The sequence below is a fragment of the Phaseolus vulgaris genome, chromosome 3, assembly GCF_000499845.2.
Source record: "Phaseolus vulgaris cultivar G19833 chromosome 3, P. vulgaris v2.0, whole genome shotgun sequence".
Classification (NCBI taxonomy): Eukaryota; Viridiplantae; Streptophyta; class Magnoliopsida; order Fabales; family Fabaceae; genus Phaseolus; species Phaseolus vulgaris.
In genome coordinates this window covers 32,454,456-32,598,634 of record NC_023757.2, presented here as the reverse complement: position 1 = coordinate 32,598,634, position 144,179 = coordinate 32,454,456, and the positions used below count along the sequence as shown (strand labels likewise).

Below are 144,179 nucleotides of genomic sequence, written 5' to 3'. Positions count from 1 at the left end.
AACAAAGAAGAAGTAATGGAGGGAGCATGAGGGATAAAAGCAGGATTGTTAAGAGATAAACTATTAGCAGTATTTGGTGAATGAATAAGAGTAACAGTGGGAGTAAAATTGGTGTGTACCTTAGCATTACCTGATGGAACAAAAAAATTATCCGTATGATCTTTGTAGGGAAAAGATTTTTCATTAATCACAACATGACGGGAGACAATTGTCTTTCCTTCTTGAGTAAGACAGATGTAACCTGTATGACGAATACTATATCCAAGAAACATGCAACATGCAGAGCGAAAAGTAAATTTACACTGATTATATGGACACAAGTTAGGATAACATACACAACCAAAAACCTTTAATTGTTTGTAGTCAGGTTTGCATTTAAACAACATATTATACGGGTTGTCACCTTTAAGAACATCTGTAGGAAGAACACTGATGGTATGGACAACAACAACAAAGGCTTCAACCCAAAATTTAAGAGGAAGAAAGGTTGTGGTGAGTAAGGTGATCCCCATATCGATAATATGACAGTGTTTCCTTTCTATTAAACCATTCTACTCATGTGTATATGGACATGAGAGACGATGTTGAATACCACATTCTTGAAGATAAGAGGTTAAAGAGAGATATTCTTTTGCATTGTCAGATTGTACAACATTAATCTTGTATCCAATTTGATTTTCAAGAAGGTTTTTAAAAAATTTAAAAACATTTTTAACTTGAGACTTATGATGTATAAGATATATCCAAGTAATTTTGGTATAAACATCAACAAACGAGATATAATAACGAGCTCCATTGAAAACCATGTTAAAAAGTATGGCTTTAAACTAGAGGGGGGTGAATGGTTTAAAGAGTTTTTTCGCAAACTTTTAAGCCAAGAATGAAATTACTTCGAGAAACACTTGAATCAGAATTCAGTTTGCCAAAACACAAAGCAAATAAGCACAACACCAGAAAAACAATCGGTTGTTTCGCAGAAACAATCGGTTGTTTATACCAGTTCACAAATATAAAAACTGAATTTAAAGAGATTAATGATAGAGAGAATGCACACAGAGATTTATACTAGTTCACTCTTAACCCAGATCTACATTCGGTCTTCCCAGAAACCACTGGGGAATCCACTAAGCAATCAACCCTAGATTACTTACAACACAACCAAAGAAGTGACCTTGATCCCCTCAAGACACACACTTCCTTTGGTCTAGCACAATACCACTAAGAATGCTGATCTTGATCCCCTCAAGAACACACAACACTTCTCAGCTATACACACAGAGTTTCTTTCAAAGTACAAAGGATTACACTTGTTACAGAAAAGATCTGAAATTAATACAAAATGAAAATCCTATCTCACACTCTTTGATCAATGCAATCTCTAAGCAATTCTCAACTTTTTCAAATGCTCAAAATCTATTGAAAAACTCAAATCTGTTTTTCTGTATTAAAACAAATTTGTTTGTTGCATAATCTTAACAAACTATTAATTGCATTTAAAGATTGGTCAAAGCATTAAAAACTGGAGAGTAAATAGTAGTAAAATCATTTAATGCTCAATCAAAGCACAAAACAGTTTTATGTTATGGTCCCAAAACAAACAATCGGTTGTTTCCACGAATCAATCGGTTGTTTTGGTTTGACAGCAAGTCAACCATCAAAAACAGTTTTCAACCTTTTTAAAAACACCTAAGTATAAAACAATCGGTTGTTTCGACAAAACAACAGGTTTTTTTTCACTTAGTTTGAAAAACACTTTTCAATTAAAAGGTTTGAGAATGCTTATGCTTTGGATTCAATCAAGAGTGGATATATACAATTAATCTACCCCAGATCCTATCCAAAGACAGCTCAGCAACAGCAAGCACATCCTGCCTTTCATCAACCTTCAAAGGGATTGGATTCTTCAAAGCTTGAACACACTTGATTCAACAAGCCAAAACAGAAGAAAGAGCCTACACATCAGTGTAAACTAATTCTAAGGGACGAGAATAGGTATGCTCAAAACTATAAAAGGGAAGTTCACCACACACACAGGCAGAGCAAAACACAATATTATTATTTGAAGTAGGTATATCACAGGATGTAAGAATCTTTTTTGAGAACTTTAAAACTACAATGTCCAAATCGTTCATGCCATTGATTTATAGTATCGTGTGCAATAGTTAAAGACATTGAATGAACAAAACAAGAAGGCAAGGTATGAAGATCAGGAAAAAATATACAATCCATCTTTAAGGCAACCTTGTAGAACAATATGTTTCGTTTCTTGATCAAGAACATAACAATTGTTAGAAGAAAATTCAAAAAAGAACATTGTTATCACGACAGAACTTTGACACGCTAAGAAGATTCTTTGTAACATTCTTAATTTTTACCCATATATAATAAAATAAAAGTAAAACAAGCAATATCTAATTAACATGAATATATAGTGTTAGAATTGTTAGGCCTAAAACAAGATTTGGGGGGGGGGGGGAGCCAATGAAGAATCAAAGCCAAGGGAATGAAAGTGCTCAAGTTACAAATTTGTTTTAGTTGATTTCCAGGAAATCAATCGGTTGTTTATGCGATTCAACCGATTGTTTTTATTAGCAGTTTATGAAAACAACTTAAAAGAAATATAATTGAGATTAGGGAAAGAGAGAATCACACAAACAAATTTATACTGGTTCACTCTTACACCAAGAGCTACATCTAGTCCCTATAAACCACTGGGTATTCCACTATGTAATCAACCACAAATTATAACCACACGCACACCAAAGAAGTGATCTTGAACCCTTCAAGAACACTCACTTCATTTGGCAATACAACACACCGTAGATCAGAACAACCTTTGACTCTGTGAAACATAGTTCTTTACAAAAATACAAATCAAGAGAGAATAAGAAAAGATCACACCTGATACAGATTAAATCACAAAAGATTACATAGCAGTCCTATTCCACTCTTAGCAATTTCAAACAAAGCTTGATGTAAATCTTGAAGGAAACTATTTTCAAAAGATTAATCTCAGATCCTCTTAGCCAAGAGCGTTAAAACACTATATTTAAACTCCAAAAGGCAGTTAAAAGCATTTAATGAAGGAGCCAAAACAGTTTTGAATTAATTAAAACAGATTTAACCAACTTAACAGATTTTGTTAAGAGTTTTCAAAAACAATCGGTTGAATTATCGAAACAACATATTGAATTGTCTTGACAACAAAGTCAACTAATTTAAGCTTTGTCAATCCTGTTTCAAAAACACTAAGTGTCAAACAATCGATTAAAACGATAAAACAATTGGTTATTTTTCCACTTCTTTGTAAAACACTCTTTTTCAAAAGGATTTGATTTAAACCAACTTTGAATCCAACTAACAGTGAACTTACAATTCAAACTAATCAGAACACACACAAGCTACATCCAGCCTTCAAACAATCCATAGAGATTTGTGGACATGCCTTGTTCAACATATACAACTATCTCATAATTGTATCTCAAAAAGATATCCCTCTTCATAGGGATTTTAATATATACACAAAAGTTTAAAAAAAACAAAATAAAGCATTCAAATTAATGCTCTCTCATCCTCCAGCTACTCACTAAGGAGCTCTATTACCTGCAACCTCATCTACTCTCGTGTAAAACATTATCATCACATATAAAGAAACAAACTCAAACAAAGAACATGGTAAGCTAACTATATAAAAATTTCAATATAATTCCAATTTCAAATTAATAAACATAATTCATCAAGTCTCATATAATTTCTCAAAGCATTAAGTGTCTATTAAAAAAATCATAATTCATCTTTAACATGTCAAACTTCTACTGACTCACAACAGATAGACACTTGACTTTACTTCCAGAAGACTCGTGCGTTGACTTGGACTCAGAGATCTGCACCTGTCATACTATCTTACTGTGAAATCCACACAACTATGCGCATAAATAATCTCAATATCATCTCTCCTAGTATGGCAAGGTTAATTTCATATAACAGGCCAAATTAGTTATCTTTCAAACAACTTACCCATTCATGTGAACCTCCTTCGACTTTCACCACTTGAATAACTTCATCTATATGATTCCATTCTCAGTAGAGTCAGAATATCTCCTTCTAGACAAAACCCTAGTCAATACACATCCTAAAAAATCTTAACATGGTATTTTCTTTCCTAAAAATACTATGTCTTGATTAAATTCATATTCTAAATCTCACAATATCCAAAATCACACAATCATACCAAAGCGTAAAATTTTAAATCACTCAAAATTTCATTCAAGAATCACATAAATATCTAATTAAAAGATTTTCAATTAAATATAAATAAAATAAAAGTCTACATAATTTATAAGATGAAATTATACAAAAAGAAATAAACCAACCTTTTAAAAGCAAATATAAAAAAAAATCAGTAATTTTTTTTACAAAGAGTCTAGCTTGAGTGAGAATTTGCTCACTTGAACGAGAATGGGTCACGCTCAAGCAAAAATTTTCTCGCTTGAGTGTGAATCAACCCAAGAGCACCCAAAATTTCATCCCAGGCCTCGCTTGAGCTAGATTTCTTCTCGTTTGAGTGAAAATGAACCCGAGAGTACCTCCTTTTTCATTTTATTCTCGCTTCTCGCCTGAGAGAGATATGCAGAAATTTTTTGCATAAACCTATTATACCTGTTAGATTCTAAACCAAAATTTCATTCAATTCTTAAATTTATAAATCTACACATTACATTAACAGTTCCTGCTCAGAGTTATACAAGCACTCTCGTTGAGTCATTGAGCTATTATATATATATATATATATATATGATTTCTAAATCAAAATCATTTAAAATCAAACAACCAATTCTCATCAAACATTTTATTTAACTTGATTCAATAAACTATTCAAATACATTCATTAACTATTCAATTCCAAACTCATATACATTCTAAAACATCTACTATATCTACAATTTCACATTTCAATTTCAATCAATTTCCAATAAACTCAGAACAAGAAATCCTGCAAATAAAAATTTGGAACTGGTGACCACGTCACCCCCACATCCAGATCTTCTAGCCTAGGTTTCTATTGAGAATTTAAACTAGCTCCCCTTACCTTTACTTGAGAAGATGCTCACTAAGAGCTCCAAACCTGCCAAAAGCTTCAATAGTAGCTTAACCTGCACCACAAAGTCAAAATAAAAAAATCTAACTATATCACTAGGACTATGAGCTAACAAAGACAAATCCTAAAGCTAAAAGAGTCACATGCATAAACTTAGATCGAGACAGACGTACAAGTTCAAAATTTAACTAAAATAGAAAAGTAAAGTTGAACTTACTCTATTAGAGATTCTGATTGAACAGTCTTGTAGTCTTCGCTGTCAAGAGTATAATGACGGACTCTGATTGTCAAACTGATGAGCGAGAAGGTTAGAATCTTTGAAAGAAGGGAGATGAAAGGAAAATGAAACTTCTAGAGAGACGATCATTCTTTTGAAATGAAACCTGAATAACTGAATTTTATATTTATATGCTATTTTCATTTTAATAATAAAATATTCATGTGTCATTTAAAATATACCACTTCTACTCTAAGGTTTATTTCTAGATCCTTATATTCTTTGTGATTGTTGGAACATGAAGAAGATGAGTTAATAATAAATATTTTTTAGAAGTAGAAGAACGAAAATTCGTAAAACCTATGTGAGATATTAACAAACCTTTGCCATTACCCATGAAAGGGCTCCCAAAAGAGAGGCAGTGTCATGAATGGGTAGTTGAGAGAAGTTGGCGTGAGACTTGGAGGAGCAGGTTGTTCATACCTGTGTCAGCAATGTACGACAAAGTGGCCAGGTTTCTTACAGATTTGGAAAAGTAGGACAAGTAGTGGTCCAAGCATTCCAAGGTTGAGTGGGAGTAGATCGAAAAGATGAAGAAGACCGCGAACCTGTGGAGGAAGATGGACGATAATGACCACGACCACCACGTGAGGAAAGGAAACTATTATTTCTTGTTTCTTGAATGCGATGGATCCAAGAAGTTACAACAACAACAGTGGAATAGGTAAGCGGATCCACAAAACAATGTTTTTCCAATCTTTCTTCTTGAGCTAGCAACAACGCCTCTATTTCATTTATGGTGTAGGGTTCCGATATTGACATAATGGAGGCAACAAAAGGATCGTAATCCTCCGAAAGACCATTAAGAATGACCTCTACCTGGTCGCAATGTACACATGAGCACCAATTGCGGCAAGAGAATCGACCATCTTATTGATGTCGAGAAGGTAAGTTCTGATGGAGCGATCTTCCTTCGAAGTCTTGAGACGCAAACAAAATTTCTTGATTTGAGACAACAATTGAGGCCCACCATTTTTGTCAAGAATGGATCGATGTCAACATCCAAGCAACGATCAAATTATAATTATCTTGTTGCTGGTAGAGAAGAAAATCTGGGTTGATTTGAGGAGGATTGTCATCGATGGTGAGGAGGAAGTGGGGTGGAATCTGAGAGTCATCCAAAAATTTGGATAATGAAAGGCCATCAATGGTTGCAAGAACCTGTTTTCACAACAAATAAGCTTTAAGAAAATGGGAGTTGCAAAGTGATGTAGGGAAACATTTGTTTGTGTGCTTATAGTGATAGAGGAGACACTCGTAATGGACGTGGCAGAGCGACAACTAAAAAGAAAAACTCTGGATATCATATTATGAATCACAGACACTCATTTAAAAAACAGAAAAAATATTATTGTATATCTCAAAAGTATGTATTTACATAAAAGTCTACAAAAATATAAAGATATATAAGCGGTAATAAAACAATTTACCTATCCGTTTGCCTAACAATAAGAGACACTTTCAAGTGCAATCTTGTGTAGACGTGTATACTTCTATTTTTTAAAATATAAAAAATATATCATATTAATGAGAGTAAGTCTTATCTATCATAACTGTAACTTTTTTTATTTAATCTCTTTTTATATAAATTGAAAGAATTTTCATTATATTTATAATTGTTATAAATAAGTAATGCTGTCTATTTATTATACTAAATAACAATCATATCTCTTGTAATTCTAGGATAGTTATTTAGTCCTTTCATTTTTAATAAAATAATATTTATATTTTTAAATTTTTTTAATAAATATGCTTTTTATTTTAATAATAACACTTAAAAAAATTATTTTTAATAAAAATTATATTTAATATTTTTGAAAATTTTAAACTAATTAAATACGTTACTCACATTTTTTTTTTCTAAAAGTCCAACATCACTAATCAATTATCTACTATCTTTATAGACATTGAACACTGAAAGTCAATTACTTTCTGACATCTTTTCTAAAACTCCATTAATCCTCATTTATTTACAATTTTTTTTTTTGAGAAAATTTCTCAAAAAATTTTATTTAAATTTTAGTTAATATATAATATTTTAAAAAAATGAATATTAATCTATTGTACCTGTATGGATATTGGGGACTGAGTAATGTTGATCCATGTTGATACATGATGCTTACTTCACTCTTGGTTGTCCTATTCTTCAAGTCTCCTTTTCTCTACGCATGCCTCGGTCGGCCGGCGGGTACTTGCGATTGTGCTCCGACGCTCAAGTCAGCGAAAATATTCAGTGAGAATTCTTTGGTAATATGAAAAACATACCTTTTTCCCATCTCAGAAGTCCCTTTAGTAGGTTGACTTGGGCCTTGGCCCTGTGGGTCAAGCAACTGACTGCTAGAGACACCCTTAGTGGTCTCTGGGTCATGCTTGGTGGTTTCTTGAAATCCAGGGAGTGCTCCAGAGCACGTGCTTGACTTGTTCAACAGAAGTTGTAACTGCTCGTTTCGCGTGTAACCACGTTCTTTATTTAATTAAGTTATTCAATGAAGACCCTTCGATCGTACAGTGCCGACTGGTACATCTATTAAAAATATATGAAAGATAATTCTAAATACACAAAAAAAAAATTCTATTTAAAAATTAGAAGAAAAAAACCACCTTCTTCCCTTCTTATAGTTGAGAAGTCTAAAAAAAAATTCCTTTCAACAATCCAATCATAATTTTCATATCTTTAATTTGTCTGATGATGACAACATTGACAATTGTTAATTATTTTATTAAAGATATAACATGAATAATGTTTTATTAAACATCTGTAGCCAATAAGGTTCCCACTAAATATGATATCACGATGAACAATACTGCACGTATATGTAAAAGAGAAAACACAAGTATGAATCGAGTGAGATAGTATTCTCAAAACTAAATTTATGTTTCTCAAAAGACTAATAAATTTATGCACTATTGTTGACAAAAACTAGTACAACATGGAGCTATATCTTAAAATATATAAAAAAAATCAGCTAAAAAATGTGTTTGAAATGAAGTTAGATGCTTACCAACACCAACCTATGTCGATAATAAAAAAAAACAACACCAACATATATTTGGCAGGAAGGGTTTGCATACTTATGAGTAAGTGGTCAACCTTGTCCACTTATTTGGTTTACATCCAATCAATTAGAGTTGAGAAGATTGGGTTGACCATAATGCTGGTGGATCCCATTTTGCCAAGAGGAAAATAAAAAAATGTTGGTGTTAAAGTTTCATAACACCCAGAGGCAAAGTTTATGCATAATTTTAAAATATGTAACTCCGTTGAATGGTGATTTGGTCATAGGAATTGGGTATTAATGTATTCATGATCTATGGGTATGTGTGGTCCAAGAAAGACAACTCCAATGGCATTGGTGTTCCCATTGCATGGAGGAGGACGTTGACGTTGACGCGATCCAGTTGGTTTACCTTGTTTTGATCAAATCAATTCATCAAATGGTTAGTGTGTTACAGACATCTCACCACGCGCAATAACGCATCTACCATCCAATGCAACTCCCAACAATTACTTTTATACTCTGGTTTCTCGATTAATGCTACACTGAAGTGACAGGACACACTATTTTACTTGTATAAACTTTTTTACTCTGTTTAGGTTTTTGGTATATGAATTTGTATAAATTAAAAGGGTGTAAATAGTATTTGAAATTAAGACTGATAATAATAGTTCACTTTCATTTTTCATGGTCGTTACATTTTATTTTTTTTTATTTTGTTGTTTTCTTTTGTCCTCTTATGTTTCTCAATATTTCAATTCTTTGATCTGAAGTTAACATGTAAAAGGTTAGATCAAGTAAATACTTTGGATTGAAGTTAACATGTAAAAGGTTAGATCAAGTAAATACTTTGAATTAAGGATTTATGATGTAATTGATAAAAGTGTATTTTAGTCATGTATAGAAGGTTTATCTATAGTGTTTAGTTGTGAGTTATTTCATTCATGAGTTATATGTAGCACGTATCTTTAATAAAACACTACTAGCTGATTTATCTTATATTTTCTGAATTTATCAGGATACTGTCCGAATTTATAGGGTTGTTATCTTGATTTGTAGGATGTTATCATACTTGTCAAATATTTTTTGTTCTTTAATGTAATTAATCATCTAGTTAGTCGGTCTCCGATACTAAATAATGTGAGTTGTTCAGCTTCAACCACTATGTAATAATGTTTTCTCAAATATTCAATTATAACTTACCTTTTTTTAGAAAGTATCTTATCTTCCAAATTTATATTATATTTATAAGTGATTTAAGTAAAATGAAATATAAATAGTTTATTATTTAATTTAAAAAATTATAAATAAAAATTTTAATTAATTAAATTTTATTTAACATTTTTTTTTCCTAAAATTTCTGAATTCACATTTCATCTTTCTCCATATTAATTATTTGTCTTAGTCACATACTAGAAAATATTCTTTCAATTATAATTTGATGTGAAATAAGTTTATTTTTATTTATTTTTCTTAAATCGTTTGCACGTGCGTGATATAAGTCTAATATGTGTTTGTATGTGGAAATTTATTGATAAAAAGAATTTTTGCTAATATAAGATTTATTGAAATCTTTGGGTTGATATTTTAGAATTTTTTTTAGCATATTTGCCATGTATAAAAAAACATGATGTTTGAGAGTTTTATTTTAGAATAACTATAAAATTTTGATAGCATTTTAAATTGCATGGATGTAACTTGGTCACATTATGTAAATAATATTTTTACATTTTCATTGTGAATTGATATAGTGAAAATTGTCTTGAAAGGTGGAGTGAATGTGGTCATAATTTTGACTGATGTAAGAATGAATCATGTGGTTGGCAAGAGTAATTTTTTCATAGAGTTTGAAAATTAAGAAATGATTGTTGATTTTAGTTATATTGCCTTCAAATAAATGTTTGATTTCAATAGTTGATTAAATTAAGTATGTATTAGACTTTGTTGATCAAATTAGGTTGAAATAATTGGAGTATAAATATAAAATAATTAAGTCTATTTACATTTAAATTAGTATATATGAATTAATATGTAATTGATGTGAAAGTAATACTAAAGATAAGGCTTGATATATATTAAAAGCATAAATCACTACAAACAACAATAAACTTAATATATATGAAAACTGGGCATGTATTAAATTTTTTTCTAAACTGTGGGGGTAGTATCAATTAAATTTCTGAAAATAAAAAAATTATGGAAATATCATTAAAATAAAATAAAAAAATATCAATTTGATTATACAATTATTTGATTTATTAAAATTAATATTTATATTTCTATAATTTGTTTAAGTGATAATTGACCTTTGTATATAACTATCACAGGTTAAGTCTAATAAGTCAGTTTAACGTAAAGTTTGATATTGTTTTTATTTTACAATAGTTCATATCACTGTAAAATTGGCAATAGCTAGTGCTTCTGTGTTATAACATAAAAATTATGAAAAAAAAAATATAACATAAAAGAATAATTTGATCAACCTATTAGTTTACATTTTAGTTTGACCTTAATTCACATGGGTTAAATGAATTAGATTAAAAATAACTTATTTTTATTTAGGTTACTATTTTTTAAGGGCCTAACCTGAATAACCTGAATAATAGGCCACATGACTAACCTATTGGGTGGGTGCAATCCATTTTCATAGTCTTAAGGATCACAACAATATAAAACAATAAAGTGAACTAATGTTTTTATTAAATATATGAATAATTTCAACAATCATTAATCACAAATTTCATGAAGCATTCACATCAAATAAATTAAGACTCATTGCTTTCGATTGACTAATATAAAATCAATAATTTTTTTATTATACTAAACAAGAAATATATCAACAAATTATTTAAATTATTTTTACTCATAAACTCGGGTAGTATAAATGTATTAATTTTGTTTATGGTTTACTTTATTTAGCTGTACTTTTTTTTATAGCAAACGAATGTGATTCTGTGGGGACTGTACAATTCACCCTCACATGTTTGTTTCAGAGTTTTTGATAAATAAAACGCGTTGTTTGTCTTTTGTATCCAGCTGGATAGATATGTAAGTGTTATAAGAAAATTATTATTTATTTTCCAAATACTTATTCATCAAATATTTATTCAAACACTGGTCTTTTAAAACAAGAGAGATATCCACCATGACTTCACAGGCACAACTTTTTTTTTTTAATTATTTTACTTTTTATAAAAACCAGTTTTGTAATTTATAATTAATTCTGTTATAACAATATTTGCTTAAACAGTTAACTACTCTGGGGTTGAGAGTCTGTTAGAATTATTATTTTAGGTTAAAATTTATGGTTATAATAATGCATTTTGAGTATAAAAAAATGTTTGATACTTTTCTTCAAATATTCAGATTAAACATTTAAATATTATTCAAAAGTAAAATATAGTAATAGATATAATTTTGAGGAAACTAATATATTTTTTTTTATGGAAATGTCATAATTAAGACACTTTCATATAAATAGATCCTTTTTTTAATCTAAATAAGTGTGTTCCTACTTATGTTTTCAAAAATAGTTTTCCTGTTTGCGCATATTTTGGAAGAAGGGAGGAAAATCCAATTACCCTGTAAAAAAGGACTTTTTTTTTTTTTATCAATTCTAGATAAGTAATTATCACAATTTTTTAGGTCTTTATGTTAGTGAAAGTGTAGTGAATTTTTTTACACAATTTAATTTCAATATAGTATCATGCAGTATAATTAAAATTGACAAACCAAATCAGCAGTTAAATATTATTGATATGCAATCTTTGTCCAAGTGAAATAAAATTGTACCCCTGCCCTTATCTTTTGGTTTTTGTTTTTTTTTTTTAATTCTCTGAGATTGACATGCATTGACTTTTATAAAGAGAGTGAAGAAAACGACAACGTTAATCCGTCCCCTGAAATCCAAATACCTACTCTCTCGCTCAAGACACTTTTTTTTGTAAAGCTTTGCACCACAAAATAATTGTTTTCCCATATTATTAATACAGTAGTTATGTTGTTTTTATGGATAGTTTTCTTTTTCTTGGCTGTGAAACTTCAATTTATCTTTATTCTTCAACTTGAAAATAATTAGTTTGAAACTGATTTTTTTTAAGAGTAAAGAAATTTATGGTTTCAACCACCAACATTAATGTTAGAATGTTAATAAAGTTATTAATGATAAGAGATATTAAAGTTTTATCAACTTTCAGATTACTTAAATAGGATTTTAGTATTTTGATTAGAGAAATTCATAGAAGTTCTTATATGAATGAGTAATTGTAAAGAACTAATAATGCAAGAACGTCATTGGAGTTTTCCATTTTCTTTAATTGAGGATCTGTTGTTAGCAGAAAATGAAGGATGCAATCTGGAAGGCACGAAGGTGCTTAAAGCATTCCAAATTTATCAGCACATAATGGTGCAAAGTCAAGGAGGGGTAGCCGCGTCATTTGCCTTAGCCCACCTTAGACTTCCACACTACTACTCGCTTCCCATTATTGATCAAATCTTTGGCCTTTTCATCATCGCCAAACACCAACCACCGTTTTTTCTCAGTTTAAATCTAAACAAAAGTAGAAAATTTCCATTTATTAAAGAAACTAGACAACTACTAATAAAAAAAAGCCGAGGAAAATCAACACGGCTAGAAAAGTAGCTCCTCCAACACCCACAGCTCAAGATTTTAAATCCATGTTATCCCTCTACCTTCCCTTTAAAATCTTCAACCTTTTTGCATTTCTGCCACACCATCCCTATCTATCTTCTTCAAACACATATCTCTCTTCCCAGAGAAACATAACTTTTGCAGCATAAGACTCATCAGATTGAAGGTAATTCACACACACCCCAGATAAAAACACAAGGGTAACTGACATGACAATCGCATGGGGATCCATCTTCTCCATTTGTTTCAAGAGTGATTCTGTCTCTCTTTCTCCCAAGCCCACCAAAGAGGTGGCTACAAAGGGTTCTTCTTCCAACAGGGTCTCCATAATGGACTTGAGTTTTCCCGGCTCAACGCTGTCGGAGGATCTCTCCGTTTCTTTAGTGGGGTCAAACCTCCATGTTTTTTCACTCGCCGAGCTCAAGATCATCACGCAGAGTTTCTCTTCGAGTAACTTTCTGGGAGAAGGAGGTTTTGGACCTGTGCATAAGGGCTTCATTGATGACAAGCTTAGGCCTGGCCTCGAGGCTCAACCGGTGGCCGTCAAGCTCTTGGACTTGGACGGTTCTCAGGGGCACCGAGAGTGGTTGGTGAGTACCCCTTTCCACCTGATGCAAATGCCATGAGAAAATAAGAGTGGATAATTTTGTTTTATAAAATACTTTTTTACCTTTTTAAAAAACTTATAATATCCTCAGAACACTTTTAACAGCTTAGACTATTATTAATAATGTGGTACTACCATGGTTTAATTTTTCATTTATTGCTTATGATTTGCTTGATTAATATTTATTAGTACCACATAGTTCTGACTTGTGACCTTTCCCTCTGGTTTTCTGATGACAGACTGAAGTTGTGTTTCTGGGTCAACTAAGGCATCAACATCTGGTGAAGTTGATTGGATATTGCTGTGAAGAAGAACACAGGCTTCTGGTGTATGAATATCTACCACGAGGCAGCTTAGAGAATCAACTATTTAGAAGTAAGATTTCTATGACAATAACATAGTTCTTAAGAACACTTTTTTTTTCTATTATTATATTCACTTTGCATAGTGTTGAAGGACTAAACCTTAATTTTTTTCGGCTTACAGGATTTACGGCGTCGTTAACATGGTCAACAAGAATGAAAATTGCTGCTGGAGCAGCAAAGGGTCTAGCCTTTCTACATGAAGCAAAAAAACCAGTCATCTATAGAGATTTCAAAGCTTCAAACATATTGTTAGACTCTGTAAGTAATGAATTGATCACTTTCTCTGTCATACATACTCTAGTGTTGCGTCTGAACAATTGAACCCCTTAATTGTTTATTAACTCACTCTGGCCATTCATTCTTTCAGGATTATGATGCAAAGCTTTCTGATTTTGGCTTGGCAAAAGATGGTCCCGAAGGAGATGACACACACGTTTCAACTAGAGTGATGGGCACACAAGGGTACGCGGCCCCAGAATACATCATGACAGGTAAAAATAATTTCACTAAAAGTAAAACACAATGAGCATGGTTCACTTGAACAGCAATCAATGAATTAATTGGTCACTCAATTATTCTTACACGTACAATGTTTTTTTCTTCCATATAGGACACTTGACAGCAATGAGTGATGTATACAGTTTTGGAGTTGTTCTCTTGGAGATTCTAACAGGAAGAAGATCAGTTGACAAAGGGCGCCCGCCAAGAGAACAAAATCTGGTGGAATGGGCCAGGCCTGTTTTGAATGATCCCCGGAAACTTAGCCGAATAATGGATCCAAGACTCGAGGGACAGTATTCTGAGGAAGGGGCAAGAAAAGCAGCTGCATTGGCTTACCAATGTCTCAGCCACAGGCCAAGAAATAGACCCTTGATGAGCACTGTGGTTAGTGTTCTTGAGCCTCTTAAGGACTTTGATGATGTTCCAATTGGACCCTTTGTTTACACTGTTCCCACTGATCACAATGAAATGGCAAAAGAGGTTGAAACACCCAAGGAGAGAAAGAGGGAAAATGGTCATCATCATCACAGGAATCATCATCACAATAGTCATAAACATCATGATCACGATGAGGCCAATAAAGATGCAAATGGTCACCACCACAACCACCGAAATCGTCGCCACAATGGGCATAGGCCTCATCCACTTAAATCGCCCAAGACACCAATTTCATCATCGGAGTCACAGAGCAATGAACACCGAAATGGTAGAAGAAGTGGGTCAAACTCACCTGACACCTCCATTGCATCAGAAACACAAGGAAGCATGGGTTAGTAGACACACATAGATCATACTGTAAATACTTATTAGAGGTAATACATACTAGTACTAGTACTAGTAGCAGGCTAAGTGCAACGAGCCTTGAAGCAAATAAAAGACAGAAAAGGATGCAAAGGAAAAGTAGAAAAGAGTGACATTGTAATGGTCCTTGCATTGGAAAACAGGATTGAGTTTTTTCTTCTTTTTTGTTTACAATTTATTTATTTGTCCAGTTTCCTGAGGAAGTTGATTTTTTTGAATTGTGTATACAATGATGAATTTTTTTCCCTTATGAATCAAAAGACTAGTTCAATCCAACTACATGTTTAAAAAAGATCTGCAACAAAAGAGAGTACAGCTAAGTAGTTTGACCAAATGACACGTAAATAAATCCATATGATAGTAATTTATTTGGTCAGAGTGCAAGACAGCAGGAAGGAACGCCGCCCCCATCATTATTTTTTTAGTTTACGCCACATAAGATTCATTTTACTTTCGTTCTTAATTTTTATGATGACGATTATAAAATAAGTAACAATTAAGCAACTATAACCGAAGTTTTATCGTCATAGAAACCTTAATTAACACAAAACTTCTTATTATATCGTGATTAAGCTTCCATAGTGTGAACACAATTTCTCTACCACTGAAAGAAGATTGTTGTGGAAATATGTGGCCCTGACATGTAAAGACAGGGAATATCAATTATTAAACAAGATGACATGCATGACAGAATGTCACCAACTTCACCATAGTGCTCTAGAGGCAAAATCAAAGAAGTGTGATGGCAGATACCACTGCTCTGAATGCAAATTTTAGCCATAAAATTATTATATTATAGTTGTCATTATTCGAAAAAATGTACTCATGATAGAAACAATAGCCCTGAAATCCACTCCACAAGAAACCAAACAGCAAAACTATGTCCATAAATTCTGTAAAAGACAAATTGAAATAATGCAGAAAAAAATATATATAATATATGACAAATTGACAATAAGGGCTGCTTCTGCAAATTATATATGTAGGTTTTAAAACTTGCATGACACAGTATATGTATACAATTTATATTCGTTATTAATTAATATAAGAAACAGTTGAGTTCTATGATTTGCGCAAAAAATTCAACATTAGGTGCTGATAATTGTCAAAATATTAGGGGTTTAGCCTTAACTTGTAGTACTTTTAAATGATTATTATTAAAAGAGAGCAAGAGGTTATAAAAATGAAATTAATGAAGACATTCTATTAAGGAAAAATTAATCAAAGATACGTGTTTTTAAAAAAGAGGGGACAAAAGGTAGAGCTCATTTGTTCTTTGTTGATAATATAGCAGTTAATATTGGTCAGCAATATCTGCTACACAGTGGTTCCCTTCCAAGGTTAATTAAATAAGTTGGGCGTATGAATAAGTATGCAGTCATTTATTCCATCTGCTATTACATACCTACTAATAGAGCTTTTAAGAATGAGTCATTTGATCTTAAATGTTGAATTTTATTAAAATAAGGTATTGGACATGGCTTTTTTCTTAATTAGTTAGGTAGTTTTTTTCTTTGGAGTAATAGTCCTGTAATTGTTTTATAAATAAATAAATAAAAGTGTTGTAATTGGATGAAGCATGCAGTTAAATGACATACTTCACATTAATTTTTTGGTTCTAATTGTGTTCCTTTCTTTACTTTAGTTTTGGCTTATCCAAAAACTACAAGTTTTCTTTTAAATTAAACTACGAAGTCCTCTATCCTCTCCAAAACCGTAGAGTTAATGCGTATTCATTAAGAAAACATTCATTATGATATTTATAAACTAAAATACTTCTATTTAATCTAACAGTTTTGTAAAACGTTGTTTAAATTTTGTAAAATAATCATAGTTTTGGAATGGAGTAGCTTTTGAATTTTAAACAACATACTTTGTCTTTTTCATAGAGAAAGTTTACTTTCTTGGATGGAAGATTTTCTCAGATTTAAAGAAACTTAGGTTGTCTGTTAAGCCGATTCAAGAAGTCTTGGTGGCTAGAAAATGTTGAAAACTGGTTATCTTATGGCTGTTTTTGGCTGTATAATCAATACTCTCTTCCTACACAAACTTGTCACGTTAAGTAATTTCAATTTTCAGATGCTTTATTTAGCCATTAATAGATAGTCCTTGGTTTCTCTACAAGATCAGATTCCCACATGGTCGAATTTAGCAAAGTGAAATTAATGTGTATGCTTGCTTAGCTGGAGAGGAGATAATTCCTTATTTAACACATAAAAACCATATTTAGATGAAAAATTTATGTAATTAAATACATGGAGGATGCAATGTGTTATTTTTAAATAGATCACTCTAGATTGTATTTGTTTTTATATGGATTAGGATGTGCTGTCCTTACTCCTTTGAATACTTTTTTTTCATTGATAACACGTAGACTTTGGTCTTTGGCGAATGAGGGTGGAGTATTTGTGAAAGCTACTCTGATTCCTAAGTTAACATTCGGTATATGGTAGGTGAATGTAATAAATATTGTTCAGCGTATCTTTGTCTTGGTTGGTGTGCATATTTATAGGATTATAGTAGGTCTCCGATACTGGGTCTAGATTAAGGTGAGTCATCAGGTTAATCTTGAAGTTAAGGTAATATTTTGTACCATGATTATGTTAATTATATTGTACAAAAAGATACATATTAGATCCTGAGAACTAGTCTTGACCAGGTCATCCATGAGTATTCGACCAAAGTACAAATGGCACGGTGTTTTATAAAATTGATTTTGGGTACTTTCTAATTAGTTTTGGGTTCAAATCCTACTTGAAGCAAAATAATAATATTATTTTATTTTAATACTTCAAACAAAAATTACTTTCTTTCTTCCTTTGTTAGCTTGCTTAGAATAACCTTCAACTTTTTTTTTCAATTTGTGCTTTGACCTGCTCATGTAGCTTTCTCACATAGTTAGCCTTAGCTTGTACATCTTTATGCTTTAAAACAGAAACGTTAGGCATAGGTAACAAGTCTAATGGAGTTAAAGGATTTAATCCATACACAATTTCAAATGGAGAACAATTTGTTGTGCTATGAACAATCCTATTGTAAGCAAACTCAATATGAGGTAAACATTATTCTCAAGCTTTCAATTTTTTTTTCAAAATACTTCTAAGTAAGGTACCCAAAGTTCTATTCACTACCTCTGTTTGTCCATTTGTTTGGGGATGACAAGTAGTTGAAAACAAAATGTTGGTACCTAACTTACCCCATAATGTCCTCCAAAAGTGATTTAGGAATTTTGTATCCCTATCACTCACAATACTTCTTGGTAGTTCATGAAGTCTTACTACCTCCCTAAAAAAAAGTCAGCTACATGACAAGCATCATCAATTTTTTTACAAGGAATAAAATGAGCCATTTTGAAAAATCTGTCAACAACCACAAAAATAGAATCATCCAATGCATACTTTCTGTTTGTTCAAAGTCCTAAATTTCAAGTGTCCTGTCTACATTTTTTTTTGCTTTATATATTGAAATTGTCTTGCTTGTTTGTTGGTAGTGAATTTTTTTTTCACTATTTTTTTTTCATTGATGTTAAATATAAATATTTTATTTTAAGCTTGTGATTGCTACTTTTGAAAGTGATTTTTGATTATTGATTGCTTATTCTTGTAAGAACCTTTAAAGAACGAGTGGTAAAAGACAATGTGACATTAAAAAAAAGCCTTATTGTGTGAAACACGAATGTTGAGTGTAAACACGTGAGAAAGTGGTGTGATACCCAAACTTATTGTTATTTTTAATTTGTTTACTTGAGCATGGCAGGGGAAATGTCAGATAGCGGACTTTCGCAAATACAAATGCAAGCCTTAACACAACATTTGGAGAGACTAATGAAACAACAAATTGATGGACTCCATGAGAGGTTGGATCAAATGAAGCAAGCACAACAAGAAAATCAAGAAAATAAAGGGGGAGATAGGAGGAGAAGAGAGAATGAGGGAGAATAAAGACAACTGAGATTTGATGGGATAAAATTAAATATTCCCACATTCAAAGGGAAAAGTGATCTTGATGCTTACTTGGAGTGGGAAATTAAAGTAGAGCATGTGTTTACTTGCAATGAGTATAATGAGGAGCAAAGATGAAGTTGACAGTAGCTAAATTCTCAAATTATGCCTTAACTTGGTGGAATAGATACCAAAGGGAGAGAATTAGATATGGGGAACCCATGGTGGACTCTTGGACAGAAATGAAAAGGATTAAGAGAAAGAGATATATTCCAGCAAGCTACAATAGGGATTTACAACTCAAAATTCAAAGAATGACTCAAGGGAATAGAAGTGTGGCAGAGTACTTTAAAGAGATGAAGGTAACCATGATTAAAGCTAGAATGAATGAAGAAAACGAAGCAACCATGGCTAGGTTTTTGAATGGATTGAACCATGGTATTAGGGATGTTGTGGAGTTGCAAGAGTATGTTGACATGGAGGACTTGTTGCACAAGGCTAACTAAGTAGAACAACAACTCAAGAGGAAAGGGATCATGAGCAGGAATTCTAACAATAATAATAATTCCAACTTGAAGGATAAGGTTATGAAGGATAAAAGAGTTCCCTCAAGATCAACCACATCTTCAAGTGGAAAGTCCCCTAATAGATATAATAATTCACCACTTAAAAGGAAGACAAGTGAGGTAAAATGTTTCAAATGCTTGGGAATAGGACATTGTGCTGGAGAATGTCCAATAAAAAAGAATATGTCATGTTATCAAATGGAAAAATAGACAGTGAACCTTCAACTGAAGAAAAGAAGGAAGATGTAGAGGTGGAGTTGGATGCATCGAAGGGTGATTTGTTAATGATTCAAAGGCTTATGGGAAGCAAAATGCAAGCTTTGGACCAAACCCAAAGGGAAAATATTTTCCATACTAGATGTTCCATCCAAGGGAAAATATGTTCACTCATAGTTGATGGAGGAAGTTGAACCAATGTAGCTAGCTCAAGACTAGTTAACAAACTAAATTTGGAGACAAAACCCTACCCAAGGCCACACAAACTTCAATGGCTTAGTGAAGATGAAGAGTTGACAGTGAGCAAGCAAGTGGAGGTGAACCTGTCCATAGAACAATATAATGACAATATCTTGTGTGATGTGGTTACAATGGAGGCAACTCTCATTTTGTTAGGGAGGTCATGGCAGTTTGACACCAAAGCTATTTATGATGATATCACCAATAAAATCTCTTTCATGCAGAATAACAAGAAGATCATTCTGAAACTCTTATCTCCTAGAGAGGTGTGTGAGGATCAAATGAAATTGAGAGAAAAAAGACTCCAAGAGAAAAGAGAGATGCACCTAAAAAGAGAGAGAAACACATGAGAGAAAAATAAGTGGATCACTGAAGTGAATGAAGTGAAGAAGTTGTTACTTTCTAGCAAACCTCTTTATTTACTTTATTGCAAAAACAACACTTTGGTTGTTGACCATTCTAATCAAATTAATTTTCTTCCTTGACAAACACTTTGGAACAGTGATGACCAATACCGTGAACAGTGATAAAAAAAAACAGGATGCACAAATGTATTATCACTCAAATCTTTGCTTTGATACTAAATGATATGAATCCAAATAGATCTGACAACGAAAATAGAAATTTAGGATTACGGAACAGAATCAATTAAAAATAGTAACAATGAAAAACCTGGATTGAGGAAGGTGTCACAAACAAAGTTTGATAAGCCTAAGGATGATCGCCACAATAATTGGTGGATTCTTGAGAAGATCACAAGATGCATGGAAAAACCCTAACAGAGAAATATTCTTTCTTAAATTACCAAAATATTCGTCCTCATTTTGAATTCCAAGAGTGTATAAATACAAATTTAGTTATAAGTCTTTTCTCGTTTGTAAGTAAATAAAATGCAAATACAATCCCTATTTCAATAAGGATCATTTGTCTCACTGGTTAAGTTGATACTTTCTAACTGATTCTAGATTCAAATCCTTCTTGAAGCAAAATAATAATATTACTTTATTTTTAATACTTCAAACATGTTTTACCCTTTCTCTTTTGGATATCTATATTTGCAACATAAATAAGACAGTTCCAGACATGCAAATCCAGAACTGAGATGTGCCTTCCGAATATGACCATCCACAACACAGGAAAGCCTTCTACATGCTAAAATCTAGAAGCTTTTTTTTTTTCATTCCGGATGCAAAAATGTGGAAAAGCTGACAAGGGAACTTTGAGATTTTAAAACAATGATGGGTGCAGATCACAATTGATCTAGTGTAGGAAGAATTAGCCTATGTTGCAATGTTTCTTTGACCCTTCTAAGCCTTCTTCTTATCATGGGTCCACCTAAGTCTGAAATGTCTTGGTCAAGTTCCTGTTCACCATGCCCCTTGGATTTGGATGTACTCATCAAAAACCCTATACAAGAGGTAGTGTCCTCATTGTATTGTTTATTAACGTTAGATATTCTGTTTTATATAATTATAAATTTTAACCACTACAAAAAAAAAATATTATTAGAATGGGCCAAAAACGGACGCTAAGTATGAAAGACCTACGCAAAATGGTATTTAGCGTGGGCATATCATTAATGGCACTTTTGAAGCTAAAGTACTCGACATAAAAAATACTGGGGGGTGCGGCGGTGCTTTTTGCGTAGGTCTAGCATGGGCTCAGCCTACAAGGGTTCACAAATTCATAAAAAACCGTGGGTTTGACTTACGTTTTACCCACACAAAAATATTACTAGCGTGGGCTTAGCCTTCAAAGTGTGCACACTTTTTAAATTAGCGTGAGTTTAGCCTACGTAGATGCCACATAATAGCGTGGGCTAAGCCTTAGTCTGTTGCCCACTGATAGTTGTCGTTTTGCTATCAAATTAATATGATTCTAGCGTATACTTGTCTAACACTAGAGAGATGATAGTATAATTGTGGATAAATGTCCCTAAGTCGTCTCCCAACAAATCCAATAGTAAAATCAGTTGATCAGGGTTTAAAATCTATCTGCAAGCAATAAAAGTTAGCAATAACAATAAAGATAAAAAGGGGGTTTGAGATAGTTGTGCAGAAAATATAAAAGAGATTAAAATAGAAAATAAAAAGCGGTTGATCCCAAGTTCTTCTACCATTGAATTCTTCACAGGTTCTCTAAAGATTAATCTTTTCTCAATCCTCCAACAGGCTAAACCAGATTGAACATGCGGCGATCTGATTCAACTGAAACTCACCAGTAAAACATGCGTCTACTGGTTTAATCCATACCCACTTTGTTCCATGCGTATACTCCATGGGAATGCTTACCTCCTCTCTCTTGAATCATGCGCCCAAGAAATTAATTAGAACAATGCGAACTAACTAAGAAACCAAAGTTTAAGACAAGGAAGACTCTCAATCATGCGTTCAAGTATAACCTCTCACAAAAACCAGTTTTCCAGGAGATTAGACTATTAAAACAACTGCTATAGAGAATTAAAAATCGAAACTTTTATTGAACAAAACCTCAGAACTCAATGGGAAATTACAAAGGAATCAACCAAAAAGGTTTAGCCTTCCATGCGGAGGCAAAACAAAAGAATTAAAAAGAAGAAAATAAACTAAGAAAACCCTATGAAGCTCTCCCTTTTCTCCTTGATGCTTGTGTCCTTTTATAGGTTTTTCTGCTCCATGGATCTTGGGAAAATATTGCAGTTTAGATTTTGTAAACAGTTTCCACTTTCCATAATTCCTTTTATTTTGCAGAAGATTGGCTTCCAATTCTGTTTTTGGAATCTTGTAGCTTTTATTTTCTCTTTCTTCTCCTCAGAATTTGTTTTCTGTTTTGATTCAAAGAAGCAACTTGGACTTTTGCATGTTTGGCCCATTTACAAAGGTCGATGCTTCAAATAATTTACCTTAAAAACACAAAATTACCAAAGATAATACTTAAGGCCCGAATAAATCCAATTATATGAATATTAATTAAAACAATGGATTTATTTATTATTATATGATTAAGACTATTGTGTGTGAATAAATATATATGCTCATCACCCACAAAAACCACAAATAAACGTAGGCTAGGTGACCATAAATTAGCGTGGGTTTGACCTTCAAGATGTCCACACAAAGTAGGTGAGTTTAAATAAGTGTGGGCTAAGCCTTCTCTTGTCCACGAATATTATTTATTTGAAGAAGTGTATGCTTAGCCTAGCACACAAAGAAGGGGTGCAATTTTTTTTATTGAAAAATATTTTAAATTTATCTGATTATAATTAAAAAAGAAATATTGTTTTATTAAAATAAATCAATTTTAAAATTACATTAACTAATGTGAAATTCAAAATTACTCTATTTCTCTCTTTCTTATTGCATTTATCCGACCTTTTTCATTTTTTTTAATAATTAATTATTAAAGATACAATTATTTTTAGGAATAATATGATGAAGAAATGTTTTTCTTAATAAAAAAGTTTTATTTATAAATTTTCTTTATACTTTTTACTTGGAAATTCATTAGAATTCATATTTAACTTACTTTAGGTTACACACTACACTATTATAGAAATAACATTTTTTCTCTAAAAAAAATATAATAGGATTTATTAATAAACACTATTGATACTTATTGTGATTCCTAACATAAATTTTAACAATAAAAAACACTATTGATATCTTTTATTTAGAAATACAAATAATTTATTAAAAATAGTCCATTTAAAAAATATTTATTAACAGTTTCATTAACAACTAACGATATATAATTATTTCACTATTAAAAGCATTAGTTACCAGTTAATAAATACATATATTAAATAAAATTATAATTTTGTAAACATACTTTATTAATATATACAAAGGGTCAATTTCTATAAATAAAATGTGTAATGATATGACATATGTTACTAACTTTTGATAATAAATAATTTTTGTTTATACAACTTCTCTTATAAAACACAAGTATCGAGGCATAGATTTGAAAGTGTAGAAAGGTTGAAAACAATACTGCATATTTCATTTAAATACTTACTTTTGTTATACTTAATTAGTGCTTGTATACGCAAATGAGAAAAGATAAATTTTAACAAAAATAGATGACTTCCATAAAGCAAGCCAACAACTGAACTATAAAAAGAAACAAGAAGACTACTATTGTAACTACATAACAAAAAAGAAATGAACATAACATGAAGATGATGATGGTTCAAGAGATGTCTCAAATATCCGAATCCTAATGAATACTAAGCATGTCATGTAAATAAGTATTTGCTACTATCTAATCACCCACCAAAGGAAAATAAACTTTTTGATCATTTTATAACATCAATCACTAATGTTTCAGCCACATCTAAACTTCATTCAAATTAAATCATCCATCCTCAAAGAGTTACAACATAAATCTCTGAAAAATCGACTTATTTCAGCTATCGCATTCCAAACAAATTCTGGTAATGAACGAAATGTAATTGGTAGTAAACACTCCATGAAGACATGACAATCATGACTTTTCATACTATGCATACTCCCTTTATCAATGTTTGCACACCTGGCAATGTTAGAGGCATATCCATCAGCCATTTTTAATTCCGTAATCCATTTATAAATTGATTTTGCATCTTTTTTTGTGAAAGTGTAGTTTGCCTTTGGCTTTCCTAACTTCCCATTTTGTAATTGAACCAATTCCAAGTCACCACGTCCACAAAATTAAGCAACATCCATTCTTGCCTTGTGATTGTCCTTTGTTTTATCCTTGACATCCATCACAGTATTGAAGACATTATCAAAAAAGTTATTTTCAATGTGCATGACATCAAGATTGTGTCTTATCAAATTGTGTTTCCAATATGGCAGATCCCAAAAGATTGATCTTTTTGTCCAATTATGATATTGTCCATACCCTAATAAGGTATCAAATGGACCATCAGTCACCTTTGGAAAGTCTCGAATAAATTCCCACAATTGCTCTCCATTTAGGAAATTAGGAGGCCCATCCAACTCAATCCTGTTTTTCGTAAATCTACTCTTGCTTCTCCTAAATAGATGATCGGTAGACAAGAATCGACGATGATAGTCAAACCAACTACTTTTACCACCATGTGGTAATGTAAAAGCTTTTGTGTCCTCCATATAATGAGGACATGCTAATTTCCCTTTAGTCTCCCATCCTGACAACATGCCATAAGCTGAAAAATCATTGATTGTCCACATCAAGCAAGCTCGCATGACAAAGTTTTCTCTTGTAGAGATGTCATATGTCATTACACCTTCATTCCACAATTGGTTAAGATCATCAATAAGAGGTTGCAAGTAGACATCTATTTTTTTAGTTGGGTTACTTGGGCCATATATGAGACAAGTTTGAAACATGTATGGTTTGGTCATACACATTTCAGGGGGCAAATTATAAGGAGTAAGAAATACAGGCCAACAAGAATATGGGGATGTTGAAGCTTGGACATAAGGAGTGAACCCATCGGAACATAAATCAAGTCTCACATGTCGTGGGTCAATAGCAAAATTCGGATATATCTTATCAAAGTTCTTCCAAGCTTCCCCATCACATGAATGTCGCGGTATGCCATCTTTTTTTTTTCTTTTCAAAATGCCATCTCATTTGCTTAGCAGATTCTACTGATGCATACAGTCTTTGTAATCTTTAGATGATTGGCGAATAAACATTCTCTTCCTTGGAATTTGTTTGTATCTTCCCTTGTCACCCTTAGGAGGAAAATATCGAGGAAGATGACAAAATTTGCATTCAGTTAAATGGTTGTCATCCTTGTAATATAACATGCATCCAACTTCACAACAATCAATTTTTTGGGCTTTCAATCCAAGACTTGACACAATTTTTTTAGCTTCATAATAGTATTTTGGTATGCAATTATCTTTGGGAGCTACATCAACTAACAATTTTATGAAATGGTCTAAACATTTTTCAGGTGTATGCCAATTCGTTCTAGCTGCTAGTAGTCTGATGGGTATTGATAATTTTGACTCAGTGGCACCATCATAAATCGGTTCATTTGCAGTTGCTAACATATCATAAAACCTTTGGGCTTCCGCATTAGGTGACTCTTCTACATATTCATCTTCGTTGTCCATGTGACCATAATGACTTGTTATGTTTGTTTCTTGCATGTATGCATCATACACCATATTGGTCATTGAACCAATGTTATCAACAGGTTTCATTCTTCCATGGCCACTGGATGCATAACCAGCATTGTCTTCACTTGACATCTCTTCTCCATGTTGAACCCAAACTTTGTAGTTAGGTTTGAAACCATATTGTAGCAAATGAGCCCTCACATGAGATGGTGGAAGAATTTTCTCACAGACACACTTAATGCAAGGAGACCTTATCTTTCCTTCTAAAGTATAAAAAGTTTGATCCATTGCCTTTGAAACAAATTCACTCACTCCAATAATGAATTGTTTGCAAAGTCTTCTTGAAGGATCAAGTCGTTCACACATCCAACTTCGATCCATTTTTCTACATGGAATATATGTATATAGTAGAGAAGAAATTATTAGCCAATATAACACTGCTCTATGAGTAGTGGTATATAAGAATTATCAAACAAAACTATCATACCATATCACAATGGTGTGAAATCAGTTTTGATTTGTAAAGTGATTTTCAACTCAAAATATTAGTCAAAAAGTGGTTGTAAACCAGTTTTTTTTAATTGGACGGTCTTGTGAAACCACATGATTTGTATGTTTGCTTCAATAATATATTAGATGGAATAAACAAAACCTAAATACTTATCTCAACAGAAAAAAAAAATACAAAATTGACCTGAAGGGCTTACCACTGGAGGAATCTTTTAAGTGATTTTTGAAGGAGTTGAAGTCCTTATGTGTTTAAGAGAGTCGACGGTCACTTCAAATTTGCACCAGCTAACCTGTAAGCATAAACAAGATATATAAAATTCATTTTGCATTCCTCTAAAAACTAGTAGTTAGATCTGATCAACAACCATGTGTTAGTTGTGCAATAACCATGCATTTGTTTACATGCATCAAATTCTTTGGGAAAGTTGAAGGAGGAGAAATAATGGTACCTGAGAGCAACCTCAACATCACACATAACTGATAGCTCAAAAGCCTTCTTCAACAACCCCTATCCTAATTTGATCACAAAAAAGAAAGTGGAAACAATTTAATTATGTATATTTCAGATCTTCTAGATGACACTTTTATGTATAAAGTGGAATCAAGATTACTTTGGGTTCCTTTGTAACATGACAACAATACCAAATGCTTTTGTTGTCTCCCCTAATTACCATATTCTCTTTCTGCTCACCTTCGCATTTATATTTTGTTTACTCTAAATTCACTTTGAAAATCACATTAATTGTTGTTAACTTGGTTGTTTTGTTGACCTCCATTTGGAAATCTCAACAGTTTAAAGATTGCATTTACTAAAATTTAAATTTTATGCAAATTGTATGGAAGTCACTCTTTCACTAGACTCTGGATGGATCATATATCACTGGCGATAACTTTAGTTTCAATATAAGAAAATAAATAAGACAGAACTAACAATTTAGCAATTGAAGAGATCAAAATTTAGTAATATTTTATAATTTATTTACAGTTCATTGTGGCCTATTTTTCAGAATGTTCAATCATGTATATTTATTCATTTGCGTTTTTATCAGTTCATTTTGTGCTTTAGCTCCTTCGTTAATAGCAAATTAATGAAACAGGAAGTATTTTAACCTTCACACCGAGACCAAGACTCAGAATTAAATTTTGGATCTCTTCATTTTTGTACATTACTACTTCATCCCTCCTTTCAATATTCAGAATCTTACCCCTCAGAGGGAGAATGGTCTGCATCAAATATGCTCTGATAAATAGATGTACTTAAATAACTCCAAATAATTCTTTTATACACAATGAATACCAATCTAACAAAATGTTCCACATATCAGTAAACATAATTAAAGTGATTAGATACAACAATTAAAAAAATAAGCATTAGTATTATGAAAACCACATTCATATTTGAAAACTCCTCAATTTTATATTTCCATTAATCATAGCATTACATTTGTTATAATGTTTTCTTACATTCAAAGGGTAACATAAAGCTTTAATGACCACAACAAAAGCCTTATTATACTATGTGAACTTGGCTACATAAATCACATGATGTCATCGGCTTAGTTAAGGACCAAACTCTAATGAATGTTATGCACCATGAGATCTCTTTTAAATTTTAACAATTTTCTCTAATATCCCTGGTCCTCCTCTATCCCTTTTCAGAAGACTGAATATATGATGTATTCTCTCCCCACTAGTGACCTTATGCACATGTCCGAATCATTTTAACGTTTTGTCAATGATTTTGTCCTCAATTGGAGTCACACGACTAACTCCACAATATATACATTCATTTTGTATCCCATCCTTTCTTGTATACACATTTGTCTTAACATTCTCATTTCTCCTACATCTACACTTAGCAATTCACTACCAAAGAGTATTGTTAAACATATAGCAATACAATCAAACTTTCCTTTGATCTAAGTAGGTACTTTCCAATCACAAATAACCATTCAACCTGTATCTTGAGTGTGATAAGTTCAATTCCTCATCAATGGAATATTGATCCTAGAATATAAAACGTCCTGTCATATGACATCTCCCATTTTGTAAGTTAAAGTTCTAATGAAAATTAACAAAATTATATTGTATCATTCAAAAAGAAATTCAAAGAAAAAAATGCTACTTGTACAATTTATTGATGATAAAACCTTTATCATTTTATTAACATAATTATTAATATTCAAAGTTTAAAATAGAAAAATATTGCACATTGCAAAAAAATATTGCAGATTGAATAGGATCAAATGTAGGTAGAGGGCAAGATTTTTGAACTAATGAGTCCATAACATGAAGGCTGCTACATTGCAGCAGGCTCCATATAGCTTTTAGTTTGGTTGTATCTGCATTTCATATTCCATTGCAGTAGGGTCCATTTCAATAATACATAACGTATATATGTTGTTATGGAACGCCTCACTGTTCAATTGCTATACAATTATAAGGTTTGGAAAAACAAACAAGCATTAGTCGTGGCAATCAGAGGCTGATGCAACTAACAGGGGTGCAAATCACACTTTTGACTAGCCATACATTTAAGTTGCAGAGAATCCAGCAGCACATACAAATCCATGAAATATCAACAAATATAACCAAAAAAACTCAACTTAGTTCCAGTTCACAAAAGGTACTGATGGGAAAAATACATGCGGAAGCAACACACACAATCACAAATCAACTGCAGAAAATAAACAACACATGATTTAACGTGGTTCGGTCGCCAACTGCAACCTACATCCACACGAGCAACTATTAGGTTTTCATTCTATCCTGTTGCACACCAATTATAAGTACAATGATCTCTTTAAATATAGATAAATAAAGATAATAAAGGGACATAATGATTAAGCCCACTCACTAAAACATGGTGTCTACTCAGCCCAACCCAATTGGTCCTAGCTTCATACCCAACAATCTCTCACTTGAAGTCACGGAACAATGTTCACCTGCGCTTCAACTGTGTACATGGTGTCTTGTCAGCCCAACCCAATTGGTCTTGACTTCATACCCAACAATCTCCCACTTGAAGTCACAGAACAATGTTCACCTGCGCTTCAACTGTGTACATGTACTTCTATAATATGTCGACGAAACTCAATGTTCCACCTCTAGTTGCCACCAGTCTTCTTAATCATTTTGAAGACTTCGTTAAAACTCCCCTGAGTTTCAACACGTCAATCACTGAACCGTTCTCTATTCCTACCGACTCCCACTTACAGGAACTACCGGATCCTGTAACAACCTGAGAACAAACACTCTCCATATTCAACAAGAAATTTTATGGAGAAGTTTCAACCGCTGGAATACTGGTTCTCCTAACCCACTATCGTCTAGGAACCTTAGCTGAAGCACAACCCGTGTTCCCACTGCCACAAGTACCTCTGACTGGTCTACCTGAACCTTTCTATGCTCGCTAATCCTGAATCTGACCTGTGGCTCTGGGTTTCTCTCTTGTAAAGATAACTCTCTTCTGCCCAAGAGATTCTGTGAACCAGACTTTGTTTATCTTCTGAACTGGGATGGTCACTCCCTCAGACGCGGTAATCTGACCATATACAACTAACATCTCTTTCTTCCGCAGGCCATGACAAGATTTCCCTTGACAACCTTCCACTGTTGATTTCCGAACTTCACTTCATGTCCCTGTTCGTCCAACTGCCTAACAGAAATCAAACTTTTCCTCAAGCTTGGACAACTCTGACATCCTTCAAAGTCCATAAACCAACTGGTGTCTTCAACACTATGTCACCCATGCCTGTAACATCAAGATTTTTGTAGTCCGCTAGTCTTACCTTTCCAAAGTCTCCAATAACTAGATTCTGCAATGCTTCAGAATCCATGACCCAGGAATCCACACTGCTATCCATGCAACAGATTAAAAGGTCCTCGTCCGCGGAGTCTTCTGTAATGTTGACTTGTTTATCATTTGGGCATTGATTCCTGAAATGCCCCACCTCCTTGCAGTTCCAACATGTTACACTTGAGCAATCCCGAGTCTTTGACTGACTCTTTCTTTTGTTCTTGCTCCCACTATCTCTGGTATTTTTCTTACCTCTGATGACATATAGCGATTCACTAGATAAGTCCCCAAAACTTCTTCTTCTGACGTCCTCGCCAAGAACGAGATCACGAATCTTCTCAAAAGTAAATCCATCAGATCCCGCTAAACTGGTAACTACTGTAATCGTTCCGGACCAACTGTCAGCCAAAGACAATAGCAGTAGTAAAGCTTGAAATTCATCATTGAACTTAATGCCCACTGACGTAAGTCTGGCTAAGATCATATTGATGTGCTCAGTAACTGAACTCGCAAATCCTCAATTTTCATTTTCCACCAACTGAAATTTGTACCATCGAATTTTCAATTCGGAACTTCCCATTTTCTACCATCTCAAACAACTAGTCGAGATACTCGGTACAACTAATTTCAGATCTTGGCAATTTTTTTTTAAATCAAGACCACAAAAATTGCACCACCCAAAATCAGTCACCAACAGACCTGGTCGTAGTCTCTAATGCACTGGCGCTTCGCCGCACTAGACCGCAACTTCCAGGACGCGCACCGCTGCTATTCGCTCTCCGCACCACCACCGTCGTTGGTCACCGCCGTCGCACTACACTTCGTGCCGTCTCAGACCAGCACACCTGCAGAGCGACATGCAACCCTAACTTTGGGATGTCATTGTCGCCTCTGTGAAACCCTAGCTTTGGATGTCGCTAAAGCCCCTGCAAAACCCTAGCTTTGGGAAGCTGTTGTTGCTTCTGCAAAACCCTAGCTTTGGGACGCTATTGCAGCCGCAATTTTCACGTCTCGTCGATTAATTTGTGCTGATCGGATCTCTGGTGTGTAAACGAACCAAGGCTCTTGATACCACTTGATGGAAAAAATGCACGCAGAAGCAACACACACAATCACAAATCAACTGGAGAAAATAAACAACACATAATTTAATGTGGTTCGGTCGCCAACTACAACCTACATCCATACGGGCAACTATTAGGTTTTCATTTTATCCTGTTGCACACCAATTACAAGTACAATGATCTCTTTAAATAGAGATAAATAAAGATAATAAAGGGACACAGTGATTAAATTCACTCACTAAAACATGGTGTCTACTCAGCCCAACCCAATTGGTCCTGGCTTCTTACCCAACAGGTACCTCATGCAATAATTACCTCAGTAGAGGAGCAAAGCTTGAGCTCTTCAATCTACACCCAGAATAAGAAAACATAAACTTCTAATTGAGTAACTTTTCAACAAAAAGTCAACATGCCACTAACTACGTGCCTCTATGTTTTAAAATTGGGTAGAAATTATTCAATGAAATATATTTGAACAATTGATGTGTATCTCTAAACTGGTTTTAATGGAATTCTTTGAACCATCTAAAAAATATTTATTTCTTCTAAGCTAATAAATTAAATATAATGCATAATATTATGAGCTATCCCAATTCCAAGCATCAGATTAATACAATGTCTGAAAACGCAGATCATACAATGTCTAAAAACTCAAACATAGTATATTTTGTTGTACTCTATTTTATACCAGTTAGTACATAGAAGTTCAACCACTTCGAAGCAAACTATATGCTGAATGTAACCATGCAGTTTATCTTATAGGAAGAGTGCCTCATAGATGTGAATTTGTTCAATATTTTAGCAAATGAGGATTGTTGACATAAAAAATTTCAAAGTCTCATGTGAATGCAAGGATGTTCTTCTGGTCATAAAAATGTTCTCAGTGAGAAAGGTGACATGTGAAACTTGAATGAACCAAGCAAACAAAATCACATTTTTCTTAAAACTAAGCAAACAAAATTTATATAAATAGTTCTCTTCAATGTGTTCTGATATATCATCACGAAGTTATCTTCTATAGAATTGGCAGAGTAGGAATGAAAAAAATAATAAGACAAGGCACAATGCTACACAAGTCACGATGTTATAGTCTTAAAATAACAAGCCACTCACAAGTCACGATGCTACACAGCTTGGTTTTTCAACCTTTATCAATGAATTAACAAAGACCCATTAACATCCATATAGACCCCTTAACATCTAATTAAGTCACTATTAGGGTTTTAGAAATCACAATCCAACACAATCCGAAAGAACTTCAAAAACATAGAAAGGAAGAAAGAAATCAAGAACGAAACTCACTGTGACACGGTCAATCGCCCAATCGCTCATTCGCTCAATCGCTCACGTTCAAATTGCTCAAGCTCAATCGTTCACATTCAAATCGCTCAAGCTCAAGCTCAATAGTTCACGTTCCACTGCTCAGTGCTCACATTATGAGTTTACGCCCAAAAATGAAACCCAAAAAATGAAACGTACTTTGACTTTCATTTTAAATTTAATTTTAAAATGAAATGCATAGCGGAGGATTAACCTTCAAAATTTAAAGTAGTCATAGCGTGGCTTAACCTTCAAATTTAAGTAGAAATAGCATGGGTTTAACCTTCAAAAAAATTAAAATTTTATTATTATTATTATTTAAATTTGTGTGAGTATAATCCACGTTTTCTCCCACTTTATTTTATTTTCTTTAATTGTGAAGGCTTAGCTGACACTATTTAGTCCCACAAGTGGACAACCACTTTTTTTTTTTGCTTCTTGTAGTGAACTAAAAAAGTTAATTTTAAATAATAGCTGTGGTTTCAACTTGCAAGTTACGCGTTTATGTTGATCCATGCTGAAGGTTTATGTTTACAGAAATTGGATTCAATTGAAACATTTGTGCAGACTAGTTTGACCAAGCTTAAGCAAAACATAAAATTGTAACCAGATGTGTCTTCAAAGGTTATTAATTAAGAATGTACACACAGCATGTTCATTCCTTTTATTACTACTCAGAATGTGACTACGATGATTTTCGATTTCTACTATGAGTTAACTTATGACGTTATCTAGCTAGCAAACTAATATAAAGCCAAATTCAATAAATTTTGTTGCCTAAATTAATGAGTGGTTGCAAAAGCTTTATACAAATACAAACACTCTTATTTGTTGATGAGGAAAGAAAATGGACACAAAATTCACCGACACCACCTACTAACCCTAAGTCAATGTGTAACAGTGCGTATTTAAGATAACGTTCACATAATTCATTCTGTAAAATTAATTTTTAAGTAATTATGGTGATGGATCTTTTGTAAAAGTAGCACCAACACTAAAATTTGATATGGATATTTATTAAACTAAAGTTACATAAAGCTTATTCAGTTTAAAACTAATTCTAAATTTTGTAATATATAAACAATTGAATGTATAATTTTATAAGTTTTGTACACCTATAAGTACATTGTTTATAGAGCTAAACTACAAGAGAATAAGTCTTGATTTAGTTATGTTTAATTTTTGAGATATGATGAGTTTATTGTAACATACATTGTTTCTAAATCTATATTAATGTTCTACATGTAGGTATTTTGGAAAAAACCATTCAACGTATCTATAATATTATTACTAATCTTCTTATGAAAAGAAGTTGTATTTTTATACTTAGTCACATTGATACTAAAATCAATAAATATAAATATTTTTTTCTTGTCCTTTTTATCATTTGTTTCATTTTCTTATTTAAAAATCATATAAATATTTATCTTAAACAATATAAATTAATTTTCAACCTGATTCATGATTCTAGCGAAATATTTAACATGCATGCACTTAATTAGATATCTTCAATTATGAGATATAAGTCACAACTCAGCCTTTCAATTAGACTTTTATATATGTGGGACATTGATTTTGTACGTGGGAGAGTTTATATACTTAACTTTAAAATTTATTGTCTTTTCAAAATTTGATTTTAGTTTAAGATTTTTAAATAAATTTATATTTAAAACTTTTATTAAAACTTCATAGTCAAATTTACCTTATGAATTTCAAGATAATACAAATTAATTACTTGTGAACTTTTAGTTCAATATATTTAACTGGTTGTAAATTTCATATTGTAAAAACAGTTAAACTTTGGATTCATTACGAGTTCTGGGTTCATTAAAAAAAAGATTGTTGCGTCTTTTTAAGAGAACAATTTGATGTACTAGAAAAAAAAAATTGATGTGGTTGATATTGTATCTTTCCCCATATATTTGTAAAGACTTTAAGAATTTGATATTTTATTTATTAATGAGAGCCTTAAATATAGAGCATAAGGAAAATTTATTACCGTTATAACTTCACATATGAAAACACCTTCAGTGTGGTATTTTTTTTTTTATCAGCAATAAAAAATCAATAAATGAGAATCACTTCAGGGGTGGTCCAACCCTTTTACAAATACACATACAATTTAACTCCTAACTCGACACCCAAAACCGCCGGTCAAAAGATCAACCAAACCAAGCGCTAACTAGCTTTACCGAATCAGCCGTATACAAACCAAAGGATCCAGAACCCAACAGGAATAGGAAAAATAAACTTCGCGGGACTTTGCAGCAATCCAATACCACACTATGCTTGTGAACATTTTAATAACGATGTGAAGAAATAGTTCATTGTTAAAGGGTTTGTGTCTTTGACTGCAAATCGATATTTAAATTTAACAATGGACACTAAAAGCTTGATCATTTCATATTCAAAACAAGGTATCTTTCCTTTCTCATCATCCAATTAAGACCATTAGCCAAAAACAAACAAAAGCAATATAATGTGTTTTTCATTTTTTTTTTACTAATTGAGCATATTAGTCTGTGTTTTCTGTATAAAATTATTTTCTCTACATTTATGGTGTGACCAGATATTTTATTTATGAGTTGGGTATCCTAAAATATATTTTTTATTTAATTTATTTATTGGCATAAAAAAGAATTAATGTGCAATACTTGAAGAAGGTATATAGTTTGCAATTACATGCATAAAATATTGGCATGCAACACAATTTACAACATGTTGAAGTCATTCTTCTTGCAAGTAATAGTAAAAATTAATTAAACAATGATCTATGACAAAACTTGTTATATCGATAAAAGAATAATCATAATATACGATTAAAAAAATTGTAGATAATAAAAAAAAATCATTCTTGATATTTATTGATAAAATAAATTACTATAATTTTAAATTTGTATTTTTTAAGTGAAATTTAAAATTATAGAAATTTATGCGATTTAATTATTCTAATAAAATTCTAAAATTTCAATTTTTTAAAAATAATTACCTAAATAACATTTTTTATCATAAAATATCACAAACTCTTTAAAAAAATAATTAACCAGCAAAGCTAAAAGAAGCTCAAGGTCACGAAACCAAAACATTACGTAAAGAAGTAAAAGGTTTAAGGAGTATTTTTCCTTGAATTTGCATAACACCCTATTCTTTTTTCTCTAATACAGAAGCTATTTTATATATATATATATATATATATATATATATATATTTATTTATTTATAGGCTAATAGGTAACTCTTTGCAGCATTGTTAATTTTCTAGTTCTCTTAGTTCTTATGTGCCTGAGATTAAAAACTTAGTAATGATTTATCTTAGAATTTAAGTTTAAACCTAACTAAAACTCAGTGAGATTAGAAACTTAGTAATGATTTATGGATTTCCCATGATATAGTCGATTGTAAAGAATTTGACCATACGTACATTGGTTAAGTCATTCCTTTAATATATTTTTTTAAAAAAAATTCGTCAATAAAAAATATAATTCAATTAAGTATAGCGTTTTTTTTCTGGTCGGCAATGTTAATGCATTTTACCATCACTAATTTTTATAATAAGATTGTTATGCTCTAGTCCATTAATAGTCTAAATTAATGTGTTTCTTCTCAGCAATTAGTTATGTCATGTCGTATTATTAAGTAGATGTAAAGCAATTTCTAATAGATTCAACCCAATCTGGCACTGCTTGAACCTCTAAGTAAGTAAGATAAATCAATACAATTCATTTTTAAAAATACATCAAGATATTAACATTACACAAAAACCCATTTATTGAGAGTAAAATTAATTTTCATGGAACAATTTATTTTTGGTAAAAGTTCAACTTTTAATATATAGTACATTATTTTCTTTATCCAAATTTCGGTAATGAAAGTGGAACTGCATTTTTTTTCGGTATATTATTTTTATTAATACATATAATTTTTGGATATTTTACAATTTTCCCTATTTCACTATTTCATAGTTTATCTCATCCATTTTTCGACTTTTTTAGATTTTAGTATTCTAGATTTAGACTAAATATTTTATCTTAATATTCTTTAATCTCTACATATTTTACGATCACGTTTGTAAAATATGACATAATAATGCTCAATTTTACTATCTCATTTGATTAAATGCTCATAATTCTGTAATCTATTAATTTTTTTTATACTTTCTTGATTTAAATCTTTCATTAGAAATTAAAAAATTAACTTAAATTAACAGTGAAAAAAAAAGGATCTTAATTAAGTAGGGTGCTTGGAGAATTGAAGTTTTTTTATTTTGAAATATTGAGATGGTATTTTGAGAAGAAATAAAACTGTTTTAAAATGTACAAAAAAAAGGAACAAAAACAATTTGGTTTTCTCGTCCTGTGGTATATTTATTGTTAAGTATGTTTTACTATTAAAAAAATGTCACAAAATTAAAACAAAAAAGAATAAACGTCGCCTGAGAGATTCGAACTCTCGCGGGGAAACCCCATGTACTTAGCAGGCACACGCCTTAACCACTCGGCCAAAGCGACTTGTTGATGTGTTACAACTGTAGTCAATAAAGAATCTAGTTTATTAATCATGGGCCTGTCTTATAGAAACATAAAAGCCTTTTTATATTTGCACGCCCTCATTGCTATTCAAGCACCCGATTTATATATATAGCGAGATAAATTAATCTCACATTTTAACAAGTTAATTACGTATTTATATTTAGAACTTAAATTATAAAGATTTAAGTTTAATTATATTTTATAATCATTAATTATTTTTCAACCATTATAACTTTAAGAACTAACTATTATAATTCTAGTAATCAATTTGTTTATTCTAGATAAATTTTCTATTTCACTATTCTTTACAATTTTACGGACACAAATAATTGATCATGTGTAATTTTAGAACATATTTATTATTTCAAATAACTAATTTGATAAAATTATTACCAAATTTAATATTAAATTGACTATTTACTCTTAAATAAAACTACTATTTAAAACTTGTGAAATTTAATTTTAAGATAAAGATAAGTATTTTTTAATAGTTGATATAAATATTGTACAGAAATATTATATAGATCGTGTGTGAAGTGTACTATTAAAAGAAGATTATTTTTTTACAAAATCACAAAGTGAGAAAAATGAAAATATCATAAAATAATGGATTCTAATTATGGCGAAAATTGTATTATTTTAATAATTGACTACATATAATTAGTTATTATTATATACTGAACTGAAAGAGAAAAAACTATATTGAAAAATAAATTTATTAAAAATGTTCCTTCAAAGTCTTTTTTTCAAATTTTTTTAATAAATTTAAGTTGATGTTCCAAACTTCCAACTAATTTTTCATATAAAAAAGTTTTAATTGAGAAAATAAATTTACCCATACTCTCGAATTAGGTATACTTAGGTGATTTTTTTTATAAATATTTATAGAAAATTTAGAAAAATATAAAATATTTTTCTTATAAATTTATACATAAATTTAAAATACATTTTAGAAAAATAAATTTAAATAAATTTCAGATTATAAAGTATCGCCAAATTATTTGAAAGTAAACTATTACAACAAATCAAAATAGTACAAAATTATTTATAAATAAACAATCATTACATCATACAAAATAGTATGAAGTCATTTGAAATTAAATCACTATCTCACTAATTCAAAGTTATCTCAAAATAAACAATCATCACATCGGATCAATACAATCCAACAAAATGGTCATCTCAAATTAATTCAAAATATCATCAAATCAAAATAATATAATGAATACTTGTGGAAAACATTGAGTTGAATTGAAATGTCATTATCACTAATCGATGTGGGATCTCCAACACCCTCTCCTCCACGTTGGGACTGTCAACTTGTGTGTGAGACTATATATTTATGGGTGGTCTGATAGCGATCCGAAAACGAGTGACCTGATAAGCCCAACAAACTATCGCTATAATAGGTTCTAAATAACTCTGATACCATATTAAGAAATTACTTTAAGTCTAACTCAACCTTATAAAACTGACTTGTAAGATGAAGTTTGCACCCATTTATATACTATGAAATATCCTTACTTATAGTCAATGTGATATCTCCAACATAAAAAAAAATTAATATTTGGTTTAAGTATATCTAAATAAGAGAAATCACATTATTAAAGGATAGAATGTTTCTCAAATATTATTAAATGAGAATATTTCACTTTAGTTTTTATAGTTGTAATATATTCACTACAAAAGTTGATATGTTTTCGCTCATGCTAATGATATTTGAAAATAATCATAGCATGTTTATTTTTCAGGTTTGAAATTGATGGAGCAAATGTATAATAGGTTATTTATTTCATTAGGGAAGTGTTTGTAATATGAGAAAGTTTAGTTCAACAAACACATAGTACAATGTATCTTACAAATTTAAATTAAGTTAAATAGTCTTATGGAAAAGTAATAAATACTAGAAATATTATATTTGTTTAATCGACAAAAAAATAAAATAAATTAAAGAGAAATGTTTTAACATTTATATAAAAAAGAATTTCTAGGATAATCATGAAATCCAAAAATGAAAAAAATAAAACATATCAAACATCCTTCAAACTGAAACACATCGAGGTAAAAAGACAATATGAAAACAATAATAAACATCAAATTTCTACAATCTACTGGAAGAGCCTTCGAATAACCTCCAAACCTACTCATCTACCAATTCATTCCTTAAAATAAAAGGGTATTAGTATATAAAGAGGGGAAAAAACCTTTGCTTTTCAAATGTGCTCAATCTGTAAATTTGTTTTAAAGGTGTATTTTAAAAAACAACAACAACCATGTGGAATGCAACCTTTGTCGTTCTTCACTAATCTGAAAGTGTCCCAAGTAATCCAACAGACTTCCCATGAAGAACTTATCCTGCAAAGAATAATATCTAGACAAATTTGTTTGATGGAATGTTATGGAAAAATTATCCTTACCAAGTATAATTGTACACAATCATAAAAGACAATAAATGAGTCAGAAGAACAAAAAATAACATCACATTCAGATAGAGGTACCTGGATGAAATAACTTAGAGGGAATACTTTAAAATATAACTGACAAAATTGTATCCAGATCTGATGGAAAGATAAGTATTTTTACTTTGTTGTCAATTTATAGGGCAAGATCCAATCTGAGTAAGAAAAACTTACTTGAGGAACCTTGCGTTTCATCCAAGCCCAAATCTATAATTGTGTCAAAGTTAGTATTTCCTCTGCATCAACCTTGATTAAAGATAATATTTTTTTTTCTCTACTTCCATATACACCAAATGATATATACCCACATACTTTTCCATAACTTATATTTCTCTCCTTGTTAAAGCATAGACGGTAGAATTGGTTAAAGTGTTCCCTAAGAGAGTTTTGATGAACCGAGGTAATTCCAAGTCAAGAGTTACAATATTTCAAACTCTATTTGTAGTTTGTCAAGTAATAAATAGACGTAATGTGAATATATGGTAATAATTTTAATTTTCACTAAATGTTAAATGATTTTGGGTTGTTAATCATCCTCCTTGGACTAGTCAATTTTTTTTAATATGATTTTACAAAGAAAATCCTATCCAAAATCAAGTACTTTTTTTATCCTTATGTAGGGTTTGTTGTTCCAAACATGTTATAAATTCCATGTGATTTTTTCCATTCAAACCACTATCTTTTCTAATTCACTTCTCACACTCAATCTGTGTTTGACCAACTTCCAAACATATTTTAGAGATTTTTCAATAATAAAGGAATTCTTATATAACCTAAGGATCTAGTAGTAAACAGGAAATTTCCTAACTTAGAAATATTAGATGAGATTGAGAATGTTTTGGTACAATATTTAAGTAAGTAATCAAATCATATTACATATCTAAACCTAATAATCATGCTCAGATAGCAACTAAATTAAAATTAAGAATGATATGAGTCACAGAGAATACATGTAAAGAAAAATTCATTAAGAATAATATAAAAATAGACAATTACGTTCAGGTATTTATTATTTATTATTTATTATTGATACTATTACTCATTTATTATTATATTAACTTTGATTCATGAACACCCACTTAATTAACTCTGAAAGTGTCTTCCAAGACACATTATTCCTCTAAAAGAAATACCAATGTATATTGAAGAAGCCAAAGAATTTCAGGCGTCCTAATACTTTCTATATACATATCTTTTGGTATATTTTTTATGTTATATTATATTTATTAACTAATTTATTAGTTACTTAACTAAATTCTTTTAATCAAATAAATTAATATATTAGCTTAGAATTTATAAATTAAAAACTTATTGATTAGAAGTTAACTTATCACTTATAATTAACTTATTATCTTGTTTTAAGAGTTAGATCCATCTAAGACAATTACAACTTTGGTTAATTCATATAAACAACCCGTGACTATGTGTCAGACAAAAAGATGTCAATGAATAATTGTACAAGCTAGGGGACAAGAACATAACATTGAATGAAAATGTTAATGATATACTTGATTTTTAAACTGTTATTATTTTTATCTGTATCTGTTAAACATGTAAGATTCAAATTATGCATCTGTGTAAAATACAGAGCTGGTCACAGTACACGTGAATAGAAGCATGCATAAGAATGACACAATTGGCATAATCCTGTGTCTTATTAGAGATTTGATATTAGGTCTGTGCTTATACAAGAAATGAGTATCAAAATGATATAACAGGCTTCCACCTTTGGTATTGGACTTAGTCTGTGCATAATATAAAATATTATTTATTATTTAGGTGGTGGTGATGTTACAAGAATGTTGTGATGATTGTTGTCTTTCTATTACAGTTGTGTTGATAAAGTGAAAAGAGAGTTATGTGGATGAAAAGAAAGTAACTGGAATAATAGCATGTGCATGTGGAAGATGAAACACAGAAGTAGCTAACAGCAACAAGGCATGCAGACACGCAAACTTTGTGATTGGTACTTCTATCTGGCTCCCTCGGTTAAGCACTGTCCATGAAACACCCTCTTCTTTTGTTCCATTCACAATCTTTGGGGAACACACTCTCTCATATATCACCTCATAAGAAGAAGGGAATCAAAAAGGATAGTTTAGTCTCCTACCTTTTTCTTTCACTAACCATTCATTATTAAGTGATTCTCCTATTAATCATCACAATCAAATAGAAGCATTCAAACTTCTAATTAATTGAGACTATCTTCTTATACCTTATTCAATATGAGATGACAGACCAACTGAATTCATATCTGCTTGTTACAGAGAGTTAGTATGCTAACATATATTCAGCTAAGGATGTTTAATGGTGTTAGTATTGATCAGGAAGGGTTAAATACACCTTTATTTTTTGATGTATTTATAAATGGTTATGTTATTTATGTTTTACTAATGGTGGAATTCAGACTCAAATTTACTAATTCTGCTTAAAATTATGACTATTTAAAATAGGTTTGTATTGGATCATACCCTTATTATAAAATAGTTTTTGTGTATTTTTTTAATAGTTTTATTTTTTAATTCACTGAAACAAACCTTTAAATCTTTGTTTGTTTTTGTATGAGTACTAAGTTAGCACACAGAAAAGTGTAGATGATGAGTATTTGTATCCGTTCATTTATTTATTATAAGATTTGTGAGAGATGTTTTTCCCCGACATCCACAACTATGAGAGAAACCAGACAAAAATTCATTGGACATTTTGGTTTTGCGTTTTTATCTTTGGTTTTATTATTCTGCTCTATTGTCCACTGCAAAATCACGGGATGTTATTCCTTTTCTGTGCATGACAAAAACACTGGCTCATGTTGATGATGGCAAACTAATAAAACCATTGGAGGTTGACATTAAAAAGTAGTAAATCCTTGTTTTTCCTTTCACACTTGCATTGATTCCTTCTTCCTTGTCTCTTTACTTTGAAATTGCTTTTCTCACTCTCAGTATTGCAGTTTCCTTTCCTTTAAGATTAGTTGTTTCCTTTAGTAATGGTTTAATTGGACTAAGAAGATGGTTTAATGTGAACTCACAAATACATGCATGTTGATTCTTGGTTTACATGCATGTGTTTTTGATTAATGATTGTATGGCAGAAACATATTATGTTTTCTTACAATATTGTGGTTAAATAATGAACATTTTTGTACATGTGTTTATGTTATATAAATTGGATGACAATCATTTGATTAAAAGGTATATGTTATTATATATGTGAAAGATTGATGAAAAAAAGTCACATAATTTATTAATATAATTTATTAAAGTCTTTGTCATAATTTGATGATGTGATATTTCTTTAAAGATAATATATTATATTTACTTTATAATTAATATATGTATTTTTTTTTCGTACAGTATGATAAGGTTATAGTCATAATTGATTATATATTATAGTTCTAATCATAATTGATTATATATTATGAATGTGATATTTTTTAAGTCTGTATGTAATTCATTTACATATGGTATAATTGTAATTTTATTTATGTTATATAAATTAATGATAAAAAATTAAAAAAGGATTAATAACAATAAATTATTACATTATTGTGTAAGTTTTAATTATAAATCAAATATGGAAATTAGGGTTTAAATTTAATTAATTTATATTTCAGATATTTAATTTATACATTATTATTTGTATGTCTGGAATCTAGAATGGTAGTGGTAGATGATAGGATAAATTATGTTATTATATGTATACATATGAATGTGTAAAAAAAAATTAGTTTGTAATGAGTTATTTAAATTACATATTTAATAATGAAATTTGGACTGATTTATTGAAGTTGTGATTTAATAATTTTATAGTACAAATTATTAAGTTAAAATTATGGATTAAATTGTTTGAAAACATGAATGAATTGTAATTTTAAGTTATGGTTAAATTAATTAATTTTAATGCACTATCTTAAATTAAGAATTAATAATTTTTAAGTATGGAAATTGAATTAAATTGTGTATCAGATTTTTAATTAGGAATTAAATATTATAAAATTTTGTATATGTAGAAGGAATTTTGACATGAGAGGAAAAAACTAGATTATTAATTTAAAAGAAAAAGATATGGATAACTTAAATTTAATTTCATAACCACAGCAACATTTAAAAAATGTGTACGCACAATTATAATATTTGTGTGGATAACTCATGAATTACGTATGTTTAATAATATTAGAAAATTTGTTTCTTTAGATAATCATGTATGTGAGAGTTTATTTCGTACCTCTTTTATATTGAACATGAACAATGTTAATGTTATGATATTATTTGCATGAGATCAGATACTTTCATTAACCTAGGTGAACACTTAAGGGTATTCGATGTGGTGAAATATGTGTTTAGATCAACAGTTAAAGAAAAGTGACTAAATTTTTGTATATAATAAGACATAAAGTAATTGTATCATTTGTTTCCATCAATGAGGAGAAATAATTAGTTGACACTTACATAATGTGTTGAATGGATGGGATAATTATGTTAGAGGGAAAAATTTTAGTTCAATCATAGGACAAGATGTGCAATCACATATCCTTAACAACAATAGATTTTACCCATGTTTTAAGGTAATATCATGACAACCTCTTGTGTTAATTGACATACATATATTGTGTAAAGAATGATTATAACAAATAACTATCATTTTGTTACGATTTAGGATTGTTTACGGGTCATAAATGGAACTCATGTATGAGTTAAGGTCCTCATTGTAGATTTTTCTTGCTTTCATGGAAGAAAATGTTATCCAATGCAAAATGTTTTCTAGTTTGTGATTTCGACGTGAAAATCATGTATGTTTTAGCTTAATGAGAATGGATAACATTTGATTTGAGAATATTGATAGATGTCATTATTACAAATAATCAATTAATACTTGAAGGTAAGTTTATCTCAATTTGATATATGTCATGACTTTTGACATAATTATGAAATTCTAATCAATATAACTTCAATATATGTAGGAAAATACTACATTGGAGATGTTAGATTTATGTTAAAGAATTACATTGTATCACGATGTTGAATACGACTATAAAGAGTATTCACAAAAAGATTCACAAAACCTACAAGAATTGTTTAATCATCATCATTCATTACTACTTATTACAAATGTCATAACATTTGGTGTGTTGAAAAAATATTTCTCATTATAACTAGTAGAATTGAATCTTATTATAGTTTTGAGATAATGAGAAATATAGTTTCAACAAGTTATATATTATTTACAAATTTCTTTAGAAGGTGGACCGTGATCTATCGTTAATAGATGAAATGGATAAAAATTGATGGAACAAGATGTTGAAGTTAAAGAGAATGATTATAGCAAGATTTAAACTTGAAAAATATCATAGCTAATCAAACTTGAAGAAAATCAATTAAGATTTTGTAATAAATTGTATCACTAATAAAATAAATTCACTGTATGAGTTAACCCTCTAATTTATAATTCAAATCAAGGTAGTCTTTTCAAAATAATATCCTAAATAAAAGTAGATTTTTTTAGCATAACTTGTTTGATTTGATGGCCACATGGGATAAGTTCAAGTTAGCTAGTAGACTAATAGACTAATCCGTTTATTATTTTATGTTACATATTTTTCTTAATTCTTGTAATTTTTCTCATTGGACATTCAAATATATAAGTGCTATATTTCATAGTTATAATATCTAATTTAAATTAAAACTTAATGTCATTTTTAATTATTAACAATTTTTTAAAACTATTGCAATCCATATTGGACATAAAATAAGTTATAATTTAAAATTATTGAAAAATAGTGTAATAATAATATATAAAATACATTATCAGATAAGATAATAAAGTGATTATTATGTTAGAAAATATTTTTTTTCTTCAAAAATATATATCCTAATTTAATTTAAAATATAGGAGTATAGATAAAATAACAATAATAATAATAATATAATAGTAATAATAATAATAATTTATACCTATATATAAAGATGATTTTTTTATCAGCAGTAAACAATAAATAAATGAGAACTAGGGGTGGTTCAACTCTTATACAAAATTACACAATAACCAACTTCTAACTATAATTTGTCTATCTAACTAACAAAAGTACTAGCCAAACAAACAATCTAAAAACATCAATAAACCATCCTCATGCACGCCAAAGATTCCAAACACCAATCAGAATAGGAAAACGAAGCAGAACGAGATTTTGTAGGCAGAAATCCAAGACCAAACCTTTACTTGCACCATTGCAAACATTTCTGACACATCAGCCACACCCCTTTTGAAAATGATAAAATTCCTGTGATTCCAGATTTCACTCACAACCCTCACCCAAATTGTACTCCACACAATGTTAACCGAGTCTGAAGACTGGTTCATCCTGAATTGAGCAAAGTTGGACATAGGATCAATGTGAGACACAAACGACACTCCAAGCCACTTATAGCAAAAACACCAAACACGCCAAGCAAAACTGCAATCGAAAAACAAATGACGGTAAGACTCTTCCTCCTTCCCACACAGACAACACAAAGCATTTTCAACCATCACCCCTCGCCTTTCCAGATTGACCCTAGTAGTGATCTTATTCTCCATAACCCTCCAAGCAGGAAATAAAGCAGAAGGCACGACTTTACACCTCCACAACTTACTGAAAATCGGAGAACCTTTCACCTCACTATCCCTTCTAACATGAGTATAAGCAGAATTAACTGAAAACGTCTGAACTCCACCGACCTTCCAAATCCAATTATCCGCCTCTCCCAAAACCAATCTAACATCTTGCAAAACCTGCAAAACCTGCAAAAACTGATCCACCAAAGGCTTCTCCCATTCGAAAAAAGGTCTTGGATTTTCTCCTTTTTAACTGCTTCTTTGGTGTTTATCAATTTTATTCTTATATTAATATTTATTTTATTGTTTTATGTTGGACATTTTAGTCATTTCAATATTATTTTAAGCATTTAATAAATAACTAATTATTCTTATAATTAATTAAAACTGTTTTTATTTTTTATTTTTAAAACTAATATTCTATCATTTTGTAAAAAATAATTACCAATTTTAAATTTTAAATGTGGACCAGTTTATTAAACGTTTTGTACGAAGAACAATTGTTTTCTCATGTCTTCATCTCTCTTAAAAATCATAGTTGTTATCCTTCTTATCATCTGGTTTCTTATTCTATTTTTACAAAAAATATGAATGAATGGCAGCAGCGGTTTCTTCACCGATGACTCAATATGTGAACGTGACCTCCGTCAACACCTATTCTTCTCATTACAAATGACGCGATCTTTCTAACACGAGGCAGGGAAGATGTTCACTGCATTATGGAGAAACGACTATTATGGAAGATTGTATCTTTGTAACTTGGATTTGCAATGGTAACCTGTTGTTTGTCCTGCCTTTTGCAGCCAGACCTTTAAAGTCATTGTTTGGGGCGGTGTGCACACCCTCTTCTTGACAGGTTCGCTTTTTATTCCTCTTTTATCAAATTGATCATTTTTTTCATTTCCTTTCATTTATTGAGTAAATTCTCTATCTAGCACCATTTACAATTTTATTTCCCCATCTAGCACCGTTTTGTTTTTATTTCCCTATATAACACCGTTTTGTTTTTATTTCCCTATCTAACACCCTTTTATTTTTTATTTCCCTATCTAGCATCATTTCAAAAATAAATAAATAAATAATAAATTAAAAAAAATTGATAATTTTAATTTTGAATGTATTAAAAAATAAATATTTTTAATGTTTAAAATAGTTAGAAATATAATTAATGAATAAAGAAATGAGTTTTTACAAAATAAAAATAAAAAAGTAATAAATTTAAAATGTTTAGTTTAAAAATTATTTTTTTTAAGAATGAAGAAAATAAAAAATTTAACTCTACAACAACATAAAATTTGAATCTATAAACATAAATTAATATTTATTTTTATTATTATTAATGATGTAATCATGTTAATTTCAAGTAAAAAATACAGGACATAATTATATAAAAAAAATTGAATAAAGACTGATATGGACATAAGAGAACAACGAACAAAAAAAATGTTCATATTGTCAAACACAGGGACACACATAAAAAACTCGTCCCAACATTACTGGATTGTGCACTTCTTGTCATTAATTATGTTTCATTTTGCACAAAGTATTTAATGTACCATTGAAGAAAATATTAAATGAATGATCATCCTTCATTTATTTTCCTTTTTATGATCAACATATACTTATTTAGTATTTTCTTATATCTCTTATATTTATCTTATTTGGATTTTTTGATATCTTTTATTTTTATCTTATTTTGTTTTGCCTTTATTTTTTATCTTTTATATTTTTAGTTATTATTTTTTTTCTGCCATTCTTTATTTATTTCTGTTATTTGTTTTTATTTTATTGTTGCTGTTTTTAGTTTCTAGACTTATTTATTTTTGCATTTTTTCTTCTCATTTTTAAACATTAAGTGTAACATTTGCATTAGTTTTTTTTTAGGATTTTGCATTTAAGGTAGACACTTCAATATTATTTGTGTGTCCACTATTAATTAATACTAATTGACTTTGGTTTTTTTTATAATTATGTCATGTACTTTTACTTGAAATTAACATGATTATATCATCAATAATAATAAAAATAAATACTAATTTATGTTTATAGATTCAACTTTTATGTTGTTGTAGGGTTTAATTTTTTATTTTATTCATTTTAAAAAAAATAATTTTAAACTAAACATTTTAAATTTATTACTTTTTTTTTGTAAAAACTCATTTCTTTATTCATTAATTATATTTCTAAGTATTTTAAACATTAAAAATATTTATTTTTTAATGCATTCAAAATTAAAGTTATAAAAAAAATTATTATTTATTTATTTTTGAAATGGTGCTAGATATGAAAATAAAAAACAAAAGAGTGCTAGATAGGGAAATAAAATCAAAAGGGTGCTAGATAGAGAAATAAAAACAAAAGGGTGCTAGTTGGGGAAATAAAAGTGTAAATGGTGTTAGATAGGAAATTGAGCCTCATTTATTTGTTCCATTAAATTGAGAATTATTAATAAATATAAAATATTGAATCATTCTTTTCTTTATTAATAATATTATAGCTTCGGAAATGTTAATGATAAAAATAAAAAATGCAGACACACAACGCATGAGCGTATGTGTTTTCGCTAATAATAATAATAATAATAATATAATAATATAATATAATATAATAATATAATATAATAATAAAATAATAATAATATATTATTATTATTATATACTCAGATTCCATTGTTAAGGAGAAACTAATGAGGTGGAGAAATGTAGATGAATTGTAGTTTGTACAATCTTGTTTTGTTTAGTGGATTTAGAGTTTAGAATTTAGAGTTTAGGGTGAGACGACGAAGAGTTGTTTTTTCATGTCTTCATATAGTGTAAAATTCCTATTAAATGAGAAGGGGCATTTTCTGATAATTTATTTTTAAGGTAATTTTTACTTATAGTTAATTATTAATTGTAGAAAAACAATTATTTAGTGAGTATTAGTCAAGTAGATAATATATCTAAAAAGATTAATAATATAGATTTGATACATTTTGATTTTGATTTTTTATGTATGTTAAGTAGACATTTTAACTTATTGAATGTTATCTTCTGTGCAGTAAACAAATGTTGAAGTATTCAAAATATACCTTATTGTTGAATATTGATTTAGAATTTTTAACAATGATATATCATGAATTTATACTTTGGTATAGATAGATTGTAATATTCTTTCTTTTCTCTTGTAAATTAGTCTGTTAAAAGTTTATTTAAATGGACTCTATATTTTTTAGAGCTATGTTTTTTTTATATATTATAAACTGAATAATTATTGTTTGTAAACTAGTTTTTATATTAACTAATTTAAATATTATTTTATAAATTAAAAAATTATTGGTTTATAAAATAATTTTTATTATTAATAAAAATTTATAAATTATCTTTTAAATTAATATCTATTATTAGTTTTCAAGATTTTAGTTATTAACTATTTTATATTTTAAATTAATTATCAAATTATAATTAAATACTAATTTAAAATATAAATTAATTAGTAGTTAAAATCTTAATAGTTAATGTTAGATACAAATTTAGAAATTACTTTATAAATTTTTATTAATAATAAAAATTATCTCAAATACTAATAATTTTTTTAGTTAATAATATAGTAACTTAGTGTATTAAGGAAATAATAATTATCAAATTATATGCAATTATTGTATGCAATATTTGATGATATTGTACCCAATTATATGCAATTAATTTAATAATTATAGAATCTCATAATTAGTATCCTACCTAATTATATTGTAATTTGGGGAGAGAAACTCACTATATAATATTTCCTATACATGAAGTGATGTAATATACACATAAGAAAATAAGAAACATCTCTTTTTCTTACCATTTTTTATCATTTTCTTATATGGTATCAGAGCACCAATCTTTGTGCCCTGACAGCCTCTCCATTTTTATCCCCTAAATAAAAAATCATGTCTGGCAAAGAAGGCACCAGTAACGAGTCCGATAGAAACCTCGTACAACGCTTCAGTGCCGAGCAAATTCAGCAATTGGCAAGGGCTATTTACTCGCTCAACAATAACGGTAAAAGTGACACGTTTGTTAGCTCTGCAGGTCTGCTTGCCCATAACTCCTCTTCTAATTATGCTTTTACGAAACCATGGATTTTGAATAGCAGAGCAACCCATCACATTGCATCTGATTCACAATTTTTCACACACATTTCATCATCATTTATTTCAAATGTTAATCTGCCCACAGGCTCAACTGCGCCCATATCATCTACAGGCACAATTAAATTCAATGACAAAATCACTCTCAAAGAAAGATGTTCTCTGTGTTCCTTCTTTTAATTTAAATCTCATGTCTATTAGTAAGATAACCAGTTCACTAAATTGTTGTGTCGTTTTTACTCCACATGGTTGCGTTTTACAGGACTTGGCTACGGGGAGGATGATTGGCTCGAGTAAACAACACGCACGCTTATACTACATGTCCCCTCTTCCAAACCAAGCCCACACATCTCAAATATCGACCGATCCTGATTTATGGCACAAGCGCCTTAGACATCCTTCTCCGGCGTGTCTACAACTTGTATCTTCCTTACTACCTATCCCTATCAGTAAAAATCTCATTCCCATTCATAATCATTGTAGTATTTGTCCCAAAGTTAAACAGACAAGGCTACCCTTTCCTTTGAGCACAATAAAATCTCATTCTCCATTTAATCTATTGCATTGTGACATTTGGGGTCCTCATAAAACCCCAACTCATTTTGGAAAACGTTTTTTTCTCACTATAGTCGATGACTACACTAGATGTACTTGGCTATTTCTTATGAATCACAAATCTGAAACCCAACATCTCTTAGAGTCATTCATTACATTTGCACAAAATCAATTTCAGGCATCTATTAAAACCATCCGCGTTAACAACGGACTGGAATTTATTTCAATGTATGATTTTTTTCTCAAAAAAGTATTGAATGTCAACGCACTTGCGTTTACACTCCTCAACAAAATGGAGTAGTAGAACGCAAACATAGACATGTTTTAAACACAGCACGAGCCCTCCTATTTCAGTCCAATTTACCATTAGAATTTTGGGGAGAATGCGTTTTAACCACCACATATATCATTAATCGCTTGTCATCACCTTTACTAAAAAATAAATCACCTTTTGAGCTACTATATAATCAACCACCTTCACTTTCTCACCTAAAAACTTTTGGTTGTCTCTGTTACGCAACTGTTGTTTCACCTAAGCAAAAATTTGATCCGCGTGCCCGACAATGCATCTTCATTGGTTATCCTCAGAGTCAAAAAGCATACAAATTATTTGATATAGATGCAGACACTTTTTTTACAAGTCGGGATGTCATCTTCCATGAAAGTGTTTTCCCATTCTGCCAACAGTCACAGACACAATCATCACCTCCATTACAAGGTATTTTGCCCAGTATTGACATTGACTTACCCACTCCTGTCCAACATTCACTCGATCAACCTTCTTCTCTTACCCATCACAATGCACCTAAACCTCCATCAAACCAACATTCTTCTCCTACTCGTCACAATACACTTGAACCTCCATCAAACCAACTCTCTTCTTCTACTCGTCACAATGCATCTGAACCTCCATCAAACCAACCTTCTTCTCCTACTCGTCATAATACACCTGAACCTTCAGTAGACCAACCTTCTTCTCCCATGCCAAGAAGTTTAGCACCCATTACCAAACCTTCTCCAATCGACCTTCCTGTTCGACGATCCAGTTGCACATCAACCCAACCTTCCTGGCTTCAAGACTACGTAACGGGATCCCAAGTCAATCATTCGACCACTGCCCAAGACCGACCGAATGGAACCAGGTATCCTATGCATCATTTTCTTTCTAATTCACGATTTTCTTCTACACATAGTGCATATCTTGCTAACATCACAGCCACCAAAGAACCTCACACTTATGCTCAAGCTATCCTTGATCCAAATTGGCAAAAAGCAATGGACGAAGAGCTTTCCGCCTTGCAGCTAAATCAAACGTAGACCTTGACACCGTTACCCGCTGGGCAGAAACCCATCGGATGCAAATGGGTCTATAAAAAAAAGTACAACTCAGATGGTAGCGTCGACAGATATAAGGCGCGCCTTATCGCAAAGGGGTACACTCAGATTGAAGGTGTCGACTATTCTGAAACTTTTTCACCAATAGCAAAATTAACAACTTTGAGGTGTCTCCTCACCATTGCAGCAGCCAGAAATTGGTTTACTCACCAGCTAGATGTGCAAAATGCCTTCTTACATGGCACATTGCATGAAATTATTTACATGGACTTGCCACCCGGCATCATCGACAGGGGGAGAACATTGTATGTCGACTCAACAAATCCCTTTATGGTATCAAACAAGCATCTCGAACATGGTTTTCAACATTTTCTCATGTGATTAAATCTGTAGGATTTCAACCGTCCAAGACAGATTACTCTCTATTCACAAGACAGAATAACTCATCATTTACTGCCCTTTTGATTTATGTGGATGATATTCTTTTGACAGGAAATGATTTGACAAAAATTCAGCGTGTTAAAGATTGTTTATTACAACAATTTCGCATTAAAGATCTTGGAGACCTAAAATATTTTCTAGGGATTGAATTTTCCCGTTCCAAAGCTAGTATTTACATGTCCCAAAGAAAATATGCGCTTGATATTTTGCAGGATACGGGACTCACAGGTGCTCGTCCAGACAAATTTCCAATGGAACAATACCTAAAACTCACACCAGACGATGGAGAGCTATTAAAGGATCCAGTCAAATACAGGCGACTCGTGGGACGACTGATATACCTCACGGTTACTCGGCCTGACATAGCATTTTCGGTTCGGACCCTAAGTCAATATATACAGGATCCACGGAAACCTCATTGGGATGCCGCAATTCGAGTCCTAAAGTATATCAAAGGATCACCAGGACAAGGATTGCTATTGCCATCCGAAAACAATCTGACATTGACAGCTTATTGCGACTCAGACTGGGGAGGTTGTCAGACAACTCGGAGATCAGTATCTGGATATTGCATTTTTCTTGGTTCCTCTATTATCTCATGGAAGTCAAAAAAACAGACAAACGTATCAAGATCATCAGCAGAATACCGCGCAATGGCCAATACTTGTTTGGAGATAGTTTGGTTGCGATATCTGTTGCAGGATTTAAAGGTGTCATGTAACTTGCCAGCTCCACTTTTCTGTGACAATCAAGCGGCATTACATATAGCAGCAAACCCAATATTTCATGAACGCACAGAACACATTGAGATAGACTGCCACATTGTGCGAGAAAAATTACAAGCTGGGATAATCAGTCCTTCATATGTACCGACACAGTATCAGCTCGCAGATATTTTTACGAAGGCATTGGGCAAGGAACGATTTTTGACGCTACGACACAAGTTGGGGATTCTTGATCTTCACCTACCAAATTGAGGGGGAGTATTAAGAAAATAATATTTATCAAATTATATGCAATTATTGTATGCAATATTTGACGATATTGTACCCAATTATATGCAATTAATTTAATAATTATAGAATCTCATGATTAGTATCCTACCTAATTATATTGTAATTTGGGGAGAGAAACTCCCTATATATATCCTATACATGAAGTGATGACATAAGAGAATAAGAAACATCTCTTCCTCTTACCATTTTTTATCATTTTCTTATCTAGTGAATGATTAATTTTTTTTTTCTAGATTTGTTGCTATTTAATGATTTTTTTATAATGCATGTTTTATGTGTGTTGAAATTTTGTAGTTTTGAAGTTTTAATATTTTGCTAGAATTTTAAACATTATTTTTAGGTTATTTATAATTTACATTATATAAGGCATGAGGTAGAGTGAGAGATTATACATAATATCCATGTGAATTATCAAGTGAGGGAATAAAGTAAATTATATATCAATATAGTATATCATTATATGAATTTTAATAAAAATATTTTTTAAATTAATTATTTAAAAAATATATTTCATAATTAAATATTTGGTATGCGTAGTAATCCTCAATTAAGTAGCGTAGTAATCCTCAATTAAGTAGCCTAAAATTTTCATCAACTCTCTCCACTTGACATTTTTATTTATATAACTCAATGTGTATCCCTATAGCCTAAATATCTTGTTGAATTCTCTAATTTCATACTCCCTATAATATATTCACGTAGTAGAACCTCATCGATTACTACTAAAATCTCATATCATATATTACTAAATCAACACATTTTAAAATATAGGAAAATAAATAAATAAAACATTAGGTTAAATTAACCAACCGAAAATAATTAATTTAAAACGACACAAAAAAAATACTCACATAGAAATGAAGTTTGAGCAAAGCTTTATTGTTTGAGTGTCATCCTTCTAGAAAATAAATAAAGCTTTAGTTTATTTCTTGCTAAAATTTTGAGTATGTCGTTTCAGTGACAGTCCTTGTTACATGAGCAAAAAGACTAACACTTGAACAATATACTCCTAATGGAAAGAGAATAACACTAAACAACGTCACCCAAATGCTCAACCAACGTTTGAAGAATTTGACTTCTTGATTAAATCACAAACTTCTAAAAAGTTACTGAATTTTCATTGTTTGAATGATCACTTATCGCTTGAGCAATCAAAATTCAACGAGATAATTGTTTTGACATCTCCCTTACACAAACTTCAAGTCATAACTTGTTATTGCTTAAGTGACTAACTAAACACTTAACTTTTAATATTTTTGTAACTACAATAAACACACGGCTTGAGCATCACTCAAGCTAGTAGCTCAACTATGCAAAATTAGCAAATTGGAAAATTTCATGTAAAAAAAATCATTTAAAAATAAACTAGTTCTAATCATTCTAACTAGTTTTGAGTATCAAATGAAGGCTGATATGTACATAATTACTTTGGAGTGTTAGTCCATTCCAACTATCCTTATTCAAATCTAAAACAAGTCAAAATAACATAAATGGTTTTAAAAAAATCATATTTAGTTATTCATTGTTTTCTAATCAAAATTATTGGATATAATTCTTACTATTAGGTCAAAAGTTATAACTAATGGTTAGAGTACCATTCTTCCTCCTTAAGAACCTAATAGTCCAAACGTCATACTTTAGTTTTGAAAATGAACTCACCTTACCTTTTATCATGAGAGAATTGATATCATTGGCAATAATCTTCCATAACAATTATTCTGTTAAAAATCAAACTTTATATAAAAATAGTTGGATTGATAATTTATTTTCAAAAATCTCAACTATATTCAACTATGTCATTCAATACATCTATGATACTTGTTCGGTTAGAAATCAAACTTTATATAAAAATAGTTGGATTGATAATTTACTCTCAAGAGTCTCCACCCATATTTAACTACGTTATTCAATACATCTAAAATTCAGTTTTCAAAAATATTCAATTTAGTTTCCAATATCAATAAGTTGATAAAGACTTATAAAATATCACCTAACACATCAAATCATTAATAAGAATTTAATTAATTGATATACTAATTTGTTTTAACTTATTAAAACTATGAAAGCACAAAACACTCACAAGCATAGCTACAAGGATAAAATAAAAATGTCTTTTAAAATAAAAAAATTACTTCAAAAGACTAGAAAAAGAGTTAAAAAGATAAAAAAATTCTAAAATATAATAGCTTAAAAAATAAATAACAAATTATTAAATTTCTTAATTATATTCTTTCATATACAATTTAAATTTGAATATTTATCACTAAAAATCACATTTTTTTTTTATAAAAAAAAACAGGTTGCTAAAAGTCCTAAATTCATTTTAATCATACACTTGACTTATCCGTTCAGCAAATTAGTTCATCCTGATTCCCTTGAACTTTCCAGCATAATCAACAACAAAATCAATCAATCAATCACATTACTGTTGTCTCAATTATGAGGCAATCTCCTTTCTCTCCCTTAATCCTTCTTCCTTCTTTTCTATACTTTAAAATCCAAATTAAATCGGTATAATTATAATATTATTTACACAACATAAACACAAGTAAAACGTATATAATTAGTTAAATGTTTATAACAAATCGTCAAATTAATACATATGATATGTTAACTTTTGGGAAATATTTCATATCTCACTTTTTCCAAAAATTAAAGTACACAGCTCAATTTTAAGCCTATAAAAAAATTGTTTTTTTTTATCTCCTTGTTTGTTTTGTCGTGAATACTTGTGAAAGGAATATTGAACTTGAATCCAGCACCAGTACACTGTAGAACACGTGAGTGGGATGTCCACTGTCTAACAAGGAACTTGTTACTGGAACAGATTAATAATATGCACACACATCATTGATCATCCTTGTCGTAGTGCCATTTTTTGTTTTGTTTCCATTTTATAATTTTTTTTGTTATATTGCTGTTTTCTATTACCAAGTCCGTGAATGGATAGGACAAAAGAAGAGAAAAAACAGAAAAACATGGGAGTCTTTTATTAAATATTACTCATCAGTTTGGAATGAAATGTAAAATCATACATTTAAAAACAAATGAAAAAAAAATATTCAACCCTACATCCAATATTTTTTCATTAAAATTTCAACATTAAAGTCAATTAGAAATATGAGTGCAATAGAGTAGCATTTTGGATATAATATTTATTATTTTGTTATAAGGGGATTTATCTAATTGTGGATTGGGCTTACTGTTGTACGAAATTATGCACACATAATTCAATAAAGTTTAATTATCTTTTGATTGAGATTTTCACATTATTATCGTGTAATAATTGTCAAATGACATGTTAATTTTGTAAGGTGTATTAAAAAATGTATTTTAATTCTAATTTAACCTCAAATTCTTTTACGTCGAGATTTTCAATTTGTGCAAAAAATTTCGTTAAAATATCTTCTAAATAAATCTGATACTATATTTATTATAAGTGAAGTTTAAACATAATTCAACCTTATAAAATCAATTTCTAAAATAAAATTTGCACATACTTATATACTATGAAATATTCTTATTTTTAATCGATGTGAGATCTTCAACCAAATATAGTGTCAGATTGATCAGGAAGTCAAGTAAAAAACATATAAGTGAGTATTGGTCTACCTATTATATAATGTTTTCATGATCCAATATTTAATGAATTGAGAAATAAAGACATCCTAAACATTCTTAACTCTGAAAAGTAATTTTTCATATAGGAAATACTTAATGGCTTTAAGAGTTACTTACATAATCTATCTTATCTAATTTGTTTAAAGTAAAACAAAACACACCTCTCTTGGATGAGCAAAAGATTGAAAAGAATTGCGAGGAGTTACGCGTTTCCAGCTGTGAAATTCATGTCCTCATCTATACATACATGTTTGTGCTTTGATAAAGACAAAAATATATTCTCCAAATCTATATTCTTCACAAACTCAACTCGTAGCATCCAAAGATTAGTGAATGTGATGGCTATTAATAAGCTACTTTTTCACAAATATTTAGATATTTTTTATAAATTAAAGTTAACTTTACAAGAAAAAATTTAAACAAATTAATATGAAAAGAATTTGAAAATATAATTAAAAAAAAAAATTTAACCTAAATTTTTTAGACATATATTGATATAGTGAGATGGACACTGTGATGTTGATATTGAATGTTTAATTCTCTATCTCTTCCCTGTAGGTATTTATGGTTTGTCTGAAAATAAAAGTTAAAAAAGAATAATTCATTGATTTTATAATTACAATCTTAGTATTTATTTGGATCAAACACTAATCTCTTAAGTTAAAAAATAGAAATACCATTTTTTTTTCTATCTTTAAATTCTCATTATAATAGTCCCATGAATAAACTTTGCTATTTACGTGTTTATACTTGACATATTTTTATTTTAACTCTAATATTCATGAACATACTTGTGTATTAATTTTTTTAAAGAAAATATTGATGAAATAAATAGATAATATATATTATTGTATAAAGATTTTTTTATGTTATTATTTAATTATATATTTTCATATATAAAGTTTTTTATTTTAAAATGATTATCCAAAAATTATATAAAAGTAAAAAGGTTGTGATTATTTGAAAGAGTAAAAACTTGTATAGTAAGTACAACCTTAATGAACTTGTAAGAAAACATACTGGGGTGTTTGGATTAGAGAAAAGATTTGTGAGGATGGAAGAGAGTGAATTTGTGAAAATTAGAGAAGATGTGTGAGAATGTGAGATTATTTGGATTGAAGGATGATAGAATCGATTTATGAAGTTGTTTGGATTGAAATTTGTGAGTGATGTAATAGTTGAAATGAAATTTATAATTTTTCTTAAAGATGTAAAATGTAAGTTTACAAATTTACCCTTGTTATTAAAAATATTTTAAAAAAATAGTTATGATAATTTTTTTTTAGGTTTGAAGTACTATCAAATATTTTTTTTTAGGTTTCAACTACACAACTCTAACCACTTAAGATCTAACATGAAAAGCAAGAGAAAATATAAATATAATTTTTTTTTAAAAAAAAAAACAATAAAAAAAGAAACACAGTAAGATAATCGATTTTCTATACAGTTCAAATGCAAGGAGAATCGATTCTCAATGGCACCAAAGAGAGCAAAATCGATTGTGGGTGTTTTACAAAGGTAGAGGAATCGATTATCAATGGCATCAAAGAGAGCAAAATCGATTGTGAGTGTTTTACAAAGACATGAGAATCAATTCTCTCATGAGTACAAAGTCTCGAAAATCGATTTTCATGACTAAAAGCTAAATAAGAATCAATTCTTCTTTCCATACAAAATCAACAAAAATTGATTTTTGTGTATGACAAAATCAATTTACACATTCCATGCAAAATCGATTTTACCTTTTTCAAAATGTTTTTGATTCCTTGCAAAGTGTTCAATCTGATAAATATGTGATGCATGCACATGTTAAGATAAAGGTATCAATGTAAAAACGTAGGTTCCCAAGTGTAATCCTCTCTCTAATCCGCGTATTTGTGTGAAGACGTGAATTTGTTCCTCCATCCGCCGAGTGACCTCATCCACAGAAGCTTAGACTTAAAAAAAGAGTTTTGTATGATGATGGTTGAAGGGGCAAAGCCGTTGGGAAAACTGAAAAAAAAAAAAAAAACTGAAAAGCCCGGGATTTTTAAACAAGAGAGATGAGTATAAGAGATGATGAAATGGTTTTGATTTAAGAAAAAGAATAGGAAGTTATGGAATCATTCTCAGTTTGGCGTTCTTCCGTCTTCTCTTTGTATCTTCTTCTCCCTCTTCTTCTCAAACAACTCACACTGGTATCTGCCAAGAAGAGTTACATAGTACACATGAAAGAGCGCCATGATCCTGGCGTGCACCCCACGCACCTTGACTGGTACACTGCCACGCTCCTTTCCTCTTCAGACTCTCTCATTTATGCCTATACCTCTGTTTACAACGGCTTCGCTGCCACACTGGACCCTCAACAACTCCACGCGCTCCGCACCTCCGACTCCGTCTTGGGCGTTTACGAAGACACGCTTTACACGCTGCACACCACACGCACCCCCGAGTTCTTGGGCCTCCAGGCCCATTCTGAGTTCTGGGAAGACCTTCACCAGGCCTCACACAACGTCGTTATTGGGGTCCTTGACACTGGCGTCTGGCCAGAATCCCAAAGCTTTGACGACTCCCAAATGCCCCAAATCCCCACGCGCTGGCGGGGTAGCTGCGACTCCGCACCTGACTTCGATCCTTCTCTTTGTAACAACAAGCTCATCGGCGCTCGTAGTTTCTCCAAGGGCTACCGCATGGCTTCTGGTAACGCCAGAAAGCCCAGGGACCTTGCTTCGCCTCGTGACGGTAACGGACACGGCACGCACACCGCCTCTATCGCAGCTGGCTCCGCCGTCTCCAACGCCACGCTTCTCGGTTACGCCACTGGCACCGCGCGCGGGATGGCTCCGCAGGCGCGCGTGGCGGCCTACAAAGTCTGCTGGACTGACGGCTGTTTCGCCTCCGACATTCTCGCCGGAATGGATCAGGCAATCCAAGACGGCGTCGATGTCCTCTCGCTCTCCCTCGGCGGCTCATCCTCCTCCGTTCCTTACTACTTTGACACCATCGCTATCGGAGCCTTCGCAGCAATGGAGAGAGGAATATTTGTTTCGTGTTCGGCAGGGAATACTGGACCTCGGAGCGGTTCTGTTGCTAATGTGGCTCCATGGATCATGACCGTCGGAGCCGGCACACTGGACCGTGATTTTCCGGCGTATGTTACTCTTGGCAACGGGAAACGTTTTGCCGGCGTTTCGCTCTACAGCGGTGAAGGAATGGGAGACAAACCGGTTGGTTTGATTTATTTCAGCGACCGGTCGAACTCGTCGAGCAGTATTTGCATGCCTGGCTCACTTGACCCTGAGACAGTGCGCGGGAAGGTGGTGGTTTGTGACAGAGGGCTTAACGCGCGCGTGGAAAAAGGCACAGTTGTGCGCGACGCGGGCGGGCTGGGAATGATACTCGCGAACACGGGGATGAGCGGGGAGGGACTGGTGGCGGACAGTCACCTTGTGGCCGCCGTGGCAGTGGGGGAAAGCGCGGGTGATGAGATTAAAGAGTATGCCTCGTTGGATCCTAATCCAACCGCTGTTCTCAGCTTCGGTGGGACCGTGTTGAACGTGAGGCCCTCGCCTGTGGTGGCAGCGTTTAGCTCCCGTGGGCCCAATGAAGTGACGGCCCAGATACTCAAACCGGATGTTATTGGGCCTGGAGTGAACATATTAGCAGGTTGGTCCGGTGCTGTTGGGCCATCTGGGTCCGAAGACACTCGCAAAACGCGGTTCAACATCATGTCTGGTACTTCCATGTCTTGTCCTCACATAAGTGGGTTGGCTGCACTGTTGAAAGCGGCGCATCCAGATTGGAGTCCAAGTGCGATCAAATCTGCACTCATGACAACGGCTTATACCCACGATAACACAGAATCTCCGCTTCGTGATGCAACGGGTGAAGAAGCACTCTCCACACCATGGGCCTATGGGGCCGGTCATGTGAACCCACAAAAAGCCCTTTCACCTGGACTTGTTTATGATGCCTCCACACAGGACTACATTGCCTTTTTGTGTTCCCTCAACTACACCCTGGACCATCTCAGACTTGTTGTTAAGCATTCCGATGCCAATTGTTCTACAAAATTTGCTGACCCGGGTGACCTCAATTATCCATCTTTCTCGGTTGTTTTCGGAAGCAATAAGGTTGTACAATACACACGCACGTTGACCAACGTGGGGAAGGCGGCATCTGTGTATGACGTGGTAGTTAGTACGCCGTCCACTGTGGAGATAACAGTGAATCCTAACAGGGTTTCGTTTGCAGAGGTGGGAGAATGCCAAACATACAAGGTGACGTTTGTGTCGAATCGGAGTGTTAGTGATTCGGTTGCGTCTGAATTTGGTAGCATCATGTGGAGTAATGAAGAACACGAAGTTAGGAGCCCGGTTGCTTTCACATGGACATATTTTTGAGGTTTTGTTGACTGCATACTGTTATTATTATTTATAGCCCAACAGCAATAGGCCATAGGTGTAGAGTTTAAAGGAAAGAAGCTGCATGACTTTACTAGTCTTTAGGCACATTGCTGTTGCCATCACTCCAGACTGAACTTGTTGTAATAACAGATTCTAAAAGCTATTGGCAACATGACAGTCTTTAACATAACACCTCATCACGTGTCATAATGCAACTATGGTTTCCACTTTTAATTTCAAAGTTTCAGATTTTCACCATCTCACTCTAAATTCCCTTAAGTGTTTTAAGTTTTTACTAAAGCTTTATTAATTACAAGGTGGAGTAAAAAAAGGCAGAGAGAGATGTAAGTAACGACTATATTTTTGAGCTTTTCACTGATCCCGGGATCTGGTGACCGATTTCACAAATATGGTAACAGATCACGGACAATTTTGCGCTCCTGAGCACCCCATGTGCAATTGATGCATTTTTTTTTTCTTCCTGTTTGGTACAGGCGTGCAGTGAAAGGTGGTGGCATGTTCTACCGCAGTACATACTACACACGGTCATTTCAAAGTTAACGCTTCCTATGAATTACTAATTACTAGTTATTTCGAAGGGTCTTATTCCAAACGATCTCGGCCATGAATGGCTACTAATCGGTGTACCGAATGAAAAGACATTTCCTGTGTCCTGTGTCCTCTGTCAGTTATGCAGAAAAAGGTAGTTCACAGCAATCACTTATTTTCCTGCTGTGCCATTTGATTATTTAGTCGATCATCAACTTTCTGGTAGGACCACAGAGATTGAAAGTTGAAGGGAAAAAAATCAATAAGACAAAAAAGAAAACACTTTTTCTTTTCTGTTTTCTGAGATAAAACGCTTTATCCTTATGTGTTTTCAGGAAGCTGACAGGGGTTACAACATGTAACAAGAGCCCTTACACCCTTAGCTTAGTTATCAAGGTCCATTAAAACAAGTGATTAATATATAACACTTATACTTCTTTCTGCATTTAAAAAAATGGAACAAACATGGATTAAGCTTATCAAAGCAGGCAAACGCAATCAATAGCCATTTTCTATTATTGGGTCTTTCATTTCACTCGCGCAACATTGGAGATCGACAACAGCAAAGGATCGAACTTATCTGACCCACAATTACAAACGGAGCTACTACTTTGCTTTGAGTATCCATATAGTGCACAATCTAACTTACAACATTTATAACCCTTTATATTTCCAAAATTTATACTCTAGCTATTATGAATGCAATTTTGATAACAAAAGCTTCAGATTCTTTTTTCTGCTTTTCCTTTTGGAAAGAGTATACTAGCAACATAAACAACATGGTCTCCAACATGACTTTGTACAACAGCAACACGAGCTTACCTTTGGACAGCTTGGGCAAGAGCAAGTGCAGGTGCATTTGCAACTGCAGCAAGAGGGGCAAGATGGACAAGTTGGATACCCAAAATTGCAACTACGTGGAAGAGTACAACAATTTCCAAAACCACAGCTCTCTTTACAGAAATATGATTTGGGGCAAGAGCAGCAACAGCTCCACTTTGGTAAGGAGCAGCATTTGATGGATGGAAGACAACTGCAACTGCAACTGCATGGTTTGCAGTCACCACAGCAGCGTGGCAATTTTAGTGGTAAAGATAATCCTTCACAGCAGCAACAGCAGCAGCAGATCCAAGAGAGGTTAAAACAGGGCATGCCACTGCACATAAAAAGGTTACTTGTGTTATTCAGGAATCATGATAGTTATCAAATAAGGCTATGAAAGGGTGTGCAGCTTCGATAAATGAAATTTAACCAGCGTATCAATCATTTTCTGATGACAACTCCCATTTATCTCAGCTCAGGTATACAGACACTACCCTTAGCAGAATGCATGATTCAGCAACATTCAAACGTGTTTGTTTGTTTGATACAGAGAATAAAAAGAAGACAAAATAACATGAAATAATCTTAAAAGTTCGGAATAGCACAAGTGTGTTGTTCCTTAAAGCTAAACCACAGTCTTCACAGAAAGGGTGCTCCTCATTAGTCATTAGTTTTTTATATACATAAGATAAAGTTTTTATAAAGGGGCAAGAGTGGAAGAGAATTTTTTTTTTTCTTGAGATTGTGATTAACCTCTTCCTTGTCATGCATTCATTTTAACAAATAATTGCATGTGTGGGAAAACAAACTAAAAAGTATTCCATCACATAGATATCAAGAAATGCAAAAAATCCTACAAACCATTTAGTAAAAAAAGACAGTTAATCTATTTGCATTGAAACCAAATTATTCTACTTCTAAGATTGGTATACTCATAAAGAACGGGATAAACATGTGGTACCAGAGCCACTTCCAGAAACGACATGACCGGCGGTTCTTCTTGGTTCTGTTTGAAAGAAAAGCAGACATAAGAATCATGATCTCTTTGACACAGTAACAAATGATGAAAGATGAGAGCAGTTCTTACGTGGGTAACAGAGGATCTGGGTTTGCCATCACATAATCAGCAACCCTGTAATATTGTGTGACATTCAATCAGCTATAATAATTGAAACATCAGGGACGAATTTTTCAAGTTTCATAATCTAAATGACATTCAAGCAACTCCACAGACAAACATACTCTTTGCAGCATCTTGAAGCTGGTTGAAGGCCCTCAACAGATTTCAATTCTTCCTGCTAGATGCAAAATTGTCAGTAAATTGATTTTAACACCAAAAGGTGCCAGAAAGAAACTGCAAAAACTCAAACGAAGTTGGCAAGTTTGACTGTACAATAATGGTGCCATCATGTTACAAGTTGTTAATACTATTCTAATACCACATCTAACAAGAAGGGGGGGCAAATAATTACACAAAAATGCTCTCAAACCACCCATTTCATCCGTCATTATTGTTTTCAAACAATCAATCACCGTCCACGGCTAAAAGATTTCACAAGCAAAAACAGCATTTTTGTGTAAGTTAGTAAGGCTACCTACCTCATCACATTAACCTTAACCACAGTAAAAGAGTAAATTATTGATCAAACCGTTAGAAAACATCAAAGGTAGAAGATCACTGAAAGAGGCAATGAATTTGTCAAAAGATTCAAAACCTTCTCTCCTTCTTTTAAAGATAAAGTTACATTCACATGTAACCTAACTACTAAAAACTACCCAGAAACCCTGACAGAGATCACCACATTAATTACTCTGTTTCGTGCTCTAAGGCAATCACGAAAATGCCATGCCAATTTGTCATCAAAGATCGTTAGAGAAAACATGTTGCATTACATTACACTCCCTCCTTTTCACATTCTCAAAGAGCGAAGACTGAAGTTACAGAAGAAGGGTGTGTAAGAGAGGGGAGTGGAATTTGGAAAGGAAGCAAAAAGTGAAAAACCCACCTCAAGAAAAGTGATTTCCCTCTCGAGCATGTGAACCCTGGCGGTTTCACGGCGCTTTCCATACAAATCTGGGTACTCCGGCGGGGATTTGGGGGAGGGAGGAGGCAGAGAGGGGAGGGAAGAAGAACGCAGGGTGGGAGTGGTGGCCATGGAAGAGAGAGAGGAGGAGAGAGGGAGAGAGAGAGAGAGGAAGGTGAAATGGACAGAACAAGAAATGGCAGGAGTAGCAGGCAGTAATAGAAGTCCTTGTTGATGCACTAAGGAAGGGGGCACAAGTAACAGTAATGGTAAGTGACAAAGAAGAAGCGGCAAATGAGGTTAGGTGTGAATACCATACGAAAAGACTGTGGCAGGAGCAGTAAATAGGGCCTCTGACAAGGGATAATTAAGAAACACCCAGAACCCAGAAAAATACTAATAAACTAATAATTAAACCAAAATCCAAACTTGAGTTGAGTTGAGGGGTTTGAGCTGAATTGAATTTGGAAAGGAAAAAAAAAGAGTAGTAACTGAGAAGAGTGATAATGAGGGTAGAAAGAGAGTCATTATTGTGGAGTGGACAGAGAGGGCACGAGTGGGAAGGGGAAAAAAAAAAAAAAAAAGGAAGAAGAATCTGAGAGGGTGAGAATGGAGAGAGGCACATCTTTTGTGCATGGTGTGGTGTGTAAGGAAATAATAATGGTAAAGGGTATTAATTATAAATAGTAAAGACGGCTGAGGGAAAGCCTGCCACTGCAAGTTTGTGTACGAACCTATTTAGCAAAGTTGGAGGGGTCTTGATTGAGTCTTTGATTGAGATTTGAGGTTTCGTTTAGGCAATGAAATGAAATGAAATATGCAATGGCTGTGTGTGTGAGTGTGATAGTGTCACAGTGAAATAGTTTTGTTTATTTAATGTTATTTGTTTTGTTTTGGGATGTGGTGGTGGTGCAGTGGAGGCAGCCAGCGAGCAGAGAGTGAGAAGTGTGGGGGTGGTGTTGCAGAGACCAAGCGAAAAGCACGATGGAAATACCTCAGACCGCACGTGACCGCTGCGTAGGAAAGAGAAATGGTTCTGTTTTGGGCGCCACTCTTCCACCACACCACTCCACACCAATTTCCCCTCATTTTCAGAACCACCCATCAATTTCTTTTCTCTGTTACCCCTACCCAACATGCACAACAATATTACTATTTTTTACAACTTTACTAAATTAATCACACTCCTCTCCTCTGCATAATTAATACTCTATTTTACATGCTTTTTCAGATCCTAACGTCCCTATCTTACATTAATTTAATTGCCTTCTTTCATTAACAACTTTCTTCCAACACTCTCTCAACTCACTGTACAACTGCTTCACTCAAATACATAATAACTAACAAAATAAATTAAGATTTAAAATCCATGTATATATTATTTAGGAAGATGAAAGAGAAATGCTGTGAAGGGATCTACTCACTTTGAACTGAAATGCACAGAAGAGAGGATTATTTTAACCTTGAAATAGGATAAAAGTCAGATTGATGTTTCTCATTTCTCAAATTACTCTCTGTTGCTGCTTTGGTTTGATGATATAACATTGTATTCTTGGTACCAGATTATTTGTACTGGAATGAACATTAATAATCTTGTTATTCTTGCTTTACATCGGTATTATGGTCAATTTAAAGCTAAAACATTTATTATGATTCTTTTATAGTTGGTTATATAACTTCAAATGTCGGGAGTTGTTATAATAAAAGCACTTATAAAATGATTCATTACTTAAAAATATAATAAATTATTTAGGGAAATAACCAATTACTCATGCAACAAAACTAACATACTTGTTGTTCTTTACTAGTAGGAGAGATCATTTCTATTTCACATATTTAAATTTACATTAACGCCTAAGATAATTAGTATAGTGCATAAAAGTGAATTATTTTCTCTTTTTACATCAATTAAATTAATTTAAAAATTTATCACTTATATTTTTTACTTTTTTTTATAATTTAAATAATTTATTTTTTCATTCTCTTTTCTTTTATAGTCTCTTGGGCATTACTTATTTGTTAAAGTTTAAAAAAAAAATTAATTATATTAAAATAGATCAATTGCCATATTTTCTAGAGTTGCTCATCATTCCTATTTATACTGAACAAATCATCTCATCCAAATCATTCTTTAAGACATTGTCTCCATATCTTTGTTTAAGAACACTTTTAACTGTTTATGCTAAGAACTAAAAACTTTATCATGTTTTTGACTCTTTTTCTTTGGGTTTCATCTTTCTTTTGGGTATTATGCAGTTTCCTTCATTCAACCATCTTTGTCTCCTTCTCTTGTTTTTAGACTCTTATTGTTCTTTTATTGTTTTGGTTATCTTCTTGAATCAACTGAAATTCAGATTTTAAATAATTTATTTCTCGGTTGTTTTCACTTAACAACACGTTTCTATCATTAGTCAATAATATAATATATTGACAACTTATTTATCATTATTTTTAACTATATTTTAAATGGAGTTGACTTTGTAATATGAATTTTATTTAAAATGTTTATTATCCACTATCAGTTAATTATAAAGGATAATAAAAATTATGATTTTTATATTGCTTTAAAACATAATTTATTATACATCATAACTTTAATTAAATAATATCTAAAAATGTATTTTGTTTTTTTATTTATTACTCCTCTCCTATTAGATGTTTCAGTTTCCTAGTTATTTTTCCATAATTAGATCTGAAATTTATCACAATAGTAATATTGTAATTGTCTTTGGTCAAAATAATTTTCAAACTAAAAAAATCAAACACAATACCCAAACTATAATGTGATACCTTGTTTTTCAGATTACTAGGATTATTTCCTAAATAATTGTCTATAGATCCTTTCACTTATTGAAGGTATTTTCTTCTACAAACAATCAATAAAAAAATACTATTAAAAAACAATGTTTTCATATTTATAAATAATCTGGCAGAGAATAATATTTGATAAATTCAATGTCTGAAATATTGTATTTATAAATGTTAAATGATATAACGTATACTACTATATTAACAATAACTTTATATCAATTAAATACTTATAATTAAAACTTAGGTTGCTAATTAGATACCAATTTAAAAACTATTTATTAATAGTAGAAACTAATTTAGAAACCAATTTTTTATTTAGTTTTTAAAATGGTTTCTAATTTAATTACTATTGCAACTAATTATTTTGGTTTCTAAAAATTGGTTTCTATTTTAAGATTTCCTTGTAGTGTACTTTTTAAACACTAAAAAAAGTATTTAAATAAAAATTAATTTTAAAAATAAAAATAAGTAATTATGACTAAATTAGAAATTATTTTATAAAAAAGTTATTGATATTTAAAATAATTTATATTTTTAATAAAAATTTATCAAATCATTTCTAAATTTTAAAAACTAATTTAGAATCTAAAATATTAGTAACTAAAATTTTGGTAGCTACCTTATATATCAACTAGAAACTATTTTATAATTTTTATTAATAATATAACCAATTTTAAATATTAATAAATTTTTAATTCTTAAAATAATATCTAATTTAGTTAGTATAGTAATTAATTATTTTTTATTTTTAAATTTAGTTATTATTTAGTATTTTTTTTTGAAAGAAATATAAGAAAAACATTGTTCACTAATACACAAATATTTTTTATTATAAAAATTGAACACAATTTTTAAAATATTGGTGTAATATGAAATACTCTTTTTATAATTATAAATATTCATATTCCTTCCAGGCTGGTCATTAATCAACTTATCTAAAAAAAAGGAGTTTATAAATTAATTGTTCTCAAAATATTGTAAATCTAATAAACAAAATTTGAGATTGAAAATAACTAATATAAATATTTCAACTAATATATATCAAAATTGCAAAAAAGAAAAAATATGAACTGATATCAACAGAATCAGTTGGATAAAAAGTGACATATTTTTCTAGAAATGAAAAGTAGTGTCTTTAAACAATGAAAAGTAATCATTTTATCTATATAAATGTACTTATTGATAATTCAAATATGTCCTACAATTATTTTTTAGTTGCTGATAAAAGAAAGTTGCCACTTTAAAGTCATATACAACTTCTAATATTTGTCATTTTTTTAAATGAGTAATAACATAAATTAGTATATAAACAACTTCTAATATTTGACATTTTCTTAGATATTGAATATTTTGGTGGTTTCCCTCAAAATAATATTAGTTAAATCAATTCACAAAAACTAGTGTAAGTTTTGTAGTTTCATATTCATACTTCTGATTTCAACATTGTGGCTTCAATTTTACACATAGTTCAAAGATTTCAGACATTGTTGTCAATTTACTTTATGCATATACTATATCCTTTGTGAAATGTATGGGAGAAACAATGAACCTTCACTATTTTTAGTTATATTACTATTTTTTAGTTATATTAGTCATTTTGCCATTATGTTTAATTAATTGCTTCAACAACTAACAATACATACATAGTCTTCTTTTTTTATTTTTAGTTTGATCTAATAAAAAATTATTTTGTTTTTTGAAATTTTTTTTTTCTTTTTAAATTAGGTTTTAATCATTTCATATTCAATAAAGATATAACAATCAACACTTATTTGATTTGGAGCTCATAAACTACCTTATAAATTGACCTCAAAAGGTTATATCAAGATATATAAATTAAGAAATATTAATCTTTTTACTATATGTTATAAGATAATTTTAATGAAAAAATGACTATTTTATTTCTAACAGAGAATACAGTCTCCTTACTTCACTATTATAAAAATGTATTTTGAAAAGATTTCGAACAAATATATTTCAATCTTTTGAATTATTTTTATTATGATTTGCTTGTTAAAAATTATTTGCTAGTTAACATTCATTACAAAATTTTATTTTTTTATTAGAATTTCTACAAGTTAAAGTATTTTGTTTGTCTCCTAGTGTTGGTTCTCAGTGATAAAGAAAATAATAATTTTTGTATCTTAACCAAACTGACTTATCTGGTTAGATGTTTCTTTGTGTTTTGTTTACCTGCCAATTTTAGTGTTCATCCCTGAATCATTCAATAATATTCAAATTTAATGTTAAACATTATATTTTGTATAGATTAAGAAATATGGACAATAAATTCTCTGTTTTCTTAAAGTAGATTTGCTATTATTAAAGTTTATATAACATTGAAGAGAAAACAAATTTAGATGAGTCAATTATATTCACCTTAAGCAGGAAGCATACAACAAAGTAGATTAGTTACTAGTTTAAAATGCACTCAATATTGATCTTCCTATTTAAAAAAAAAATCAAAATGTAGTAGTTTTTAAAAAGAATATAAAAGCAGTATACTTTTTAAAAATATATCAAATTGACAAGTAGGATAAATTTAAAAAAAATAACTTTTTTGTTTTGTAAAAAACAAGTTTTTAATAATGTTTATAAACTTAAATAATTTTGTAACAGATTATATATATTACAAAGAATAAAAAACTAAAGCATAATCCATTATTTAATAATGGATTATACAATAGACAGAATTCTAAGGTGGTTTACACCAGGTAAAGATAAAAAAAAAAGTCTTTGATAAAAAATAAAGTAACTCTCTTAATAACAAGTAAGAATATAAAAAATAAAATAAATACATTAAATTGTGTTTTCAATTTACCAAGTTATTTCACACTCTATATCGAAAATAGATCTCCTTTTCTATTGTAAACTAGTTTTTTACATCTTCCTTACAAAGACTTTATTTTTTACTGACTTCTTTCTTCATCAGTATGTGGTTATTTTTCATGTTCTTGTGTTCTTCATTTGTGTTCCTATATTATTATAAGAAGTAATAATTCATCATCAATTTACTATAAAAAAAATTAAATTGAACATTTCTATTATTTGCTAAACACATTGTTGCATTGTTGATGGACATTTAATTGGTATATTGTAATCACTCTTGTAGGATTTTTATTGCCTTTTAGAGATACCAACCATTTTCCAGAACATCTTCAGTGTATGGGTGTTTCAGTCAACTTTAAAATAACATGCCTTTTCTTACCAAACAAGAAACCAAATGTTGTAAAAGTCACTCTTAAAGTGAACATATTGCATACTGAAGCTGCTTATTGAGTTACAATCACAACTAGAGAGGTTAAACAAGTGTGATATTAACCCAGGTTTCCCCACTCTAATATTGACAAGTTTAAATGAAAAAACAATATTTTTATTTAAATAAAAAAAAATTATTTCAAATTATTAACCAAGTTCTTTTATATATTCATAAATCATACAAAATAGTTTTATGTCTTCTGACTATTTCTTTGTATTGTTAAAATAAGTTCTAAACATAAAAAAAAAACTTGTAATACATGATTATTTTTATTAAGAAGAGTGTTTTTTTTAATAAAAAAATTAAACAGTAATACCTAGTTAATAGATTTATTATTATAATAAATTATTGTGAGTTAGTTTTTCTAAAAATAGTTTCTTTCTTGTTTGAAATTGTATATTCAAATTTTAGTAGTATGAACTATGAAGAGTATAATTAATATATAAAGACTACTGATACTTTTGTTTCGTGAATTAACTTAAGGTGTTAAGCTGGAGAAGGAATTTGTGATGAAGATTGAATTAAAGAAAAGAAAATATTATACCAAAAGTTAATCATAAAAAGGTTTAGTTAAAATTGTAAATATTACTTTAGTTTTTTTAAAGTGATTATTGTTTAATAAAATTTTAAGTTATATCTAGTGTATAAATTAAAAATAAGGCTTTAAAAGAAGTTGGAAAGGTATAAAAAAAAAGATAGCTTGTAAATTTTAGATATTATATAATATTCTAAAAGTATAACAAAATATTCTATAATATTCTAAAATTGAAGAAAGGGTTGGTTGGAGACATGAAGATACATATGCAAGAGTTAACTACTTTCACATGTCACTTTTGAACATATATGATGATTGTACTACCTTCACATGTTATTTTCAACATGTATTGATTATAACTATTTCACATGTTTCTCCCAGATGTTTTTTTGACAAAACTTAGATGATTCAAAAGAAACATTAAGCGTTTCTAACTTCCACGTGTCCCTTTCAAAGTCACTTACTTATGTAAGTACTTGTACACGTCACATTCAATTGTATGTAAAAGTTGCAATCACTTCTAATGCATAATCCTTTATGAAAGTGATGCCTTATGTGCCTCTCCTTAATTAAGGGTGATCCATGCGATAATCAAGATTAGAAATTAACTAAGTACTAAACATAGGATTAATAAGACACAAATGTAATCGTCTGCTTAATTAGGCTTGTCTTTACATTAGGTGTCATTGTTATTTTGTGTTCAGACTTAAGATTTATTTTCTTATGCTCCCATTTCTTGTAACCAACTTGAAACTACTTTATTCTCTTCTTAGGCTACATTGTTCATATATAAATAAGGTTTAAACTCTCTTGTAAAATATAGTTGAATGATTAAACACAAATTGATTTTGTGAGGCAACTTTGAGTGTCTTGATAGTGATTTACTTGTAATATTGATTCTTATCTTGGAGAGTTTCTTCAAGTGACAAATCCTCCTTGAAGTTATCCTCCGAAATTTCATTTAAAGGTGGTACGTTCTTTCCATTCCTTTCCTTAATCCATCTTTTATTTCCTTTTTGCAAATAGTTTTTATTTATACTTTGCAATCAATCAATATAGTATTTGAATCCAATTCATGCTTTCATAAGTTTATTATGTCTTCCCTCGATTATTGACTTCTCCAAAACCTCTTGAGTTGACTAAGATCTTACTATCCTTCCAAGTATTGCATCAGTACAAGTGAGACAATGGTGGAGTGAGGATCAATTATGAGCAATCAAACTTTATTTTAGAGCAAGTTCATTTCTACTTTATAAAGTCTTTATCTAGTTTGTTCTATGTTCATGTATAAATTTTAGATTCTCACAAGTTTATGAGTTGAGAAGATGAAGTTTCATCAATTTAATTTTTTATGTTTTAAATATTTTATAGGTCATCAAAATTCTTAGGAATAGTTTTAGATTATTTCCTTACTTAGGACATCTCTTTGACTTAAAGGGAAAACGAGTCTTAATCATGGGGAGTTCTATAGTTCAACCAAGTTTTTTAGTTGAATAACTTGGAAGAAAGTAGTGTGTTGAATAGATGTGGAAGATGGACAAGTTATATTTTAGCTTATTTATGCTAGAGATTGATGGATTTGTTGAAACTACATGTTTAAGTGTAAATTATACTGTTATTATTGAATTATTGAATTAGTATACTACAATTTGATTTCATGATGTAATTGGGATTTTGATTACAATTGTAGGTTGTAATGAGGTTACAAAACATCTTAGAATAAATAAAATAGGATTATTGGATAGTTGCTTAAGATTCTACTGAAGTCTTATTTTCTACATTCTTTTTTCTTTTTGCACAAGTGAAAAAAAAGTTGAGACAAACATATTCTTTCATGTGGTTTTCGCTTAAATAATTTTTTTTAGCTTAATAAAAAATCATAACAAGTCAATTGTATTTTTCTTGAATTGATTTTCACCTAAACAAAAAAGGTCCCACTGAAGTGATCCCATATAATAAATTAAAATGTTTTAGATTTGATAATATATTTGAACATTATTAGGTAAAAATGTTTAAAGATTTATGTATTGAATGATGTGAGATATGATTATGCTGGGAAGTTACATAATGACTTAGGAGTGAGTATATGATAAATGATGATGTGAGTACTTACTTGATAGGTATTATCGCAATATAACTTGTATGTGACAATAGTTGTCAAGAATGTACTATTGAAATGTTGAGATGCAGTGTAAGTATAAGTTAAGGAATTTGATTAACCTAAATGATACACGGAGTTAGATAAACAATGATATCACGTGGTAAAAAGTTAAATTTTTTGTAAATTATGAGAGTGAAAGTGAAAGTTACTAATACTCAAATAAAAATATAGAAATCACTATGTCATGGGAGGTTTTCAGGTCTATATCAAAGTAGTTAGTTACTAGACAAAAAGTTGGTGACTAGATTAGAGGGTGATATTCTTTGATAAAGAGTCAATAAATGTTTCATGAACTAAGTTATGAGTGAAAATCATTAGTACTCTACTAAAAGTATAGAAATCACCCTCTTATGAGAGGATGTCAAATAAAGTCTATACCAAAATGTTGAATTGTCATCCAAATTGGTAGCAAATATTAATTTTTAAATTTCAACTTAATACTATTCTTCCAAAAATAGTCATATGTTATACTTATATGTGAATGTTTTAATGTACATTATATGACATTATTCATCTATTAATTATTATTATTTTGTTTTTAATTAAATATTAGTGCACTCTTTTAATTATGTATTTGAAATTGTGATTTTAATATATATATATATATAATATGTTTTGGAGTGTTACAATTATATAATAGTTTGTCCTAAAAACGAGTTTTGTTAAGAAATTCTTCTGTGCTAGTTATCTTATCTATGATAATACTTAGTTTTTTCAACTCAAAAGTCACTACTAACTTATATTCTATTGTAAAATTTTATATTCATTACAATTTACTTATAGGAAAAATGAAAGAAAATATCATGATGAAAAAAAAAAGTAACGAAATGGAAAAAAAATTTAGGGCGCAAAGAAATTAATGAATTCATTATTAAGACACGCATCCTTGTCAGGATTGTAAAAATACAAATAAAGAAAAAAGTTATAAGAAAAAAAAAGTCTTTCCTAATCATCAATTTGATTCTAAGTAACAATTTTTTGTTTAAGTGTTTCTATATCCTTTTTTATTTCAGGTGTTTGAACGTATGGCTTAAAGACAACATGTTTAAGGATTTCGTTTGAAATAAACGGGGCAGTTACGAAATGAAAGGAAGTGGTATTTATGTTTTTAAAGAGAAGATGAAGAGGTTGAAGTCTGATTTAAAAGTCTGGAATAGAGAGGTCTTCGACAATGTTTTCCAGCAAGGGGAGGATCTTCAGAGGAGAATACAAGAGCTTGATGAAAAGGATGATGAAAGCGAGTTGGACGAAACAGGAAGGGAAGAGAGAAAGTGGTTATTAGCGGAACAAAGACGAAATAGTCATAGTCAGGAAGTTATTCTACGGCAGAAGGCTCATCTTAGATGGTTGAAGCAGGGGGACTTGAACACAAAATACTTTCATTCGGTTATCAAATGGAGAAGAGTAAGGAATGGTTTGTACGGGCTGAGAAACAAGGGTCAATGGTATGAAGAGCAAAGTGTGGTGAAGGAGAAGGTTAGAGATTTCTATGAACAACGGTTTTCTGAAGATGACAGTCAGAGAGTCAGGCTAGATAACGCAAGGTTCAATAGTATTTCAGATGAAGATAATGTCTTGTTGGTAGGTAGGATATCAGAAGAGGAAGTGAAAAGGGCAATGTGGATTTGTGATAGTGATAAAAGCCCGGGTCCTTATGGTTTTAACTTCGGGTTTATCAAATTTTGTTGGGAAGAGATTAAGGATGACATCATAAGAGCAATCCATTTTTTTGAAGATGGCCAAGTGGGACAAATGCATCCTTTATTACCTTAATTACTAAAGTCGACAATCCACAACATCTGAATGACTTTAGACTAATTTCTTTGGTCAGATGCTTATAGAAAATTGTGGCAAAAATTTTGTCTCTCAGGATGAAAAAAGTGTTACACAAGGTGATAAATTCCAGACAGTCTGTGTTCCTAGAGGGTAGAGGAATTCTGGATAGCGTCTTAGTAGCAAATGAAGTGATGGAAGAAGTGAAGAGGAAAAAAAAGCAATTGTGTGTTCTTCAAGGTCGACTATGAGAAGGCGTATGACTCAGTAGTTTGGGAGTTTATCTACTACATGTTGGGGAGGCTTGGTTTCTATGACAAGTGGATTGGCTAGATAAGAGCTTGTCTTGTGTCTGCTTCAGTTTATGTGTTAGTTAATGGAAGGCCTACTAAGTAGTTTAAACCAAGGAAAGGGTTGAGACAAGGAGACCCCTTAACACCGTTCCTCATCCTAATTGTGGCAAAAGGCTTAGCTTGGTAGTTAGGGAGGCGGTCGACAAAGATATGTTAAAAAGTGTGAAAATTGGAGGTAGGTTCAGAAAAGTTAATATCAATACGCGGACGAAACGTTGTTCTTTTGCAAGCCACAAGCACAAAGTGTGTGTGTTATCAAAGCTATTCTAAATTGCTTCGAATTAGCCTCTGACCTTAAGGTTAACTTTCAAAAGAGCAGAGTTGGAAGGGTATGTTGCAATTCTCTGTTGGTTCAACAGTTCACAACTATTTTGAATTGTGAGAAGATGAAGATCCCTTTTGTTTATCTGGGTTTGCCGGTAGGTGGATGCCTTAAAAGAAGTAAATTTTAGGAAGAGGAGGTGGAAAAAGTGAAAATAAGGTTAAGCAAATGGAAAGGTAAGTTTATTTCGATGGCAAGTAGACTTTGTTTGATTAAATCGGTGTTGTCGGCTCTCCCTGTGTTTTTCTTGTCTCTTTTTAACATGCTGGCTATGGTGATGAAGGATATAGAGAGGCTGCAGAGGAATTTTTTGTGGGGATGAGGCTCGGAAGGAAGGAAAATTGCTTGGGTTTCGTGGAAAAAGGTTTGTGAGTCAAAAGATGATTGAGGGCTCGGTGTGATAAGTTTAAGGAGTTTTAACTTTGCTTTGTTGTGTAAGTGGATCTGGCGTTTAGGATCCGAGAACATGGGTTTGTGGAAAGAAGTTCTAGATTCAAAATATGGTGGTTGAAGGGATCTCCAGAGTCGAAGAAAAAGCAAAACAGATTCTCTTTGGTGGAGGGATTTGAAGGAGGTTTGGTCTCTTGACGAGTGGAAAAACAGTTTTGAGGACACTTTTTCTTGGGAGGTTGGGAATGGGAGGGAGATAAGGTTTTGGGAGGATAAATGGGCAGGCAACCTAAATCTCAAGGAAGCCTTTCCAAGACTTTTCACCATCAGCTCCAACAAGGATTTATTCGTTTGCCAAGCGGGGGAGAGGTTACAAAACTCAGAATGGAAGTGGAAGATCGAATGGATAAGGAATATGTTTGAATGGGAACGAACTCAGGAACATCAGTTGATGCAAGTATTGGGATATCAGAGGGTAAAGTTGGATAAAGAGGATTCTTGGGTTTGGAAAGACAAAGGGTCAGCAATGTTCACGGTAAGATCAGTGTACAAAGTTCTTAATGATGATGTTCTTGGGATTGAAAGGGAGTTGTATGGATATTTCAGAAGGATGAAGGCACAACCATCTTCACATCTCACTGCATTGAGGGTTCTGGAAGACAAAATAGTGTCTAAATCAAACTTGGTTAGAAGGGGGTTATGCATGAATACCATTTTGTGTTGTCTGTGCGGGGAGGAAGAGGAAACCACGTCCCATCTTTTTTGCACATGTAGAGTATCTTGACTCGTGTGGTCTAAGTGTTACAAGTGGATGGAATTGGTAGCGACGAATCATAGGGAGCCAAAAAAACATTTTAAAAGCTTCAGGATGAGTGGTGTGAAGGAAAGTGTAAATTAGATTTGGAGCGGCGTGTGGATAGTAGTTGTAGGAGAATTGTGATCACATAGGAATAAGAGGATTTTCAGAGGAGGGAGGGTAGATCACATTGAAATTTTCACTATGACTCAAATGAAGACTTGGTCTTGGATTACGTTTAAAGCGCGCGGTGTAAGTTTTTCATACTCAGATTGGTGTCTTGAGCATTTGTTTTGTATGAGGTCAGTTAAAGTTCCTAGGAGATAAGTTTTTATTAAGAGGTTAGAAGATTAGATTTTCATACTTGTATAAGGGTTGATGTATCCCTGAAATATCTCTTATTTATTCATTTGTTTTTCGCTTAAAAAATATCTTTTTTTTATAATTAGGATTTATAAATTAGGCCTAATATGTATAAAATAAAACTAAAAGAGTTAATAAAATTTCATAATACAAAATAAACTAAGAGGTTCTAAGTACAAAAGCAAAATAGAATCAAATCCTTCATTATTGTCCAAATAGTATTTTACATTTGTTATGTCAACTCTTTTTTATTTTTTTAATCTTCTTGTTCCCAAATTACCTTCATCTAAAAGGTCGAGAATTCCCCTACCTACATATAAAATGTTTAAAATACCAAAATAATAATAAAAATGTATTCTCTAAAACAAGTCTAAATGTCCTAATAATATTGAGAAAAATAATGATAAATTACGATTAAAATATGATGCATTCCTGAACTTAGATTTTTGTTCTCAAGTAAAAATCATGTTAAAGAGAAATATATAGGATCAAAAGAGTTGTTTCTAGTGAAAATTTTCCTTCCAAAACCAGAGTCTCACGCTGAATACAAACAAATAGTAAGTAAATAAAAGACTAATAGCAAATAATTTGAAAACTGAGGGTCAGGGACTGACGTTCGAGTCAATCGACGAGCGAGTCAATCGGCAAGAACAAAAACTTTTTTAATTAGTTATAATACCTACTCAACTCATTATAACAAAATAATTATTATTTAAATAAAAAATTAAATTATTATTACTTTATATATATATATATATTTCAAGTTCAACAAAAATAAAAATATTCTTTTATATGGAATTGTAAATGAATTGGAGTTTGTTACTGAATATATTAATATATAACATAGTGTAAATAGACTACAATTTGTATCACCTAATTATTTGGTGTACAATGTATTGTTTTCCATCTTTTTCATCTAACTTTTCATTAATCAATAAAATTTATTTTTAATAAAATAAATTTTATAATGATAGCAATGAATCTAATTAGTAAAAGTTAAACTAAAGTAAAATTTTAAAAAAGGATAAAAAATATATACAAGTTCAACTAAAAAAGATGATTTTTTTTATTAGCAAGAAAGAATAAATAAATATGAGTCACTTCAAGGGTGATAACCTTATTACAAATCAAACCGAAAACAACCAACTACTTTACTCAACCAAACTTAAGTCACTAAATAGAGAAACATAATAACATCACACAAACGTCTTACTTAAACTAAGAGTTTGTAAAGTTAAAGGTTTTTTAATCATAAACAAACACGTCAACGGGTCTAGACGCCAATCCGACCAGTAAAAACAAACGTGTGCAAATTTAGATGTAATCCAAGACCATACCTTTAGTTGGATCAAAGAAAAAAATTTAGAATGATCTATCACTCCACCTTTAAATGTGAATTTATTCCTATGCCTCCAAATCTCACCAATAACTGCAATCTAGACACTTCCCCAAAAGACATTAATATAGTTTGGAACATTACACAGTTTAAAATGCAGAAAATGTGAAACAAGATCTATATGATCTATCGATGTCACCACAAACCAAGTATAACACTGATTCCAAACTAAGCAAGCAAATCTACATTCGAAAAACAAATGCCTTGTGGTTTCCTCTGTCTCCCCATACAAACAACAAAACATACAATCAACCACAACCCCTCTTCTTAACATATTGGCTTTAGAAGCAATCGTGTTACCCAACACTCTCCAGGTAGTAAAATGAACTGAGGGTATAGCTAAGATCTTCCAAAAAGATTCAAACATAGGCAAACAAACTATTCCAGAAGAACCTATCAATACACTATAGGCCAAACTAACCGTGTACCCAATAGTCATACCACCCTTCCAAACCCAACAATCTTTCTTATCCAACACAAGACACAATCCATTAAGCACATATAGAAGTTGAAGTTCCTTAGTCTTCTCCCAATCGAACAAGCCCTTTCTCCAAACTAGATCCCATTTCCAAGATCCATTAAGCCACTCTCTAAAAGGAGCCAAATTTGCGTCTTTGTTATCAAAGAAAATAATCTCAGAAATCTACTCATTAAATCTTCAGTACCCACCCAAGCATCATCTCAGAACAAATTTTTCTCTCCGTTTTCGAGTGCCCACTCATAAGAACTCTCGAAACTCCTACCACACTCCTCCATCTTCCAAATCTCCTTCAAATCTCTCCACCAGAGAGAGTCCTTGTTGTAAACACAGATTCACTTTCAACCTTCTTCACCCTTCATATTTAGACTCAAGGACCTCTTTTCACAAGTCCTTATCAGAGCTCAAATACCAAATTCATTTTACCAACATAGTCACATTGAAAAGCCTTGAATCTAGAATTATTCTATCGTACGAATAAAAGATTAATTTTTTATTATAGAAAAAATATATAATTTTGAATATTTTTATGTAAAAAGAATGACATAAAGATAAATGTATTATTGGAAAAAAATTGTGAAAGTTAGTGCTTTAATTTCTTTGTGTAACCAAATACATAAAAAAAAATATAAATAAACATAATCAATTAATATATATATATATATATATTTCATATTTTTAAAGTATTTTTGCGGGAAGGTAGGAATGTGTTTTTTTTTTCTTCTTATTTTTACATACTTTTTCTTTTCATGCACAAAAACAAAGAACCTATCATCTTATTTTTTTCATCTCTAATTTTTTTAATAGAAGCAAAGAAAGAGTTAATGTTTTCATGATAAAGATAACTCATTGCTCATTCCAATGATAATATTTATGTTACCGTCGATCGATCCAAATGATGATTAAGTTAATTGGTTGTGATTCAATTATTTTTATAAGAGTTACACTGTAGATAATGTTATATTTTTTTCTTCTTATTTTTTTTTTTTTTTATAAATTCTCAATGAAGTTATTTAGACTAATCTTATGAGTTTTTTTTTTAATATGAGTTTGGTCTAATTTCTCTATATTTTTATTTTTTTTTATTTTATGTCATTTTTTATATGATGACACGTGTTGTTTGATATATGTTTTATAAAAAAGTTATATTTTTTTATGCTCTCTGTTTGATATGTTTTTTATTAAAAAAATATATGTTTTTATGCTCTCATTGATTGGGAGAAAATAAATAAAGAAAATGGAAGAAGAAAAATATTGAAAGAAAAATGAAAAATGAGTGTAAAGAGAGCTTATTTAGATGAAATGAAAAACTCGATTGTGTTTATACTTAAAAAATAGTAATTTTTATATAAGCTCATTGATATGTGTTTGTTTACAATCAAAAACACATTTTTTAGTTTCTCCCTCTTCTATGGCATATGCTTTTTTATCATAAGCAAATTCAAATTGCTTCTATAAAACAAAACAAAAATTGTATTTTTTTTCTATTTTGTTTTTTAAAATAAGTTTACTCAAACACATAAATATCAAAATGAGTGATTATTTTATTAAAAAACACTCATTACAAGAAAATCATTAAATATAAATTAATTTCAAAATAACAATTAATTAATTATTATATTAACTAAATTAGATTTTATTTTATAAATTAAAAAATTATTGATATTTAAAGTAGTTTATATTATTAATAAAAATTTATGAAGTAATTTCTAAATTAGTATCTAACATTAGTAATCTAGATTTTAGTTATTAACTATTTTAAATTCTTAATAAGTTTTTAATTAAATAAGTGATTAATTTAGAATGTAAAGTAGTTAGTACCTAAAAACCTTATTAAGTAATGTTAGATACAAATTTATAAACTATTTTATAATTTTTTATTAATAATAAAAATTATTTTACATACAAATAAATTTTAGTTTATATAAAATAATATCTAACTTAATTAATATAATAAACAATTTTTTTCTCTAAATTAATTGACATTTAATAATTTTTTTGTAGTGATTCTTTCTAAAAATATACTTAAACCAAAAAAATCATTATTTATTTATTAATAATTTTACATATTACGACTGGGTAAATTCCCTCTCTAGCACCATTTAGACTTTTATTTCCCTAAATAGCATCCTTTTGTTTTTATTTCCCTATCTAGCACCCTTTTGTTTTTATTTTCCTATCTAGCACCCTTTTATTTTTTATTTCCCTATCTAGCATCATTTCAAAAATAAATAAATAAATAATAATTTATTTATTTTTTGATAATTTTAATTTTAAATGCATTAAAAAATAAATATTTTTAATGTTTAAAATAGTTAGAAATATAATTAATGAATAAAGAAATAAGTTTTTATAAAATAAAATGTTTAGTTTAAAATTATTTTTTTTTAAAATGAAGAAAATAAAAAATTAAACCGTTCAACAACATAAAAGTTGAATCTATAAACATAAATTACTATTTATTTTTATTATTATTGATGATGTAATCATGTTAATTTCAAGTAAAAAATACATGACATAATTACAAAAAAAATCAAAGTCAATTAGTATTAATTAATAGTGAATACACAAGTAATATTGAAGTGTCTATCCTAAATGCAAAATCCTAAAAAAAAAAACTAATGTAAATGTTACACTTAATGCTTAAAAATGAGAAGCAAAAAATGAAAAAAAATAATTCTAGAAAATAAAAACAGCAACAATAAAAAAAAGAATGGTAGAAAAATAATAATAACTAAAAACATAAAAGATATAAAATAAAGGTAAAACAAATTAAGATAAAGATAAAAGATATAAAAATAAATCCAAATAAGATAAATATAAGAGATATAAGGCGATACTAAATAAGTATATGTTGATCATAAAAATGAAAATAAATGAAAGATGATAATTCATTTAATATTTTCTTCAATGGTACATTAAATAGTTTGTGCGAAATGAAACATAATTAATGACGAGAAGTGCACAATCCATAATGTTGGGACATATTCTTTATGTTTGTCTTGGTGTTTGACAATATGAACATTTTTTTCGATCATGTTGTTCTTTTATGTCCATATCAGTCCTTACTTAACTTTGTTTTTTTATAATTATGTCCTATATTTTTTACTTGAAATTAACATAATTACATCATCAATAATAATAAAAATAAATACTAATTTATGTTTATATATTCAACTTTTATATTGTTGTAGAGTTTAATTTTTATTTTATTCATTCTTAAAAAAATAATTTTTAAACTAAACATTTTAAATTTATTACTTTTTTATTTTTATTTTGTAAAAATACATTTCTTTATTCATTAATTATATTTCTAAATATTTTAAACATTAAAAATATTTATTTTTTAATGCATTCAAAATTAAAATTATAAAAAAAATTATTATTTTTTAATTTATTTTTGAAATGGTGTTAGATAGGGAAATAAAAAATAAAAGGGTGCTAGATAGGGAAATAAAAACAAAAGAGTGCTAGATAGGGAAATAAAAACAAAAGAGTGCTAGATAGGGAAATAAAAACAAAAGGGTGCTAGTTAGGGAAATAAAAGTGTAAATGGTGCTAGATAGGGAATTTATCCCATAATTACATCATCAATAATAATAAAAATAAATACTAATTTATGTTTATATATTCAACTTTTATGATGTTGTAGAGTTTAATTTTTTATTTTATTCATTCTTAAAAAAATAATTTTTAAACTAAACATTTTAAATTTATTACTTTTTTATTTTTATTTTGTAAAAACACATTTCTTTATTCATTAATTATATTTCTAACTATTTTAAACATTAAAAATATTTATTTTTTAATGCATTCAAATTTAAAATTATCAAAAAAATAATAATTTATTATTTTTTAATTTATTTTTGAAATGGTGCTAGATAGGGAAATAAAAACAAAAGAGTGCTAGATAGGGAAATAAAAAAAAAAGGGTGCTAGTTAGGGAAATAAAAGTGTAAATGGTGCTAGATAGGAAATTTACCCGTTATGATTAATATTATTATTTTTAATTATTTACCAAAATAACACAATTATTTATAAAGTGTTAAAACAACTATCACCTACTGTTTTCATAATATAATTTATTGTGTACACCATAATTAGTTATATTATGATGAACCATGGTGTTGTGAGAAACAAAGCCATTAATGAAATGACCTTAATTTTAGAACCTTTAATATTTAGGTTTAATACAAGAAGTCTAATCATTAATTGGATATGTATTTAACACATAATTATTCATTTCAATATATCATTTGTTTTTGAATTAATTATTTTATACTTTATTTTGTAATGTTAATTTTAAGAAGTGTCTTAAATGGTAAAAAAAAAAGTATAACATTTGTGGTATAATTAAAATGACACCTCAATATTTTGTTATTAAAGTGAAAAATGTATATCAATAGAAAAATTAGTTATTCAGGTTTGGTTTATTTTAATATAACAATCATCTCTCTAAAAACTATTATCTTTTCCTCCTTTATCTTCTCTCTTAGATTATGACCACCTCCTTCATCAGAATGACGACCGAAGATCACCACTAGCTAGGTTCCTGACAGTCAATAGTGTAATATTGTCTAATAAGAAATTTAGTTAGGGTAAATTCATCTTTGCTCATTTTTCTCTTTGAGTCAATTTTGAGTTTTAATGGTTTCATATGATTTTTAAAGCTTCAACATTTGTCTTTGTTAGTTTAGAGTCCTGGTCATATGTTTGGATAATTGATCAGGACTATGTATTGCAGGTCATGTTATCCCTATGTTCTTTAGAAGTTGGAGCTCTTTGTGGGCACACCTACTTCTACTCAAGTAAGAGAAGCTAGATTTATTTTTCATAAAACTCTATGTTGGAAGATCTTAATGTTAAGGTGACGTGGTCACCACCTTCAATTTTTCTTGTAGAGTTGGTTATTGAGCAAATTAAAGAATTTTGAAGGAGATTGAATGTGAAATTATAGAGTTGATAATTTTTTTCCATTTGGTAAATTACTTGTTGATGGTGATATGAAGAGATGATTGAAAGTGTTTGAATGGTAGTATGACTTATTTGAATTATAAATATTGATGATGATTGATTGTTGAATTTGAATTTGAATGAATAAGATCTAGAAATCATTAATATATAGATATACATCTTAACACAGTAGTTTTATGAGAGTAATTATCCTACTCTCAGTAAGGTAATATTTATTTTGCTTTGATATATTTCGTAAAATTACAAAATTGGTATAATTTTTTTAAAGAAAGCTTGAAAGATATTAGATTTGTAAGTTTGATTTTTGTTAATTTTGCTCAAAAGTGATGGATTTTCACTCAAGTGAAGGATCCTCACTCAAGCAAGATTATGATAGAAAAATTCACCTAACTCTCGAGTTCATTTTTGCTCAAGCGAAAAAATTGTCAGTCAATAAAAAATGGAGTGAGAAATTTACTTGTTCTCGAGTTTATTTTCGCTCAAGAAAAAATAGTACTAAACTAGACATGTTCTCTACGTCATTTTTCTCAAGCGACGATTTTTTCGCTTAAGCGAGGCCATTTAGGCTCAAGTTAGATTATTTTCGCTGAAGCTAAAAAAAAAACTCATACTTTGAATTTTTCTTTTGGAATATTGTTTTATAATTTTTTATTATTTTAATTAAATTTTATGCAGATTTTATTTATTTAAGTAATTAAAAACAATTAGTTATGTATTTATGGGATTCCTTTGATATTTTTGGATTGTTTAAAAATGTAAATTTTGGATGATTGAATGATGTATTTATGTGTGATATGAAATATGAAAATGTGATTGAGATATAATATTGTCAGGAAATGAAATACTCTATTGAGATTGTTAGGATATGCATTGACTTGTGATTCATTTAGAATGAGATACCTGACTCTATTGATACAATAGAATCATATAGATGAATTTATTCAAGTGGTAAGAGTCGAAGAAGGTCAATATGACTTTGTTTGTGGTTTGAAAAATAATATGGCCTGATAGATCATATGAATTAACCTTGTTATGTAAGGTGATTTGAATATTAAAATTATTATGTGCATAGTCGTGTGGATTTCAAAGTGAGAGTGTATGACAAATGCATATCTCCAAGTCTAAGTCAATGCACGAGTCTTCCAGAAGTAGAGTTAATTGTTTGTGTATGCTAGTCAGTGAATTTTTAAAATGAGTAATATGGATTATAAATTATGATAGACAATTCGTATGAAAAATAATGAATTTTGTGTTTGTGATTTAAAGTTACATTTATATTAAAAGTTTTAAAAAGTATTAGTTTACCATGTGTTTGTTTATTTTTTTTATTTTTTTTATCTATAGTGATAGTGTATTATACAAAAACAAGTGATAAAGCTTCTGAGTGGTATAAAGTGTTTTTATTTTCACTGACATTTTGTTTGATATATATAAATATTAAATTTCGTAAGATGAGGGATGTAACTTTAAGATAGTATATGAATGATATGTATATGCTTATATATTTTAATTAGATTTGTATATGTATGATATAGTATTTAAATGATATAATTAGGGTTGTTACAACATTTATCTTATTTATATATCTTACAAATATACTATTTTTCATTTCTAAATTTGTTGCTTGTTGCATTCTTTTCTCCCTTTCTCCTCATTTTTATATTCATAAAAGACTTAAAGTCAATAACTGATATTAAATTATTGCTGTGAATAGTATCATCGCATAATTCTTATCATTTTTAGGTTCTATTAATTCATCACTTTCTCTTATTTATTTTGTAATATTTTTTATTTTACCTGTTTATTTCATTGTATACTATTTAATTGAGTTGCAGTATAAAATGTTTAGTAGATAGTATAAATTTGGTTTTGGAAAGTTGAAGAAAAAGAGAAAAGTATAAGAGTTAATTCAATCTCACCACATTGTTCTAGATAAATTTGTCCCTACTAGTAAGAGAGAGATAACAAAAAGTTTAAATTCAGAAAGAAAGAAAAAAAGTATGAGGAAACCACTTTTAAATGATATTGAAAATGTTGATAGTATTGTTTACAGTAAAATGCAAGTACATAAATGGAAATAATTTATTATAAGTAAAAACGTTGTGCATAGCACACGTGAAGTCTATTTCTTGAAAAAAAAAATTATATAAGACAAGGAAAATTTACTGATTTAGTGATAGAAAATGGTTCAATAAGAATTCAGACAAGATAATTTTCAAATTTCAAAAATAAAATTAGTAGATATCTGCATTATATTTTTATTAAAAGTTATTTCCAAATGGAAAAAAAAAAATGATAGGAAATGGGTAATTTCTACAGATTTGGATAAAGTGTATTGCTTTTGCTGTAAGTTATTTATTTTAACTTGTCTTAGTCAATTACGAAATGAAAAGGAACTAAAGATTAGAAAAATATTGACTTCAAACTCAAAAGCCATAAAAATATCACTAATATGACCAAAATGAAATGAATTAAAAAAAGATTGAACCAAAAATAGATAATAATTATAAAAGGATAAGTTAATAAAGAAAATGAATATCGAAAAATCTTTTACTTTGAATTATTGTCTTTGTCAACCATGTTTTTAAAAATGATCTTGCTTCTCATGGAACAACTGAGAAGATATATGAAAAAGTTATGGTAAATTTTTTGGTTTGATTGAAATGTTTACAGAATTTGATCTTATTACATAATAACATACCTCTTAGGAACATTGTGAAATTGGGGCTCACTGATTTTTCCATTATAGTTTTGATGCAAGTCATAACTCTTATTATATAATGAATGATTTTCATATTTTTTAAAATTTCATAATACATAAGGATAATGTCTCTTTTTTAATGAAATTGTTAATGTTTTGTATCTAACACCCCGGAAAATACATCTAACTATTACAATACAGGTTCTACTTATTTCTATATAAGCATAAAGTTTTTCAAAACATTCCTAATACATGATTAGGACATATAGAAATACAAATATTTACAATATAAGTTTCATAATCAACGCCCTAAAACTCTTCTGATCCTCAGATACCTGTAAGATCATCTGCTCGTGTACGTAGTACAGTCATCGCAGTTCAAACACAACAAGAAAAGCAAGGGTAAGCTAGTGAAAATAGAATTTTATAATATACACAATTAAATCAAAAGAGAAAACCAAGTTACATGATCAATTTCTCAAATTATTCAATCTTCTTCAAATCTCAACAATAAAACAATCACATAGATCTCACATGGATCTACACATCCAGAATATTCAACAAACAACATCTTCCGGAAGACCCGTATTAAGTAAGTCCTACCAGAGACTAACACCTGATCCAAAGATTACCAGCGAATCCAACAGAAAGGATCAGGGTAAGTTCAATACAACCCAAGCCGTGCATCTCATATGTCACGGTGTGCATGAACTCCCCCATCAGCTTCTCACCACCTGATATCTTAGTCTATGTGACTTAGATCATCAGTGAAGCTCGGAGATCTCTGTTACCACATAGGCATCAATACTTAATACACAGCAAACATCAGTCCATACATTATCCCAAATGTATGAATTCAATTCCATACCATCCCGTCATACAATATCATTCCAAACACGATCCACAACATTCAAAAACGTAATTAAAAAAAAACAACACTTAAATATTAAACCATCAAAATATAATATTTTTACAAATTTAAATAATATATAAACAAACAACCCAATATATATAACACACAACATCCCTGCAAGAAAAATTGAATATTGGGACCACGTCCCTTCCGCATTTAGATCTTCTATCCTAGGGTGCTATAAAAAAAAAATTTAGCTTCCCTGACCTCAATTGCTTGCTTTCCAAGCAACTTTTAGAATTTTATTCCCCACCGTTTGGATAAGCTTCAAGATTTACGGGCCTAATGCAAATTATCCAAACAGAACAAAAATTCAGTATATAATAGAATAAGTTGAGAGGATTAAACTTCTCAACTGACCCCACCAAGATTGATGACTAAATCCTAAGGAAAAACAGAGAACAAAGGATATTTAGAGTAAAAATGAACTTACTCTGTTTGAAAATCTGATCGGGTAGAAATGTTCCTTAACTCCTCTGCTACAGCGTGGTATGATCAGATTCTAAAATAGATGAAGATTGGGAGAGAGGGAGAGAAGAGAATTGGAGAGAGAGAGAAATGGAGATAAGGAAGAAAAAGAAGAAGAAAGAAACTGTGCGTGGGGGAGGGGTGTCTCTGTTTCTGTTTCTTTTTAGAAAGAAAAGGGTGTTGTTACATTATCTCCAACTACAAAAATTTTCGTCCTCGAAAATGAACTTACAAATATAGAGATTAAGGTATGATGCTCGTATCTCCTCTTCAATTTCCCAAGTGGAGTCTCCAGATATGAGATCCCACAATACTTTCACCATGGGAATACTCCTTCCACGAAGTTGTTTCACTTCAAACGATAAATTTTCTTTCACCTGGATGGAATCAGACTCTAGAATGTGGTTGGGATCAGGTACATACTTTCTTAGTTGAGATACATGGAAAATATTGTGAATGTTAGCTAAAGGAGGAGGTAAAGCAATTTCATAAGCAATGGGGCCTATTCTCCTGAGAATTTGATAAGGTCCTATGAACTTAGGAGTCAATTTCTTGGATTTCAGTGCTCTTCTTACACCAGTGAATGGTGTAACTCTCAAAAAGACATGCTCACCCGCAGAGAATTCTAAAGGTCTTCTTCTTTGATCTGCATAAGATTTTTGCCTGCTGAGAGATGTTTTCAACCTTTCCTGAATCATTTTGACTTTCTCATTGGTTTGTTGTATTAATTATGGTCCAATTAACACACTCTCACCATCTTGAAACCAGCACAGAGGTGTCCTACACTTTCTTCCGTACAATGCCTCGAAAGGAGCCATTCCTATGCTAGCTTGGTAACTGTTATTGTAAGTGAACTCTACCAATGGTAGAATTTCATCCCAACTGCCCAAATGATCTAACACACAAGTCCTAAGCAAATCCTCTAAGGACTGGATAGTTCTCTCTGATTGTCCATCAGTCTGAGGATGATATGCTGAACTAAGTCTGAGTTTAGTCCCCAAAGCTTCTTGAAGTGTTTGCCAGAATCTGGAGGTGAATCTGGGATCTCTATCTGAAACTATGCTGGAGGGTACACCATGCAATCTGACTATTTCATCTATGTAAATCTGAGCCAACTTCCACATAGAGATTCTCAGGTCTATATGTAGGAAGTGTGTCGTCTTTGTCAACCTGTCCACTATGACCCAAACAGAGTCATGCTTCCTCAAAGTACGTGGTAAGTGGGTAACAAAATCCATTGAGATACTATCTCACTTCCACACTGGAATGTCTAACTGAGTTAACATGCCTCCAGGTCGTTGATGTTCAATCTTTGATTTCTGACAAGTCAAGCAAGCAGCTACAAACTTAGCTGCATCATTCTTCAGGCCATGCCACTAATAAGACTTCTTGAGATCTTGATACATCTTGGTCATTCCTGGATATAAACTGAGTTTGCTTTTATGACCTTCAGATAACACTGTTTGCTTTAGTTCATTATCCTTTGGTATGCATATTCTATTTTTGAATCTCAAATACCATCCACTCCTAAAGAGAAGTCTTTAGCTTTGTTAGTATTTAATAAGCCCATGAAGTTCTTCAATTTTGAATCTTCCAACTGCTTCTCCTTCACCTTCTCCAGAAATTCATTAGTTATAACAAGGGTATTACAACTAATGCAATTTGAAGACATGGAAACCTCCAAATTCATACCCCTGAAATCTTCAACCAATGCTAACTCTCTAATCATAAGCGAAGACATTTGTATCTTTTTACGACTCAATGCATCTGCAACAACATTTGCCTTCCCAGGATGGTATATCAGCTGGAAATCATAGTCTTTTAAAAATTCAATCCATCTCCTCTGCCTCATATTTAACTCCTTCTGATCAAACAAATACTTCAAGCTTTTATGATCACTCAACACATTAAAACTAACTCCGTAAAGAAAATGTCTCCATATTTTTAAAGCAAAGACAACTGCTGCCAATTCTAGATCATGAGTTGGATAATTTCTTTCATGCACCTTTAACTGACGAGAAGCGTAGGCAACAACTTTCTTATTCTGCATCAGAACACAATCAAATCCCTGATAGGAAGCATCACAGAAAACTTCAAAAGACTGATTGGTATCAGGGATTGTCAATACAGGAGCATTAGTCAACCTTCTTTTCAACTCTTCAAAACTTCTCTCACATTTTTCAATCCATGCAAAAGGATGATCCTTTCTAGTCAATTGGGTCAAGGGGGCCACTATTTTAGAAAAACCTTCTATAAATCTCCTGTAATATCCTGCTAACCTGACAAAGCTTCTAATTTCAGTAACTGCTTTAGGACGTTCCCACTGAAGTACAACCTCCACTTTAGAAGGATCTACTGATATTCCCTGTGTAGAGATGACATGTCCTAAAAATTGTATTTCTGACATCCAGAAGTCACATTTTGAAAGTTTAGCATATAATTATTTTTCTCTCAAAATGTTCAGGATGGTTCTAAGATGTTCTGCATGTTCTTCCCTTGTACGAGAATAGATCAAGATATCATTTATGAACACTACCACGAACTTATCAAGAAAAGGTCTGAATATCCGATTCATATAATCCATGAAAATAACTGGAGCATTAGTCACCCCAAATGGCATAACCAGAAATTCATAGTGACCATACCTTGATCTAAAAGTAGTCTTCTAAACATCTTCCGCTTTCACTGAAATTTGGTGATAACCTGAGCGCAGATCTATCTTAGAAAAGACAATTGCCCCATGCAACTGATCCATCAAGTCATCAATTCTAGGAAGAGGATATTTATTCTTTATTGTCAACTTGTTTAATTGTCTGTAATCTATGCATAGACGTGACGAACCATCTTTCTTCTTCACTAATAGCACTGGAGCTCCCCATAGAGAAACACTAGGTCGAATGAATTGCTTCTCCAATAAGTCTTCTAGTTGTTTCTTCAATTCAGCTAACTCTGCTAGTGCCATTCGGTATGGAGAAATTGACACGGGGCCTGCTCCGGGAATCAAGTCTATTGCAAACTCTATCTCTCTTTTAGGTGGAAGTCCAGGAATCTCATCAGGAAATACATCCATAAACTCCTGAACTACAAACATATCTTTTTGTACTTTATCAGTAACTATAGAACAAGCCAAGAGCATAAAACATTCTGCACCTTCTCGTATCTCTCTCTCAAACCGATGAGCTGAGATAACCTGCATTCCTTCTAATTTAGGGAAAATTAACTTCTTCCGACCACAATCTATAAGGATATGATTAGCAGACAACCAATCCATTCCCAAGATAACCTCCAAATCTTTTAGAGGTATACAAATCATGTTGATCTTGTATCTCTGCCCATCTATAATTACTGGACACTCATCACACATGGAAGAAGTTACTATAATACCTTCTGTTGGTGTAGATACCACCAACTCAAATTCTAATTCTCGGACTGATAACTTAAGTTTCTTAGCACAATCAAATGATATAAAAGAATGGGTTGCCCCAGAGTCAAACAATACAGATAACTGTGTTCCAAGGATAGAACAAATACCTTTAACAAGGCTATCAGACTGTGAAGCTTCAACTCCACTAATAGCAAAAACTCTGCCAGCAGCTTTGGGTTTTTGATTACTATTTTGTTGTACTTGCTGCACTCCACCAGAATTTGGAGCTCCCAATTGGACACAACAGTCTTTTGTTGCATGACCATACCTGTGACATCTATCACATGTCACATTTGACATTGGATGAGGACAAAATCTAACAACGTGTGGCCCACCGCATCGAAAACATCTGAAACTAGGTGGTGATTGAGAACGGGGTCTTCCACTGCTATAAGATTGAGGTCTGAATAAGGTTTCTTTCTATCTTCATATTTAGGCATGCTTTTAGAAGGTCCTCCCACTTGAGGCTTAACAAGTCTGCTACTATTTTTCAAACTCTCCACTACTTTTGCTTTCTCCATTAGAGCAGGGAAATCTCTAATAGACATAGGAATCATCACTTCTTTAAGTTCTTGCTTCAACCCAAACTCAAATTTTCTACATCTCCAAGCCTCAGTCATGGTCTGGGTGTAGAATCTAGTTAGGTGTTTGAACCTAGTAGCATACTCAGTGACTGAAAGATTTCCTTGTTCCAGCTGCATGAATTCGATTTCTTTTGCATACCTGACACTATCAGGAAAATACTCCTTCAGGAATCTTACTTTGAAGTTCTCCCAAGTGGCATTTTCTCCTTTGTCTTCCATCATTTGCTTCATGCCTATCCACCAGAATTCAGCTTCTTCAGTTAGTACATAAATGGCATAGGATAACTTTCTCTCTTCAGGACATTGAGTAGCTTCAAAGATTCTTTCTATGTCTCTCACCCACTGGTCTGCTCCATCTGGATTTACCTTGCCATTAAATTTGGGTGGATGGTGTCTCAGAAAATCCTCCAGACTAAAAGTATGGGGTTGTTGATGAAGCTGAGATTCTGCTTCTAATCTAGCTGTTTCTAATTGATGAATGGCGGCCTGATGCTGTTGTGCCATAGTAGCACTCTGTTGTTGCTAGGCTGTTGCCATCATCTCTATTGCCCGAGCTAAGTTGGGCATATCTACTGGTGGAGGAGGAGTAGGTGGTCTACGTGCCATATACTAAGCACATAAAGAATTGGGTTAGAAATTACTAAAATTTCCAACTACATCTTTAAGACAAATTAACTTCAAAGAAATAATCATACGAAACAGGTAAAAACCAATCAAAACTTATCTCTAAAATGTACTCTAGCTACTTAGAATTAAGATAGAAAACAATCTCGATCTAGTCATGAGTGTGCACCCTCACCACTCTATCAAGATTCTTTTCATTCTTAATACTTTCATCTTTATTCATAACAATTAACTTGACTCGAACACAAACAAGATTTCAAGAAAAACAATTTTGTCAAACATCTTATTAGAAACTTTTAACTAAGTCTTGAGGCTAGACTTAGACAAAAATCTACACGCAAAAGAAACAAAATAAACCCACTACCCTCAGGTTATCCTAAGGATGAACCGCTCTGATACCATTAAATGTAACACCCCGGAAAATACATCTAACTATTACAATACAGGTTCTACTTATTTCTATACAAGCATAAAGTTTTTCAAAACATTCCTAATACATGATTAGGACATATAGAAATACAAATATTTACAATATAAGTTTCATAATCAACGTCCTAAAACTCTTCTGATCCTCAGACACCTGTAAGATCATCTGCTCGTGTACGTAGTACAGTTATCGCAGTTCAAACACAACAAGAAAAGCAAGGGTAAGCTAGTGAAAATAGAATTTTATAATATACACAATTAAATCAAAAGAGAAAACCAAGTTACATGATCAATTTCTCAAATTATTCAATCTTCTTCAAATCTCAACAATAAAACAATCACATAGATCTCACATGGATCTACACATCCAGAATATTCAACAAACAACATCTTCCGGAAGACCCGTATTAAGTAAGTCCTACCAGAGACTAACACCTGATCCAAAGATTACCAGCGAATCCAACAGAAAGGATCAGGGTAAGTTCAATACAACCCAAGCCGTGCATCTCATATGTCACGGTATGCATGAACTCCTCGGAGATCTCTGTTACCACATAGGCATCAATACTTAATACACAACAAACATCAATCCATACATTATCCCAAATGTATGAATTCAATTCCATACCATCCCGTCATACAATATCATTCCAAACACGATCCACAACATTCAAAAACGTAATTAAAAAAAAAAAACACTTAAATATTAAACCATCAAAATATAATATTTTTACAAATTTAAATAATATATAAACAAACAACCCAATATATATAACACACAACATCCCTGCAAGAAAAATTGAATATTGGGACCACGTCCCTTCCGCATTTAGATCTTCTATCCTAGGGTGCTATAAAAAAAAAATTAGCTTCCCTGACCTCAATTGCTTGTTTTCCAAGCAACTTTTAGAATTTTATTCCCCACCGTTTGGATAAGCTTCAAGATTTACGGGCCTAATGCAAATTATCCAAACAGAACAAAAATTCAGTATATAATAGAATAAGTTGAGAGGATTAAACTTCTCAACTGACCCCACCAAGATTGATGACTAAATCCTAAGGAAAAACAGAGAACAAAGGATATTTAGAGTAAAAATGAACTTACTCTGTTTGAAAATCTGATCGGGTAGAAATGTCCCTTAACTCCTCTGCTACCGCGTGGTATGATCAGATTCTAAAATAGATGAAGATTGGAAGAGAAATTAAGAGAGAGGGAGAGAAGAGAATTGGAGAGAGAGAGAAATGGAGATAAGGAAGAAAAAGAAGAAAAAAAAAACTGTGCGTGGGAGGGGTGTCTCTGTTTCTATTTCTTTTTAGAAAGAAAAGGGTGCTGTTACATTGTATGTTTAATCATTTTTATTAATATTTTTCTATTATAGATATAAATATAAGGGGGCGAAAGAAAGTATTAGGTATATAAATCAAATAATATTTTACGCATCATGTGCATGTCATAATTTGAGTTTAACTTTGTGTGATACCAAATAATGATTTTTATTTAAAGATAATGTACGCAATTTTTCCATAAAATCTTTATAATGCCATAAAAATTATAATTGAAAGTGTTAAAACAATAAAGTTTTAAGCGCCAAAGATAAGAGGCCTTCAATTATCAAAATAGTGTGAAGATCCGAGAATATAAAAAAATAAAGTTATATTTAGAAACTTATGATGAAGAAAAAATGAATTTGTATTAAGAATGAATATTTATGTGACACTTTATTTGTTGTCAATTCTGTAATATAAAGATATGCATTCTGCTACAGATGATTTAAGGGATCTCATTTCTTATTTTGAAAAGCATATTGAAAATTGTTTTAGATCAGTTTTGGAATAAAAAAATAGCTAATGAAATAGATATAGAATCTAACGTAAAAAAAAGAGTAAAATCCATTAAAGATGACGTTTCAATGAAAATGTTAATAATGAAATTACATACTCAGCTGAAAATCCATTTTGTATTGAATATATTTTATATATAGTAAATCAATTTTTTTCTTTTATTGAAACTCGATTTGAACATTTGTTACAACGTAAATATATTTTTTGGTTTTTATCTGAATTAAAAAAAATATTGTATTAATCTTGAATTTTCTTAAGATTTACTGATTGTTTTCCAAATTGCTTACAGAATATTCTTAACGAAACCTGTAAAAGTGCTATTACTTAAATAATTTTTTTCAAAATTAAAATTACTTAAAAGATCAACAATGTTACAAGATATATTAAATGAATTAGTCATCTTATCTATTGAGTTTGAAATATTGTAATTACTTCATTATAAATTTATAAATGAGTTTGCTGCTAAAGAAGTTAGAAAAATATTAAAATTTAATAACTAATAAAGTTTGTCTAAATTTTTTATCTTAGGCCTCAAATTTCTACACACGATTGTGTTAGAAGCAATATCCCACCAAATTTTTTTCCCTAATATGCTTCTTTATCAATTTATTTTTTTTTTTACTTTTTTTTTCAACCAAACAACACTTATATACATTCAATGTTTATTTTTAAACATTTAATCAAAATCTTTAATTTTTGTCTATTTATTTCATCACATTTAGTAATGAAAAATAAAGTCAACTCATTGTGAAAACTAATCAAAATTGTGATAACTATATCTATATTGATTATTATATTGATCATGATAAGTATATTTATATTGATGAGATACTAATATAATTATTGAATAATATAGAATTTTTTAAATTAGGTACTAACATGGATATTTACATATTGTTTTGGTCCTGTTTTGATATTAATAAAACATTATTAATTTATTAAAAAATATAAATAAACATATTCTCATTAATCTCTAGTTGGTCCTTGATTTTGTTTTATTAAAAAAATTATTTTTCTATTATATATATTTTTACAGTCTCTCTCAACTTTGTGTCGTTTCATATTAACAAGTTCATTCTCTCAACTTTGTCTCGTTTCATATTAACAAGTTCATTCATATCTTTAAGATGTATATTCCTCTCATTAAAACCTTGATTACAAGTCGTTTTTTGATTACAAGTCGTTTTTTTATGTAGTTTTTCTCAAATGATAGATTGTATTTCAAGAAACATAAATTGTAATTTTATTAAATTAAATCATTTATAAAAAAACATATTTATTCATTTTTATACCTTTTAAATATTTTTATTTATTATTTATTTTTTGTGGTGTGCAATTTTGAGTGCTAAACCATATAAACTCTTAGTTTATTTTGTAACCTACCAAAAATATTGTCTTTATTGTATTTGGTTTCTAGTTTCATTCTCTCTCTTAATAGTTTAACTTGTTTTGCGGACCAAATTCATTAAGATCCACAAGTTAGTCCATAACATTACAAAAGTAATAGAATATAGTTTTTCCGAAATTTTAATTATGTGTAATTGTTTAGTCTTATACATAATTACTTAACATTTTTATAATTTTTATTTGATACTCTTATTCAAATTTATTTTTTAATATTTGACATTAAAAAAAATATATGTTTTTTATTATTGATAATATTTTATTAAAAAAAATATTATTTAATTAATATATAAAATAGGATAAAACTTAAAATTTATTTTTTAATATTTAACATTAAAAAAAATATATGTTTTTTATATTGAATCATTGATAAGAAAAATATTATTTAATTAATATATAAAATAGGATAAAACTTAAGTACCAGTATATTAGCCAATGATGAGGATGAAATACAAATTTCATATAAAAAAAAATGAGACAAAAATAAATATAAATTTTTACTTTAAAAATCATGTATATAACAGACATAAAAAAAAAAGAGACCACAAACGAACTGGGAAAAGATAAACCAATAAAAAAAATAAGAAATCATCACACAAAAATAAATTATTAAAAATTATAATTTGAAGTTTCTCTTGCAATGAGCACTGACTTTTTTTATTGGTATACAAAAATTTTGGAATATCAAATATATAAAATATAAAAAATATTTTTATTTATATATTAATTTATACATATGTAAAAAAATAGAGGGGATGAAGGGGGAAAGTGGACAAAGCCCAGTCTCACATATAACAAAGCTCCACAAGTGGTTATAGTTTCCTATAAAAGTATATAATAATTACTAATTAACTTATTTAAAACACTCCTGAACATAGGAAGAAGATATGTAAAATAGTGTTTCTCTTTTTTTAGTTGAAATTATTTACACAGCTACTCCAAATAACATTAATCTTAACAAAAACTAAGAGACTAGATTGTTTAAACCTTGAAAAGATTTTAGTAACATATATAAATATGAAGAAGAAGTTGGTTCTTAGAACCTGATATTACTGTTTTGCTTAAATTGTGTATATGTAGAATGAGATTTGGAATGGAGTAAGATGAATAATTGATTATTGGGCCATGCAGTTTAGATGCACCATTAATGCAACATAACTTGTCTTCCACATTGTTCTTGTTCTATCCCATCACCACTGGATGATTCCATATCAGGCACTGTACATTCACTTGCTTTTCATACAATTTCGTATGTGACATGTCTATTACATATTTTCAGTTCTGGTTGGTCGTATCAATCTACACAACCACTTTCTCATTCACAAATTACAGGACATATCTTTTATTTTAATATTTTAACTATCATTATTATCTCTTCTACAATCTTATTTCTATTCTCCAAATTGTTCATATGGTCATAAATCACTTATAATTTATAATGTAATTACTATTATATCTACTTTTTTTTTTAACTTTTTTTGAAAATATATAAAATTGTGAAGTATTTTTTTTTCCTCGTTAGTATAGATGATATTAAACATTACAGATATCAGAGTTACAGAAGGCTCTTTATAAAGGACAATAACTTTTATTTTATCTTTCTTTCTTTGTGTGTTATGATTCAATGTGTTATGATTCTAGTATTTAATTATTGATTTTTTTTTCTTTAGTTAAACTTTAGAATGAGTGTACTATTTGTATATATTCAGATCATTTATTTTGTTTTGAATAACAAGAAAATGAGATATTCATCCTCATATCCTTTGTCTTCAGATTACTCTTTTGTTCATCTTTATTCCATTTTGTTCATATCTGTTCTATTTTGTAATAGATGATAAAAAAATTATAATTATGAATAACATTTTCTTTTCTGATAACAATACAAGCATTGTCGTACTATTAATTATTATTACTTTTTAATTAAAATTACAATTTTATTGTTGATTTTTAGAATATAAAAGATCGAAATTTTTTGAAAATGTAGGTGGAAAGAAGTAAAGTTATGATTTTGCTGTAGAATCTTGTAGGAAATAATATAAGCGTAGAGTACAGTGGTTGTAGATCCAGCATTGTTCGATAAAATGGAAAAAACAAATGAATGCGTATACTTGTGATCAATCAGCTGTCATTCAACCAAATTCCCCAAATGTTGCATACTATTAGTGTACACCTTTTTTTTTATATTATTAATTACTAAGCCGTAATATGTTTTTTTATAACTTTTTAATTCAAATAAAATAGAAAATGTATAAATGTCCAGATACGAATTATTTATTTAATGCTAGATGCGAAACCGTAGGAATCACGAGGAATTATTACCTCTGTATATCAATATTTTTAAAATTAAAAACTATAATATGATATGTTTTTTCTTAAATTAGTGTTTTTCTTTATTTTAATAAATAAAAATAGAAAGTAAAACTATAAGATTTAGATTCAGATAAACCAATATAGACAAAAAAAATGCTTCCACTGAAAGTAAAATTGAATAATTATTTTTTGTGGCTTGTAGTGAAAAAAATGAGATTTATTTTAGTGTAGTTATTATAACTATTTAGTGGAATTATTTATTTAAATAATCATTTAAAAATTAATGAGTATATTTAATATATTTAATTAAATTTTAAGTTTCTAAAAAATTTAAGTACCTTCAATTCATTATTTTTTTAAAATTTTATTTATGTTGAGTGTTATAAATTTTAAATTTGATTTTGTATATATAAGATATTATTATTTAAATTGAAAGATTTAGGGAGTAGCGCGTAGCGGGTGGGGCCAGGATGAAACAGACATGTCATGGAAGCACTTGCCGCTCTTTCCCAAAGTTCTAACTTATGCGGCAAAATGGGTTAAAAGTAAAAAGCCATTGATGACGTGTCTTACCGAGTTTCCCGGCGCATGGTAGAATCCCTCAACAAACTTCAATCTAACATACGCCTGGTGTGGTTTCCTCAGAGTGAAAGCGGTGAATTTTGGGATTCCGGCAATCAATCATTGTCCAGTTTTTATCTTTCTTCCCTCACCCGGGGTTCACCTCACACCTTCTGAAAGCTGCCTACAGCACGCCACGTGCACCAACCTCACTAAAACTGTTATTTTAATTTTATTATATGCTTTTATTTAATAATTGATCTGAAAAACGTTTAAAATGGAATATGATATTAGAAATAAAAGATGAAACAGAAATACGGAAGAGAAAGGGGGTGAAGAGTTTGTCCCTGTGTTTGTGTTCAAGTCTGCAATGCCATAAGTATGGCCATGAAATTCATACGAGAGGATCCCAAAATATCAACTTAGTACTCAAAACATAGCCACGCAAATAGTACAAAACATGATACAAAAAGATGGAGCAAGATCAGACAAAAAGCACATACAAAAACAAAATTCCTCTAAATTATTTTCTTAGGTGTAAACCTTTTGCTTAACTCACACACACTTCTTTTGTTTAAACTTTTAACATTTTGTTTCATACGAATGAACACAGGGAAGAAACTAATGGAAGGGCCAAAAAATTGAGTTTTTTTTTTTTTCAAATTTGTGTAAGTTAGCAAACATACGTCGACGTTTGATTACGTAAAAAGGAGTAAAGATGTATTTTATTTCTGCCTCAAATATGTTTGTATAATTTTTTGTGTTTTTTTTTATTTTCTTAAATTTTATTTCTGGCTTTTATCCCACTTTGTAACCACGTTACACTGCGTTATAATGATATTTACAGAATAAAAATAAAGTTAATATTGAAGTAGAAAATGTTTAAAATTAATATATTCTTCATTCTCTTTTTTACAATTTTTTTTATTGTACTCTCTTTTATTTTCTTTTCCTGAAAGATTCATCTTTTTAATTAATTCTAAGTGTGTTAGGAAATAATTAAAATTCTAATTGTTCAATAAGTTTCATGAACGATGATGAAATATCTACAGATAATAATGTTGAAGTCTGACAGTGAATAAGTCATTGCAAATTAATTAAAGTTGAAGATGAGAATAATGAATATGTTAATAATACTCTAAATTCATATGTTGAAGGGCAGTAACCAATAACTAATTAGAAAGAAGAGCGATTAATGCAGACTAAAGTCTAACATGAATTTAAGATTCGCCATACTTAACGAGTAGTTTTTTAAAATTAAAACAATTTCATATATAGTGTTCTAATACTAATATATTCATATAGATTTATGAATAAGAAAATAAAAATGTTAATATCCAAGCATTATTAGTAGATTTCATGATAATAAAGTTTAGAATTTAGACCATCTCTTATCACATTTTAAATTAATAAAAATGAGATGAAGTTTTGAGAAAAATAACGAAAATAAATAATGAATATAAATGAGATAATATATATATTATTTCATTTTGTACTAATATTTATTTTAATTCTTAAATATTTTTGTATTCATTGTAAATGAGTCGCTTTTGATACATAAATATACATTGGGAAAAATATTTTGACACCATCTTTATTAAAATAAGGCATTTAATTAAAATATAAATTATATCAAGTAATAAAATCAGCTGTGAAGTGGATGTAAACAATTTGATGATATATATATATATATATATATATATATATATATATATATATATATAACAACTATATTGCAATAAAAGAAGAAAAAAAGTAAACAGGTAACACAATTAATCAATTAATATTTCCTGTTTTTGTGAAAGAAACTTTACACAACTATTGCAGTACATATATACAATATAGTTGTTGATTCATGCCATCCTAAGAGAAAAGTTAGACAACTTAATAACCAAAAGAATAAGGAAACACAACACATGTACAATGCAGAAACAATTAATTCAGAATAGTGTAAAATAATTTTTGTACGGTAGTGGAAACAGTATAGTATTTTTCCAAAAGTAGATAACATAATTAAGAAGAATGAAATAATAGAAATAACTAATTAAAGGAAAATATATGTATTGATATTGTTTTATTAATAAATTTATTGGATTCATGAGATATTAGAGAAATAGAAAATAAAGGTTTCAGAAAGAGAAAGAATAATATTTATGGAGAAATTATTTGTCACAATATACATCTCTTTTCATTTTAAACTTTTTCATTAATTTTATTTTATAAGGGGCTATTTGTGCTATTGTTATGTGTTTTACTAAGTAACTTTTTTGTAATAGGTTTAGAGTGTCACTTAAATATTTTTATTTATTTATTTTATTATTGTCAATAAAAAAATAAACTTTTCTTTTCATGTATTTCTATTATATCTTTAACACCATGGTTTATGAAAGAATATTTTTCTCATCTACGGTGAGTCTCACCTCCATCAAAGGATGTGTGTCATTTCTTTAACTAATTCCAAAGTTTTACCTTTTTTAACTATCTTATTACTTCTAAGTTTTTTCTTTTCAATTGAACCTCTTACAATTCCTCCTCGATTAAAAATAACCTTGTCTTCAAGGTTGAAGTTGGAAAAATATTTTTAAATCAATATTGTTGTATCCTCTCATGTTGCTTATGCTTTAGGAAAACCTACCCGATGTACCAAAACATAAGAAATATACATGTTTATTGTTCCTAATGATTACATGTCTTTTCATTACTATAGTTGGACTGCAATAAAAGACCTCTTTCAATAGTAAGCAATGACAATGGTCTATAAGGTTGAGAAGTATCTCCTTTGAATGGTTTGAGCAATGTGAAACATAGAATGAATCATAGAAGATGTAGGCAACTTAAGTTTATAAGCAACAAACCTACTTGTACATTCATATGCATCTGATCTCTTTCCAAGTTTTGCTTCAATTGATCCAACAATATATCCCTTTGTTGTAACAACTCCTTAAAGTGAAGGAGGATTATTGGCTTCTAAACTCTACCTGATTAGTATGAAGATATTTATCATACACTGCTTTTAAGGGTGTCATCAATAGATTGTTATGAAAAGCAATGTTATACCAATATTCAACCCAAACAACACCTTAAGCCAACTCACTGGATTTTGAAATATAACCATAAGACTAAGGATGGTAAGCTACAAACAATATCAAAGAGGTCTCTTGAAGCTTGAACAATTTCTACTATAATTGAGTACTAAAGTACTTTATTTCTATATGAAATAATAGATTTAGGTATACAATATAATTTCTCAGTATTATGATTGAGTATTGAATCCTTATATATGCATGAAAACTTATAGGCAAGTTGGTTTGATTTTCACATTATCTTTTTTTGTTAAATATTTTGCATCTTGACCATTTGTCTTTTTAAATGTCGAGTCTTGTCTCTGCTTTGTAATGGAGCCACAAGACTCGTGTTATGTTTTATTTTCTATGTTGATGGTTGGAAAATACATACTTAGTAGTTGTGCAGGAGTACTAGAATCAATATAGAAAATCAAAACAAATATATTATCTTGGTATATACTCTTGATATCCAAAGTTTCAATCTTAAAAGATCCCTAGGTTTAGTTATTGAAACTTTTGTGTCCAAGGATGTGGTGTTTCTCTATGTATAAGTTTGTTGTCATAAAAGTTATGTGGATAAGTTTAGATATAACTATTGTTATATTGAGGATGGATGGTTGATAAAGATGTTGTTATGTTAAATCTCATTCTGGTTTTTGTTCTTCAGTGCTTGACAATTGTGACCAACTCTATTATTCTTTTGGTCATTTTTCTTATGAGGGGAGGATCTCGATGAGATGAGAGGTTTTTCCGGTTTGCCAATTTTTTATGGCTTTTGATGTTTTTTTTATTATAAAAATACATAATCTATTACCTTTTTGTAATAAAGTTAAAACATCTCCAAAATATCTTATATTTAATTTATTCATTCTTTTGCTTGAAGAAAAAAATCTCAACTATACTTCTACCATTATAATTTGTTTTAAGGACAATAAAATGATCATATTTAAAAAAAAGTCTTTTCAGCACTACCTTTAACTTGCTTTAAATATAAATACCATTAACTTACTCAAAATATAAATCTTTAATAAGGAGCTCCAACCCAACAAATTGCTTCGAGTAATCCTCTTCATATCTCTTGTTAACGTTATCTATCTTTACAATATTTTGTTCAAATATTTGATCTCAAACTCTAAACATATCCCAATTTTTTAATTGATATATATTAAAATTGTGTGAAGTTAACTAACATATTTCAAAACCATACGAACAAGAAAAGATACAATAATTCCTATTTTATTTGTTATTTTTTTCTAAAAAAATTAAAAAATATATAATAATATAAAAGAATATATTAATTTAGCCTCCCTAAATATTGTCTTTTTTTTTAGATGTGGTAAAATATTTGTACTCAGTACCAGATTTTGACCAATAACTACCAAGATAATATACTCAGATAATATATCATGCAAAGCTACTAGAATCCAAATGGTTAGTGAGTATTTTTTCTTTCTCCTATAGACATAGTGTACTACTCTTACCTTGTACATGAATAAATAAATTATATAAAAAATATATACCATCTTTAATTACTAAGAGTACTGACTCTTGAAAAAATTTAAAGCTTAAAAAATAATAAATCTGACTACAAGGTTGTGAGGCCAATTATAAGCTCTGCCATTTAATGTAACCAACTAATATACATACAAAAAAAAGTATGTAATTACACCAAAATAGTGGGACAATGAGATTTTTTTTTTGGAAATTTTCAACTCAAAACACCATCATAAGTTACAACATAAATTTAAGAACATTATAAATTTGACCTAAAGTGTGAATCAATACTAATAATATCATCTACAAATAATTTTGTTGATGTAAATTATTGATATTAAGAAAAAGACACACACATATTAATATTTATTTACAATTTTACTACTTTTATAATTCTATTATTTTTATGAGTAACTAATTGAAAAATATAAAAACTGTTCTGATTTAAGTCTGAGAGAGAGCATCACTAAGGTTAATCGTCGCATATTGTCCAAAATTAATGCTCGATTTTATTCTTAAAATACGTCTCAGTGGGTTGAGGGAGGAAGAAAAAGTATATAAACTGTCATTGACCTCAACTCCTGAACGATATGAGACTATATTGGTAATACAAGAACAAAAATAATATAATTTGAAAAATATATATAATTTGGTAAGAATAATATTAAAAAAATCATGTGATAGTTATTTTTAAAAATAAAAATTATTTATTTATTTTAAAATGAAAAATTATTTATCTTAATATAGACCTACATTGTTTATTCTAATCTATTTTTTCATTAAATAAACTGTTACCATTTACATAAAAGACTGCTACAATTTTAAAACTGACATCTTTTTTTCTATTAACAAATTATAGATTGTAAATGAAGAATAATTGTTTATATGGTATTATAATGAATCCTGAAAATAATCAACAAAAGTGAAATTTAAGGGATGTTTGTTTTAGTCCCAGGTTGTAGTTTCCCTTTGGTGATAGGTTTGGACAGTTTCCACTGTTACTGTAATTATTTGTAATACAAGTAAAGATATAGTAATGGTAAACTATATATGGCTGATGGTTAGTTAAGGGGTGTTTGTTACAGTTTTTGGGTTTGGCTTGCCCAGTAACTGTTACCTTTGCCTAGTTTTGTGTATGGGTTCTAAGGCTGCTAGAGTTGTAGTTTTTATAAGTGGCTTTCTCAAAGTATCAGATTGTTATCTCTAGTTTTGCTGTCAAGATAAGTTATGCTTGGATCCTCTTCATATATGTTTTATTTCTGTGAGTGGTCCTACAAAAAGTCAAGCTATTTTTTATCCCGGTTATGGTGTTGGTGGGGTGAAGAACTTGAGATTTTAACGGAGGACATGTTACCATGGTTATATTACAAGGTGATGATGGTCCTCAGGGTACACCATGTTTGAAACTAGAAATAAGAAATTTCATACTATATAATGTAACCTCAATTTATATATAATGTAACCTCAATTTATAGTACATGGTTGAGTTAAACTTAAAATTCGCTTTTTAATATAATATCAGAGTTTATTTTAATAAGTTTTAAGGAGTTGTAAAATGTAGGTAGTGAATATCGGAACTCGAAACACATATTTGGAAGGGCTTAAAATTTCACTTTTAGGAAAAGGGTTGCCATCTTTACCAATTATAATATATATCCCAATAAGAAGAAAAGTCCTATGAGAGCATTCTCACAATGAAAAAGAGATTGAGATTTATAATATGATAGTGAGTTAGTTTAGGGTTTATGATTTAGGGTTTAAATAATTCCTTAGAAAATTAAAATCTTCTCTTTTATGGTGGGTTCTATTTTGGATGAGAGCACATGTTGCTGAGTGTCATTTAACCTCAAATGTTGGGGAGAAGCAACGAACCAACATATCTTTGTGAAGATGTCATGCCTTACATCCTTGACATAGATTATGTTGTTGATTTATTTTTTGTATTATAGTAAGTTGTATATGTACAAATTTTGATTAAAAACTAAACTTATTGTACGAGGATTGGAGTACCCCAAGTATCCTCATTTATATTATTCTTTATTGCTGATTAAAAAAAATTAAAATCTTCCCTTACATCAAAACATCATAAAAACAAATGGACTCAACACCATAGGGTTCATGGCGTTTATTAACAACATGTTGGGTAACTTTTTTACGCATTATTTTCTCATTTAGATGGAATGCAGCAATGATTGTTTTTGCTTCTTGTATTTTTTAGGTTACAACGTTCCTCCAAATGTCATCTCCAAATGTTGACACAGTTAAGAATCAATCTAAAAACAACATTCCCCACATCTTTAAGTAATTTTTAATTTCAAGCTTTTGATAAAATATAAGTATTAAAAATTAAGAAGTGAGTTGAAGTTTAATTTATTTAGATAAAATTGATTTATAAAGAGAGGATTGTTCTAATTGTATATTATAAATTGATTTGATTTTTAATTGGTTGTAAGATTTTCAATACATTGGGATAAGTTCATAAGAATCTAAATAACATGATAAATTTATTAAATTTTGTTAGGATAGATTCTAATATTATATTAAAAATAAGTTAAAATTTATCTTTATAATAAAAGTAGCTGCAAAACTTATAAAATATAATTGGTCTTATCTCTTATTAAATCTCTAGCATTTAAGTCATCAACCTAAACAATGCAGGTGATAAACTAATGCAAACAAGTAGTCTCTAAAAAGAAAATTTGGTTAAGGAGTAGTGAATGTGGTTCGTGTCATTTGTAGTAAAAGTTGTAAAATAGAATTAGGAATAATTAATGATGAGATAAGTAAAAGGAGGAATATTTAATTAGAGAAGGCAATGTCTTGTGGTGCTATAGGATCACCTAATCAATATGTTATGATTAAGACACATGACCTTATCCAACAAAAAAAAGAAGCTATAGTCGTTTTAGTTGTTTATGTATTTTTGTGTTTGTGGTCCAAGGTTTTCATAACTGAAAAAGCAGCCAACCGAAGGCAGCCACGTAGGCAAGAATCCCGTCACTCACCAACGCATTGGACAAGCGTGTGCAAAAATCATAGGTCTTTCTACACATGCTTCAACTTTACTAAAAAAAGAATGAGGATCAAACTTTACTAGGTTTTCACATTTTGTTTTCACATAAATTTTACTTTCTCCTTTTCTTCCTACAATAATATACAAAATTAAATAATAACAAAATCATATTGTACCTACTCGCCGAGATAGAGATATTTTGAAGTGACAGTATATATCTCATAACTAAACTCTTATTTTACTTAAAAAAATCTTTATTATTAAACGATTATATATGAATTATAAATAATCATTATACGATTAACTCATTTCGAAAAGAAATATAAATATCAACTCTTCATAAAGTATAATTTATCTTATTCTATATTCTTAATTCGGATAACTTTCCACACTTATTATTACTATGTTCTTACTTAGTTAAACATCAATATTTTTTAAATTAATCTCTCTTTTTATCTCGAGCAACTGAGATCATTTATACTAAAAAAATATTTGGATTCTTACTGGACAATTTTCGAGCACATTCCCAATAAGAACACGTACCATTTCAAAAGGGTAACATTACACTTTATTTGGAAGGGTGAAGGAAAACGAAGAAGAGAAGAAAGAAATAAAAGAAGAGAATGAAATGAAGTGGCACACGGCATCATACACAGATTGTGATATTGAGCTGGGCTCACTGAAAGTGAAGGGGAGTGCCCCCACTATATAAGGCAATCACGTTTTTTTTTTCAATTTGAGACGTGCAAAATAACATGAAAACACTCATATTCCCTTGCACATTCCTCTCTTGCTTATGATAAACTCTAAGGTGTTTATACATCATCATTAAGATGTTTCTTATTTTTAATGTTAAACTAATTATAATGAACTACCGAAAACATTGATTATTTTAATTAATACATTTATCACTTTTGATAACAACATATGTTAAAAATGTGAATAGTTAAACTAAAAGCATAGAATTACTTTTACTATGTGTAAAAACGTATTTAAATTAATTTAATATTGTGAATATAGATTTACATAATTTCGTTAAGTTTACATTTATTAACTATATAATCATCATAAAGAATTCAATAATATATATAGTGGTGAAAAAAATGAGGTATATATCAGTTTGGCATAAAATAAAGCCACACACTTCCATCTACTCCACAAGCTATCTCAATCCGTGACTCGTAGAGATTCTTCCACCAAAAAGCTTAGACAAAGAAGGAAAAGAAGGGAGAGAACTTGATCGTTTTTGTTTTGTTGAAACGAACTAACTATATTCGAGGAGAGCTGATAAAAAAAACTATATTCGAGGAGAGAAAAGAAGGAGAATATTTGTAGTTGTTCAAGTGCAGAGAAGCATTCAATGACTGCGAACACAGACACGATGTCGATCATTGGCAAAATGTACTGTTCATCGTCTCAGACTGTGCATGTGGTGAGAAAGAGGCCACGCGTGGTGAATGGTGGGGGTTTTGTAGTCATGGATTCTAGTGCCCAGAGGGCTGTGTTCAGTGTCGAGGGTTGTGGTGTTCGTGGCAAAAAGGGAGAGCTGATCCTAAGAGAAGGAGATGGAGGCGCTTTGCTTCTCATGCTTCGGAAGGTATATTTACTTTACTTTCTTTTTTATGTCAAAGTTTATACTCTGAAGTCAAACAACAAAAACAAGAAATAACCAGTTTGGATTAGATTGAAGATAAAATTTCTGGTAAAAAAGTGTAAAATCACGTGGAATTTACTTTCAGTTGCTTATATGGTATGAGTTTGTATCGTTAAACATGTCTTTAAGGATGTGGTTATTCAATCTCAAGACTTGAAGAGGTTAGTTTTCATGAAATGTGCAGGGAGGCATGGTTGAGGCCTTGAGCATTTACAAGAAGTGGAAAGGTTACAGTTTAGACTACGAAGGATCAAGGAAGCTGGTTTTCAGCTTGAGAGAACCCAATTCTTGTTTGGTTAAGAACAAGGCAATCAGAATCTCCACCAGGAACAGAGGCTGTGATTTTAAGATCAGTGGCTATTTCTCGGACAAGTGTTGTAGCATTGTTGACTCCAAAGGCAACGACGTAGCACAGGTACGCCAACCAATTCATTTGTTTGTTGAGTTGATCAGAATGTGCATAACAGTATCACATGAAAGTAGCATTAATGTGCTGATTGATGATCTATTTATTAGGTGAGGGTGATGAAGGAAGTGGAGGAAGTGATGGAAAACAATGATTTTTATCATGTGGTGGTGAAACCTGGGATGGATCAAGCTTTTGTTTTTGGAGTCATAGCTATCCTTGATTACATTCATGGGGAATCTACCACCTGCTAAATTCAAAAAACTTATCAAATATGATTGAACGTGTCTACAACCAAGTTGGTATGTATTCGATATAATGTTTCTTTAAGAATTGATTCTTATTTTGTTGTATAAAAAAATTATTATTTATCTTTTTTCACTTTGGATCATTGCTTAAATCATCTGATTTAATTTAATTGTTTTTTATCGATTTTTTTTATGTTGAATCCTGTGAACTAATGGTGATTAAACATTTTCTAAGACAAGAATCATAAAAAATAGTCTAGAATTAGTTTGTCTTGCACATTAGGAAGAAATGTAGCCATTAAGGTAGTTTTCCTTGTATTAAAGGAGTTTGTCTTACATTGGATTTGTCTTGTTTGTTTAATAATGATGAATGTGATTTGTTCCCTGCAAGATGGTTAAAGTTCTTTCACTCAAATGTTTAATCTTTTGGCATATGTTGAATTTTGAAGGCTTTATACCTCATGCGTGTACGTAATTTGATGCTATAGTAGTGAATAACATCACAAATTTCATGTTGAATGAAATATTCTCTTCAAAAAGTGGCTGATTGCAGAGTTTTCTGATTTGAAATTCTCTGAATGATGTTATGATCTTTATAACTACGCTTTTTGCAAGTAAAGATGCTTTGAACATAAAGGTAATGAAACTCATTGTTTGGCTTTATCCATTATTCATATATTTATGATATACATTCATTAGTTGTTGGAAGATATTTACCAAAGTTGAGATTGGACACCACTAACTTTTTTCATATTCAACATAAATAAGTTGAACTATAGTTTATTTCGTTTATATGTAAATCAGGTCCAACGGAGACATAATCTCTTTTAATAACTCTATTAAAAAATAACTATTTTTTATTGAGAAACTTAATTTTTATATTAAAAAGTATCCAATTTTAATAATTTTTTATAGGATTTATAAAATGAGTAAGTTTTTATTTTAATTCTTAAGATTTTTTGTTTTTATTTTAATTCTTAACATTTTTTTTTCATTTTTATAAGGTTAAACCTCTTCTTTACGTCAACTATTGATGTGTCAAATAAAAAACAATACTATTTTAGATGACTCATGATTGTATATTATATCATATCAACATGATATTTTTTTTTAAACTCTACATTACTAAAATAAGTATTATTTATCTACTTTAAAATGATCTTAAAACTTCAAAATAACAATGTCATATTTTCGAAGAATAAAATAATATACTTTATGATGATAAAAGTTAAAGCATAGTTATTTGAAAACAAACAATGTAAAAAATACAGTCAAAATCAAAAGATAGTTATTTAAATAAGATTAACAAATTATTTAAGTCTATTTTATACACCATTGACAAATAAATAAATAAAAAATTATTGAAGTTTAATAATTAAACATACTCAATTTTATATTAATTTTAAACAATCCCTCGATTATTATTTAATAGTTAATAAAAAGTAGAATAATGTTTCTTTCATCCTTACTTTTTTACATTGATCTAACATCCTTCTTTAGTTAGTTCTTTTTCTGTTCTCGGTCCTTAGGGAACAGTGTATTAAAAAGGTAATAATATCCTTCGGCAATTTTATCTTAATATTTTCTTTTTTTTACTTTATAATGGAAATATCAATTAGAAAATAAATTATTTACTATTTTAAAATATAAAAATATTTTATTAAATGATTAAATGAAATATGAAATACTATTATAAGAAATTTAATAAATATATGACACACCCAAATTATTTGTCTGTTTTTTTAGGACTGAATTTTGTTGATTACTTACTGTTTTGAATTTTGAGGTTGCTTCCCAAAATCGATGAATTGGATTGCGTGCAGGGTAATGGGCTCCAAGCAACGTGGACTGGACTGTTTCTTCCTGCACCTCCAAATCTTCTTCTGCCACTTCCATACACAACATGAAAATACATTTTTGTCTTTTTTGTGTCACCCCGTAGAGTAGTTTCCGGATTATGTAATTTGGAAACTCATTTGAAAAAAGACTTCCAGATTACATAATCCGGAAGTTAAATAAGACTTCTAGATTATGTAATCCGGAGAATAATCATGCATCTGAAAAATGGTTTCCGAATTATGTAATCCGGTAGCTAATTACAAATTTGAAAAATGACTTCCAGATTATGTAATCCGGAATATTATAAAGGAGCATTTTTGGAAATTTGAAAACTTATGGAGGTGAGAGAAGAAGGTATGGAGGTGCAGGAAGAAACAGTCCGTGGAGTGTTGCTTTAATGGCCCATGTATAGGGCTTTGCTTGAAATTATAATTATTCACAAATTTACTTTTTAGATTCGAATGTTATTCAATTGTGTATTTTACTGTTCAACAAATATTATTTTATGAATTCTATCACTAATTTTTTATTTTCGATCATTGTATCAACAATTATTTCAAATTTTACACATTTTTCTAATATGTTAAATTTCTCAAATGATGACGAATAAAAAAATTTAAAAAATCGCAACAATGTAGCTTATTAGAAATTGAACAGAATGATGACGTATGAAAAAATTAAAAAGAAAATGAAATTGGCATTGTTTATTACCAATGATTTAAAGGATTTATTTTATCTTTTATAATTATATTTTAGAGAAATGATTTAAATAATTCTTACTTAGAGATCAAATAATTACATGAAGACCTCTATATTCAAATTGATTGGGAGATTTCTTATAGATTTTTCCCCTTTCTTTTTCACGGTTTATGTTAGGCAGTTAAATACCAACCAAAATCAATACTAAAAATAAATTTAATATATAAATGAGTGAAACATATTTTAGCAAAATTGGTTGGAGTGAATTAAATTTAAATTCTATTTTTTTTAAGATTGATATCATCATATAAAAAAATATATTTTAATAAAATTTGTCAAAATTATTATGTTACCCGCTATTAAACTTTAAAAGTGAAAATTCAATTCAAAGTAATTAAATTGTACAACACTATAATGAACTCTACAAGGTCCGTTTCTTTATTAATAATGTTCCTTCTTACAATATTATTTCAACAAAGAATTTAAGACACATTCTTTCTATTTCATCGTATTCTGAACCTCAAACATGAGTAAGCATCACAATGTAGTGAATGTCGTATACCTTTGAAAAATGAAATCAAAGCACTTTAAGATAACAAAACTTGGTATATGATATTTTATATTAGCACTTGGTACATGATTGATCTACCACCAGGTAAGTACACATTGACTACAAATGGACTTACAAAATCAAATATAAAATAAATAGTGATATTGTTATAAAAAATCTCCAGTTACCAAGCTTACTAGTGTATGTCTCTTACTTACTACTATAGTTATAAAAAATTGCCACCTTGAATAGGTAGATGTAAGCAATGCTCTATTTTTTTTTACGTGAGAATTAAAGGAAGAGGTGTACATGACTGTGCCACACTGAATTGATATAATCCTTATATGATCTTAAACAAGCTAATAATCATTATTCTTGAAAACCAACAAGTTCAATCAATCTTTCTTTTATCACTCTAAGTATTAAGAAAACTTTTCATTCGTTCATTGTGTTGCTCGTATGCGTAGATGAAATCATTCTTACAGAAAATAGTTTAGAAGAAATAAATAACATCAAAAGATATTTAAACATGCTTTTGAGATAAAATATTTAGGACAATTGAAATTTTTTCTAGGATTTGAAATAACTTGATCAAGAGAAGGGACACATCTATCTTAAAGAAAATATATGCTATTGTAGACAATTGAATGCTTGCGGCAAAGCTATCATCATACACTCCCATTTTGAAATCAACAAAGCATCTTTTTGAACAAGACACATGTATCCACTAACCATAAACATATCGAAGACTTATTGGACGTCTTCTCTACTTGACTAACACTAAACCTCACATTTGTTTTGTTGTTCATCTCTTGAGCCAATTCACACAATCACCCTTTGTTCATCGCCACCAAGCTGCACATCATATTTTGAGGTATATAAAAGTTGATCCATCACAAGGAATATTCTTTTCTTCCAATTATACACCTACAAGGTTTCAATGATTCTGATTGAGCTGCATATTTAAACACGTGACGTTTGATCACCAATTTAATTTATATATTTATATCGTGAACTTTTTAATATCATGGAGGGCAAGAAACAAAGCATTGTGTCACACTCCTCTTCCGATCCTCTTCCGAAGCTAAACATTATGCCCTTATTGCCACCGCAAGATACAATGGTTATCTTGTCTTTTCACATTATTTTCAAATTACTATTGCAACTGTAAATCTTTATTATGATAATCAAACCACGAGACACATTGTATCAAATTCAAACTTTCACTAAGCACATCGATATTAATTATCATGTTATTAAATGCATAACAACATGTTTCATCTACTTCCTATAAGATCCAACGAGCAACCAACAAATGCTTTTAGTGATGTTCTTATCAAAACACGTTCAACATGCATAACTGCAAGTTTGAGATGACCAATATGTCATATCAAGCTTGAAGAAGGGTAATGTAGTTTTAGAGCGAGGTTCGTTTTCAGTGTCATAGACTTAGGTCCATATTCATTTTTATGGTTTAACGTCACTTTTATCTTATTTTATTTATTTAATTTTATTACACTTATATTCTAATTTCAAATTGATATATAAAAATGAGATGTTAGGAAAATAATATAATTTCTAATAGATATAAAAAATGACATGTGGTTGGAGATCCCACATGAAGTAGAGATTAAGACATTTCATTATACATGATATCAAAGTCATTTCGAGTCTATCCTAGCGAGCGTTTGTGTTGGGCCTATCGTGTCATCCGTTATCGGGCCGGACCACCCATAATATATAGTCTCACCACGAGTTAGCACTCTCGGTGTGAGGGATGTATTGGAGATCCCACATCGACTAGAGATTAGAATCTTTCATAATATATAAGTGATATTTGTTGGGCTTATCAGGTCACCTGCTATCGGGCCATTATCGGATCACCTATAATATGTTATCCCACGGACGAGGTGCAAACCTCATTTCATAAACCTGTTTTATGGAGTTGACTTAGGCTTAAAGTGCACTTCTTAATATAGGAAAAAAAAGCTAGGAGAATTCTTTTCCGTACAAATACAGCTTGGGTTTTCTATGTTACATTCAAATGTTTCGAATCAGTTGGACCTGATATTCTGTTCCAAGGCAAAATATGGTGGCCTCCACTGCCGAGATTCCATCTTTTTCTTTTTTACTTTGGGTTTAGCTTCTTCAAAAGCTTCTTTTGCCTGAATGCCAGAAAGGGTTCTTGAAACAAGAAAAAAGGTACCTTGACGAGATGATCCAGCCCTGTTCGTGCGCTGAAAATTGGCCTTTGATGTTGATTTTACAGTGAAAATGAACGTAATGAAAAGTCAAACTCTTCATCATGCTCTTTACATCCCAAGTGATAATCATCCAAGAATCAATTGACATTAAATTCAGTTTCCCAACATATATACCACTAAATTCAAACAAATCTATCATAATATACCATTATCAATATAAATTACAGGCTTTTCTCATATCAAATTTCATCTTAAAATCAATTATCAAGTAAATTGTCTAACAAAAATTCAAGTGGCATACCAAGAATTGAGGTATCTGGGTTGGGATTTTACCGTAAATGGTCAGTACTGAAGTAGCAGAATCTTACTCCTCACTTGTGTCGCAGATCATGCAACCTGATCATACAGAGGATTGAGCAGGCTTTCTAAGATTCTAATAATAACTTTTTATAATATATAAATAGATATAAATATCGAATTTTATAAAATTGAATTAAACTTACAAATATTTAATTTCTAATGCAATATTAAAATTATGTCACTAATTTACTATATAATCAATTTATCTGTTCATAAAAATATCACAAAATAAGATGAATATACCTTTATAAGAAAGTATGTTAAACTTTTCAAAACAATTTGGCAAGATTCAATTTCTTTTCTGCATCAATGAGACTCAGAAAAGAGAATGTTAAAAAGTCACTATTTCAATGTTATTTTCTATATTATTTTAGACTTCCCCTTTTTTCCCCTTCTGAATGTTAAATAAAAAACTGAAGATGATACCACTGACACTGTCCTTGTACTGTTCATGCATATGCAAGTGTGGGCTCAAGTTATAGAGGTGTGAATTGAAGTGTCTAAATAAATTGACAAAAAGAAGTGTCTCTTTGTTCGAAGCTCTTTAATGTTTACTGATCCTTGTGGTCAATGTAGGGTCACAGAAATCACGTAAAGGAAAACCAATGATGATTTGCACGTTTAGTTCCTGTTTAGTAGCTAAGGTACAAGTAGAAAAATGGGGACAGAAGTTGGATGCTCTTATAAAGCTCTTCCTTATTGGATTAACTAGGCCATTTTTTCATTGAGGGTGGACGTGCACGAGGAATAGAACGCAGATTGATTTCATGAGCACTATGAGAGGGGGTTAGGTAAACTACCTTTTAAACAAAGTGCATAATTGGATATCATTTCGGTGACCCATCAAATGATGGATTCCATTGTGTTTATTGAGAAATGGTGCTAATTTATGAGGCAATACAATAGCAGTGAGGAGAAGTTCAATGTACCAAATTTGGTTCTTACAAAATACTCTTCTTCACATGGAAAACCAGTGTCTTTATGTGGGTATATGTTTTCAATCTTGTTTTACTTTAAGGTTACTACTTCTTCAAACTCTCTGTAGTCTGTTCCCAAGTAAAGAATAATACTTTGCATTTATTGCCTTTGATTCTTGTTTTTAACCATTTTGAAACTCATCTCAATGCTTATTTGCTTCTAACATTCGTTTCTCTTCTACTTTCTAGCATTTTAAATTAAGATAATCCCCATGCTGTATACTTATATCTCAAGATCTGCCACTGAGAAATTATACTTCGACACCAAATACATGACCTTATAAGTCGTTGACTCTCTTAGTTTTTTAATCTATATGTAGTAAAATAGTAGATGGTTTTGGTTGTTTGCTCTAACAAAAACACGTAAACACCAACTTTGAAAATCTGTTAGTAGCAAAGTTAACTTATTGGAAGAGACGTAGAGTGATCGAGCTCTTATTTATTTATTTTCATCTTTTTATCTTTGAGTGAATGAGCTCCAAGTCTTCAATAAAAACACGCAAATGGCAATAAAACGACATATAATATAATTAATAATGTTTTGATCTGTTGGATGTTTATACTGACCCCACTTATTTTCTTTGTCGGTTTCGATGTATATCATGTTACAATTTGCAGAAAACTCCTGGAGTAGATGCACACCACAACCATGTTTGTTCTTTGTCACACTACTAACCTTCTTGGTGACACAAACGTGAATTGGGTGTTCTGATAAAGAGCACCGATGCCAAAGGTTCCCAGTGTATGATCACACTGTAAAAGTTACAAAACATTGTAACTTAACGCATGGATGCAGTGCAATGAAATTCAGGTATGAAAAAAGCAAGGCATCACAAGGCATTCAGTTAGAAGCACAAGAAAAGGAACATAAAATGAAAGATGTGCAACTTTTTGCAGCTTCACTTCAGTCCAGTGCATTTTTATTGTGACCCAAACTCTAATGTGAAGTTTGGTTTGCATACACATACTAAGTGTAGCTTGGAAATGCTAAACTTTTCCAACAAAAGCGATGGCCCTTTCACTTGAGGGAAATTTCCCTGCACCTTCGTCTTGTATAAATATCTCTAATGCAAAATGCCCCCATTAAACAACTTTCCTTAATTTCTTTTTTTATTATCAAAATAAAGTCATCACTGTTAAATGGCCATGCTGCAAATTGACACAAACAGCCAAGCACATCTGGAATTATTAGCTTGGAAAAGCTTCAAGATTCTCATATTCTTTTATGCATACAGCTATAGCCAATGAACGCAGAAAATTGTTTCTTTTCAGGACTGCTTGAGCCTTGAGCCAGCCATCATAATCTTAACTTTGCGCTGTCTTTTTGTTCTGTTTCAAATTCAATAGTTGCAAGACTTTTCAGCTTTATTTCCTTAAAGCAGATTTCCTTAACAACCCCAATGCTAAAATTAAACACCACAAATTAACAACATAAGGAAATACATCAAGTTTTATGCTCTTAAGGATGGTTTCTTACTTGATTTCAGTATTATATTTCAATAAAAATTCAATTTTACTTTAATAATCTGCCGCATAGTAAAGATTAGTATCAGAAAACAGTATTAAAAACACAAAAGAAAACTGTATCTAAATTTTGCCTTTTCCAGAAAACACCAAGAAGGCAAACAGATTAGAAGAACTGAATTTAAGAATGTGCTAATCAGTCTGTATATACATTAAAGATCATAGAAAAAAGGAGCTGGTACTAAAGTCATCATAGGATAAATCCCTGAACCAATCTAAACATAAAGGGCCAGTGTAGAGCCTTTGTTATAGATTTCTAAAACCTGTCACGGTCACAGAAAAACACTTGCGCACAGAGTTTCCAATTCTATGCTTCATGCTTAACCTGCAACCGCAAGAGCCAAAAACAAAACAAAAAACAGACCTTTTAACCGGAGATAGAAGAGAAGCAACTTTCCGATCGAATCAATTGTGGAGCTCGAACCCCGAGAGCTCCACTGGAGTTCGATCGGAGAGGCTTGGGAGAATCGAGGCTCCGGCGGAGGAGGCGTCCCATGGCGAAGATGGGGTGCTCTGTTTTATTGAGAACGGTGGATGATCGGAACTCTCTGCAGAAGGTGATGTGGCGGTCCAGGGCTTCTTCGGTGGTGATGACTCTATCTGATCTCACCACCTCGTGTTTCACAGCCTCCACACACAGCCCACAGAGCCACCGGCCCTGGTACCTCTGACGCACCCTGGAGATGTACGCAGGGGTGCATTCCTCTGTGAAGCCGCACGAGTCGCATTTCACACACTCCACTTCCACCTGAGACGCAATTTTCAGTGAGGATGAATTCTGAGTCTCTGACCCTGAAATTGCCATGCCTTGATGGTATTGCCGGAACAGACCTTGCAAGATCACACACACCCTCTCTCTCTCTCTCTGTTTCTCTTTTTTGTTTCTCTCTTAATAGAGATATCGTGAGGGGGGGAGGAACTGAGAGGCAGGGAGTCAACTCAGATTTGTGTTGTCCTATGCTAACAAACTAATGTTAGAAAACTGTGTCACACAATAACATTTCTTAGTATAAATAAATACGCCTGATATAATATCAGGGTCCTTCAAATGGATTAGAAATGAGTCACTCACCACCTTTTAACTTGTCATTTTGGTGTTTTCTGTTGCCACGTGTCTCTCCAACCATATCGCACCATGGACAACCACCGTGATTGGCTGCTAGTAGATCGCTGTCATTTTGTTTCATTTGGCCACATTTTTCTGATGTTTAACCGTTCAAGTTTATCTCGTTAATCCCATAAACAGAAACTTACAAAAACATAATAAGATTTGCTCCTCGGAAACTATAGTGTTATTAGGTACATTTCATTTTTTCTGAACAAGAAATGAGTTTAATGTCCACTCTAGGAAGCCTTTGACTCAATTTTGATCCAAATTCGTTTCACTTGGTCGTCATTCTTAAGTTACTTGTACGCATATGCCAAGGAAATTTCTTTTCTTTGGATCCGTGGTCGTATTTTCATTGTTATTTGCTAACTTGTAGGCATTGATTGTCAATTATTTTCACATGTGAAAAACAGATTGTTGTCTTAATTTGTTTTATGTCTCTTCCTGACTGATGCAGGTGCGCAATCAAACATTTCATACATATAATATAATATATGTGTGCGTGTTTATGTATGGATGGATTGTGTCTTCACTATTGAAGCAGTGTGACTATAAGTTGGTCCTTAAGGTAGGCGTGACGTGTCATACAAAGTTAGTGCTATTAAATGTTCAAACTGCACTTGATATGGTTATTTTCCTACTGCACCCGCCATTCTATTCTGGTATATCCACCTGCTTTTTAAAGGGTCTCGTTGTTCAATTAATAAATATAGATACGAGTCAGCCATCAAATTATTAGAAAAAAACAGCTCAAACCAAAATCAAGTAGTTTTCATGTCTTTCACTGTTGATTAGTAGATTCCAAGGTAAGAAAAACATGAACTGGTTAATGAATCATGAGTTGACTTTCCTCGAGACAGAACTTCATTATATGGCAAAGGACCCACCATCCAAATTAAATGAGAAGGCATTTCAACCTATATAAATGATTGCTAAACTAAAAAAAATGTGTGATACCATTCTCAAGCTTGGTTCTGCTAGTTTTATTTGCGGTCATGTCACATTTCAAATATTCACCTTCTAACATATTAAACCATGTTTATTCGAGATGCACAATCACTTTTATATTTTGCTCACCGAATGCAACGACTACCAATTGCATATTATATTGTCTCCATCTTCACCATGAAGCACTACAAGAATATAAGGCGTTCTCATGTCTTGAAAAGTTGACATGAAACTCTCACTGACAAGAAGACATGGCATTCTCATTATGAGCTGGGAGCTTTCATGTGTTGACAGTTTTGTCAACTTCTTTTCTTTCAAGTTGATACTAGAGGGGTGTTTTACTTACTGTAGTTCATCTTTAAATGCGACAATACGTTAAACATGCCTTAAGCAAGTGGCAGAAGTGGCCTTTGAAGTGCGGGAATCAGAAGGCTCCTAAGTGACTATATATCTCATTCATTGTATGAAAATGACATCGATCGCAATTGCTTCAAATTAGCCATGTGCAATTCTAGAGGGATGTAGACACATTGAGAAGTTGCCATCGTGATATTTAGGTGATACTACTCCTTCTCTGCAGAAAACCTGGACCTGCAAAAAAGGTTAGTCCCCATAACGTGACAAACGAGAGTACAAGTCTTCCATTGGAAGAAGTGTTTATATTTCTTATTCAATTATTCCCCAAACAGAATTGTGTCTGAAAGAAAATATGTGAGAAAAAAAAGACCTGGGACTCGCATTCACCAACAAGAGTAAGACTGTAATCGATAAGAAGGGAAGGAATCTTTTCCTATTGGGACCAGTGCTACAAATGATACATCAAAGAGTGGTGCCTTTTGACATGCATGCATTAATATTACTTTCAAGACTTTTTGTACATGGTTGGAGACAAAATATTGAAGTAGTGTCTGTTGGTGATTTGTGAGCAACCTGCACTGGTCCCTTTCAACATGGCATTTTAGGTTGAGTCCAAATCTGGAGTAAGTGATTTGCTTGCCAGTAGGCATAAAATTGAAGGCCAAGAGACCCCTGGTCCATGTGGTTGGCCCCATGACTGCAACACTCATCATATCCAAAACCAACGGGTTCTGCTGCCAATCGGTTTAACGGACAAGTAACCTGCTATGGTGCACATATTTTTAAGGTGTCACTTGAATCTTCCTATTTCAATGCAGCTACTATCTGTAAATCTCTCAAATGGTTTGAACCAGGTTTATAGGTGATGTGATAGAATCATTCAGTGGTTGATTCTTGAGACTGTTTTTAGCATCAAACTTGGTGTCTCCACTGCTTTAATTTTGATGTGCTAGATTCTAACCTATGGGTCCGTACGATTTATGGAATAATAGATGCAGTTCCAAGCATGTTAATTTGGTTTCTCATTTTAGATGTAACTTTTAACTGAAAAGCTAATATAGTATCTACACTTAGTGTAAAGGTAATTTCATACTACTTTTCAACGATTGTCCAAACAGACACTGTGGACTACGTAGTTTGGAAGTTCGCAGGCTTATTTCTTGATAATATTTTCCTGTCCTCTCTCGCTATCTGACGCCTCAAAAGCAGTGCTATTTTGTGTGTCATTCTATATTGGTAAGCGACCCATCAAGCTTTTTTCGCTCTGATGCTTCTGATGAGATTTCTGGTCATTTTACATTAGGTAATATGAGTATGGACTATAAGCATGTTTACAGAGTAAAGGGTTTATACTCACCAAACAAGAAGATTCAAGCCAGTATAAGCATCATCGTGTTGAATTACTCTTCTTCAATACCAATTCCATGCTTCTGATTCTGAAAGAATAGGATTTGTGCACAGATCCATGGTATCCAAAAACCTACTGCTTCATTTACAAGGATAATTAATAAATGTGGACAAAGTGGTCAATAATAAGGAAATTGTTATGCTGGTTCATGGTTCATAAATAGAAAATTGATTCTCTTGAGATTTCATAATAAATTATGAGATTTTATGTAATTAATTTCTTTCATATCTATGACAGATTGGCTAAACAGTGTGGTCTTTTTGAGTTCTAACCAGTGTGATTGGAATTGTTTTTGAGTTTGTATTGTTTTGAACAATCTCTTGATTATTTAATTCAAGAGGTAAAAAACTAAACACACAGAATAAGGTTTGGAGATTGAATTCAATTGAGGAAAGAAATCATACTCAACCTCTTTTTCTATCTTCTTAGTCTTCTCTTTTAAATTTCTTCTGCTTAACAAATACAAACTCTTATTAACTATTTTAAGTAACTAACAACTGCTGGAGACAATATTTAGAATTTATCTTGCGTGGCAACGTATCGCAATGATTATGAGAAAGTTTGGTGATCATATGAGAAGGTAATGTTTTCTACGAATTCAGTTTTTCAACTTCACTAAAAAGAAAATTGCAGTGTGCATAGAATTGGTAACTGACAGCTTCAGCTTTTCATTAACAAGGGTGTGTTCACTTTGTATCAGGCATCTTATGATATGTAAAAAGATGCATGTACTACATGAAAAAAAAAAGAGAGCATACGGTACTGTCCATGATATTTAAATTATTTTTGTGCCTTTTCTACCTTGTCAGATCTGGAACTAGATTTCTGTAATGAAAGAGTTTGTAGATTTCCAAGAAAGACAACCTTAATCAATTGGCACATCACTAGATACTACTGCTACTACTTCTCATTGTAACAATTAAAATTAGATAGTGTAAATTAAGCAGTGATATTCATAGCATACCTGCCAACTCCGTTTCTACTCTCCAAATGTGAAATGAAACTCTGTAATAACCATCTGAAAATGCATACCATCCAAAAAAAGTAGGAGAAATTCGTTATCAGAATCCTTGAAGGATAAATAGTCACACATTATCCTAAGGTTTGTGAAGTTTCGCATGTAACATTAAGGAGATCCAACAGTAAAATTAACGCACTAGTGCAGTTGGCAGAAAAATCTCAGCAGATGCAGATCGGGCCAACAGAAAGGGAGACAAGAAGAAATAATGGCACATGACTCTTTTATAAAAGGATACTGAAATATATATATATTTTTTTCTAAATTATACTGTGTTGTGACACATAATAATTGTAAACTGTTTTTTATGGTTTAGGGTTTATAATTTGTATAATCTTTATAAACTGTTGTTTTATGCAGTTGTTAAATCAATATTTTTCTTTACAAAAATTAATGTTAGGGTGTTAATATATCCACAATGCACCAGACTACAAATTATAAAGATTATATATAAAGAGATGAAATAATTTTTAAATTAAATACATTCTCTTACAACATCACAACAATAAAATCTTTCACTTTCCAATTACCAAAGTAACATTTTTTTAATGTTATATAACTAAATTAAAATTTATGTGGAAAGATTAGATATAGTAACTATCTTTTTTTAAGAATTACAAACCTACACACTTTTAACTTTTTATTTTTGAATTAAAATTTTATTTTTGAATTAAAGTAATTGAGATATATTGTTCATAATTTTGAATATTGTTTCAGTCTATATTGTTAAATTTATTTGACTAAATTATTTATAAATAATTATATTTTAAATACTTTTCTTAAATATTTAATCTCCTTTATATTAAATTGGTGTTTTTACAAATTTAGAAGAATTTAAAACTACTACTGATGTATGAAGTATTTGTCACTTAACATTTTCGAACTGCATGTCTCATATTTATCTATATAATTGTGCTAATAATGTATCTTAATATATTTACATATAATTAATATATATATATATATATATATATATATATATATAATCGTTTATATATTCTTATCATACACCAATACAAGTATTGTCTCCGTAAATATTTAAGAAAAACAATATGAACACACCTACATATTTCAATTTAGTTTTAGAATTGAGATACAATAGTTGAAATTGAGGTTTGATGGACATATAGTAGAAATTTAAGTCAACGTTAAACTATTTTGGGGTTTGGAGTAGTTAATTTAAATAGGATTTTTTTTTACAAAATGCATAATTGGATTAGCTATATCTTGATGTTTTAATTTTGTTTTAACATGTAATAGTTGAGAAAAATGTTTTAGAGATTGTTTTGTTTGAAATTGAATGGTTATGATGTTAAGATTTTATGTTAAGATACAATGTAATTTTTTTTAGGAGTATTTCGATTAAAATGTCATAAATTGATTTGATAATGAAATGGTGATTTTGAATATAAAGATAGATTATAATGAAGTTATATTTGTTAAAATAGATAAATTTGAACAATTAGATTATTGAATGTATGATATAGATTTTGCATAATTATCTATGATGTTTTCATTTAAGTTGGATATTTTTGTTAAATAAAAATTAAAGTGATACATGTCTTACTTGTCAGGGTGAATTTCATTTAAAGTATAGTTTGATCGTTCAAGCAAAAGTCTCATTGAAACATATCTTGAAAGTCAAGCGTAAGTCTTATTGCTTTAACAAAATCTTGTTTCTCTCAAAGCAAAATTGAAAAAAAAAAGACACTTAATATAATGTAAATTTTATTGAACAATTGAAGTGTTTTGGAGAAGTGTTAGTATATATGTATTGATTAGATAAAGATTTTTAATGATGTTATATACTAACCCAACTCCACAGTCATATTTGGATCTATTGGTTGTCTTATACACATCTTCACTCTTTACTTAAAGTTTGAATGCGTGAATCTCATGTCTACTTGGAAAGTATTGATGTTTCATGCAACTTGATCCATCATACAATTATCCCTCAACAATCTCGTTTATCTTTCAAAAATCCACACCTAATCTAGATTCCCCATCTTTCTTCTTTACCAACAATATTGATATTCATCATGGTAGCATACTTGACCCAACAATCTATAATCTCCAATTTAATTTTTCAACTTTACTACTCAGATGAAGTCATTTTATAATGTGTCATTAATGTCAACCCTGCTCAAGCACCAGACAAAAGAAAATTTCACTTTTAACTTTGAAACAACCTTGATAGTTACTCTAGAAAACTGTGTATAACACTTCACTATGTCGAAGTACTACTTACAAACATGTATTATTTATCTTTATTTGAAGTCGAATTATGAAACAAGTTACCCTAATTCATGACCCGTTCCATACTTGTTGTGCAACTACTACTTCCATATTTTTTTAATTTGGAGATGTCACATTTCTATTCATCACGATTAAGAGAAAGTGATCGACATAAAGTTAATTCATCCCGAAAGATTATATATAGGTCCTCCAAAGACAGAAGTCTCAAACTCACTTAGAATTTGAGTCCACCGATAATAACAACCACCTACCGTGTATATATATAAAAAACATATTACACTAAAACAAATGTTGGTGTAAAACTATTAGCCGAAAAAACCATTTTAAAACTTACAACCAAACACCTACCATGATTAAACTTATTTCGTTAAAATAAACTTGTGTTCAATATCAACTTCACATAATATAGAAATAACCAACCCAAAACATATACAAAAAAGTATACTCTACTTATCGAATTTAGATAAAAAATCATCTTGATTTTGTTATGAGTGTGCACCCTCACCACTTTATCAAGATTCTTTTCATTCTTAATACTTTCATCTCTATTCATAACAATCACTTTGACTTAACCGCAAACAAGATTTAAAAAAACAACCTTATTAAACATCTTATTAGAAACTTTTAACTAAGTCTTGAAGCTAGACTTAAACAAAATCTACACGTAAGAGAAGCACAATAAACTCACTACTCTCAGGTCATCCTAAGATGAATTACTTTGATACCATTAAATGTAACAACCCAAAAAATACATCTAACTATTACAATACAAGTTCTACATATTTTTATACAAGCTTAAAGTTTTTCAAAACATTCTTAATACATGATTAAAGCTTTTAAAAATACAAAAACATTTATAATATAAGGTTCAAAAGTACATCCTAAAGCCCTCGAGACCCATCGACACCCGTATGATCATTTGCTCGTGTACGTAGTATAGTCATCGCAGATCAAACACAACAAGAAAAGTAAAGGTAAGCTAACAAAAAGAAATTTCATAACATATCTAATTCATGCAAAAAGAACCAATCAAACTAATAATTTATAAACATTTTTTTAAATGCTGTCATATAAAATTTCAATACCAATTTCATCATTCATATAGATCATTGGATTTCATTTCAATCTCACTAACTACACATGAATCCATCGTCTTCCGGAAGACTCGTTAAGTATGCCCCTACCAGAGACTAACACCTGATCCAAAGATTACCAGAGAATCCAAGAGAAAGGATAAGGGTAAGTTCAAACACCCATACTGAGTTTCTGCAGTGGGACTCGGTGTGTATGAACTCCCTCTCGGCTTCTCACCACGTGATATCTTAGTATATATGACTTAGATCATCAGTGAAGCTAGAGGATCTCTATTAAACATAGGTTTTTCACACTTAATGCCATCAAACAACAACTCATACATTATCCCAAATGTATGACATCAATTTCATACAATTTTCATTATTCATATATAATACATATCATTCAATCACATCATTTAAAAATTCATACTATTCAATAACATTTCCAACATAAAAAACAATATTTAACTTTCAAACTATCAAAATATAATATTTATACATGTTCACACAACATAAAACCAAACAATTTTATCAACTAACATCCCTGCAAGAGAAATAGAAACTTGGGCCCATGTTCCTTCCACATTCAGATCTTCTAGCCTATGGTACTATTGAAAGTTAAAGTTAGTTTCTCTTACATGAAATTCTACTAATGAAAATTCTACCTCAAAGAGGGGAACCACTCCAAAATTTAGGAGCCTATAGCAAGTTATCCAAATATTGTCAAATTTTAGTATATGGTAAAGAAGTTGAGAGGATCACCTTTCTCAAATGTCTCCATCAAGATCGGTGACTAAATCACAGAGAAAAACAGAGAATAAGAGATCTTTAAATATAAATGAACTTACTCTGTTTGAAAATCTGATCGGGTAGAAATGTACCTTCAATTCTAAGCTATATAGTGGTGTGATCATATTTTGAAACATATAAGGTATGAAAGAGAAATTAAAGAGAGGAATGAGTGGGAGAGAGGAAGGATAAAGCGAGGTTACGATTCTATTTCTTTTCTTCTTGTTTTTTTTTTCTTTCTATGTTGTTACATTATTTATTAAAATTTAAATTATATATGTATTAAAGATAACTTCTTCTTATTATTATTATTATATACTATAAAAAAATTATCACTGTTTAATATTAAAAACAGAATAAATAATATTATTATTCACACATTTATATTGTCAGTATAAATTTATTATTTATTTTAATAAATATAAATACACATAAGAAACATAAATTTATTTAATGCACATAATAATATATTTAATATATTATAATTAAAATATAGTGAACATAATAGTTATATATTATAAATTTATAAAATATTTGATTTATTTTTTAAAATATTTTTGAAAGATAACTTCAAAATTTTCATAAAAATATCAATATCTTGTGGTAAATGTGTAACCAATTTTTGGAAGTAAATAAAAATTTACTAAAAATCATATTATTTTTATTAAATCATTTAATAGGTAAAAAAATAAATATTTTGATATAAAAATAGTAACATGTTGTCTTTTAATTTATAAAATATCTAAAATAAAATAATAAAACTAATATTGATAAAATATAAAATAGGAAATAAAATGTGGAGGTATGGATAAATATAACTATATAGGTATAAATGTAATGTTATGTGTAGAGTATAAATAATATTATTTTTATATTTTTTAATTAATTACTAAAAGGATAAATTACTATTTATTTAGTCGTTATATATAATTAGTAACGGGTAAATTCCCTGTCTAGCACTATTTACACTTTTATTTCCCTAACTAGCACCCTTTTGATTTTATTTCCCTATCTAGCACCCTTTTTTTTTTATTTTCTTATCTAGCACCCTTTTATTTTTTATTTCCCTATCTAGCACCATTTCAAAAATAAATAAATAAATAAATAATTATTATTTTTGTGATAATTTTAATTTTAAATGCATTAAACAATAAGTATTTTTAATGTTTAAAATAGTTAGAAATATAATTAATAAATAAAGAAATGATTTTTTACAAAATAAAAAAAAGTAATAAATTAAAAATATTTAGTTTAAAATTATTTTTTTAAGAATGAAGAAAATAAGAAATTAAACCCTACAACAACATAAAAGTTGAATCTATAAACATAAATTAGTATTTATTTTTATTATTATTGATGAAGTAATCATGTTAATTTAAAGTAAAAAAATACAGGACATAATTATAAAAAAAAACAAAGTCAATTAGTATTAATTAATAGTGGACACACAAATAATATTGAAGTGTCTACCCTAAATGCAAAATCCTAAAAAAAAACTAATGCAAATGATACACTTAATGCTTAAAAATGAGAAGAAAAAATGCAAAAATAAATAAGTATAGAAAATAAAAACAACAATAATAAAATAAAAACAAAAAACAAAAATAAATAAACAATGGCAGAAAAAAATAATAACTAAAAACATATAAGATATAAAATAAAGGCAAAACAAAATAAGATAAATATACAAGATATAAAAAAAAATCCAAACAAAATAAAGATAAGAGATATAAGACGATACTAAATAAGTAGATGTTGATCATAAAAAGAAAAATAAATGAAAGATGATCATTCATTTAATATTTTCTTCAATGGTAATAATTAATGACGAGAAGTGCACAATTCAATAATATTGAGACATGTTCTTTTTGTGTGTCGTGATGTTTGACAATATGAACATTTTGCATATAAGTTTTTATGTCCATATCAGTTTTTATTTGACTTGACTTAGGTCTCCCCTTTGAGGTTATTTTCATGTCAGGACTTAGACATAATATTTGACCAGTGTATGCAGACCAATACTCTTCATTTCTGAGTTCCATCAAATAGTGTTTCATAACATGAAAGATTTGTTGCAATGTTGCTGATTTTATTTTCTATATATATTTATTTTTACATTTTACATTTTTCTTTTTCTCATTTTTAAGCATTAAGTGTAGCAATTGCATTAGTTTTTTTTAGGATTTTGCATTTAGGGTAGATAGACACTTCAATATTATTTCTGCATTCAATATTAATTAATATTAATTGACTTTGATTTTTTTTATAATTTTGTCCTGCATTTTTTATTTGAAATTAACATGATTACATTATCAATAATAACAAAAATAAATACTAATTTATGTTTATAAATTCAACTTTTATGATGTTGTAGAGTTTAATTTTTTATTTTCTTCATTCTTACAAAAAAAAATTAAACTAAACATTTTTAATTTATTACTTTTTTATTTTTATTTTGTAAAAACTCATTTATTTATTCATTAATTATATTTCTAACATTTTAAACATTAAAAATACTTTTTTTAATATATTCAAAATTAAAATTATAAAAAAAAATTAATTTTTTATTTTTTATTTATTTTTGAAATGGTGCTAGATAGGGAAATAAAAAATAAAAGAGTGTTAGATAGGAAAATAAAAACAAAAGGGTGCTAGATAGGGAAATAAAAGCAAAAAAGTGCTAGATAGGGAAATAAAAGTGTAAATGGTGCTAGATAGGGAATTGAGCCAATTAGTAACTTATTTATTTATTAAAGAATAAATTATTATATACATGTAGTCTTTAGTTTTTTTAAAGTTATTTAATTATTTTAAAATAAAGAGAATTTATTTAATTAATTATTTTGTTAAATAAATAAATAAATAATTTTGTTTATTAAAGGATAAGAAATTTAAATACTGTTTACTTTAAAAAAATATAATAATTATTGAAATAAAAACATATTCTTAAATTATAATTTTTCACTAAAAATAATTAAAATAAATAATTTTTTTATCTTATTATGGATAAATTTTTTATTATGTAGGTGGTTTTTTTATTGTGTGTAGTTAATTTAATTTTAAAAAATAATTATTTAAAGGATAAAATTATAAGAAATATATACATAAATGTATTTTCTTTATTTAATTATTGGAATAAAATATATTCTTAAATTATTAAAATATTTTTATTAAGGATAATTAGAAAAAAAGGTTTTTTTTTCATTGTATTATAAATAATATTTATTCTATAAATTATTTTTTTATTGTGAATAATTATTTAAATTAAAAAAATATTAAAAAATAAGATTGTGAAAGATATGCAACGTTGATTCTATGCACGAGCAAGGCCCTCATAACTGAATTAACGTTGATTGTCAAATGACTAAAAGATGATTAATGAGTCCACATAATGAATGAGTGAGATAATAACGTACTAAATCTAACTTAATTAATGCTAATAAAAAAATAATGCGAGTTTAAACTTAATGCCTGACCGCGATCTCCGCTGTTCCCTTTGTAGGATTGATTTATTAGTTATCCACAGATTCACATTTTCTTCTGTTTTCCCAAAATTCTCATTCTCTTCATTCTTTTCATTTTCCTCTTTCCAATATTCTCCTATTTTGGCATATAATTTCTTGGAGGTTCAGCAACGTTGCACATTCACACTTTCCATGTTCATCCCAAACAGGTGAAATTCTTATCTGCATCTCTTACGAACCCGCCTCATCCATTGTTATTTTATCTGCGTTTCTTATAGATTGCTAGCTAGAGCTCTTCAACTTTTGTTTTTTTTTGGTTTCTTTTGATTTTAGGGTTCTTCTGTGCGTTTGTAGTTCCATGTACTTGTCCTGATTTGGATGCCGCAAATTGTCTAACACAACATTAAACTTTGTTTTTCTTTTTCTATTCTAGTGGCTTCGTAATTTTGTGTTTCTTATATGTGTAAAGTAAGTGCTTGATATGGATCGCAGTGACGTATCTGAATTTCACAATTGAGATGGTGAGTAGCCATAATAGATGGGGGAGAGAACCAGTTTTGCGGTGGGAAGTGTTAATATGGACCGGTTCTATATGTTGGACTAGAAGCAAATTAAATTGCATAGGGAGGAGGGAGTGAAAAGTGAAAACCAATTATTAGGCAATGGGGATGATCAAACTATTGATAATACAAGATTAAGGTTAACCTGTCAAATAAATAGTTACTGCTTTCGAGTGTGTATCGTTAGTGTGCCGTCCTGGCCCTGATCGTGTCTAGGGGGAGGCACGTGAAGTGGTATGGCTCTCGAGAGGCGACCATAGGTATCCTTGATCGGATATCCTCAAGTCAGTCCCGGCGAGATCTCCCCCGGCCCGAATTTAGGTGACCCATTGTAACTGACCTATATTATTGGCAAAATTTCTGGAAACTGACTAATCTTATCCGAAATTTGTGGCAATCGTTTTTTACCATTCCGTTTTACCTGGGAAATCTGGATCAATAAATGGAAAAAAGATTGAATGAAAGGGGATGTAAAATTTTTGTACTTATTTGTGCCTGGTTCACTCAAATGTATAGAAAGAGATTCATTGTACTCCATGCGAGTACCCAGAAATGTACTTAAACCAGAATAAATTGGCACCCACCATAGACTAGGCTCCAGCTGAAGACAGGAATGACACACCTTCCCTGCAGCAAATCATGGAAACCATGCGGGAACTCCAGCGTGAAAACATGGAGACCAGGAGGCAAGCAGAAGAACTTCGCATGAAACTTGCGTGAAGAGTCACAAGCAGAACAATTAGTTAGCAATTGTCAGTTTGTGAGGATTTGCTAACTTTAATCGTGGACATGCTTTTAGTGTTTAGTCTATGTGATGAGTTGACTGAAAGTAGTTGTGTTGTTCTTTCTTGTTAGAACATTATTTTTTCTTATTTCATTTCCATAGATTCTAGGCCACTGAGAGCTTGATTTTCTACACATTTTCAAAACTGAGAGTTTGTCTTCTCTTTTTCACTTCTTTTTTATTTGTAATTTAATGCTTATGCAGGATGAAGGTAGGCTTTAATGGATTAAGGGGTAGAGAAATTTCACTTATTTCTATTGTTCTCATGTCTGCAACTATCATTTTTTGGTCATGGGAGAAAATGCCTGGTCTTAATACCTTTCTTCCTCCTCAAACACCACCACTGCAGTTCTCTTCAGGTTTACTTTATATAATTGTTTTCTTGAGAAATACTTTTACTAATATTATACCCTGTCAATGTGAAAAAAATATAAATATTTCTTTTATGAAGGTAAAGGTATTTGTCTTGTTAATGTTTCTTAAACATTAATATTTAAAGACCAAACAACTATCAGGCTTTAATTTTGTACCCAGGATTTGAAAGTTCGTACTAAATAGAGCCCCTTGCATTGTTTGATTTCAGTACTGATTTTCAGGAGGCTTGTTTTACTGTGTGCAGATCATTTAGTTACTACTCGTTCAGTCGAAGTGCTTTCACCAGATCTTCGTTTGAGTGAAGATGGCTCATTGTCAGCAAAGACTAAGGCCACCAATGAGTTAAAAAAAGAACTACAGCTGGAGGGAGCATCACAGACGATTCCTATACAAATCTCCTCTGGAAAAAACAATGGTGAAGATGGCTCACCATTATTACCAAAGGAAAAGACCGCTAATGAACCAAAAAATCTACATCTCGAAGGAGCATCACAAACGATTCCTGCACAAACCTCTTATGGTAAAAACATGGGTGAGGATGACCCATCATTGTCAAAAGGAAAGACCTCTAATGAGCTAGGAAAACTGCATCTTGAGGGAGCATCACAGATGGTTCCTGCACAAACCTCTTCTGGGAAAAACACGGGTGAAGATGGCCCATCATTTGCAAAGGAAAAGACCACTAATGATCCAGAAAAACTGCATCTTAAGGGAGCATCACAGATGGTACCCGCACAAAACTCTTCTGGGAAGAACATTGGTGAAGATGACTCATCATTGGCAAAGAAAAAGATCACCAATGAGTCAAAAGAACTACATTTTGAGCGAGCATCACAGATGATTCCTACACAAAACTCTTCTGAAAAGAATGTGGATGAAAGTATTACCAGAAAAACTTCATATACTAAACGTAAGATATTACTTTCTTTAACCCTCTATGGTTTTGTAGGGTTTACAATTTCTCATGATGTGGTACCATACCCTGTATCAAAGGAGCATATAAGCATTTGTGACCTTTATATATTGTGCCTGATTCATTTACTTCTTATCCTGTTATTTGTTGTAGTGTTACATTGTGCTATAGGTTAAGAGTTAAAAGTAGTGTTTGATACAAGCAGCATCTTCCTATTAGATATCAACATCCTTTTAGCAACCAAACCATTATTATGTATTGTTTTTGTTTACTCACCCTCTTTGTTAATCTTGTGTTACTTGGGGCTTAAATCTTAAATTTTGTTGTGGTGTAGAAATTCCTTCAAGTGTGTCATATGAAGAAGTAAACGATAAAAGAATCTCAGAAGGTGGGGAAAACCATGATGTACAAACTATTTCCAGCCCAATAATATCCGGGGTTACAAAGAATGAAGCTAAGGAGGAGAAAACTTTGAAACAAAAAGAAGAACATGAGCATATAAATGGTTCTGTGACAAATTCTCCACAAACAAGCTCTTCAATCTTTGGGAAAGATGACAACTGGAATAATTCTACAAAAAGTAAAGGTACAGGTCTTTTGGCCAATCATCTACCCAAACTCTATTCCCTGAGTTTCTCTCCTTGGGATGAGTTGCAAGAAAGTCCATCCATGCTTTTCAACTTGTTTTATAAAATGATATTCGTTTTAAAGAATATCTCTGGATTTTTTCAATTACTTAGTTTATTTAATTGTTTCTAAAGAAAAATTGAAACATCAGATCCATTTGTTTCAAGGTTGAATAAAAGTAATTTTGATGGAACTAATTTTGAACTGTTAAACACAATAGAATGTGTGTTCAAATTATTTTCATCTTCTGATTTATGTTAGAATGTGTAATGATAAGAGGAATTGGTTCTGGAGATGGGCCAAATAGGCAGATTGGCAGAGGAAAATTGATTCTTGTTCTTCTAATAATGAGCTTCCTAACGAAGTGTATCTCCCAACTCGTATAAGAAACATTTTTTTTTACCTAAGAGTTGTTAAAAAAAATTATAATTTTCTTGTAGTTAGGCTATTTACTGGTTTGTTAGCTCATTTGGAAGAGAATCACCTATTATTCTGGTAACTCCCAGTCACAACTTTGAGTAGGTTTGTATAGTTATTTATTATTCCGGTGAAAACGAATTTCACATGTTAGACAACCGGGCTTAAACTTTCTAAATTACTACTCCTGTTTGCTTCATCATCCATAAAACAATATTCTTCTGCAGGAGGGACATACCATGTACATTTGATAGACTAATGAACAATATTTGCAAGTATTGATGACTAATTTATGTTTCCTTGTTGACCCTTTATGCAGTCTGTAATTATGCAAAAGGAAAATGGGTCCCAGACAACAATCGACCTTTATATTCAGGTTTTGGTTGCAAACAGTGGCTATCTACAATGTGGGCTTGCCGCATGATGCAGCGTACTGATTTTGAATACGAGAGGCTTCGGTGGCAACCCAAGGATTGTCAAATGGATGAATTTGAAGGTTCTAAATTCTTGAGAAGGTATTTCATTCATCCATATATAGAATTATAAATTGAGCTTTTGTGTAATTGTGTATGATTTCCTCCTGAACATTGTGTTTTCTCAATTCTTTTTACCCTTAGATTCATTCAAAGTTATTCAGGCATAGGGTGTTCCTCAATTTTCTTGAAGGAGGATTGGATTGGTCAACTTTGGTTGAGTGCATGCGTAATTTTGTATGATTTGATTTTGAGCATTGTGTTTCTTCAATTCCTTTTACCCATATATTCATTCAGAGCTATTGAGGCATAACGTGCTACTCATTTGATGCTGAACATCGTGTTTACTCACAATCGCAAGACTGATGCTTTTTGAGATGCCTTTTTTTACCTTTGTAGATTTCCTCTGATTTAGAAAACAAATACCCCCAAACTTTCTCATCTACATTCAGTTTTTTTACTGGCTTGTTTTTGGGTTCAACATAAAAAAAGTCAATAAACATATGATCAATTGATTATAATTTTTGTGCTTTCAGGATGCAAAACAAAACTCTAGCTTTTGTTGGAGACTCACTGGGGCGACAACAGTTCCAGTCTTTAATGTGCATGGTCTCTGGTGGTGAGGATAAGCTTCGTGTTGAGGATGTGGGGAGGGAGTATGGATTGGTTATAGCTGATGGTTCTGGCCGTCCTAATGGGTGGGCATTTCGCTTCTCAAGCACTAATACTACCATCCTGTACTACTGGTCTGCAAGCCTTTGTGACGTTGAACCTATTGATATCAACAACCCAAACACAGATTATGCAATGCATCTTGATCGACCACCAGCATTCTTGCGCCAATATCTCCACAAGTTCGATGTATTGGTTCTCAACACAGGTCACCACTGGAATCGGGGAAAACTAAATGCTAATAGATGGGTAATGCATGTTGGTGGTGTGCCAAATACTGATAGGAAGATAGCTGTGATTTGGGGTGCCAAGAATCTTACAATTCACAGCATTGTTGGCTGGGTGGATTCACAGCTTCCAAAATATCCAGGTCTTAAAGCATTCCTTCGGTCCATCTCTCCTCGGCATTTTTTTGGTGGGGACTGGAACACCGGAGGCAGTTGTGACAACACCAAACCAATGTCTGTTGGAAAGGAAATATTGGAAGAAGAGTCTAGTGATCAAGGTGCTGCACATGCGGTAAAAGGAACAGGTGTTAAGCTCTTGGACATAACAGCTCTTTCTCAGCTCAGGGATGAGGCTCATATATCACGGTTCAGTATTACAGCAAAGCCTGGTGTGCAGGATTGCTTACACTGGTGTTTGCCTGGTGTTCCTGATACATGGAATGAGATACTCTTTGCTCAAATCTAGTTTGCACACTATGGTGCTCGAAGAGTATTTGGTTGGCGTTGAAACCATTCCTTGGCTTGGAAAGGGTCATACACTTTCAAAACCATAGTTTTTCAGAGGACGCAATCATGGAGGTTTACAATATGTGCTAACTGAGTTCGTTCTTCAGAGAGGATCTGATGAAGTATCTGAAGTCGCACGTTGCAAAGATTTGTTATACGGCATTGCCTTAAAACTACCTCTGAATACTCAAATTTTGTGGTCTTTTGTAGTGTGACTTATTTGACATGTAAATTAGTTACCTCTTTATATGGCCCACACATAAAGAGTGTTCAGTAGAAGAGAGGGTCGATAAACAGCTGCAGAATAGGATAAGATCATTCGACTGTTACTGAAAGTGAGTTCTTCATAATCTATTGTAGCATAGATTGAAATCAATTGGAACAGGAAAAACCCGATTTCTCTTTAAAAACGAAACAAACAGGGTGGAACAGAATTAGTGTCTTATTATGTTAGTCTTGGATTTTTATAATTGAGTTTCAAAGGTTATATGGCATATACTGATACATTTCATGCTGAATGTAATATGCCTCAATTCTGAGGTTTATCCGGGACAATATTTCTAGTGGGGTCATTGAGCGTTATAGTTATGTTGACTACGCATTCATGTGCTCATGGATCTATTTGTACGCCCGACAATATCTCGCAACCATATTTAATAGCATGATTTTTATTTGACTACTAATAGTGTGTGTGTGCTGCATCTTCTCCATACCGCTATTAAGATGATATATGTGTTCCTCTAATCCTTAAAAATGATTGCTCATAATGTTGCAATATGTCTCCTCATTCTTTGGATTTAGTTTCGCTTGTTAATCCCTTCCGATCAAAAACATGAATATAAATTAGTTTCATTTTTTATGTCATTTTGGTATCATGGATTTGAATTGTATAAAGCAAGTTTTCAGATATTATTATTTTGCAATTTCAGTTCTTCGTCGTTTTTTTGTCAAATATTTAATAAATTTTGCTACCAACACACTAAAATGGTTGAATTATATTTTAGTCTTTCATGATTGTGAAATGAAAAGAACTAAAAGCATAGTTAAGTTATATCGATGTATTTGTCAAAGAAAAAAAATAATTTTTTCCTTCTTAATTTATCATAATACAACTAAATTAATAATTCGATAAAATTGAAAAAAGGTGTTACATCTTCTTATGTATTGTTATCATGGAAGCCCAATACCAAAGTAATATTTTTGTAATGAATTTTTTTTAATTCTTTTAAAGTTTCCTTTATACTTTAAGTAGAGATATATTTAACTCGAATTTGCACACAAAACCGTGTGTTTTTTTTATAATATTTTTCCTCTTTCCAATTTTATGACATTATTAATTTAGTAATATTTTAGCAAGTTAAATATGAAAAAAATATTAAAAAAATCTAATATATATATATAAAGAAATGAGAAGTTTTATTTAGTCACAATCTTTCTTTACTTACACTATTATAACATTTATAAGACTGGTAAAAATATATTTATTAAAAAATTAATGTGAGTAGTGGGAGGAAGAAAAAAAAATAACAATTATCCTACCTTCTAGACATTTATATATGAGAAGAAAATCAATGTTTATATACCTATTTTTCTCTATATGTTGCTGTTATATCCTTGTTACAACTCCTTCTAGGAAAGATTGTTGTGATGACTACTGTGAATCTATTGGAATAATTTGATGCATTAATCTCTTTAAATTGATATCTCATTTTTATTTCATACAAGAGATAAACAAAAATAAAAAATTGAGAACAAATATCATGTCAATATATTAAATAATAATAAAAAATTAATATATTTTAAAAAAATTGAATTTGTGTCGTGACTACTCTGACTACCATAATTAATAAAATTATGAAAAATTATTTTATCTTGCTTAAATTTAGTGTAAATAAATCTTCATGGCTAAACCTCAAACTACGAATTTCTTCCAAACTCTATTTTATTGTCGTTGTCTAAATTAAACTAAGAAATACATATAGTAAATAAAAACTATTATTAATTAAATAACATGAAATAATTATACAACATGAGGTTAAAGATATTTCACCAAACAAAAATAACATCTATAAATAAATAATAAATAATTAAATAATATGATGTTAATGATATTGAACAAATATAGTCATAAATGACATTAATAAATCATCAAATCAAATATATTCATAAATGGCATGAAATCATCAAATCATTAGATAAGATGAGATAATAAACACTTTGAATAAAGATACTTATAAATAATATAAAATAAAATAGATAAGAAGAAAGTAAGAATACACTACCAAATAAAATTAATTATAAAATAGATAAATAAATATAAATATATAGAGATCTTCTTTTAATTTTAAATGATAATAAAAAGGAATTCGATACTTTTGAAATAATATCAAATAATTGAAAAAATTTCTACTATCTCATTTTTCTTATTTTCTTTCTCCAAAATTTCTGTGTGTCAGTTGTGTTTAATTGAATAGAGGCGTGGACTTTTATAAGCCAATAGTTACGATTGCTTTTGGTTGAAATTAAACTGATTTATAACTTATTTTTTTTCTTCATACTTTATTTTGAATGTTTCATTGGGCATTGATGCTTTTGGTTGAAATTCAATTGATTTATAACTTAATTTTTTCTTCATACTTTATTTTGAATGTGTCATTAGAAATTGATAAGAGTGGGGAGTTTGATAAGATTTGATAAAATAAGTTTTGCAGAGTATGTGTGATGACTTATACCTTCTCTTAAATTTTTTTTTTTTTAATAATGTTTTATTTTTTTCTTATATTAATTAAATTACTATTTAATGTTATTTTATCCATGTGATATATATATATATATATATATATATATATATATTTTAAATAATACAATATTTGTAAATTCTTTTAAGATTAAAGTTGTAAGGAAAATAATCTTAGAGAAGAAGTGATATAATTTAAATAACACCTGAATATATTATTATTAAAATAAAAAAAAGTTATAAATAGAAAATTCAGTTTTTCAGGATTTCTTTTAAAAGAATTATCATCTCTCTAAAAATTTATCTTTTCATTTTCTTTCTGTTTTCTCTAAGATTATGATGACCTCCTCGTTCATCAGTTTGACGATTGAAGTAGGGATGACAATGCGGGACGGACCATGTGGGTCGGTCCGTGGCCCGCTACTAAAAAGTGTGGGGCGGGCTCACTAATCTAGCACACTAACTCCCTTAGGCCCACCTCGCATAACCCGTAGCCGCACGAACCAACAACGGGGCGGGGCAGGTTGGCCCACTAACCCGTATAAATAAAAAAAATTATTTTATTTTTTATACAAAAAAATCTTATCTCATTCACACATTATTATTGCAGTGTGATCTTTATTTTATTTAAAAATAAATAAATTTAATGTACCAAAAAAAGTATGTTTTATTTTAATTATCTAAAAAAATTAATATTAAAAATAAGAGTGAATTTAGTTTTAAGTAAAGTTTTTTTTTTTAAAAAAAAACTTTCATGATAAGCATCATTATGCTACTTGACACCTCAAATAACAACAATCATTTGCCATCACATGAAAAAAGTATTATTAAAAAAAAATAAAAAGAAAGAAAATACAAAAATATGGGGGGACTAGACCAAAACACATATGTTAACAAAAACGATACATGGGTAGACTGTACCTATTAATAAAGAATTCTAAGAACAGACTAGATGGAAGCATATTATACCAATAAAAGGATTCTCTATGAATAAATCCTAAATTAGCCAACTTATCAGCACACGCATTCCCTTCACGAAAAATACGAGTAACTCTAAACCTGATTTTTCCACAGTAATTAAGACATGTATTCCATCGATTCGAAACATCCAAGGAACATTTGTCCTAGCAGTAAACACAACTTAAAGTTTTAAGTAAAATTTTACATTTAAATTTTTTTAATAAAACATAATATAAAGAAGAAATTTTATTAAAATATTTTGTAGCAAAACTTTGATAAAATACATATAAAAGGAAAATATATGCAAAACAAAACTTTAATTATTTTTAATAAAGTCTTTTAACAACGTTCATACTTGAATGCCTTTACATTGTTTTATCTTAATTGAATGAATTAAAACAATGATGAAATTTTAATTTTTCATTAGAATAAATATATTTTTTATAATTAAATTTTAATTTTAAAAAAAAATTCTTATGCGGGCTAGCCCGTAGACTTGCGGGTTACCTCTTATGCGGGGTGGGCCAGTGAAATGAACCAGCACTCCTTATGTTGGGCAGGGCAATCCAACCTGCATTTTGCAGGCTAAATGTGGGGCAAGCCAGCTCGTATTGCCACCCCTATATTAGAGTCTGTCATTAGACTCCTGACAGTGAATATTACAAGACTATCCGATACGAATCTTTGATAGAGTAAGTTCATTTTTTTGCTCTTCTCTTTGAGTCAAATTATGAACTTATTATGTTTGTCTTTGTCTAGGCTTTGCATGTGACTCGTTTACCTTGAGGGTTAATCTATGTTAGCTCAGGGTCCTAGTGATATAGTTAGATTTTTATCAGGACTTTCTGGTGTAGGTCAAGTTATCTTTATGCTTTTGATAGATTGGGAACTCTTAGTGAGCATCTGCTCAAGATCAGGTAAGGGAAACTAATTTTAAATTTTCAATAGAACCCTAGACTAGAAGATCTGGATGTGGGGGTTACGTGGTCACTAGTCTCAAAATTTCTTGCAGAATTGTTTGTTTTAAGTATATTAGAATTTTATTAAAATTAGAATGTGAAATTTTAGATATGATAGATTTTATAAAATTATATATTTTTTTATTTGAATAAGTAAATGAATGTAATTAAATAGTTTGATGAATCACTTAAAGATAATGTTGCTGAGTATTGGTTGTTTTGATGTTGATTTAGAGTAATTATCTAAGTCTAGCAGAGAATTTGTTACTTTGGTTGAGTATATCTGATAAAATAACAATTTGAATGAAAATATGAGGTACTCTCGGGTCCATTTTCGCTTAAATGAGATGAGATTTCATTCAAGTGAAAATGGGGAAATTATGGGTGCACGCTAGTTCATTTTTGCTCAAACGAAACATTTTTCACTCAAGCCAAAAGTTTTGGGTGCACACTGTTTCTTTTTTGCTCAAGCCAAAAATTCTGGGTGCATGCTGGTTCATTTTCGCTCAAAACAAAACTTTTTTTGCTCAAGCCATTTTTTTTAAAAACAAGAAAAAAATTAATTAATTTTTTTAAAAGCCTAGTTTATTATTGCTTATTGTTGTTAGGTAAATTTTTAGATATATTTGGAGTGTTTAGAAAGTTTAAAATATAATGTGATTGAAGGTGTATTGATGTGTTAAATGAAGTATGCACTGAGGTAAAAGTGTGATCGAGACATAGTATTTTCAGGAAAGGAAATACTGTGTTAAGATTTTATTAGGGTGTATTGATTTGTGAGTATCCTGTGAATGAGATGATCATGATTCTACTGATATAACAAAATCATATAGACGAAGTTAATAAGTTAGTGAGAGTCGAAGGAGGTTCATTTGACTAAGTCTATGGTTTAAAAGAATTGATCAACAAATCATATGGATCTACCTTGTCCTATGAGATGATGAAATGATGAGATATTGAGATGATTATGCGCATGATTGTGTTGATTCACAGTTAATAGTGTGACATGTGCATGTCTCTAAATGCTAATTTCAGTACACGAGTCTTTCGAAAGTAAAATCAAGTGTTTGAGTATGTGGGTCAATAGAAATCTGACCAGAGTAATGTGAATGATGAATGTGATAAACATGTGATGATTTTGTGCAAATTATGAAAATGATTATGTTTGTTATTAAAACTCAAATTTATATTAGAATTCTGAAAAATAGTTAGCTTACCCTATGCTTTGTTTTCAATTTGTTTTTTTTAATATGTGATGATTATGTTAATTTACCAGCAGCAAATGGGTTGTAGGTGATATAACTATTCAGTATGAAGCCAGAAAAACAATTGTTTTTATTTGAATGTTTTGTTTTTATTTTTTTCACATATATATATTAAAATCTTTATGAAAAAGTATATATTTTAAAATATAATATAAAATAATAGAATATGTTTATATGTTAATTAAATATTACATGTTAATACATATTATGTTATTAAATATGAGTAAAATAGGATGTTACAAATATAAGTTTTAAAATATTGTATATGATCCTTTTGAAACTATTATTATTTTTTATTTTGTGGGACAATTTTGAACTATCTTTTACTGATTCAAAATTTGAATTTTTTTCTATTATATTCGGTTACATGAAAATTGCTGATCTCCATAATATAGGTTTAGGGTTTAAAATTACAAATGAGTTTAAAATTGGGTCCCAAAGTAAATAAAAAACCATTGTTTCAAAGAGAAATATTCCAAACTGGAGAGACCAAAAACCAAAATGAATCTTTCCAAAATATAAAATAAAAACTGAAATAGATTTTAGTAAAGAGAAAATGTATTGAACATTATATTTTAGTCTAATTTTATATATTTAAAAAATTATTACATGACTTATAATTATTATGAAAATTCTAATTGAATATTTTTTGTAATTTTTTTAATAAATATATGTCAATTTTATTAAGTAGTTATGTGATTTATTTTTACTAGTATGAGTTTAAAGTGTTATATTATTTTTAGTATCAAATACTCCAACATGTGGTAAGTGAAAACAAATCCACAGTAAAGATCAAGTTATTCCAACGTAATATGATTTTGTATGCGTCAAATATGATTATTATTTATTGCAATACGTTTTTGGAAAAAAAATTATCTATTTAAGGATTTCCAGATTGGATTGAATCAAATTAATTAAAAAAAATCCATTCAAAGCAAACTAAACTATAAACTCATTTAATATTTGGATTAAATAACATTTTAGTGCAAAATTGATGTAATTTGATTTAGAACATATCTTCAAAGCTCATGACTATTATGATTCCAAATAATCTTTATATGACAAGTAACCAAATGTTATTCATTTTGTAATAAAATGAAAATGTTAACTAAATTTCAATGATTTTGTTGACAGAACTTAAACCACGGATACTCTATCTTAAAATAAATAGCAACAAAAAAGTTAATAATGTGTCAAATTGAAACCCATATAATCTAATTCCAAAAAAAGAACAATTATATGACATACAAGTTTGTGAGGATCACAAATTAATTTTAAACTATATAATATTTCTTCTTTATTTACATATTTTATATTAATGCATCCATTTATTTTAAACATATTTTTATATCAGAATTTAATTTATCGATTATATATTTAAAAACTATGTAAATTAATTATTATAAATTTAAAATTATTTACTATGAATTATAAACATATAGAACTAAATATTTATCTCCTAAAGTGTAGAAATTGTATATATTAGTATGACTTTTTAGGTGCACACCATACATTTTGTACATGTAGTCTGAAAGTTAGATGGAAAATAAAATAAAGGACAAGTTCAAAAAATATACATATAATTATTGTTATTTTCATCGTTAACGGTACAACATAAAGAATGTATATATTCATTTTCATTGGTCCATCCTTTACGGGGGAATATAATTTTAAAATAATTCCGGAGATTGGAAGTTGACAACGCCCAGAGTCACCGCCCAAGACATAATAATTTCAGATATATTTCATTTCACGCATATATAAATTTGCCCATAAAGTATTTGAATTATTATTTTTAATCTCTACTATTAAGTTTTTGAATTACGTGTTTTAATTTAATGTTTTACTTAATATAAAAGTATTTAATTAGTAATTAAAATAGTAATTTATTAATTTGATGAGGGTGGCC

The 144,179-nt window shown here is 30.3% G+C and overlaps 7 protein-coding genes, 2 long non-coding RNA genes and 1 other non-coding gene across 12 annotated transcripts; 4 read left to right on the top strand and 6 right to left on the bottom strand.

Annotated features, from left to right (window-relative positions):
* The first annotated feature begins 12,851 nt into the window (after positions 1-12,851).
* On the top strand, positions 12,852-15,572 carry LOC137807167 (serine/threonine-protein kinase RIPK). Its single transcript, XM_068607646.1, has 5 exons — positions 12,852-13,612; positions 13,869-14,004; positions 14,116-14,252; positions 14,362-14,485; positions 14,605-15,572. The coding sequence occupies exons 1-5, from the start codon at positions 13,232-13,234 to the stop codon at positions 15,267-15,269; spliced, it is 1,443 nt and encodes a 480-aa protein (XP_068463747.1). The 5' UTR covers positions 12,852-13,231; the 3' UTR covers positions 15,270-15,572.
* A 9,357-nt stretch (positions 15,573-24,929) lies between these two features.
* LOC137805561 (uncharacterized) lies at positions 24,930-26,717 on the bottom strand. The gene is made up of 2 exons (XM_068605506.1): positions 25,868-26,717; positions 24,930-25,489 (listed from the first exon to the last, which is right to left on the bottom strand). Exons 1-2 carry the CDS (start codon positions 26,715-26,717, stop codon positions 24,930-24,932), a joined length of 1,410 nt encoding a protein of 469 aa, XP_068461607.1.
* Positions 26,718-37,454: 10,737 nt separating this feature from the next.
* On the bottom strand, positions 37,455-37,536 carry TRNAS-GCU (transfer RNA serine (anticodon GCU)). The gene has a single exon. It is a non-coding gene; the product is annotated as a tRNA-Ser (tRNA).
* Positions 37,537-59,481: 21,945 nt separating this feature from the next.
* On the top strand, positions 59,482-62,264 carry LOC137807165 (subtilisin-like protease SBT1.8). The gene has a single exon (XM_068607642.1). The coding sequence runs from the start codon at positions 59,786-59,788 to the stop codon at positions 62,069-62,071; it is 2,286 nt and encodes a 761-aa protein (XP_068463743.1). The 5' UTR covers positions 59,482-59,785; the 3' UTR covers positions 62,072-62,264.
* An 825-nt stretch (positions 62,265-63,089) lies between these two features.
* On the bottom strand, positions 63,090-66,608 carry LOC137807166 (guanine nucleotide-binding protein subunit gamma 3). Of its 3 annotated transcripts, none has more exons than XM_068607645.1 (5): positions 66,464-66,608; positions 64,688-64,740; positions 64,533-64,577; positions 64,407-64,451; positions 63,090-63,779 (listed from the first exon to the last, which is right to left on the bottom strand). In XM_068607645.1, exons 1-5 carry the CDS (start codon positions 66,605-66,607, stop codon positions 63,386-63,388), a joined length of 681 nt encoding a protein of 226 aa, XP_068463746.1. In that variant the 5' UTR covers position 66,608; the 3' UTR covers positions 63,090-63,385. The 3 variants fall into 3 exon arrangements, with proteins under 3 accessions (XP_068463746.1, XP_068463745.1, XP_068463744.1); XM_068607644.1 differs by having other exon boundaries at positions 65,452-66,527; XM_068607643.1 differs by lacking the exon at positions 66,464-66,608 and adding an exon at positions 65,452-66,149 and having other exon boundaries at positions 64,688-64,743.
* Positions 66,609-87,959: 21,351 nt separating this feature from the next.
* LOC137807164 (uncharacterized) lies at positions 87,960-95,490 on the bottom strand. Its single transcript, XR_011080481.1, has 3 exons — positions 95,326-95,490; positions 95,100-95,174; positions 87,960-88,128 (listed from the first exon to the last, which is right to left on the bottom strand). It is a non-coding gene; the product is annotated as an uncharacterized lncRNA (long non-coding RNA).
* Positions 95,491-109,049: 13,559 nt separating this feature from the next.
* On the top strand, positions 109,050-110,410 carry LOC137805873 (protein LURP-one-related 6-like). The gene is made up of 3 exons (XM_068605768.1): positions 109,050-109,506; positions 109,748-109,978; positions 110,080-110,410. Exons 1-3 carry the CDS (start codon positions 109,270-109,272, stop codon positions 110,221-110,223), a joined length of 612 nt encoding a protein of 203 aa, XP_068461869.1. The 5' UTR covers positions 109,050-109,269; the 3' UTR covers positions 110,224-110,410.
* An 8,327-nt stretch (positions 110,411-118,737) lies between these two features.
* Positions 118,738-119,175, bottom strand: LOC137805560 (uncharacterized). The gene has a single exon (XM_068605505.1). The coding sequence runs from the start codon at positions 119,173-119,175 to the stop codon at positions 118,738-118,740; it is 438 nt and encodes a 145-aa protein (XP_068461606.1).
* A 1,254-nt stretch (positions 119,176-120,429) lies between these two features.
* On the bottom strand, positions 120,430-123,423 carry LOC137807163 (uncharacterized). The gene is made up of 4 exons (XR_011080480.1): positions 123,349-123,423; positions 123,156-123,209; positions 122,141-122,266; positions 120,430-121,017 (listed from the first exon to the last, which is right to left on the bottom strand). It is a non-coding gene; the product is annotated as an uncharacterized lncRNA (long non-coding RNA).
* A 7,304-nt stretch (positions 123,424-130,727) lies between these two features.
* On the top strand, positions 130,728-137,032 carry LOC137807162 (protein trichome birefringence-like 16). The gene is made up of 6 exons (XM_068607641.1): positions 130,728-131,003; positions 132,343-132,497; positions 132,758-133,423; positions 133,761-134,012; positions 134,790-134,985; positions 135,480-137,032. Exons 1-6 carry the CDS (start codon positions 130,798-130,800, stop codon positions 136,306-136,308), a joined length of 2,304 nt encoding a protein of 767 aa, XP_068463742.1. The 5' UTR covers positions 130,728-130,797; the 3' UTR covers positions 136,309-137,032.
* The last annotated feature ends 7,147 nt before the right edge of the window (positions 137,033-144,179 follow it).

Excerpts from the sequence above, each read along its gene's own strand:
- LOC137805560 (XM_068605505.1), bottom strand. The coding sequence starts at position 119,175 with ATGGCAATTTCAGGGTCAGAGACTCAGAATTCATCCTCACTGAAAATT.
- LOC137807166 (XM_068607643.1), bottom strand. The coding sequence starts at position 65,601 with ATGGCCACCACTCCCACCCTGCGTTCTTCTTCCCTCCCCTCTCTGCCT. Across the intron at positions 64,744-65,451 it reads GGGAAATCACTTTTCTTGAG|CAGGAAGAATTGAAATCTGT; the intron begins GTGGGTTTTTCA and ends TTTTGCATCTAG. Across the intron at positions 64,452-64,532 it reads CCAGATCCTCTGTTACCCAC|AACCAAGAAGAACCGCCGGT; the intron begins GTAAGAACTGCT and ends TCTTTCAAACAG.
- LOC137807165 (XM_068607642.1), top strand. The coding sequence starts at position 59,786 with ATGGAATCATTCTCAGTTTGGCGTTCTTCCGTCTTCTCTTTGTATCTT.
- LOC137807162 (XM_068607641.1), top strand. The coding sequence starts at position 130,798 with ATGCCTGACCGCGATCTCCGCTGTTCCCTTTGTAGGATTGATTTATTA. Across the intron at positions 134,013-134,789 it reads TAATTCTACAAAAAGTAAAG|TCTGTAATTATGCAAAAGGA; the intron begins GTACAGGTCTTT and ends CCCTTTATGCAG. Across the intron at positions 134,986-135,479 it reads GGTTCTAAATTCTTGAGAAG|GATGCAAAACAAAACTCTAG; the intron begins GTATTTCATTCA and ends TTGTGCTTTCAG.
- LOC137805873 (XM_068605768.1), top strand. The coding sequence starts at position 109,270 with ATGACTGCGAACACAGACACGATGTCGATCATTGGCAAAATGTACTGT. Across the intron at positions 109,507-109,747 it reads TGCTTCTCATGCTTCGGAAG|GGAGGCATGGTTGAGGCCTT; the intron begins GTATATTTACTT and ends TGAAATGTGCAG. Across the intron at positions 109,979-110,079 it reads AAGGCAACGACGTAGCACAG|GTGAGGGTGATGAAGGAAGT; the intron begins GTACGCCAACCA and ends TCTATTTATTAG.
- LOC137805561 (XM_068605506.1), bottom strand. The coding sequence starts at position 26,717 with ATGGATCGAAGTTGGATGTGTGAACGACTTGATCCTTCAAGAAGACTT. Across the intron at positions 25,490-25,867 it reads ATCTAAAGATTACAAAGACT|GTGTAATGACATATGACATC; the intron begins GTATGCATCAGT and ends TGTGGAATGAAG.
- LOC137807167 (XM_068607646.1), top strand. The coding sequence starts at position 13,232 with ATGACAATCGCATGGGGATCCATCTTCTCCATTTGTTTCAAGAGTGAT. Across the intron at positions 13,613-13,868 it reads AGGGGCACCGAGAGTGGTTG|ACTGAAGTTGTGTTTCTGGG; the intron begins GTGAGTACCCCT and ends TTCTGATGACAG. Across the intron at positions 14,486-14,604 it reads CCCAGAATACATCATGACAG|GACACTTGACAGCAATGAGT; the intron begins GTAAAAATAATT and ends TCTTCCATATAG.